Source organism: Rosa chinensis, chromosome 2 (assembly GCF_002994745.2).
Source record: "Rosa chinensis cultivar Old Blush chromosome 2, RchiOBHm-V2, whole genome shotgun sequence".
Lineage (NCBI taxonomy): Eukaryota > Viridiplantae > Streptophyta > Magnoliopsida > Rosales > Rosaceae > Rosa > Rosa chinensis.
Window position 1 is genome coordinate 49450148 of NC_037089.1, and position 144179 is coordinate 49594326.

At 37.5% G+C, this 144179-nt stretch overlaps 8 protein-coding genes and 1 long non-coding RNA gene across 16 annotated transcripts; 5 read left to right on the forward strand and 4 right to left on the reverse strand.

Moving 5' to 3' along the window:
• The first annotated feature begins 11958 nt into the window (after window positions 1-11958).
• On the forward strand, window positions 11959-17165 carry LOC112184439 (putative cyclic nucleotide-gated ion channel 8). Its single transcript, XM_040515759.1, has 8 exons — window positions 11959-12107; window positions 12748-12868; window positions 13068-13650; window positions 13926-14135; window positions 14349-14656; window positions 15405-15516; window positions 15778-16014; window positions 16314-17165. The coding sequence occupies exons 2-8, from the start codon at window positions 12822-12824 to the stop codon at window positions 17019-17021; spliced, it is 2205 nt and encodes a 734-aa protein (XP_040371693.1). The 5' UTR covers window positions 11959-12107; window positions 12748-12821; the 3' UTR covers window positions 17022-17165.
• Window positions 17166-17758: 593 nt separating this feature from the next.
• On the reverse strand, window positions 17759-23504 carry LOC112190462 (protein LOW PSII ACCUMULATION 3, chloroplastic). The gene is made up of 12 exons (XM_024329890.2): window positions 23107-23504; window positions 22631-22661; window positions 22450-22542; window positions 22307-22369; window positions 21873-21984; window positions 21609-21694; window positions 20088-20146; window positions 19888-19990; window positions 19744-19804; window positions 19194-19276; window positions 19016-19096; window positions 17759-18259 (listed from the first exon to the last, which is right to left on the reverse strand). The coding sequence occupies exons 1-12, from the start codon at window positions 23415-23417 to the stop codon at window positions 18200-18202; spliced, it is 1143 nt and encodes a 380-aa protein (XP_024185658.1). The 5' UTR covers window positions 23418-23504; the 3' UTR covers window positions 17759-18199.
• Window positions 23505-31646: 8142 nt separating this feature from the next.
• LOC112184440 (protein FAR1-RELATED SEQUENCE 1-like) lies at window positions 31647-32579 on the forward strand. The gene has a single exon (XM_024322700.1). It carries the CDS (start codon window positions 31647-31649, stop codon window positions 32577-32579), a length of 933 nt encoding a protein of 310 aa, XP_024178468.1.
• A 2889-nt stretch (window positions 32580-35468) lies between these two features.
• Window positions 35469-36687, forward strand: LOC112191008. 2 transcript variants are annotated; one of them, XR_002932743.2, is made up of 4 exons: window positions 35469-35530; window positions 35952-35968; window positions 36062-36180; window positions 36581-36687. It is a non-coding gene; the product is annotated as an uncharacterized LOC112191008 (long non-coding RNA). The 2 variants fall into 2 exon arrangements; XR_002932742.2 differs by having other exon boundaries at window positions 35516-35530; window positions 35904-35968.
• A 4881-nt stretch (window positions 36688-41568) lies between these two features.
• LOC112187486 (ABC transporter C family member 13) lies at window positions 41569-64154 on the forward strand. Of its 7 annotated transcripts, XR_002931094.2 has the most exons (37): window positions 41573-41839; window positions 41985-42025; window positions 42120-42207; window positions 42378-42533; window positions 42646-42777; window positions 43194-43294; window positions 43940-44003; window positions 45339-45587; window positions 46221-46290; window positions 46659-46719; window positions 47422-47509; window positions 48843-48961; window positions 49861-49958; window positions 50382-50448; window positions 51311-51428; window positions 51553-51669; window positions 52109-52189; window positions 52318-52572; window positions 53254-53355; window positions 53443-53510; window positions 54091-54222; window positions 54337-54484; window positions 55073-55362; window positions 55571-55727; window positions 56605-56780; window positions 56855-56966; window positions 57088-57141; window positions 58825-58947; window positions 59777-59875; window positions 60325-60417; window positions 60593-60703; window positions 60786-60947; window positions 61071-61258; window positions 61430-61619; window positions 62212-62379; window positions 62746-62913; window positions 63535-64154. XR_002931094.2 is itself a non-coding variant. In XM_024326301.2 (36 exons), the coding sequence occupies exons 1-36, from the start codon at window positions 41798-41800 to the stop codon at window positions 62824-62826; spliced, it is 4338 nt and encodes a 1445-aa protein (XP_024182069.1). In that variant the 5' UTR covers window positions 41573-41797; the 3' UTR covers window positions 62827-63219. The 7 variants fall into 7 exon arrangements, 4 of the variants coding, with proteins under 4 accessions (XP_040370189.1, XP_024182069.1, XP_024182068.1 ...); XR_005806216.1 differs by lacking the exon at window positions 63535-64154 and having other exon boundaries at window positions 41571-41839; window positions 62237-62379; window positions 62746-63219; XM_024326301.2 differs by lacking the exons at window positions 46221-46290; window positions 63535-64154 and adding an exon at window positions 46214-46220 and having other exon boundaries at window positions 62746-63219.
• Window positions 64155-64608: 454 nt separating this feature from the next.
• On the reverse strand, window positions 64609-67101 carry LOC112190600 (probable N-acetyltransferase HLS1). The gene is made up of 3 exons (XM_024330048.2): window positions 66859-67101; window positions 66533-66663; window positions 64609-65608 (listed from the first exon to the last, which is right to left on the reverse strand). Exons 1-3 carry the CDS (start codon window positions 67072-67074, stop codon window positions 64747-64749), a joined length of 1209 nt encoding a protein of 402 aa, XP_024185816.1. The 5' UTR covers window positions 67075-67101; the 3' UTR covers window positions 64609-64746.
• A 9887-nt stretch (window positions 67102-76988) lies between these two features.
• On the reverse strand, window positions 76989-78668 carry LOC112184441. Its single transcript, XM_040513447.1, has one exon. It carries the CDS (start codon window positions 78666-78668, stop codon window positions 76989-76991), a length of 1680 nt encoding a protein of 559 aa, XP_040369381.1.
• Window positions 78669-106344: 27676 nt separating this feature from the next.
• On the forward strand, window positions 106345-108798 carry LOC112189137 (phosphatidyl-N-methylethanolamine N-methyltransferase). Its single transcript, XM_024328411.2, has 2 exons — window positions 106345-106694; window positions 108280-108798. Exons 1-2 carry the CDS (start codon window positions 106450-106452, stop codon window positions 108527-108529), a joined length of 495 nt encoding a protein of 164 aa, XP_024184179.1. The 5' UTR covers window positions 106345-106449; the 3' UTR covers window positions 108530-108798.
• A 21187-nt stretch (window positions 108799-129985) lies between these two features.
• LOC121051265 lies at window positions 129986-134874 on the reverse strand. The gene has a single exon (XM_040513448.1). It carries the CDS (start codon window positions 134872-134874, stop codon window positions 129994-129996), a length of 4881 nt encoding a protein of 1626 aa, XP_040369382.1. The 3' UTR covers window positions 129986-129993.
• Between the last annotated feature and the right edge of the window lie 9305 nt (window positions 134875-144179).

Sequence of the window (144179 nt, forward strand, 5' to 3'; positions counted from 1 at the left end):
TGCCCAGAATCAAATGGAGTCATAATGAAAAGCGCTCGAAATTTTATTCATAAGCCAACGGAGTTACATCATTGTCACTTTGACCAAAGAAAATCTAATCCAAAATGCTAGCTAATGCAAAACAATGGTAGTCGTCTTACTTCTTTCGGTAATTCCAAAATAAATGTGACCAGGTGAGTAGAGACATGTCGGTGGAGCAAGGCTCGCTTAAGTACTACTAATCTCAAAACCTTCCTAGACATCACACTTACTTTGGGTAAGCCTACTTTGAAGAAAGACTAAACCATTGGCATTTACTACAAAGTATATGCCAATTACCTATTACATCTCTTGAAAAAATAAAGACTTAAACAGAATTGGCGATCTATTGATCCCAGCCATATTCGTAGTCTTCAACCCTTCACTCTAGATCATCTTCATTATCTTCTTGTTCCACAAAGTGAGTTTCTCTTGCTTTACAATATGCTTTGTAGACGGTGACAATTTCTGTACAAGCTCTACAAATGTGTGCCCAATGACCGGATTCTCCACACTAAGAACATACATCTCTTTGCTTAGACTCCATTGATTGAGGTGGCTCTTTGTGTTGGTGGCGCCACCAACATGGCCAGAGGCGTTGCCTCCCTATCTCTTTCCACGTTGACCTCTTCGGTTTCGTGTTCGCCTATTTTGGCAATTACCTTCTCAAGTAGAGCGATTATATAGACCAGAATGTCCAGAAGTATCCCTAAGATTAGGGTTTCACTCTTAGCGCCCTCTCTTAGGGGCGCGACTATAATTGGATTCTAGAATATGCTATGTTTCCACGGATCTTGAATTATAATTCTTCACAAGGACATTGTCATGCTTTTCAGCGGCATTCATAGCTCCAATGAGCTCATGAAACCTTGTGATTCATCCTGCAATAACATCGATTCGATAGTTCTTAATTAGCAGCCATCAATGCATAAACGGGGAAGGTAGAAAGAGTCTTCTCAATCGACATCGCATTTGTGATCTCTTTACCACAGAATTCCATTAAGTATTTAATGTGAAGTGCTTCCGAGTTGTAGTCAAGAACTGACTTGAAATCAAGAAGGGGAGGTTATGCCATCTCACTTCTAGGTCAGGAAGCAGGGAGTCACGGACGTTGCCAAATCTTTCTTCGAGTGAGACCCATAGCCTTCTGGGGTCTTTTTCATTCATACACTCGTATTTGAGCGAATCATCCATATGACGTGTCATTAGGATGATGGCTTTTGAGGTGCTACTGTGGGCAAATTTTGGTAGCAATCGGAGGTTCAGAAGGTGGTGAACTGGTGCAGGGATCCCTTTTTTTTCTTCTTGGAGGGCTGGTTAGATACTTCTGGTGGGCCAGTTCCGGTGGTTCCGCCGGTTCTGGAATCCTGGGATTGAGGGCTTCAATATATGCAACGATGGTGGCTAGGGTTTTAAGGCTACGAATTTAGGGTTTCAGGGTTAGGGCTTCGTACTTATAACCTGTTTAAGAAAAATCAAAATTGGGAGAGAATTGAGTCGTGCTTTAATTGATAATGGGAGCCTCTTTATATAGAGGATTACAAGCATAGAGATAGAGTTGTATATGGAAACATAATCGTACATTGATTGGATATCTACTAAGATTCTCCGAGAATATCTCTAATATAAACCCTATTTCAACTAGAGCAAGTAACCTCGAGTTTGGGCCAGACAAATATTCTGGATTTACTTTAACACAATATAAAATATCACCACATTTTTAGTTTTCATTATTTACAGAACTGTCACTATATCCAAATAGCTTCTCATTAATTGAAAATATAATGCAGACGAACAAAAAACTATTGTCATTCTTCATAAAAGTTACTGTCATTTATCAGAAAAGTCATTACCATTTTTCAAAAAATTATTGCCCCAAACCTTGTTGACGAACATAGAAGTTACTGTCTTGATTGTCTTCACGATAACAATTACTATAATTTCTTCAAAAACTATTGGCATCTTCTAAAAAGCTATTGTCAACAAATCGTAAAATTACTATTAGAAATCTGAAAGCTATTGTCGACAAAACAAAGCTAATTATCCATGAACTGAAAAGTTACTAACCCGTTTGTTGGAGCATATGGGATAGACTCCCACAGCTAATAAATGTTTTAAGTCAATTTTCCTTATAAGTGTTCACTTGGAACACATGATAAATGGACTTAGACCCATATGTTGGGCCTCCATATTTAAATGTCAAAGATGGGCCTTGGGGATCTTAGGGTCTGATGACTTAAATCAGAAACTTTCTTTCTTATATACATAACTTCATTTTTTTCTTAAAAAAAATGAAAATAAAAAATAAAAAAAATTATATAAGCTTGTCTAAACTTTTTTTGGTATCAGTTTAAGGTTGCAACCCTACATTTAGAAATGGATTTATTTGGACCTGAAACGTTTAAACTGCCCTTAATAAAAGACTCATTTTCCAATCAGGAAATTAGCTACGAAATTCATGGTATCGAGTGTGTAAGTTTCATAGTTAATCGAAACAAAATCAACGCACTCGATTTTTTCACTTCTAACTGTTGGAAGAGAAAGATCCTACATTAGAAAAGTGACAAAATATATATAATTTATTAGTTGGTGGCTCATAACTAATTGTATAAGGTCTTTTGAGTTAAAACTCAATACGTACTAAGTTATTAAGTATCGGTTCAATGGTGGGCCATTAATCATACTTGTCACTATTTAACATTATATCACAATGGACCCCTCTTCAATGACGTCATCATGGACCCGAATTAGGGTTCCTTAATTGTCCATCGGAAAGACTCCGATTTGTTTATTATTTGATTGGTTAAGTCTCTAATGTGGGTCTTGTGTCCTGATTTCTGATATGAGAATTAGTTTGTTACTTGATTTGCCAAGTCTACAATGTGGGACTTGGGTCCTAAATTTCAATGTGGGAAGTAGTTTGTTAATTGGTTGTACGTGTAGACCTAGGTTAGGTTGCATGTGAGATGTTGTTTTGAAGAGGAAATATCCCACTTAGAAAAGTGAGAAAAGAAAATATAGTTTATAAGTAGGTGGCCCGCACCCAAATGTATCAAGACATTTTGACTTTTGGAGTTAAAACCCAACACCTACTAGGTAGTTAAGTTAAGACAATATCAATATAATGGTGGATCACAAGTTATGTTTGTCGCTTGTCGTTGTTTAACACTAACAAAGTTAGAACTAATTTGAAACTCTGCCCTGCAAAATCAAATCTATGTCAAGCTCCACAATCTAAAGCCTATCACAAACCCTACTCATGCTCCACCATTGTTTTCACCCCACCACCACGAGATTGGAAGAATTTTGTGACATGCTAATCTCGCTTTTGCAGCCGCAACTCAAATCACCTACCTCCAACCTCCATACTATTCAAACTTAATCCAAACCCAAGTACCTGTTATCCCTTATCAGAATATGTCCAATCCAATGACAATCAAATGAGTTTCCAGTGAGAAACACTTTATGCATATGTAGATCAATTGTTAAACTATTAAAAACCTTGGGGATTAATACTGCATTTTCTCTTCCTCATAATGGAAATTTGCCTTTTTTTAATTTAGGGCTAAATATTGTTTAGTCCTCGAACTTTTGACCAAAAAACACTTCAGTCTCTAGCCTTCTAATTTCACACGTTTAGTCCTTGTACTTTTCAATTTTTGACGAATAGGTCCTTTCCGTCACTCTCTGTCCAAAACCTCCGTTAAATAGCTGACGTGACAATTATTTCCCCACTAAATTGTCTATTCTACCCTCACCTCCATTTTTTTAATATATATATATATATATCTCCTTTTTTTTTTCTCTGTTTATTTTTTCTTCTTCCTCCTTTCTCTCCTCCTTCACCTACTCAATCTTCCTCACTTCCTCCTCCGAGACTCCTCAATGTCATGCCTTTTTCTTCCTCCTCTCTCTTCTTATTGTCCTCTACACCCAGATCGAAGGGACTGATTCATATACAACATATATGTTAGCTGTTTGGAGCTCGATTCAAACCGGAAATTGAGGCCAAGAGAGAAGATTTTTTTTTTCAATATGTTTATCTCTTCTTCTTTCTTCTTTCTTCTTCCTTCTTCCAGCTCCACCCCCTACGCCATCCTCTTCTCCACCCTCTACGACCTCCCCTGCGGCGTTTCGAACACCGCCCTCCCCATTCGCCACCTGCTTCAGCACCTCCCATAAACAAAGAAAACAAAGCCAAGCCATATACCCAAATCACTGAGTTTCAGAAAACAAAGAATCAAAGGCAAGCCATATACCCAAAACATAAACACCATTACCCCAAACTCAAATCGAGACCCAATCCAAAATAACCCGAATTGAAACCCTAAATCCCCAAATCAACCACAAAAGAATCAAACTTTGGAAATCAGCAACAATTTAGATCAAGAAATGGATTTTCGGGTGAAGATTCAGAGGACCTATTTGTATTATTCCAACTCGGAGGCTGTGGTGTTTTGGGCTCCCAAATCCTTTTCGCCGGATGCCCAGCCATAGTTGCGCGATACAGGCGAGAATCTGAAGCTTCGAGAGCAGTTGATGCTTCTCCTCTTAGGGATTCGGATTCGTATGGTGGTCTGGTTCAAGTTCAGGTTCAGGTTTCTGGCGGATCTAAGGGGGCGCTTGGTGGGGGAGAGCGAGAGGATCTAGGGGTAGGGGTTAGGTTGGGGTTGGGGTTAGGTTGAAGAATAAGGGTCTGGAAGGAGTGGATGGCGTGGGAAATGGAGTGGGAGAGAGAGATGGCGAGAGAGAAGGAAAGGTGGACAACGATGTTGGGTTAGGGAAGAAGAGATAAACAGAAAAAAAAAAAACAAAAAAAAAACAAAACAAAAAGAGAAAGAATAAATTTAAAAATAAATAAATAAATAAATTTAAACAAAAAAAGAAAGTGAGGGTATAATAGACATTTTGACATGAAATGAATGCCACATTACCAACTTAACGGAGGTTTTGGACGGAGAGTGACGGAAATGACCTATTGGTCCAAAATTGAGGAGTACAAGGACTAAACGTATGAAATTAGAAGGCCAGGGACTGAAGTGTTTTTTGGTTAAAAATTCAAAGACTAAACAGTATTTAGCCCTTTAATTTACCGACAACCTTTCTCTGAAGTGGTTCTAGTTGGATCCAAATATGATATTTAGACCTCTCTTCATTATTAAAGCTCTAATTCACTTTTTTTAAATACTTAAAAGGCTAAGTACACCTCCGGAAAATTTAAATATGTATCTTCAATAATTTGTTGTTCTTATTTTTTTTCTCTTCTTTCTTTCTTTTTATTTTATTTATTTATATTTTTCATCCCTATCAATTCAACCACAAAGGATTCTGATTAAAGAAATAGCTGCATCTTCTTAATTTGTTAGTTACAAAGGAGGTACCGTAGCTAACTTTGCTCTACAAGATTGCAATCAGCTCCAAGATGTCTCAATCATCACCTCTTATAACATGAACCCAATCTTTATTTTGGGTATCTCATGAATCTCTTCTCTTTAGATTTGAGGGAAAATTTCACAAATGGTCACTCAACTATGACTCATTCGACACTTTAATCACTGAAGTTTCAAATATATCACTTTGGTCACTCAACTATTACACTATCAATCACTTAAGTCACTTTGTTAATTTTTTTCATTAAAAAAATTATAAAAAATACTCTTTGGGTGACTTAAGTGATTGACAGTGTAATAGTTGAGTGACCAAAGTGATATATTTGAAACTTCAGTGACCAAAGTGTCGAATGAGTCATAGTTGAGTGACAATTTGTGGAATTTTCCCTAGATTTGAATTGCCAAACGTGAAAATGACATACCCAGAGTATTTAAGAAAAATTAAAATTTGTCTTTAGTTAGTGAAGATCATTTAAAATTTATGCTAAATGGAAGATATTGTAGATAGAGAAGACGCAGACTCCATTGAAACAAAATGGACAAGAAATTTGGGATTTAAGTTCTTTGGAATTTAAGGTCATGAAAAGTGAACATGAAGAAGATGAAGTGTTGCAGATTTCTAGCGTAAAGGGTTAGACAGAGTCACGGAATTAATGACCCAACAAACTATTGAAAATTTCATTTAAGAAGGTCACGTGAGATTGAAAATTTCTACAAAAGTATCATCTCTCATCCAATCATGAGACATTGGAGGGAGAATATACTTTCAAAGTAAAAAAAGAAAAATTGACAATGTTTGTTGTGGAGGTAAGAAGAGTATATGTTTTTATTCTCCTATTCCCAACTTAACTTATTCTTGAACATGAAAAAACTTGACAACGTACTATGATTTTTTCTCCCCTTTCAAATGAGACGTCATTGATAGGTGCAAGAAGAATATGAAAATTACTATGATTTTGAACCTAAGACTAAAGTTGATGACGTCTGTATTTATACAGATGATGTTCAATGCATATGCATGTAACATCTTGAGACATTTGATCTTCTATGAATTTAACTAGAATTTGTTCCCGCGCGTTGCTGCGGGTTTTGGAACGAAATCTGAAAGTTTAGAAGGATAGAGAATGTAGTTGAGAAGTAAATTCTGATGGCAAATCATTTATAACAGAAGATGTTGATTGTGTCCTAATAACATTACCACTAATATAGATGTTGTGGTAGTGTTCAAAAAATAGGTTTTCATAGTTTAAAGTTAACATAGTTATAGTTGCTGCTGGATTAGCTTGCAAAAAATAGGTTGTTTTAGTTGCAAGCTAGCTTAGTTACAATCACGACTTGATCTGCTTGCCAAAAATAGGTGTATGCTGAAAGGTTGTTAACCTAATGATGGGCAGTTATGGAGGTTGTCCAAAAAGTTGCTCCCTCCAGTTCTGTCTACACAAAGTGTGTCATCATACTTTAGTCGGTTTTCTCCTTGTTGAAGTACTCCATAGATGATGTTGCTGGTTCAATGCTGCCTTCCCTGTCACTGTGAAAGTGAGAAATTATATTAATACTGATATCGGCAAAACTGAAAGATTTTTAGATTGCAAATGAGACAGAATACAAACTTTTCTATATTGACTTCACTTGATTAAAGGTCTACACTCATCTTGGCCAGTTCAAAAAGTTCTAAATCCAGAAACTGAGTTTCTAGTGCATGACATCCCCATATTGTTCTGTAGTATACCTCATAAACCCATTAACCCTACATACAACTTATTTTATATACAGATTCTCCTGCAGGTAATGAAAAGCTTAAAAAATGAAGTCCATTTCTTTGAAATCCCACTATAGTAATGTCAATAAAAATAGAAAATCAGATAATAACCAAATAAGCTTAACAAAGTAGTTGTATAATTGTAGTAAACCTGACCTCACACACCGATTATGTCAGACTCTGACAATAAGTTTCTTATCACATACAGATTACTTTCAACAACTACATTTTACATAAAGCCCCAGAATTTGACCATTTGAATAAAACTCATAACACAAAAAACTGAACTTTTCAGAGTGATATGAATAGTTGTATGATTGTTGTAAACTTGGCCTCACAAACCTATCAACTCAAACTCTAATAACAACCTCATTTTAACATAAAGCCCTAGAATCTGAACTGAAGAACAAAATTGTAGATTTTGAAAGGAGAAAAGAGTATTCACAGTCAATAATTAGATAAAAATAGAATGAAACAAAAGCAGTTTCTTTCCCTATAAAATTGAACGCATTTCATCGGTTGGATTCAATGTAAAAGTACAAATGATACACCATACAAATTAATCTTACGCAGATAACTCATAGTCCATGCAAAATTCATATATATATATATAGCAGTTGTTACTTCAATGTTCAAATTGAGTAGATAATAGAAGCAGAAGAAGTCATGAGCATAAAAATAGAATTGAAATGTGGAATTAGTAAATATTGAGGAAGAAGAAAGTACCTCAAAAAAGCAAGCAGCAGACCTGTTATCTCAATAAAACCACATCCATTAGAATCTGTGAGATCAAATATAAAAGTTCAACATTTCGTTTTTGCAAAGAGAGAGGCAAAATAATAACAAATTGGTAGCATGCAGACCTCGATGGACAAAGGAAGACAACTTTCGGCTTTAATCCTTGGCTAACCTCATACCATATCTCAGCACCCTTCAACCTACATTAAGCCGGCATCTCCATCAATCTACATCCTATTTGATTATGTGTATATCACAGCTTTGTGGACTATGTTTCTACATCCTGTATGGTCTGAATATTGTGGGTAAGGGTTGTAATGATTAGTTGCATATTTCCAAAGCAAATATGTTAATGCACCTAAGACTAAATATATTTCAATATGTACAACCTGAAATTTTTTGAAGGTCTCTCTCTCTCTCTGCATATGGATCCCAAATAGAGAAGAGCTTGAGAGGAAATATGGAATTGAATCGAATGCTCGAGAAAAGGGGGACAAAACCCAAAATGAAGTGGTGGAATGGCACAAAATCTACATAAGGCAATAGCAGCAGTCAGACAATCCATTATCACCACATTTATGCAAATCAATTTAGTGTAACAATTATCTAATAAACTGTAGACTTTCTACCTGAATGAAAATAGTAGATCAAGATAGCACTGAATAACATACAAAGGAACAGCCGCAACAAAATCACGTGCAGACTTTTTTGCATAGAATCTGCAAGACAGAAACAAAATAACAATGAGATTCTGAAATTAATTATGAAACAACCAAAATTAACTTGAATACAAAATTTATACAGTAAAAACAAAAGGAGGAAAAAAAAACACAAAATGATATTCTCAAAAATTGAATGAGACTACCAAACTCTATATACCAACATCAGTAAAAGATCAAAACAGAGTTTGTTTTGAAGATAGGTAGGCAGACGTTCAGAACCTTAAAAGCAAAGTAGTGAACAGTCAGATATGAACAGTATAATCATTGATAAGAGTCTTTTCTTTCTGGTCACCCGACTCATTGGTTTAATAATCATTGATTTTTTTTTTTAATTGCACCAAATTCTGCTTCAGTCATTGCATTCCCACTAAGAGATAGAATTCGTAAAATAAATGTTAAACCAACAAACCCAGCAACTGCTCAAGATAAAAAAGAACAAAGAATGAATTTACAAAACTAAGAATGAAGGGAAAAAAAAAAAAGAATCTGCATTAGTGAACAATATCTATTAGTAAAATGGAAAACTTCTTTCAAATCACAACCAAACAGAGAAATTCAATCGCTGAATGATCAAAAGCTCAAATTTATACACAGACATATATAGAATAAACACATAAGACTTGCTGCAACTCACACAAAACTCAATCAATATTTTCCGGAAACAATCGGTCTGCACTCATACACAAACACAACTTTAAGCATACCTTGCGCGATAGGGGCATCTGCACAATGCACTATGGACCACAACCAACTTCCCAATCTGCGTCCTTCAAGCAGCCATCAAAGCCTAAAGCCTATGGGTCGCTCAAGAACATCACTGAGTTCTTCATCTACTTATTCAAATCTCCCTCTCAAATGTGTGACCTCCTGCAAAACACAGCCACAAATCAATCACAGCTTTCTTCAGATTATAGGGTCAATTCTTGAAAACAAAGTTAGCTTATAACACATTTCTCTGTGGAGTGAAGTAGCAAAGATACGATAGCACTGACCAGCACCCCAGGTGTCAGAGGAAGAAACAACACGCACGAAGCAACAGTCCAGGTGTCGAAGCAAGAAACAGCACGCACGGGGAAAATCGACTTTTCATCCATGGCCGGCTCGGCTGGAGCCGTCACTGTTCATAAGCCGATGAACAGTGCATTGAGAATTAGTATATAGTAAATGTTGTAACACTTAATTAAGTTGTTCGTTGTTTTGTGTATGTCTTGATTTGATGTACATACTTAACTCTTGGTATACTATATGCATGTACATACTAACTTTGACATATATTAAACATAAAATTCTTTCTAAATTAATACTTTATGATTTTATCGATAAATTAATAATCATTAATTTATCAATTAAATAATTTTACTAAGGGTCCTTGACCCAAAGCACCAAAATTAGTCAAAACTCTCCCACTTACACCAACAACAAATTTTTATTCCCACTGACTCAATTTGAAATGAAATGACAATTTTACCCATAATCTAATTAAGAAACTACACCATGCCACACACACTCTCTCTCATCCCTCTCTGAGTCTCCGATCTGAAACTCTCTCTCTCTCTCTCTCTCTCTCTCTCTCTCAGATCACCTTAAGCCAATTCTGGATATTCTTCGGTCACGCTGTCGACGGTGGACGAAGTCGGAAAATCCATGGCCACCATCTCACCTCCGCGGCCATCTTCGGACTTCCTCGAAGAGTCTCCTGATCTGCTCTTCACATATGATCTGGATTCTCTACCCACAACCTTCCACTGGCCGCTCCAAATCTATGCCGGATCGGTCTTCGCGAAGTCGCCAGAGTCTTGCTCGCTTCGGTTGCTGTGTGACGTGGACCACCGTCACCGTCTTCCACAGTACTCGACACGTTGATAAAGAGGTGGTAACGCCAGCTGAGAGCGTAGAAGCTCGAGTCGCTTCGTCGATGGCAACCACCACCCTCGTCTTCGTTCTTCTCAGTTCCTCATCGTTGCATTGTGGTACCGGTGAAGACATGGGTGCCCAAATCAGTTTTTTTTTTTTTTTTTTTTTTTAAGTAATGGGACAAAAGGAAATGAAAAAAAAGTTTTGAATATCTATTAGGGGCTAATAGATGTCTATTGAAGGGCAATAGACGATTTGAATTGATATAATCTCAATTTTTTTCTTTAATCAGAGTTTTATTTGTCTAATTTTAAGAAGATTAGTTCACATTTCGGCAACCAAAAGTTCTATTGAGGGGCAATAGACATTTATTGGCCCTCTATTGGGGGGCAATAGACGTCTATTGGGGGGTAATAGACGTTTTTCATTTATGTAATCTACTCGTTTATTTTCTATAATCAAAGTTTTATTTGCTTAATTCAAAGAATATTAGTTCCCATTATGGCGACCGAAATGTCCATTGGGGGCAATAGACGTCTATTGGGGGCAATACATGGTTGATAGACGTCTATTGGGGGGCAATAGACCTCTATTACCCCTCTATTAGGGGGCAATAGATGTCTATTGGGGGCAAAAAAAACTTTCCGATGAGATTTTCAGCAAATTCAGGTGGGCGGCAGCCGGTGACCGAAATCCGGCGAAAGTTGACCGGATTCCGGCGGCCGGTGACCGGCCTCCGGTGAAATCTCCCATGGTTTCTCTCTCTTCCATTTTCTCTCTCTCTTTCTCTAAGTAACAAAGGGGTGAGGGTAAAATGGTATTAAAAAAAAATAAAAAACAAAAAAAAAAATCTTAATGGGGTATTTGGGAAGACCTCCTTAGAGTGTTTTGGGAAAGAGGGAATTAAAAAAACTTAATGGGGTAAGTGAGAAAAAAATCTCTAAAAATGGTGTAAATGGACAAAAACCCTAATGAAATTAATAATTTCATGTGGTTCCAACCTTATTAATTTATCGAAATTTTACTGTAGAACAAATTAGTGGAGAGAGAACTGTTATTTAGTCTAGTGAGTAATTCATTGTAGTTTGGAGTTTGGACTTGTTTGTCCTAACAACTCCAATTTCTTAAAATCTTGCCAAAAAAATGTCCATTTCTAAATAAAAAAAAGATGACTGCGGATGCCCTTGCTAAGAATAGCATTGATCATGAGCTTGGACTGATCACCTTTGATGATCCCCCCTATTCATGCTGCCCAAGCTTTCTTAGATGATCTATCTGCTGTAACTAGAGCTAGGAGGACTGGTTTTTGTTCCAGTTTAGTTTCTTTTGTTGTTTTGTTTGGGTCTTTTTGGCTCCGCTTGTAACCAAAAAAAAAAATGACATTTAGTCTTTTCCAAAATAATTTATCAAAGAGAAGGAAAAATACATAATAGGAACAAAATCGGCTAACCGTTACAATGGTCTGACTCTCCTCAAAATCAGCTTTCGATCAATTCCTTATCACCCGCCTTCCTCTCTCGGAATCGCCCACCTTCTTTATCCTCCTCAAACTCTAATCCCTACAGTATCTTCCAAACAAAAACATTAGTACATTATTGTTACAGAATGAAAGCTGAATCTACCAATGTAAGCTCTCTTCTTCCTTGCATGTGTGTTATTTCTCGTCTGTCTTCTCTGTTCTTATTTCAAATGTTGTAGGGAAACAAGTTGATCTTTCATTTTCATCTTTGAAATTTAATTTATTTAAGATATAGATCATCGTATTTGATTAATTTTAAAAATGTCTGCGATAATCTAACGTGGGGTATCTATCCCATGGTGCAATCAATAGCAATGCCAACTACTTGGGTCATATATGGAAAACGGAAGAGAAGAAGAACACAATTCAAACTTTCATCTTCTGGAATGAAGAATGTGTTACCATAAACTTATATAACGGGATGCTTTGAGAATCCATTTCAAATTTCTATTGCAATCAAATTAACTCAAACATCCTAAACACTGTGGCTTTTCTGGAGATATATAAGTAATCAGCATGTTCTTGTATCAGGTTATACATAAGCAACAGCATTAATTCTCCTACTTTCTTTTAGTTTCCTGTCTAAAATACAAATTAACATCGATCAGCCCTGCAATACAAGTTCTGCGACTTGAAAATACAGTTTTTAATTTTTCTGCTAATGTCTGCCTTTGCAGCATTTTCATTTTTGTATTTTGATGGATTAATTTGTATTGATTGAACTTTGTGCTTTGTTATGTCACTCAGCGGATGATGCGATTTGGGACTTGCCTGCTGGTTCTCCCATCCTAGTCTGGTATCTATGTGACCGATTGTACAAAATGTACAAGTCGCAGTTTATTGGAGGTCAGAAAGAGAAATTTGTGAGGTATGGAATCTACATTATACTTTATACTACTGCTCGTACATCAACTGGTCTTGAAAATGTTTAGCTTCTCTCAATGAACAAACTTGTAGTATCGAACCATCGATGCCAAAAATTCTATATGTCTTCCTGCAAAATGGCTAATGGGGATATTCTTATTGATATTGTTTATTATAATTTTGGCATATGTTGACTCTTGTAGGTTAGATGATTTGGATTCTACAACGTCAATGAGTTCAGATACTGGTAAAGTGAAGAAATGTGGATTTAATATAGAGGGACTGGCTTTTACTGATCGTAGAAAAAGACAATCAAAGTCCGTTAATTTTGGATTTCCGAGGGGATCAGATGGACTAAAGACATTTGGTAGATCAATAAGAACTGGGGTCAGCCGTGCAGTGTTTCCAGAAGATCTTAAAGTTTCGGATAAAAGGATATATGATCCACAAGACAAGTCCCTCCTGTTGTGGAACAGGCTTTTTGTCATAGCATGTATCTTTGCTATATCCATTGATCCTCTGTTCTTTTATCTCCCGATATTCGATCAAGAGCAGGAATGCCTCTCTATCGATAGAAGAGTAGCAACAACATCTTTAACTATGAGATCTTTAATAGATGTTTTCTACCTTTTTCGCATGGCTTTACAGTTTCGTACAGCTTATATTGCACCATCATCTCGGGTGTTCGGAAGAGGTGAACTTGTGATAGATACTTCACAGATAGCACAGCGATATCTACACCGTTACTTCTTTGTTGATCTTGCTTCTGTGCTGCCCGTACCACAGGTTAGAAACTCCATGCTCAGTTTCTACCAGTTTGCAAGCATGTATGAATAATATTAATTTCCCTCTAAATCTTAAAAAAAATATATATATAAAAAAAAAAAGCCTAAGAGATAGGATTTATCAACAAAGTCTTTGATGAAGATCATGCTGACTCTTTACTAGATTACGATTCAGTTATTTCCTGTAGCAGCGCGCAATTCTAATGGTATCATGCTATATTTCATAAGCTAATTTTGATAGAAAATAGACTTTGATTTATCTTGTTTGATCTGCAGATTGTGGTTTTTATATACTTGCATGGAAATGGTGCAGCAGTACTGTCTACGAAACAAGCATTGCTATATGTTGTCTGGGTTCAGTTACTGCCTAGATTTGCCCGCTTACTAGCTTTAAACTCAGACCTTAAGAAGAGTGCGGGTTCTTTCGCCGAAAGTGCTTGGGCTGGGGCTGCATACTATTTGCTTTGGTTTATGCTTGCTGCTCAAGTAAGTGTTACTCTTGTTACGTAAGGACTGCACTACCCTATCCCCACTGTTGGTTTACGCCCCCCTCCCTCTCCTTTACTTATATATTTTTTTTTTTTAAGTTGAGTTCTTATTAAGCGTGGAACCTGTACTTCCCATACATTTAAATCATGGTTAAAGTTCCTTGTAGGATGCCTTAAGCCGTTTGTTGAATTTATAGATAAACCTTTCCAGGTCACTGGGGCTGCCTGGTACTTATTAGCTGTAGAACGATATGACACATGCTGGCGGGAAGCTTGTCATAAGAGTGGAAAATGTCGAGTAGAATTTTTGTACTGTGGCAGTGAGGGAATGAAGGGATACAATGAGTGGGGCAAAATCAAAGGGGATGTTCTAAAAAAGAGCTGCAGCGGTTCAGATGATGACCCCGACGGCTTTAACTTTGGAATCTTCAAAAACGCTGTATCTTCAGGAGTTATTTCATCGACTGTCTTTTTCGAAAAGTTTTTATACTGCTTGTGGTTTGGATTAAAAAGTTTAAGGTATGTTATCAATTTTAAAAATAATTGTTTTTTAATAATAGATCTATTGGCAACCTTTCTTGTGCTGCACACAACTATCCAGACGTTTATCTTTACCTGATTAAGGTGTCATGATTTATTACTCTGCATACTAAATTTTATATGGTCTGTTTCTGTTTTTAGTAATGAATCTCTGGTACGTATGTTGATGAGTGCTAGTTAGCGCCAAGATCAGAATATTGATGTCTTTAAACGAGATTCTTAAGTATACCCCTTTCCAAATTTATTATTAAACACGGAACCAGATTCAGTACTTGAACGCAATAAGTCATAAAATTAGTGTCATTACCTCAAAAAATTGTAATTTGGAAATCAATATCTAATTGATAATTTTAGACAGCAAGGTGCTATTAATTGCAAGATGGAATGATGAATTCTTTCAGAGTAGTTAATGTTTGTTGGAGAAACATATATGTTCGTTGAAATCTAGCTACTTTATAGCAGAGTTTTCGCCCTGTTTAAATCTATCTACTTTACTGGTATCTACACTATTTACTCCTGTATGCTATTCTACATCCCACGGCACTTGGGGGGACTTTCTTAATACGTACGGCATGTGTATTTTTTGATAACATTCAATTCTATTAATATGCAGTAAATGATCAACTTTTAAGATATATGGCACGTTTACATTCAAAGTTCAGTGAAAATTGCTAGTTTTCTGATTTGGGCTCTCAAGTACTTATTACTGGTTTTTCACTTTCTACAGTACGCTTGGCCAGGGGCTTGAGACCTCTACCTATTATCTGGAGAATATATTTTCCATATGGATAGGCATTTTTGGCCTCATCCTGTTTGCCCTTCTGATTGGAAATATACAGGTGAGCTGTAAATCACTCTAGTGGATGCTTCATTTATGTCCTTGGCTCTGGTGGAGGGTTCATAATCTGGATGAAAATTGAGGATACCTTCATATGGGCACACTATTGAGTTGATCCAAATGCCGTACCAATTATACTTCCAGAAATTACTTTTATTGAACAGAACAATAATGCTACAAACTTATTTCTACTTTCTACTCTTGTGTGGTTGTAACTTTAAGCCATATTGCTGACTTTTGGAGGTTAATGAACATTGTACAGACCTATCTTCAGTCTCTCACAATTCGTCTTGAGGAGATGAGGATTAAAAGGCGTGACTCTGAGCAGTGGATGCACCATCGCTGGCTTCCACAGGATCTTAGAGAAAGGGTTCGGCGCTACGATCAATATAAATGGTTGGAGACTCGAGGTGTAGATGAGGAGAGCATTGTCCAGACTCTCCCAAAAGATCTCAGGAGGGACATTAAACGGCATCTTTGCTTGAATTTGGTCAGAAGGGTAAGTACATGGTTTAATCTTTCCGTTCACTAGTGTCAGTCATGTTATTGGATTTATAACTGGATATGTTCCCCTTACATTGTGCCATAAAGTTCATAAGCTGTATTTGTATATATATGCTTGCGAATGTTATGTGGAATGCACATATTTGTTGGATCTTCCTTCAATGGCCAAGTTAAATCATAAGAAGCATATACGCGGCCACACGGTCGTGGAGATTTTGAGCTGATCTATATTTTTATTTGTTCATCTGTGTCTGCAAATTTCCAGGTATGATCTTCACATGGTTGTGTTTGCAGGTGCCTCTTTTCGCCAATATGGATGAGCGGTTGCTTGATGCGATCTGTGAGCGTCTGAAACCAAGTTTATGCACAGAGAGTACATTTATAGTCCGGGAAGGGGACCCTGTTGTTGAGATGTTATTCATCATACGTGGTCGCCTAGAAAGTGTAACCACAGATGGTGGTAGGAGTGGATTTTACAACAGTGGTTTGCTCCAGGAAGGTGACTTTTGTGGAGAAGAGCTCCTAACATGGGCACTGGACCCGAAAGCAGGCTCTAACTTACCATCATCTACTCGAACAGTGAAGGCTTTAACTGAGGTTGAGGCATTTGCTTTGGAAGCAGAGGAGTTGAAATTTGTTGCCAGTCAGTTTAGGCACCTTCATAGCAGACAGGTTCAGTACACCTTCCGGTTTTACTCACAGCAATGGAGGACTTGGGCGGCCTGCTTTATCCAAGCTGCTTGGCGCCACTACAGGAGAAAAGTGGCGGCAGAAAAACAAAGAGAGGAGGAATTTGGATACAGTGATGGAGATGATGATGGTGGTGGTGGCGGCGGTGATTTTAAAAGCGGTTCTGGTAAATATGCGCTTGGTGCCGCAGTCTTTGCATCCCGCTTTGCAGCAAATGCTCTTCGTGGTCATAGGCTTCGCAGTGAAAGCACCAGGGGGCTACTGCTGCAGAAGCCCTCTGAACCTGACTTCTCGGCTTATGATGATAAATAATCCAAGTCTTTAATCCAAGAGCTGGGAAAACTTTTGCCAGCTCCGATGTATATAATATATACAACTTAGGCACTCACGCAAACGATGCCATAGCATGTTTCCGGAGCAGTTTCACATTATATGGCTAATATACTATGGCAGCAAGGAGTAAACTTCAAAGTTAGCATCTATTGTGTGTGTGTGTGGAAAGTTCACCATTTACTGAATTCTTCGCGCCACTCATACTTGGTTTCGTCCATGTTATCACCAAGCCAAAGAAATAAAATAACGAGGAAAAAGTGCAAGAGACTGATCTGCGAAATCATCTCTGACTAGGTTACATTGTACCACCAATTGTGGTAGGGGCGTATCATAACATGGTTTTCTCTGTGCAACCAAGTATGATCAACATCTTTCCTACCTCTGCTGTCCATACACTAAAAAATGGGTCACTCTTCCTCCCACCCCTCGAGTACATATTCCCTTCGTTTGTGATTCATATTATAACTACCCTGTTGATGACTAGGATGGGCAAATAGGTTGCCTGCTGCCCAGTCTCCGCCCTGCAGGTGCTCGGAATTAGGGAGTTGAAACAAGTTGCAAAGGACAACCAAAGCGGATTCAAATGGTTAGTCGACCATGCTACTATAACTCTCAAAGATATTGAGGTGTTCTACCCGAAAAAGATTGCTGTGCTAGCTTTTCACACAAGCAAGATGATAGTGTATCTAAGAGCACATTACAATGTACAACCTTAATGGAGGAATGTTAGAGACGGCTCAATAATATTTAGACCAAGTTTCTTATACATTCTACACACTAAAAAGCACTTTAAAACTAGTTGCCTCTCTACAGGGCTGAACTCAAATTCAACCAGAAGTAAATTGAATAAAATTACATTGATAGTTTAAAAAGAACAACAACAAACATGGGTTCTATAGTCAAATTAACCCAAAATGAATCTTACTATGCACAAAACTGACACCTTTTCATAAAGCGGTTTATTTTCTAACCTCTGAGGACTCGCCATTTTTGTACAATCATTTTGACGAGCATAGGATCATAACACCATTAAAATCACAAAGTATTCATGCCTGGATTACATTTGAGCACTGATCTGCCACCCAATCCACTGGTACATTGGCCTCCCACCCAATCCATTGGAACACTGGCATTCCGCATCCATCACTTTCCGCTACTCAATTTCGCCAAGCAGAAGACAATTCCAACTCAACATCTTCTTCCCACCAAGTAGCAGACTGCGATATCAGAACACACAAGTAAAGCAATGAACTTTTGAGTTGACATTCTTTGATTCAAAATATGCTTTTGGATTGAATTTCTAAGTTTTTAGAGGATAATTGTAATTTCTAAGAGTTACATAAAGAAGAAAAACCTGAGATACACAATGTCAATAGTGTACAACTTATAATAACGAAGAGATACTGCCGTCAAAAGATTTATTGACTTGGCTGGACAAGTGTAAAGGTTAGATCTAAGCAAATTAAGTTTTTAGAATTCGTATAAATCACCAGGTCCTAATTGGATAATTGGGAGTAAGCTGAACCATCACCTAATTTCACAAACTACGTTTTTCTCATCATACTTCAAGTTACAACAGAGTAATGCAGTGAATTCGATAGTGCATTTTCCTTTAAATCTCAAGTCTTCTTATGAAAATGAATAGCCTATACCAAAAAATACTAGAGCCATAGGTGATAGGTCTGCAGAATCACTAATAAATGTAACTGATCTTGTGTGTGTGTGTGTGTGAGAGAGAGAGAGAGAGAGAGGGTAAACATTGAGGAATGGTATTTTAAATTGTATTAAGTATTATACTATGAAACTGTTTTTCTTCTTTGGTCTGAATTATATTATGAGGCCAGTAACAAGAAAAGGTAGGAAAAAGTATGTCAAGTTGGGAGATTGGCTATTCAAACAGAGAGAAACTAGCGACATAAAAAATTGGAAATTCTGAACAGAAAAGAAACCGTTGAAGGTAAGGAGAGGGTAACCTTGTAGCCTCTACGAAGAAATTCCAGCGAGCTTCCTTCTTCCTCTTTAAGTCCCAAGACCCTCAACAGTTCTTCTTTCGTCTAAAAAGCAAACAAATAATGAGCCTGAAAGCGTAACAACCATATCTACCAAGTACAAGAACTGAACCAATGCTTGGAGTTTCAGATAGATGTATACTTCACCCAGAGTGAAGCGTGTTGCACTCTCTGCTACGCAAGCAAAAGAACCATCTGCTTGTTTGAGCATTACCTGCCAAGGCCCTGAACTTGAAAAAAGATGAGAGAAATACCACAACATAATCATTAAGCAGCAGATAATCATATTGAAGAAGAGAGTATTTGACAGAACAAAATAAAAACCAAAAAGCAGAAGAATAAAGTGTAAGAAAATCATGGTTAACAACTACAGACAAGCTGATTGTATAGCAATAGCCTTCCTGAGGCATGCTTGGGTTAGAGTACCATATCATAAATGTAAATGAATTCTTCATCAAGTCCACACCACACAGATAATAGGGCTTGTATGAATTAGCATAGCATAAATAACTCCTGATTATTCTCTAATTGTTCCTCCAAGAAGAGCTTGATACGTGTATAATGTAAAACATACTGTGCTCCAGTTTGTAATACAAAATAAATTATAAACCTTAGTCATCAATATCAACAATAAGATCAGGAATGAGTAATAATCAGGTATATAGGACTGGTTTTAAGAAAGTACTACATACCAGGGTATTGGCGAAATAATGCTCCATTGTAATTCACTATATAAGGCGCTACTGCTACTGTCTTAGGAGTTAACAAATAAATGGTTACCAAAAATTTGAAATAAGAAAGAAAAATAACAATTAAGGTAAATAAGTTTAATTTACCTTCGAGTACTCTCTTATTCGAATGTAGAACACTGGAATAAATTGTGAAAGAAATCGATAATGCAAATCCTTGGTTGGAAAGCCCACAAGGCCCAAGTCAGCACTGCATAATTAACAGCTTCTAACTCATAATTAAGAAGAATATTCAGCAAATTGCCAAAAGAAATTTGATGAATGGTCAGGAAGGCAATAAGGATTACCGCAATGTGTCGAGTTCAAGATTGAATAGAAGTGCTGGGGTTGACATGGCAAATTGTTCCTGTAAATACCAAGGGTCAGTAAACAAAAAGCGCCACAATACTTTCACATAAATTGAAGGATTTGAAAACGCTATCCACACATTTATTCTCATCATTAACATGTGAAATTGTGAACTTTAGGCTGCAGACAACTACAAAATTATTAGAAGACAATGAAACTTTTATACTCTATTTTAAGATAAGTTAGAATCTGGAAGGTTATGTGATTGGGAGACAGTTAAGACACGTGAACACGTTAATATGCCCGGTAGCTATAATTTTCTCAGTTTAACTAGCATGGATAGTTTGAGGCAGCCAGCATATCAATATAAATCACACCAAGATTTTTTCGCAAGAAGTATTTTATTAAAAGATAAAGAAAAGTAAAACACAGGAGAACAAGATGCCCATTGAATTTGCTAGCTATTATGTCAGACTCTGGATGTCAAAACAGCATCGAACACAGAGACAGTAAAATCCAAAAGAGTTAAACCACTGCAGCATTACAATTATAAAGAATAGCATGGAATGAACTAATTCTAATTCCGAGGAAAATGATGCATACAAAGATCCCAAAAATGAAATCATTCCCCCCTCCAAAGCAGCCCCCCAAAAAAAAATAAATAAATAAAAAACACCAGCAAATTGCACCAATCCACATCTAAGTGAGTATCATATTTCTCTTCATCCAAATGACCCAGAATATCATTAGCAAATTTTCCCAGCACCAATCCATTTTTCTCCCGCCCAAAAACTTATCTTTCACAGAATCAGACCACAGATTCCAAAAACCCTGTCCCAAAGAGCTAAAACAAATGGTTCAGACATTCAGAACCAGCTTACACATTAAACACCAAAAGATACAGACAAACAGCTGGTCCTCTCCTATGTCACAGGTATTGGAATTTCCATGAGTGAATTAATGAGCACATACTTTTTAAACTAAAATTAGTCAATATGTGAAAACAAGACATGGGTGAGAGTAGTGTGAGACACACTCAACCTTTGCCTTAATACCACAGTCCACAGGTCCAAGAATGAAAATGATAGCAAATTCAATTTGTAGGCCGCTTTATAAATTGAAAGTAAATAGTACTGAAATGGCTTAGCAAGTTTGACACCAGGTTGCTCAACCATATATGTGAGCGCATATCAATGTAAATCCATTCACAAGTCTTCCTACTTCTGGACTTTCTAGAAAATATAACCGTAGTTTTTAGATTCCAATAAATAAATGTACCGCATTAAAAAGATCAGCTAGCTGATATGAAACTCATTTTTGCTGAAATATGACAACAGAAATGTGAATTTTGTAATTGACATCCAAAACTTATCACAAAGAAAGAAAGTTCATTGACGAATTCAAGTTGAAAAACCACAGATATACAAGTACACCAACATCCAGCTAAAACTCATGAAGGGATGGAACAAAAGTTAATGGATTCAAAATAGGTGAGAGGAGTAACAAGGAAGAGACCATACCACAAACTTCTCAATTCCAGCAAGTTCGCGCGTGCTACAATTAATGAACATATAAAGAGAAGGAGGCTCATTGGATGCCCAGCGACCTGTGATGTAAGAGATAACATAGAGATGATTATTAATTCTCTTGTCCAAAGATGGAAAATGTGCATCGAACACAGAGAGATAAATCAAATTGGTGTAGAAAATCTTCTGTTGAGATGAAAGTTTCAGAGAGGAAAACAAGCAATCAGAAAGATGAAAAGATTGAGTCCTGCAACCAACCTTCATTTTCATCTTCGAAATCAAAATCAAGTGTGTTCCTTATGGATCTGAAGAACATGGTGACTGGACCACCAGGAACATCATCGAGGGAAGCTATGGTTAGATCACCAATCTGAAAGCAAATAGTAAAAAAGAAAACCCATTTAAGGAGTTTGAAGTTAAAGCATACTCTACTTACTGAAGAGTACCAGCGGCACTAGCATGTCAGTATAGATTCTATAAAGTGGAAAGTATAAACACAAATAAAATTTGGCAATACTTAAAATAGACATTTTGTATTATTACTTGCGTATTACGTTTGTTAGCCTTTTTTTACAGTGACTCCAAACTTCTATGCCAACCACTAAAGCAATTCTGAATACATAAGCTGAGGAGACTCCGATGCAACTGATTAAAGAAATCAAACAGACGATAGTCTGTGAGTTATTTTTTACCGAGTCAATAGCTGTTTTAAACATCTCAGAAGCCCTGCGCCTTTCTGGCTTATCTGGAAACACCTGAATATAGGAAAACTATTACATACTTTCCAAGTGGAAGGTATAAAACATATATCTATGAAAACGAAGATCCTTCTTACAATACAAACTTTCATCTCCTTTCTCTCTTTCAGCTTCCTTACAACAGTCAAGGCGAGTTGAACATTGGCATCAATGAAGTCATCTGAAGACCCCTTTACATGTTTAGGAATTTGTGAAAATCAAGTCACAAGTATTCAGATTGCTATGTGTCACTCAACGAATAATATCATGAGACAGTACCTTATAGGAAGATATGTTGCTAGGAAGGGGCCTGGAGACGCAGCAAATTCCATGAAAAAAGAAGAGGTATTAGAAGAAATCATGAACTCCACATAAAAGCCTAAGCAAAAAAAAACTAACAAACCATTAGATTGTACATTAACATTACACCACTTCCAAGTTCAATGTTCTTTAACTTTCTAGAAAGATCTAATCCTGAAAGCCTGTGACTTTTTAAGTTGAGGAGAATACTGATTGGAAAAGCAATGCCTTTCAAATTATAAATTCAATCGTGGGTTGTGCTCAAACGTGAAATTCAATCATGGGTTGTGATCAAAAGTGAAAACTCAATCGTGGGTTGTTCTCAAACGTGAAATTCAATCATGGGTTGTGCTCAAAGGTGAAAATTCAATCATGGGTTGTGCTCAAAAGGCCATTCTTGAATCAAATTCCTAAGCTTTTTCAGGTTAAGCAAAATTTCAAGATACAAGCCTTACGGGAAATCAATCTCCAAGCGGGTCTTGCCATCTTCAAGAGCATAGGCAAGTGAATTCGCAGCGTCAGTAACGAGAACTTCATACGACTTGGGCTTGTAGACTGCGACGCCGGTCTTGGGGTCAAGACTCGAAGCTTTGTCGACGCATTGGATTCTTGTGCTGGTGTTGAGTGGGAGAGCTCGGAATGATGATGAGGTTGTGAAGAAAGTGGCGGTGGTGGTTTTGGGTAGTGAAGAGAGAGGAGTGCGGGGGAGAATGAGAGGGTGTTGAGTGGAGCAATGTGGGGAGAGAGTGGAAGAGGAGAAGGCCATGGCCTGTCTCTGGTTTGTGTGGGTTGGGAGGGAGAGGACTGAGGAGGAGGGAAAACAACTCGAAATGGATGAGGTTGTGATAAGGAATTTTGAAGGACTTTTACTTGTATGGGTCCTCGGATCTTGAGATAAATGTACTTCAAGTCTTTGACCAACTAGAGCACAAACGTTTAGTCCCGACTCCCGTCTTCAATTATATTTTTCCCTTAAATTTAAAACAATAAGAACGTGGAATGACCCAATTTCTCTTGCCTAATGGTACATTGATAAATGTCGCAAAACTCTCTACCTTCTTAGGGTAAATCGAACTTTATTGAGTTTTAAAAATATTCGAGTCAACGGATTTTATGCACATAGTGAGGACGAAATTGAGTTCATTTGCATCACCTCTAATAATTGCGGACAAAAGCGCATTTTAGAGAAATTTATGTGTCTCTCTAGTAGACTTTATGTCACCACTATTTGAGTCATTGAATCCAATAATGTTATAAGAGGATATCTCTTAGATTCAGACACATATTAACTTTAACACGACACGTTAGGTCATGATCTTAGTCATGATATGATGATCCGTATATAAAAGATTTCACACATATATCCTTTCTTTCGAGCGACAAGAAACAAGAATCAAAAATTGATTCCCGGACCACGTGGGACCACCGCCAGCTCCGTCCATCATGATGCTGCCAATAGTGGCACCATCATGTCCCATTTTACTGCCAACGCTAATCATGGCGCCCCTGCCCAACCAAAATTCTCGTTGGTTACTTATACAGTCCCTCGCTCGTTCTGCAAATCCTGTATTTTAGGGAAATTAGGACCAAGATGGGTCCTCAGAGACAAATGGGCATATATGTTGGATTTGAAGCTCCAACAATTGTCCACTACTTAGAATCCTTGATAAGCGATCTATTTACCGCTCGTTTTGCTGATTGTCGCTTTGATGAGATAGTCTTCTCATAGTTAGGAGGAGATAAGAACGTCAACTTTTAACAGGAACAAAATGAATTATAGTGGACTATCCCCAATTTGTCTCATCTCAATCTGATAAGCTAAAAGCAAGCGCGCAATTTAACCCTACAAAATGTAGTTGTCAGTATAGAATAAATAGGGATCGTTCTAGCCGGGGATTGATGGTACACCTGTAATTGCATAAACAAATAAAGTATTAAAATAAGTATAAAATATTATTTACAAAAATAAAACAAAGAATAGAAATATATACAAGTAAACACAAATAAGGGGGTTTTAGGATTATAAAGTCGAAAATTAAAATAAATAAAACAAAGAAAATGTAAAAACACATATACAAGGGTGGAACACAAGGAACAAAGATCAAAACCATATCCATTTGAATGAAATCCAATTACAACTCCTATAGTGGATCTTCTATGTCATGAGAAAAAAGTTGACCATGTGAAACATTAATAAACAAACGATTTCCCATATTTTACTTTCCTTGAATATTTAATCTAAGTGAAAGCACCTAAATTAAACCTATTGAACAAGCAATCATAGTCTAGAAAGCTAGCTAATCAAGAACACATTCAACGCATGAAGAACAAAGAAATGATGTCAACCAAAGTGCACAACCTAGTATGAAAAAGTTCATCTATTTGCAATCCTCCTTAATTGATTTCGACTTTTGTTCAAAGCCTTTATTACTTATGATTTAGGGTCACAAAACTATTAGGTGAATTGTTAACCTAAATCTATCTCCAATTACATGTATATATCCTAAGTTGGCCACCAAAGAACACATACATATAAAAGTTTTCTATAATCCAAAATCAATTAAGCAATCTCACATAAGCAACATAAAAATCAACATATAAAGAAATTGCAATTTTATTTCAAAACATATAAACGGGCTTTAAACTTTACCCTTAACGTCATGTTAACTAGAATTCATAACTCTATGAATCAAACAAAGAAAAACAAAAGAAAGTATGAAATACACCGTGAAAAATAAATGACAAATCATTGAGACGAAGAACTTGAAGATCCTTGAAAGCAAGCAATCTTCTAGGGATGATACAAGGGTGGATGGCGGTTAGGATCTTGATGTATTGCATGACTTCTTCTCCTCCTTGGTTGAGACGCAGAGCTTCTGAAGACTAGAGAATGGAGAGAATTTTTTTTATGTTAAAAAGAATGAAAGAATTGGTGTGTGAAGTGGTGTGGTGAATGAAACGTCCCAATGATGCTCCTATTTATAGGAGGATGGAAACTTGGTCTCCAAACCTTCAAGATTGATCCACACAACATTAGCCAATCAGATAATTCCACAACATCTTTCCCATGTCATCCAACCAATAAGAAGCCTTCAAATTAGCACCTTGATTCTAGGGAGATTATTTTTGCATTAATTACACGATTATTTTCTTATTTATCTCCTCAATTTTGGCCAAGGATGGAGTGTAGAGCTCAAGGAATGTATCTGGACATGTTTTCAACCTTCCTAAATATTGTAAATCCCTTAAAACTCTCCATGAAAACTTCAAAAACGTCACTTTCCAGAATCCCTTGAATATCTCATGGCAAAAACACTTATTTCACTTAAAATTCCTTCTTTTTGCATCCAAGAAACCCTAATATACTTAGGTATCTTTATTTGCCGCAATATCCCAAGTTTTCTAGAACATTCTTAAGCTTTCTTGAGCTATCTTGAAGCCACATGGTCTCCTAGTGCTCTCAGGTTTTCTAGCCCCATCAGGACTCCTAGTCAAACAAGGACTCTTCATATAAAATGTTCTTGAACCTTCTAGAATCTTCTTTTGTTTTCCTAGTTCAACTGGGATTCCTTATGCATGTCATTAGGATTCCTACTTTGACTGGGTTTCCTAGTCTGACCAGGATTTCCTGGTTGGACCAGGAAAACTTATTTCTTCATTTCAGCTCATTTCTGCATCCTTGTGCCTTGCCTTTGTCATCTCCAACGTCTCACATCCTTCTCGATCATGTGTCTTTAACCTCATTTTCTTGTCATTTTCTCCGATGTACCTAGAAAATAGAAACTAAATTATAAATGATTAAGTAAAGGAATAACTAAGCAAAATATGAGGAGTTAATTATTAAAACGTCGCATTAATATGCTCCTATCACAATTCCCGTACCGCATAGTCCAAACTTGAAGTGTGAAGGATTATCGAACTTCATAACATAACAGATGCATAGCCTGATGCATCTTTTGACATTGCTAAGTGACAAGATCACATATATCCGCTACAAACGTACTTGCAAGGATTGATGTTCCGAATAAACGACATGGTGCCGCCTCACAAAGTGGAGTACACGGCGTCGCCGTCATAATGGTGTTGTGGCTTCAGATGCCGCGACTCCTGTGAAACGTGGAAGGCTTCTTGGTTCAAATGATACTAGCCCTAGAAAGAGAGCAACTTTGGCACATGTAATCCGATCTTTTGATCATCGACACTCAAAATCCTTCTTATGAGAATGTTCTAGATTATGGTTATGTCTAACAGACATCGTTGCGGGACACCTCAACGTCACCCTTAAGAATATAGAGAATTCTGCAAACTATACTAGTGTACATGGGGCGTGGGATAGAAACTCCATCATCATTGATGATGTATTCGCATTTTCGATCTATTGCGTGTTAGATTATTAAATCCGATGACATCTAACTACCCTCCGTTGATGTTTGCCAATGTAGAGCAAATTGGCCGAAATGGAAAGACGTGATCTAGGCTGAATTAGACTCTCTAGCAAAGAGGAAGGTATTTGCGCATGTAGTATCAATATCACCTAACATAAAACCTATTGGACATAAATGGGTCTTCGTTAGAAAGAGTAATGATAAAAATGAGATTGTAAGATACAAAGCTCGCCTTGTGGCACAAGGCTTCTCACAATACCTTAAAATCAACTATGAGGAGACATATTCTCCTGTAATGGACGTCATTACATTCCACTACTTCTCAGTTTGGAAGTTTTTGAAAAAACTAAACATGCAGCTTATAGATGTGGTCACAGTGTATCTTTATGGGGATCTAGATACGAAGATATACATGAAGGTTCTTGATGGACTTTAGTAACCCAAGTCATGTAGCTCTAGACCACAGAGCGCGTTTGCAAAAAGATTGAAACACTCACTATATGGATTGAAACAATCCAGATGGATATGGTATAACTATCTAAGTGACTACTTGAAAATGAATGGATATATCAATAATGAACTATGTCTATGCGTTTTCATTGAGAAGACAAGTTCCAGATTTGCTGTTGTCGTGGTTTATGTCGATGACATGAATATAATTGGAACCCCTTGATGAGTTAAGAGAAACCGCTGAACATTTGAAATCCGAGTTTTAGATGAAAGATTTTGGGAGAACAAAGTTTTGTTTCGATTTAGAACTTGATTACTATGCCGATGAAATTATGATTCACCAATCGGCTTATACTCAAAAGATTCTTAGGCATTTAATGAAAATGAAGTTAAGCCTGTTAGCACTCCCATAGTTTTTCGTAGTCTGAAAAGGATCCGTTTTGTCCCAAGAATGATGATGAAGACATATTAGAGGCCGAAGTGTCTTATCTAACTACAATATGCACATTATTATACTTAGCACAATGCAAAAAACTGGACATCTCAATTGTTGTGAACTTATTACCTAGATAGAACTATGCGTCAACATGATATCATTGGAATTGTGTAAAGAATATCTTTCGGTACTTAAAGGGTATGATAGATATAAGCTTGTTATATCCCTATTGGAGAAAACAAAGGATGACATGATAGATTTGGACCCACCATGTATCGAGATCACCGCCGCTACCTATGCCGCTGTCTCCACACACCTCACCAAAAGTCTAACGATGTTTTGGAGGGTTTTGTTGATGTCGGGCATCTCTCTGACCCTTCTAAAGGTTGTTTCCAAACTAGTTATGTATTTATCATGGGAAACACTGTGATCAGTGTTCTAAAACTCGGCCGCCCAGGCCGCCTAGGCGGCGCCTAGGCGCTGGGCGGCGGCTCTCCGCCTCGAGGAATGCCAAATCGGCTGGGTTGGGCGGGATGGGGTTAAACGGCCGCCTAGGCGGGCGACTAGGCACCTGGGCGCGCGATTGGGCGTTAGTCGGGTGTTAGTCGGGCTGTACGTCTACGCCACTTGCAAAAAACGCTGAACATCCAAAACTCATCTCTAAGATCCCAGTCATTCATTTAGGATCCAAATTCCCAATATAAAATTAAGTCATCGTCCCAAAACCTGAGAGATCTAAATTCATAGCTCAAACAAGGTCTGATCGCGAAACTGAGGTCGCGGTGGAGAAAGCTATAGCTTTTCAGGCTTGGCAAGAAATGTGAAAGGGGAAAAGAGAGAGGATTGGAGCTCACCTTGGATAAATTCTTCGATGTCTGTGTGCGATGGTCGATGAGATTGAGAAAACAATAGAACGAGAGAGACACTGGGCTTTGGCCTCGAGTTTGACGATGTACTTTGGTTCTCCAGATCTTTTACTTTTGCTGGTGTCTAATTAATGTAGTTGTTGGGTGTTTGTGTTGAATAGGGAACTCATCAGGTTATGTGTTTGACAACCATTGGAATCTGGGAATAAAAAAAAATTCTTATTATTCTTATCTATAATACGTTTATATATATATATATATATATATATCTTTTAAGTCTATATATAGTTTCTTCTCAAAAAATAAAAGTCTATATATAATATATACTCTTATTTATATTTTTATATGAATAAAAATAAATTAAAATATAAAAAAACTAAAACCGCCTAGGCGCCGCCTAGTCGTCCGCCTAGGCGCCTAGGCGCTAGTCCCCTAGCCACCGCCCGACTAGCGCCTAGCGATTTTTCGAACCTTGACTGTGATATCTTAGAGGTCTACAAAATAGACCCATGTCACTAATTCTTTGAATCATGCAGAGACTATGACTTTTCACGAAGTAGTTTATGAATGTATATGGTTGAGATCCATAATGACGCATATTTGAAGTACTTGTGGTTTGAAATCTACCACATATAAGCCTATGAGCATGTATGAGGATAATTCTGCTTGCATCGAACAAATGAAGCAATACTACATCAAATGCGGCAACACCAAGCATATATCACTCAAGTTCTTTTACAATCAGCAACAACAAACTCTCCTCAAGATCAAGGTGAATCAAGTTTGATATGAGGACAATGTAACAGACTTGTTTACTAAGTCATTGCCTAAATCCACTTTCGAGAACACATGCAAAAAATATTGTGTTCTACCCCATGATCGTAGTTGTCAAGGGGAGACGCAGACATCAGGGGGAGATGTCTCTATGTTTTTATCTTGAAATATGAAGGGTTTGTTGTACTCCTTTTTTCTTTTGACCGAGGTTATTTTTGTCCCACTGAATTTTTGTTGATTGACAAGGTTTTTGACGAGGCAACGTGAGAAATACTGATGTTTGGACAACACAAGGAGGAATGTTGAAGGAAACCCGAATTATGTGTTTCTGACCCAAACATGATTACTTATTTAAATTGTAATAGGGTATATATGTAATATTCTATATAAAAAGCCCTATTCTTAATGAAGGACTCTGCTTCTCTGCTAGAATTCATTTTGTTATAATCTGCTTGGATAACTTTGTGAGCTCAACACGTCAGCGTGGTTCAATCTAAGGGCCATTAAACTGACAACATAGAAAGCCATAGACTTCACTAACAATCTCCAAATGTTTAGGCTTTTTCAAGTTTCCCTCCAACAATTTTTAGCTTCTACTAGTTCCCTCAAATCAAACTTCCTCTTCCTCACTGCTGATACATCTCTTAATCTTCACGATCACTCTTTGTCTCAGTCCAAATTTCATTCAACTTTAGGTGTTGGTACTTTGCTTTCATCATTCAGGTATTTGTATCTAGCTCTTTAGCATTGATCTTATGGATCCTGATCTTATCCAATTTAGCATTTTTGGTTATGGGTTTTGGTTCTTTGAAATCTCAGCCTTGTATCGATGAGTGTTTATCCTACTAAAGTATTCTATGTATATATGTTTAGCTAAGACATGATTCAATCATTCTTATTCTCTTGATATGATTCTATGGTTTGTCATATCAGATTCGTCTATTTTTTGGTTTTGTTTCAGAGCTAAAAACTGAATAGAGTAGCGAAAACAGAGCAACATATAAGCCAAACTTCATAGCATGATCCATTTTGCTTCTGAATTTGATTGGAATGTTAATACAGATTTTATATGTTATAGATTGAAAATAAATGATTGAATGGAGCCTATGGATAGAGATGACTCGACTAGTCCAGATTATAAGCCAAGGAATGGTATGGAGTTTGACTTAGAAGAATTAGCATATGAGTTTTATAACATGTATAGGTGAAAAGTTGGGTTTAGTATTATAAGACATACACATTACAAGAACAAGTATTCTGGTAAGCTCAACTCAAGAATATTTGTTTGTTCTAAAGAAGGTTTACGTACAATAGATAAGCAAGACCATTTGACTAAGAATCCTCGAGCGGAGACACGAACAAGTTGTGATACTAAAATGATCATTAAGTTGGGTAAATCAAGTGGTAGGTACAAAGTTGTTCAATTTGAAGAAACTCATAGCCATGATCTTGTAATACAAGAATGTGCTCGCATGCTACCATCTCAACCAAATGTTACTTCTTCACAAGGAGCTGAGATGGAATTGGTACAAGATTCTAGAATCCCACTGAAGCTTTCATTCGAGTTAATGGATAGAGAAGTTGGTGGAAGAGAGGCTCTTGGATTCACTAAATAAGATCAGAAAAATTATTTTCAATCTCAGAGGCAAAAGAAATTGGCATATGGAGAAGCAGGATGCTTATTAAAATACTTCCAAAATCAAGCATTACAAAATCCCTCATTTTTCTATGATGTGCAATTGGATAGTGATGAGCAAGTAACAAATATTTCTTGGGCTAATGCTAGGATGATACTTGATTATGGTTTATTTGGTGATGTTGTGAGTTTTGACACGTAGGTACATAACTAATGAAGTCAATCGTCCATTTGGAGTATTTGTGGGATTTAATCATCATCGTGAGACTGTAATCTTTAGAGCAGCATTGATGTATGATGAAACTTTTGATTAGTTTACATGGTTATTTGAGACGTTTTTGGAGGCAATGTCTAACAAGGCTCCAAAGTCTATTTTTACAGATTAAGATGTTGCAATGGCTAAAACTTGTGCAAATGTGATGCCTAACACATATCACTTGCTTTGCACATGGCATATAATGAAAATACCATTAAGAAAGCAAGTAGTATATTCAAGGGTGATAAACGGGTCATCACCTTCTTATCAAAATGTACGAATAACTATGAAGAGGAGGATGAGTTCCTAGTTGTGTGGGAAGCAATGCTTAATGAATACAGTGCGCATGAAAATCCTTGGTTAAGTAGTATATTTCAATTAAAGGAGAAATGGGCAAAACCGTATGTCAAGTGGGCATGGTCTGTTGGAATGCATACCACCAAATTAAGTGAGAGTTTCAATGCTAGCGTAAAACCATATGTTAAGTCAGACTATGATGTGGTTCAGTTTTTCAAGCACTTTGACAGATTGCTCAATGATAAGCAGTATAAAGAGTTAGAGGCAGAGTATGCTTTGTGCTACAAGTTACCTGCTATTGAGATATTTTCTTCAATGGTGATCAAGGCTGTAAATATTCACACTAAAGCTGTGTTTGAAAAATTCCAGATTCAGTATGAGAAGGCTCTTGATTATAACTTAGTCGGATGTATTCAAGATGATGATGACATTGTGTATAAAGTTGCCTTTAATGGTCATCCAAATGAGAGATGTGTTAGGGTGAAGAAAGACCAATCCGTGTCATGTAGTTGTAGGTTGTTTGAGATTGAAGGTATTTTGTGTCGGCATGCAATAAAATTCTTTACTAACTACATGAATGTCAAAGAAATTCCTGATCAGTATATTCTAAAAAGATGGACAAGAAAAGCAAGATCTGAAAGAGTGAAAGACATGTATGGCCAAGACATCCAAGTAGATACCAACCTACAACAAACATCTTGGTACAAGTCTCTAAGTTCCATATCCACCAAGATTTCATCTCGGGCCGCTGAGAGAGAAGAGACATATAAGTTTGTTGTTCATCATTTGGGGGAACTAAGAAAAGCTATTGAAGACATATTATGTTAAAAAATGGATACATTACATCTTGGTAAGGATGACCAGATTAGAGAATCGTGTACTGTGATTGAGGGTATTAATATGGCCAAAAGTAACTCGGATAAGGCAAAAGTTGTTCAAGCCAAGGGATTCAAGAAAATGGAGAGTGCTCGAGGAAGAAAAAGATGAAGGATTAATTTCAGTTTACCCCCCTGAGGTTAGGGGTCGTCATCATGTTAGTCCCTCGAGTTTCAATTTAATCAGTAACACCCTTATACTCTCCAAATTCATCAGCCGTGTCCAATTTCTACTATTCCGTCCAATTTGGACCGTTAAGTATGACTTTTGAGGGCTAAAATTGTCATTTCAAGACAAAAAAATAAAAAATAAAACAAAAAAAAATTGTTTTTTTTTTTTGCATTTTTTTTGTCTGTTTTTTTTTCCATTTTTTTTATTTTCTTGTTTTTTTTTCTTTTTCTTAGCTTATTATTATTATTATTATTATTATTATTATTATTATTATTTTTTTTTTAAATTTTGTCTTCAACTTATACACCACAAGTTATAATAGGTTTATAAAAACAAACAAAAAAACTCTAGGTGGTCAAAAAGCCGCTCGCTGGTCTACGATATTTATGATATATCTCCGATAAAGCAAAGAATTTTAGGATATATCTGTAAAATATAATAGGTTTATAAAGTGAAGAATTTTAGGATATATCCCCAATAAAGTGAAGAAATATCTATAAAATATGATTAAAAAAATAAATACATATATTTCTTCACTTTATTGGGGATATATCCTAAAATTTTTCACTTTATTGTGATATATCTCCGATAAAGCGAAATTTTTTATATTTTAAACCTATTATAGGGTTTAAACCTATTTTATATTTTAAACCTATTATATTTAAACCTATTATATTTTAAACCTATTATAGGATATATTTTACACCTATTATATTTTATAGATTTATTTTACAAATATATCCTAAAATTTTTCGCTTTATCGGAGATATATCACAAATATCGTAGACCAGCGAGCGACTTTTTAACCACCTAGAGTATTTTTGTTTTTGTTTTTATAAACCTATTATAGGGTTTATTTGTAACCAGCCAGCGAAAAATTTTAGGATATATTTGTAAAATATATCTATAAAATATAATAGGTTTATAAAGTGAAGAATAATAGGATATATCCCCAATAAAGTGAATAAATATTTGTAAAATATAATTAAAAAAATAAATACAGATATTTCTTCACTTTATTGGGGATATATCCTAAAATTCTTCGCTCGCTGGTCTACGATATTTGTGGAACATCTCCGATAAAGCGAAGAATTTTAGGATATATCCCCAATAAAATGAAGAAATATATGTATTTATTTTTTTAATCATATTTTATAGATATTTCTTCACTTTATTGGGGATATATCCTAAAATTCGTTGCTTTATCGGAAATATATCACAAATATCGTAGACCAGCGAGCTGCTTTTTGACCACCTAGAGTTTTTTGTTTTTGTTTTTATAAACCTATTATAACTTGTGATGTATAGGTTGAAGACAAAATTATTAAAATAATAATAATAATAATAATAAGCGAAGAAAAAGAAAAAAACAGAAAAAAAATGCAAAAAAATAAAAACGAAAAAAAGAAAAGAATTTTTTTTTTGTCTTGAAATGACCATTTTAGCCCTCAAAAGTCAAACTTAACGGTCAAAATTGGACGGAATAGTAGAAATTGGACACGGGTGATGAATTTGGAGAGTACAAGGGTGTTACTGATTAAATTGAAACTCGAGGGACTAACATGATGACGACCCCTAACTTCAGGGGGGTAAACTGAAATTAATCCAAAGATGAATTATAGGTGATTTTGAAAAAAGTTTGGCCAAGAATTGAAAATGGAGTACTCTTTAGCAAGAAAACTCATCTAGTTCTGATTCAACCAAGGTATTTCATTTTCTTAAAAGTTATTCATGTTTGTTTGTTATTTTTTTTTTCATGTCCTCAGTCTGGAAATTGTGGTGTGCCAATTCCAATGTTATGGATGTCATTTCAATAACCTCAAAGTCTTAGTTACCAAGCATTACTTAACTCTCAAGATTTTCCAGATTATGGGAAAAACTCATACTGTGGTAATGAATGATTTGAACTCAGAGCTCAGTTTCTTCTTCTTTTTTCCATATGTGGTGAAGCATATCACAGAATCGTGTAAAAATTAGGCTACGTACAGCCTACTGTCTTCTTCTGCAGGTTGGGAGTTTCATCAGTTTGTGGAACTGTTTTTGCTGTTCATCAGGTTGTGGAACATAGATGCTTGTTTGTGGAACTGTTATTTAACTCTGTGCTTTTATAGTTTGAACATTACCTATTTGATAATGATCTGTATAGGTTTTAGTTTTCTGTAGTTCCTAGCTAATTCAAATTTGACCATCAGTTTGTTACTTTCTGCTCAATTTGTTGTGTATGTATGGGAGTTTTGGTAACAAACTTTTGAGTTTCAAGTTAATTCATATTGAGTAGCTTAACAAGGAGGCAATCACTTAAAACAAGCATTTTTGTTCTTCAAACCTGCTTCTTTGGTACACCTAGGCTGCGTTTAGGGGAGCTTTCCAGCTCTCGTGCTTATAAGCAAAGCCAAATTTGGTGTTCGGTAAACTCTCTAATAGCCTGCTTTTATTGGAAGCCCTGGCTTTTTGAGAGGAAAAGCGGAAGCAGGCAGGGAGGCTGCTTCTGGCTTCTAAAAGCCGTGCGGCCACTGTAGCGAATAAATGAACTTTTCAAAATACCAATGGGTACCCTTATGAATTTGGTGTAATTACACGACCCAACCTCCACCCCTACCAAAGAGACGCCTCTTCTCTTCCTCAACTCTCCGTCTTCTCCGTCAACTCTCTCTCTCTCTCTCTCTCTCTCTCGGTGCTCTTAAGACGTCGTTCCTCCATCTTCGTTCTCCCCGGTGGTCACATTGAGTTCGGTAAGAGGTTTTGTTAGTGATTTTGATTTCATGGGTTTGATTTCATTTCTCTTTGTCCCGAAAACCTGAAATTTTGAGTGGATTGGATTCGATAAAATTTTGGGTTTTGTTTTGTGATGGGAATAGATGAACAAGTTTGTATATTTATTGGAGAATTGGAAATAGATGAACAATTTTTGTTTTCAGAATTGAGAATTGAGAATTTGGTTAAATTTTATTTTTTAATGAGAATAGATGAACAAGTGGGATTTGACGAGATGGAAGCCGGAGTCTTTTGTAGCTTTATCTTGTCAAATGTTTTTTTTCAAAGATTTATGATTGCTGATGGTTCATATCCATTTTCTTGTCTGCAAATTTTATCTGGAATACCCAGTTTCCAGTTTCTAGACTTCCACTCAGTTTACGCCTGCTCGTGGTCTAGATCACTTTTTATTTCAGGTGAGCTATCTCTTCAGAATTACACCCACCAAAGTAGTCTAGTTTGCTTGCATTGCATCATATATTAACATAGAGTTTTGTGATAAATGACAGGGTATATAAATATAGTGGAATTGGGTCACGGGGAATCACCAACAGCATCAACATGATGACCAAGATCAAGACCACTGTAATCAACTTACCAACCCCTTCTTAACATCATGGGTTAATTAGTAAGTTGTGTAAAATAAATAAAGAATCATAGTATTCAGAGCTAGCTACTTAATCAATATCGTGTGGCAGATCAAATTAGTAAAATGTGTTAGTGTGAATGTTTTCAGAATAAAAAATCACCATGTTCCATCAAAGTTAGCAACTTGTGTATGATCCATTAAAGTTTAGATCAAATGGATAAGTTTTCAGAATAAAAAATCATCTATGATTCATCAAAGTTAGCAACTTGTGTGTGATTTTCTTGCTTGGCTTGTCCATGAACTTTATTGGGTTTTCGATTCCATGTGAATTTCAGGCTTTGATTTTGCGTAATTGAATTTATGAACTTATGTTGGGAAAAGTTTAGCAACTTGATATTGAATGTCTATTGTTTTGTTTGACATTTTGTTGGTTGGTAAGGTTCATGGATAGCAACGATGGGAGTCCTCCTCACGGTGGAGATCCTGCAATGGATGCAGGGGATTAGAGGAACCAATTGCAGGTGGATTCGTGGAAAAGAATTGTCAATAAGATGTTAGTATATGCTGAAATTTAAGTGAATTGTCAATAAGTGCTCAAGTGAATAATTGAATGATGTTGTTCATGTTACTGAGATCATTGTACCTCTGCTATGATCTTGAAGTATATCACTTTAGAGTAAGTTTCACATAGCGTTATATGGAGTATAGATCACATCAGCAAAGGAAGTTGATTGATGCTCAAGTTGTCTTACTTGTCATGTGGTGAAATGAAGCTAGTTGATACTGATTTTGCCAATTTTGAGCTTTGTTTTCAAAGTGGGAAACCAATGTTACTGGACTCGTGGTGATCTTTTATTTTATAGTTTTTAGTTTTGATCCTTGGCTTGAGCTTGATGTAGAAGCACAAGTATTCTGTGCTAGTTATGTATAGCATCAAATAAGAAATGTTACATTCCCCGGGTAATGGAATGGAGGTGGTTAACCACCAAAGATTTTATATGTAAATTCTAAAGGTTACTAATTGTTCAAGTTCTTCACAAGAAAGGGAAAAGAAAAAAAGAAAAAAAAGAGCAATGCAACTACATTATATAACCACATAATTAAGCAAAAATTCTTTCATGTCCAAATTGGTCATTCCACAAATAAAAAGCACAAGCCAGTTTGAGTTTACCAAACACTTTGTCACTACTTTTGCCACTGACAGCACTTATAAAAAGCCAGTTTACCAAACACTCAGCTGCTTTGCTTTTCAGCCACTTATTTTCAAAAATAAGCAAAAGCCAGCTTTTCTTCAAAGCACAGCCATACCGAACACACCCCTATTGACAATGCTAGTTACTTTACTTAAAGATGCTTGAGAACTTTGAATAACATGGCTAGTCATTCATGTAAATACTCTGCAGAATTTCTTCATACATAGAAACTTTTCATATTAATTCACTCCAAATTGGAGTCCTGCACAATCTTTTCATACATAGAAACTTAACAATTTACTCCAAATTGGAGTCATGGCCAAAAGTAAAAGTTTACACATTCACCAAAACCCAACAACCTTTAACAATAACATTAGCTCCAATTTGTTAACATCATATAAGCTCCACTTCCATATCCTAACCAACATGTGGTGCTCTAATTTTCATTCCTTCACGGGATCTTTCGTTGTAGAGATCAATGCGAGACCTGCAACAACATGGCTTCTTGTACAAATTGTCATTGACAACATGAGCATGATAAACCTGATAAGGTGAAGATGAATAACATTAGCTTCATAGACTTCATGATTTTTAAATACAAGCTAACATTCGGTTCATAGCTTGAAGGTGAAAATGAATGGCATTATCTTCATAACTTACAAATCAACTTCAACATTTTCTCTCTTAGTCTAACCAAAAGTTTCGAAATTGGTAAAATTACAACATCTATACCAAATCCTTACAAATTTCCAATCTTTCCTCTACTTCACACCAATGGTACCCTCCTACTCCAAATCAAAGCTCAGGGCGTACAAATGCATTATTTTTTTCCACACTCAACCCATCAATCAACAATGAAACTCCCTCAAAACAGACCAACCCAGATGATAAAATGCTTAATACAGATGGAAAATACTAACAATATGCAGAACAAACAAAAGGGTAATCATAACAGACATGAGAAAACGCAACAACAAAGTAGTCATCTTCAAATTCGATCTACTGCATCACCAAAACAATTTAGAATTCATTCCTACAACCTCCCAACAAAACACACTTAAATCCAATAAATTGAAATACACCCAAATCAATTTGATTCAATGAATAACATAACACAAGGTGGTGAGGGAAATGAGGAAATTGGGCGAAGAGAGAGAGGGAGATGTGAGGAGTTGAGAGATCGTGTTTGATTCAGTTCACGATGGTGAGGGGAAGGAGGAAATTGGACGAAGAGAGAGAAGGAGATGTGAGGACTCGACATATCGTGTTCGATTCAGATCACGACTAGATGGTGAGGGGAAGGAGGAAATTGGGCAAAGAGAGAGAGGGAGATGCGAAGAGTCGAGGGATAGAGATCTTGTTCGATTCAGTGTTGACGTTAAGGTACTATTTGAGATCGTTAGTGAAGTCTATGGCTTTCTGTACGGGGATATCTTCACAAATGGTGTATGAACTTTAGGCCATTCTACATTTTGGTGTACCAACTTTCAAAACTATCAGAATGGTGTATCAAGTTTGCTCCAATCTTTCATTTTGGTGTACGCCGTTAAATTTTCCGTTATCTTTGCAAAAAAAAAAAAATTTCCGTTATCTTTCCTTTAGCTTTGTCAGTTTTTTTTTTTTTTTTTTTTTGTAAAGATAACGGAAAATTTAACGGCGTACACCAAAATGAAAGATTGGAGCAAACTTGATACACCATTCTGATAGTTTTGAAAGTTGGTACACCAAAATGTAGAATGACTTAAAGTTCATACACCATTTGTGATATTTTCCCTTCTGTACGTGTTGTCAGTTTAATGGCCTTTAGATTGAACCACGCTGACGTGGCGAGCTCACAATGTTATCCAAACAGATTATAACAAAATGAATTCTAGCAGAGAAGCCGAGTCCCTTAATGAAAGTGTCCGAGTATCCTCTCATATAAATGTCATACTTGTGCCCTCATGCCCGAGACTCTTCTTCATCTTTTCAGGGATTGTCCAAAAGCCATGGCTGTTTGGAGAACTTTCAATTGGCCTACTGCTGTGAAACACACTTTCAACCTTGATTGGATTGGATGGCTTGCTGCAAATCTCCACTGTAAAGTAATTTACTCTAATAATATTCAGTGGTGTAGTATCTTTGTCTTCATCTGTTGGTATATGTGGAAATGGCGAAATAAGGATATTTTTGACGTTGGTTTTCATAGACCCTATAATACCTCTCACATCATTCTGAATGCTACGATTGAGTGGTCTCATGCTCAAGCTAAACTTAACTTGGTGGATCAATATTGTTTCAATATGTTTTCTTGGACCATGCCTGATGATGGTTATGTGAAACTTAATGTGGATGGCACAAGAGCTGGTCAATCAGGACAAATTGGTGCTGGTGGAGTATTACGTGACCATAATGGTGATTGGCTTTCAGGTTTTATGATTAATGTTGGTAAAGGACAGGTCCTTACTGCTGAGGCTTGGGGCTTGCTTTCTGGCTTGAAACTTGCTACTGATTTACAGGTTAATAAGATTGAAATTGAATCTGACTCTGCCATTCTCATCAAACTCATTGTTGAAGGCTGTGAAAGTTCCCATCCTCTTGGAAGCATTTTGAATAGCTGCAAGTCTCTACTTCATGGTTTTGAAGATGTGAAGATTAAGCATATTTTTAGAGAAAGCAATATGACAGCAGATGCCATGGCTAAGAGCAGCCTCTCTCATGATCCTGGGATTGTTATTTTCAATACTCCCCCCCCTCAAGCTTCAAGTGCTTTTATGGATGATATTTGTGGAGTTATGAGTAGGGCTGGGCATGGGACGGGACGGGACGAAATTCTGGTGATCCCGGTCCCGGACCCGGAAATAAAACTCGGGACGGGACGGGACGGTATGGCACTTTTTGAGAATTGATCCCGACCATCCCGAACCCGAACGGGATCGGGCCGGGATCGGGACGGGACCGGGACATCCCGAAAGAAAGGGAAAAAAAAAAAAAAAGGTCTCCTGCAACTGCAATTTCCCTAATTTCTGCAATTCCTGCAATTTCTGAACTCCAAATCATGCCAAATCAATCCACTCGTATATTAACTTCACCAAATCAATCAATAACAAATCAATACACCAGAATAGTAGCCACATCAGTTTCAAATCAATACACCAAATCAATAAATACCAAACCAGATTAATAGCTACAGTAATTTAAATCAGTGCACCGAATCAATCAATACCAATTCAATACACCAGAATGGTACTCATCCATCTCCTTCTTCCCACGACCCAAACCCCCAAATCCAACTTCAGAATGCAGACGGAGATGAACCTTCGATCATGAGAGCCACCCCTAGGACCCATGACCCAACCCATGGAGATCGCTCAGGCACCGCAATAGTCCGCAGATCAGGACAACTCGAACGACACCTCGTCGCCAGACACTGTCAAAACAACGCATGTCCTCGATTTTTAGAACAGAGCTTATCACAGCCCAAAACCCAGTTTCCAATTTCGATTCTTTACAAAAACCCAGCTCGATTTCACAAAAAAACAGACGAATAATAATCAAAGAAGCTGAAAGAGTGGTACCTGATCAGAGAGCAGAGCAGTCTTGCTTTTAGATCCGATCGGAACAACAAAGCAAGAGGACGAATTGATGAATGATGAATTGGGGATCTAGGGTTCTAAGCTTGGAACGGTGAGTGTCTGAGTGAAACTGTGAGAGACTGAGTGTGAGTATAGATCGCGTGAAGGAACAAAGGGATCAGAATTGAGATCGGCCTATCCGGTGTGCTCGAGTTCATGTTAGGACTATAGACTCAAAAATCAACCAATCAAATGCCATATAAATAGAAAAGTAAGAAAAATAGAATAAATGAAATTAAAACGGGATGGGACGGGTCTTTTCGGGATTCCAAGTTTCCAAACCGAAGCCCGTCCCGTTAAAACGGGACGGGACGGGACGGGACCAAATAGTTAATTTTCAGGATTTCAAACCGTCCCGTCCCGCCAGTTTTCGGTACGGGACCGGTTCGGGTTCGGGATTTCGGGTTCAAGTGCCCACCCCTAGTTATGAGGAGCAGAAGATCGAAAGTTAGCCTCCATGGGTAGTGTTTCTTTGTGTCTCTTTTTGCTTTAGGCCCTTTGGGCCTCGTTGTAACCAAAAAAAAAAAAAAAAAAAAAAAAAAAAAATTTAAAAGTGGAAAGAGCAGCATAATGCTCAATATCAGACATTGGGACTGCCATTCTCGGTAAAAGCAAAAAAAAGAAAAAAGAGAAAAAGAAAAATTATTCCCATGGCCATCATCTACAATTCACATTTTCAATTCCCATTCGCATTGACTTGGAAATTCGAAGTGGCGTCCACGTGAGACCACCACGCTTGCTCTGATCACTTTGCGTTGAAAGTGCGTGCATGAAAATGGCACTTCGCAGCTTTACGCCTTGAAAGAAACCCTCTCTCTCTCCCTCTCTGCAAAACCGAAGCAGCAGGAGATGGACGATATCACGAACCTGATCTGCCCTAATTCTCCCTCCGTAAGCCCTCTTTCCAATTTCGTTCTCTTCTCATCCATTTCATATCTCCAAACGAAAGCGCTGCTGAACTCAAATTCTTCGAAAGCTAATAAATTCTTCGGTTTCTTTCTCCCTGATTGTGAATTTGTGGTGATATCTGATTCAGGTGTGGGACGGGAATGGACTTTCCAAGTGCTACGGCAACATATATCCTTTTCAACTCCTTCTGTTTCGCTGTAAATTTCTGTTTCACAGAGTCAAAATAATGTTACGGACTCTGCTCCTCCTTAACAATCCCTACTCTGTTAGCTTTTGGTCCTAATATAGTCACTCTTGCTGTGATTTTCGTACTCGGAATCACTCCAAGGACCGGCAGAAGAACCTGGAGGGTGGGTTTTATATTCATATATATATATGCTGTGAAATTTTACTTCAGTCTTTTCGTCGTTATGCTCCTGTCGATTTATTCTCTTTGCATAGAAGAAATTCCTGACTCTGCATCATCACAGTTTGCTTAGAAGATTGTTAAATGTACTGATGGCCTTATGAAATTACTCAGATGAACTTTTCCGAGAGGTTTTTCTTGCACGTGCTTCCTGCCGTCGGAGCTTGTTCAGCATTTTTCGACATTGCTTTACTTTTAAAGAAAGGTCGTGGTGGTGTCTTGGTTGCAAAACATGAATGGTTGTTCAGATGTTCCCAGTTTGCTGTCTGGGTAAGGGTTTTTTATGTTATAAGTTTTTTTTTTTTTTGGAAATTACTTTCTAAAATTGTGTTGTGTTATTATTTTTGTTATAGAATTTTTTCTGGTTATTTTAAATATGCAGACAGTTGTCATACTCTTCTCAAGGTGTTTCAATGCTTGCCATATTTTTGGCAATCGCATCTTGTGTTTCTGGTGGCTTGTAAAAATACTTTTGGCAACACTTCATTTGTTCACAACATATCCTTCATTCAAGGTACAGTTTTATGTAGAAGTTTCTTATAGCTGAGTAAATTCCAGTCCATGGCGGGTTGTAAAAATGCCAGTAAGTTTAAAGGAAGATATTATATAAACTATAAAGTGTAAAGGATGTCGTCCAAAAATTTTCCATTTTGTAATCGTTAAGTTTTGAATATAAGATCTATCCAGACCAGTTAGCTTTTCACCACTTATGATGCAATTGATTCGTGTGGTCGAGTCTAACTGGACTTTATATTACATATGTTTAATTGTGAAACTGCATTTCAGTACTTCAAATAGAAATTAATAGTGGCTGTGATAGCTAATATTCTGTGGCATATGCTCTTAACTCGTGTGGCGGGTGGCGGTTAGAACGGTGTTTGATTATTTTTGTATATAGAGTTGTATTTTATGAACTATTTTTTCTGACAGGTCTTGTTATCTCTTAAGGAGATTGGTACTGTTTCATTGGACGTCGTTTTTGGTATATCAATTAACATCATCAGAATGAAGAGGGCATCATCCAACAGAAGGTGTGAGCTGTTTAATTAGTACTCACCCCCCCTTCCTCCTCCTCGTCCTCCTCCTCCAAAGCTCTTTCTTTATGGTCATAGTTACATAGGATAGATCGACAGTTCCCACTGTATATCGTTCATGCCTCTCAGCTCCTCATGGAGTAGGGGTTGATTCATATCTTATAATATAATTGTCATCCAGATACAGGATTAACTCATCTGCATAGCCTGTATCATTGCACAAAGATACTGTCTGGATGACCTATATATTGATGTAATTGCAGTTGATGAGTTGGGCTATGATCATAACATCTTTGCTCTCGAATCCCAATCGAAATTTTCAACTTTTACATTACGATACCCTGTAGGATCATACTCTGGGTTGCATCAATGTTTTTTATTTATTTTTTAGCTTATTGCAGAATAATTATAGCATCCTATTTATATAAACATCTTACAAAATTTGAATTATTTAATTCGTTTGTTAAAAGTGTTCCTAATAAAATGCAAGTTTTGGATGGTAAAATAATAAATGTGATATGTGATTGGTCATACAATCGTTGGTTTCATAAATGTTTTTTTTATATGATATTCTTTAGTTTTTGTACGATATAACATATTCATCATTGCATTCTTTAATTGATATCCTTCAACTAAATGCAGTTCAATGGAAGATTCACTACTTTCTGCTGACATGGACCTCGAGGAAGGTTCTCTCAAGGACTCTGTAAGTTATATGCCACCAAATTACTTGATAGTATTCTCTGTTCTTTCAATTTTGGTGTTAGAGTAACCTTCTTTCCATTGTTTGGTAGTTCATAATTAGATACAGTCATACAGGTAATATCATTATTATTTTCTTGCCATTCCCTATAATTTCCTTTTGTTTTTGTTTTTTTTTTTTTCTCCTTGAAGCTCTTCCTTGGATTCCATAATTTTTGACTAAGTCCATATGTTTAAGGATTTGATTTTTTCCTTGGGTTTTGTATGCTGTTTTCTGTTTCTGCTTTACACTAGGATAAATATAAAGGTAGATGCTGATATGCTTTAAGCACAAATTCCATAACAATGGCTATACTTGATGAATGCATACTTCATTGCTTTAGCATTTTGTAGGATAAATTCTGAGTCAATGCATAGAAAACAGCAAATCAACACCTTAACTTCAAGGATCATATTATCTACCAAAAATTTTGCTTCACCTATATCAATCATCAGTGAGCATAAGATATAATATGGTAGTGCAAGAGTGTGATTTCTTCACCATTTCTCTTATAGATTAAGAAGACTAAAATAGAAAGATGACAAGAAAAGTTTAGGAACATCTTTTTGTACAGTGACTCGATCAAAGTGTTAAGCCAAAAATGATTAATATATATATATATATATATATATATATATATATATATATATATATACAGCGCTTCTCCGGTGCGGACGTCCGCACTTTTTGCTTAGGTGCGGATTTCCGGTTTTAACCCAATTTCCGATCACATTTTCACATCTTAACCGTTCAGTTTTTAGGTCATAATGTATAGATCACCTCTACAAAATTTCAGCCAATTTGGTGATCGTTAAGGCATCCAAAACTGCAATTTACCATTATAAATACGAACGGTTCCGGTTTGACAGATTCTGTCCGTTCGTGTAAATTGCCATTTTGGATGCCTTAATGATCATCAAATTGGCTGAAATTTTGTAGAGATGATCTATACATTAGGATCTAAAAACTGAACGGCTAAGATGTAAAAATGTGATCGGAAAGTGGATCAAAACTGGAAATCCGCACCTTTTTCTTCGGTGCGGATATCCGCACCTGAGCAAACATATATATATATATATATATATATATATATATATATATACCTTACATTCTGCTCATAACTTCCACGCAATCAAGAAATATTAATCTCAAAAATTTGATGCTGGTTATGTACTTCAGTAGCTGTTCGATGTTTAAGTTGAAATTGTTAAGAGCGGGATGCCTCCCTCCTCTGTGCTATTTGTTTTAGTCTTCTTTTGTGGCAAGCTCATATTTACCATCTTGTATTGATTTTTAAAGGGCGACAATCAGAGCTATTTCAATCTTATGACATTCAGATCGATCACTTCTGTGATGAGTCATGGTGTCACAAAGCAGCTTGAATTTGAAGATTTGCTTCAACTTCCCACTGATATGGACCCTTGTTCCTGTCATGATGCATTATTTAGCTGTTGGAAATCCCAACAGAGTAGTTGCCCTGATCCATCCCTGTTTAGGGCAATCTGTTCTGCATATGGATGGCCATACGTTCGTCTCGGCTTGTTAAAGGTACCCTTTTTCTGTGAATGAGTTCATCCCTATCTGCTTTCAAGTACCATAATTGGTGGAATTGTATATAGTTTTGTACATATACTGGTAAATTTGTCACTGCTTTTAGTTCATGACAAGTTTTTCTTTATGATGTTACAGAAAAAGTAAATAGTGTCATTTTCCAACTGTCTTACTTTCAGAAATTATTCCTTTTTTTTTTTTTTTGGTAAAATTGTGTTCTTCGCTTGTAGTTAGTTGTAGAAATAGGTTCCTACGTATTTCTTTTTTTGTAGTGTAGATTGAGTGACGCTGTATTATAAATTTTGAAAGAATTACTAGACACTGCACATGTGTATTGGCCTTCCTTTTGTTTCTTACTGGGAGGCCCGAGGATGGGAGTAAAGGTCTACAGTTTTTTCAGTTAGAGGGACGGTTAGTTTAATATGCTGACATTGCAAGCAAGAGAAAGACCAATTTATTGGAATACAAATGGCTGCTATCTAATACAGAGAAGTTATGGAGTGAATCTAATTGTTAATGAAATTTTAAGCTTGATATCTTATTGTCGTCAATTTCCTACATACTTTCATAAGTAGGCAAATTAAAGATTAGCTTTTTAAAAATATAATATTCTGAATTGTCAGTCTCCAGGTACTTAATGATTCTGTTGGTTTTGCTGGACCGTTGCTTCTCAATAAGCTAATTCGCTTCCTTCAACAAGGTTTTTCATAAGTTGTTGGATTTACAGTATTTACTTAGAGCAAGTTCACCCGTTGGGTCACCGGGTCAGTTACTATTCACTGTTTTTTAGTGTTTATTTCCACCCTCTGGGTCACGGGCACAGTTTCCAAACTGACCCGGGTCAGTTTGCAGGTCACAAAAGTGACCCAGAGGTCACTAGGTCAGTTTGGAAACTGTGCCCGTGACCCAGAGGGTGGAAATAAACATAAAAAGTAGTGAATAATAAGTGACTTGGTGACCCAATGGGTGGACTTGCTCTCACCATCATTATCTTGGATGAAAAACATTTATAATGTTAAACATGCTACCCTATGTTCACAGAATTTGTCACTGTTGTGTTTCTTTCAGGTTCGCAGAATTTGGATGGCTATGTTCTTGCTGTATCCTTGGGCCTCATATCTATCTTTAAGTAATACTCTGATTCTTGAACTTTAATGACATGGTTAATGCAGTTTTTACTGTCTCCCTCTTCCATCCTTATCCCACCCCCTACATCTACGTTTTTAATATTGCAGCTAGTGTAGTGCTCCATACCTATAAGATAAGACATCAGATATAGTTTTTTTTTTTAATTTTTATTAACTGCTAAATATTATAGAACTAGACAATTGTCAACCTCTTTAATCTGTACATCCACTTTTCGCTTTTTAACATGGGTAAAAAGAAGGCCGATTTAAGCGTATGTGATACCATTTGAGGGCAGACCTCCCTCGTTTAGGTTACCTTGAAGAGCCCTCCCTTATCTGTTAAGTCTCCCATCTTTGGTGAAGGCAGGTTTAAATCTTTAGGTTGTTGTTATTGGCACAATTGACCTATTAGTAAGTTCACTTTATGGCGCAGCCTGCACAAAGTAAATTATTGTTGAATGCCTATTTAGTTATTGTCACCAACGAAGGATTATACTAAACCTAGTTCTTGGTCCTATGCTCCCTATTCTCCTAGTTCTTTGTTCTTAAACATGTTCCTGAAGAGTGACTGCTTTTGATGTCTTTTACTTTGCTAGATGTATACTTACAGTTCATCTATATAAAAGACCTTTTTGCTTTGTAGATACAACGTTTTCTGACAGTAAAGTTGAATCCTTTTTTTTTTTTTTTTTCCAATCTTTCAGATCGTTTTTGGATACACAATATACTTTTCATCTTTCAAAATTGAAGTTAAAGCTACGATCTAGTATCATGACAGTTATATATCAGAAGGTATGTGTTTCCTCTGTCCGTTCCATTGAATTTTTTGGACATGCAATTATATAACCGAGAGAAAATGATTGTGCACAGTCAATTAATGCTATGTTTTTCTTCTGGAATATAAACAACTTTTATTGAACAGAAAACATGATATAAGAAAGGGGACAAGTGTTGCCAACAGGAAAAAAAAAAAAAAAAACTCGGTACTCTTTTTTGCAATACCAAAAAACAAGATAATTCCCTCACTTCCTCATCATTTAAATTTCTTTTGAATGCAATCTCAACTCACCTGAAAAGTGATTTGGTGAACCAAATCAAAATATTGTTGTGTTATGCGATCTTGATAGTCTGAAGAGAAAGCTATGGTAACATATCATTTGAAAGGATCCTATTATCTGAACCTTTTTTAAGATGATGATGAGGGCGTTGCTCATTCGTCATTCAATTACATTAGCTGGACCGGTAGGACTGAGGGAAATATTGCATTGTTAAAAAATCATAAGTAGGATTTCAGACAAAAAAAAATTCAGTAGGGTTTGTTTGTGATCTGTAAGGCAATACAAAAGTTGGTAAACTAAACACTGTACCCACCTTTTCTCTTTATTAGTTCTCATGAGAAATGTTTATAGTAGTTTGCATGAATCGGGAGAGTTGAAATCTGTGTGTTTTAGAGATAGTTGATGCTTCCAGGTTGAAATAATGATGCATTGCATTATCCAGCTTCTGCTTCTTCTACTTGCTGAAGATTTATATTTCCGTTAAATCATCTATGTAATGATGCTTAAGTAATATGTTCTAATTTGAACTCTGTATACTGGAAATGTTGTTGGAAATATGGTGAGCTTCCAAAAATTAGGTGCATGCATGTGTGGGTTTTTTTTTTCTTCCGTTTTCTACCCATCTGGGTCTTTTATATACGTTACTCCCGTTGCTTTATCTCAAATTTAGTTTGGATAAGTTCAGTAGGGAGGATTGATCTGTTAAGCGAGAAACCTTCTGCTTTTGGCAGAGGAAAAAAGGCCAAAGTCCTTTGGGGTTGTGGGGTATTAGCGTGCTCTGGGTGGTTTGGATGGGAAGAAATGAGAGAATGTGGTGAAGAGTTTTGGGAGAGAGTTAGGTTCTGGACGTCGCCGTTGGGCTTCTGTTTCCAGGGAGTTTTAAGAATTTTACTTTGTCATTTATTATTTTAGATTGGAAAGCAGCCGCAGTTTAGGATTTTTGTCTGGGCTGGTTGTTTAGCTTTTCTTTTGTGGACTCCTTGTCCACCTTGTTGTCCTATGCTTATTTCTGTGTTTTCAATGAAAGCTCTGTCTCTTTAAATAAAGAAGTTTATTTTGTCTCCTAGTGCCTCTGTGTCAACCTAGCAGAGCGATCAAAGTTTACCGAGGGGGAAATTCAGACATTCATGGCCATAGACTCTGATCGCATTGTCAACTTAAGTAACACTCTCCATGATATGTGGAGGTAAGAGCTTTTTTATTGCATTTGTCACATATCTTATGCCTTTACTTTCTGTATGTCCATTTGTTTTCACTTAGGCTTCTAAGGTATAACTAATGTATCATTTATTATGTTTATTCATTCCTTGTTTAGTTTTGATTTTGATGTTCTTCATCTTCTTTTATTTTTTCTTTATTTTAATTTTATAATGATCTTCGCATTATAAAGTTGAAGATTCCCATACCGGAGGATCCAAATATATTACGTACATTAATATCATTTCCCCTTTTATATAATTTAGCATTCTCCATCCGATACTTCTGTCAGTGAGATTAGTGCAATGGAGTATTATAGCATGCCAAGGGAAGTGATTACGTAGGCTGTTTATACATTTTATTTGGGGTTGGTCCATGGCAAAGGAGCTTGAAAGTGGCAACACAAGTTTTCATGGGCCTGGTACCGGTTTACAAATAAAGTGACAATTACAGTGTGTTTCGATAACAAAGCATACACAAGTGTCTACACAAAAGGACACTAGACAACTGAAATATAAGATACCTGCTACAATGTTGTAATCACCATTCCAAAAAAGTCAATGTTGTCTAGATCCTGATATGATTCTGTTTTTACTGTTTTTATAAATTAAGATTGTAGCTTACCAGTGGTAGTTTTTGTTCGGTTAATAACGATGCTCATTTCTGTAAATCATATGGTTGAACTACTAACTAAAGTTATTGTTGTTATTATTATTATTATTATTAATTAAATTTTTTTTCTTCTTATCACTTGGCTTATAATTGTTATTTTTTAGATGAAATCACTGGGCCATTGTGTTCTCAGTATCCTTGTGAGAAGTTTGTGAATTAGTGGCTTGATCTCCTATGTTTGGTTTATTGACCACCCTCTTTCAATGAATGTTTCAGCTTGCCTTTACAAATTGGGGTGGCTTTGTTCCTTTTGTATACACAAGTCAAATTTGCATTTGTTTCTGGGCTTGCAATTACCATCGCATTAATACCAGGTACATTCGGAATCTCATTCTTGCATGGTGTTTGGGATGAGCAGGCCACAGTTCTAGTTTTATTTAAGCATTTACATCATTAAATTATTTGAGATGATGTAAAAGTGTAAAACACTTATGCAGTAATGAAAAGACCATTTAACTTTCTATAAATTAAGCAGTGTGTGGACCTAAAAGTTACTGTCAATATGTGCAGAGTTTGGTTGGTATATCTTGCAGTAAGAGTTGTTGTATGACTGGAAGGATTTTAATTTAGTTTCGTAATCCTCATCACAGTGGATTTTTTAGTCCTTTATACCTGTGAATGGAGCTTGGATGTACTGTTACTTGGAAATATGTTAACATTGGAGTCAATCACTAGATGTAGTTTTGTTCTGATTGAACTCTTCTTTTATTTTGTTTTATTTATTTATTCTCCGGTAGTGAATAAATGGATATCTACATTGATTGCAAGAGCTACAGTGAAAATGATGAAGCAGAAGGATGAGAGGTACATGCACTATTTTTTTATTTTATCTCATCTATGTGACAGTATAAGCTTTCTCTGAACGTAGTGGTTGCTTCAAAGAAATCAGATTTGTAGCATGCAGTAACAGTTGTCACAGCATTTAATTTTATAGGAAGCAGGTGAACAATGTATATCAAAACCAACAAAAGGAAAAATGCTACCAATACTACCACCTCATGTGTGGGCTTGGAAATGCATGTCTTGAGACACCTGAAATGGAAATGAAATATTAATCTTACAATGGTTCAGGACGATTGAATTGTAAACATCCAACAAGAACCCAAACCTTACAATAGTTCAGGACGATTGAATTGTAAACATCCAACAAGAACCCAAACCCTGACACCAATCTAAGTTGCTCCCAATCCCCAAGTTCATAAGAAGAATTATGTCTGAGCCTATTACGCAAACACAAATCACTTAGTGAATTCCATGATCACTGTAATTTGAAATCTCTTCAGTATGAAATTAAGTGACATTTAGTTTATAGTTATGGTGGTTAAGCATGCTAAAAATTGCTATTATTGAGTTGAATACAATATTCATATATTCTTTCACATATGATTTATTTTGACAGGCTCCCAGATCTGTATGAAATACCTCTGTTCACCTTAAATAAAATGTCTCAGGAACTGTTTACAAAATTTCTAGTGTTATTTGGAGAAATAATGGCTATGTCATATTTTTTGTCTCTGTAATTGGATAATTTTTCACTTCCATCCTTTTAGTTCCAATGTTGTATCTTATGATCTCAGACATTCACTGGACCCCAAAAGTGTAAGCTATTAGACAATGAGCCAAAACTACATATTAGGCTAATCTTAGTGTCTGGGCTCCTCGGCAGGATCAGAAGGACGGGGGAACTTTTGACATATATCCGCACTTTGAAAATGTATGGTTGGGAGCTCTTGTTTTCTAGCTGGTTGATGGAGACAAGATTATCAGAAGTTATGCACTTAACTGTATGTTTCTACTCTAATTCTTGGAGTTGCCAAGAGAATACCAATTAATGAGACATTCTTCTTTTTCTGTTATTTCTTGAAATTAGCTGCATGAAATAATGTTTGATTTCCTTACATTTTTCAGACACGGAAGTACTTGGATGCCTGGTGTGTATTTTTTTGGGCCACAACACCAACTCTTTTTTCTCTTTGTACATTTGGACTTTTCACATTGATGGGGCATCAACTTGATGCTGCAACGGTACTCACTGTTCTGCTAGCTTATACATACTCAGATCTTATAAGTTTTATTTTCTATGCATTTGATGTGAGAGCTAAGTTCCAATTGTATAAGTTTATTACTAAACACTATATAATTAAGAGTTTGCCTTTCTGTAAGAAATGCAAAACCGCAAATGCAATTTTAGGTTATTATTCTTTGATTTTTTTTTTTTGTTTTTTGTTTTTTGTTCTTTTTTATAATGTTGAATGATTAAGTGTCGTCGGTTATGTCTTTAAGGATTCTTAAGTGCATTTGTTTGAGGCAGGAGTTATTCTAATTTCTCTCTAAGGAGTGATTCCTAGAACACTTCCAGTGTGAAGCTCAGAGTTTCTATCCCTTTTTATATTTTATTATTGTCTGGACGCTGCCTAATAAAAATGTGAGGAAAAGCTCATCTTCTGCAAAATTCCAACTGCAGGTCTTCACTTGTGTTGCTCTGTTTAATACTTTGATATCTCCTCTAAACTCATTTCCGTGGGTCATTAATGGGTTAATTGATGTAAGTTTTCTTATTCCTTCAGTTTGAAGTGAAGGTTTTATTTATTTATTATCCTATTATTATTTTTTATTTCTTATAACTTTTGCAATTGTGTATTGAAATCATACTTTCTCTTTACTCTATAACAGGCTGTCATATCTGTCAGACGGTTGAGCAGGTTCCTGTCTTGCTCTGAGCGCAAGTCAAAGCTGGAAAAGACAGCTGATGCATCTTCACCATATTTCTCCAATGATCAGTGTGAATTTACCTTTGAAGATATGGCTGTTGTGTTTGATGATTCATCTTGTTCCTGGTCAAGCAGCGATGAAAAGGAATTGAATTTGGTGCTGAATCATGTAACTCTAGGTATTCCAAAGGGTTCCTTCATTGCAGTAATTGGAGAGGTCAGGATAAGTGAATAAATTTAAATCACTGCATATCTGATACCTTTTTGGAATTGCATTAAACAATGGATTGATAACTTGTTTTACTATTGGTTTCACAAAAGTTTTCTATTATAAGTCAGACATGATCATTTCTATTCTTGTGGACTATCTCATCTAGGAGTTTCTTTTCATCATCATGATGGGACTAGGCTTGATTTCACCATCTTTTATGCTACATTAAGACAAGATCAACAGTATGTTTCTACTAATAGATTAAATATCTTCCACCGACTCCCTATAAAACCTAAAAATTGAGGGTACCAGAGTGAAGTTGTCATACTTCATGTCATAAAGGTTTTGAAGATGCAATTTGGTGCTTAAGAGACAAGAACGATGACCAAGTCTAGGTATCTTATATATGTCAAGTGTTAACTGATGATAATAGTTTGGACTTATTATCCCTAGGGTGCAGTTCTCTGATGGACTTGTATAGTAATTAGGCAATAGACTCCTCTGTAGTTATACCAAATTGAGGCTTTGGCTATAGCAAGAAATTTCTTTCACACAATTTGTTAATAGTAACACAATTTTGTACGTAGATAACTGGGAATTTTTCTTGAATATTAAAGTATTTGATATGAACTTTTCCTCCTGCATATAGGATTTAATTTGACATCTTTTGCATTTACCATTTCTCAGGTTGGTTCAGGTAAATCATCATTGTTGAATTCCATATTGGGGGAAATGCAACTTGTCCATGGATCAGTATATTCTTGTGGATCTATAGCATATGTACCACAGGTTTGTAGACTAGTCCTAGTGCTGTTTGTGGACCTCAATTCTCGTGAGATATAATTTCATGCTTGCCTCTGCGTTTTGAGATTGTAGGTCCCATGGATTCTGTCTGGAACAATCCGTGACAATATACTGTTTGGAAAGCAATATGATCCCAAAAGGTATGATTCTTTCAAATAATGAACTTGCCTGATATCCCTCCCTTACTCCAAAAATGAATCAATAATTTCTAACTGTATGTTCCATTAGTCATATTTAATTTCCTTTCATTTTACATTTTCGGTTCATATCCACGAATTAGGATCCTGCTCGTCTTTGATAGTTTGGAATTAATAATAGGCTGCTGCTGAAATTTTAGGGACTAAGGCAATAAAAGATTGGGGTTCTTTGCTTTTTGTTGCTTAAAAATAACTTTCAAACATTTGAAAGCATTACTCATATGTGGAGATTTAAATAATAATGCGACAATTGAAATAGAGAAGTGACTTATCATAGAACTGGATTGTTGGGAATCTAAAGTTAAACTTTAGAGATATTATTAATTCCATTGCATACAGCTGAGCTAGGAAATAGGTTGGTCAGGACAACTTTGACTCAACAATCTAGGGTAAGCCGGCCTTCACTTTCTAATTAGGAACATGATTCTCCATTTTCCTGTGAAGCAGAGATGATCTCTTATTTGTCTTCAAGGGGAATGTTTATACAAGTTACTAACTGTGAACCTTCTTTTTTTATCAATAGATACACAGATACTTTAGAGGCAAGTGCTTTAGACGTTGATATTTCAATAATGGTTGGAGGTGACATGGCTTATATTGGAGAAAAAGGAGTCAACTTGTCAGGTGGACAGAGAGCTCGAATTGCTCTGGCAAGGTTACTCCAACTCTCTATACCGAATGTGTCTAGCTAGGATTCAGTTCCAAGCCCCAAATGTCCTTTGCAAGTTCTTTTCACGACTCATTGAATTTGTACATTGGGGAATTGCAGGGCTATTTATAATGGCTCCGATATGTTTATTCTTGATGATGTCCTCAGTGCAGTTGATGCAAGAGTTGCTCGTTGTATTTTATACAATGCAATTTTGGGTCCACTAATGAAAAAGCAAACTCGTGTGCTTTGTACGCATAACGTTCAGGTTATCTCTATGCTTTTCTGAATTTTTTTGTTCCCTTCTAATTTTGTTGTTGTTGTTAATATTATTTATTTATTTATTTTATTTTTATTTTACTTAAATTGAACATAGAAACATCACTAGGATGACATTTCTCTGAATGTGTTTAAAGTTTCTCACATTAACTTGGAATGCAGTTTCAAAAGTAAATCAGAACCATAAAAGATCATTCCAATTTAGTTTTATGAGAATAGTAACTATCAAGTTTAGACTATTTATCGTGTTGGAATTCTGTACTGAGAAATCTAGAGATTCGATTATATAATATAGTCTGATAACTCGGCTTATTTTTCTTTTTTTCAATTTGTTGTTTATATAAGCTCCAGCTTCCTAAATGGATTAATTCTCATTTCATATTCTGCTGATTTGCTGCTGGACAATTTTCTAAATTCAAACCTTTCATATCTAGCATGTTTTAGTCTTCTTGTATTATTCAGGAATCTGAATGCTGAGTGTATTAGCAAGTAGCATCTTCAAATCATGGGAATCTGTTCTGTGCTTCCATTAATTGGAACTTTTACAAGTGAAAAATTGTGCTTATTTATTGTACAGGCAATATCTTCTGCTGATACAATTGTGGTTATGGAAAAAGGACATGTAAAGTGGGTGGGACCTTCTGCTTGTTTGCCAGCTTCTTCATATTCAGCATTCTCTCCACTGAATGAATTTGATAAATTCTTACTGAATGAAGGAAAAGAGTGCAATGTACCTGCAGATTCTCTCACAAAAGACCAACAAAACCTTCCCTTAGAGAAAGATATTGTGCCTGCTTCAGAGGGAAGACAAGATATTATTGAAGTTGAGGCACGGAAAGAGGGAAAAGTAGAACTTTCTGTCTACAAGTAAGTAAAAGATTTGCAAATTAACACTCTAACATCAATATTTTTACCATCTATTAGTTTCTTTTAATGATTTGTTAGTCATTTTACTTTTTAGGGAAGTTTATGGGTAACATTTCTGCATGTCAGATTTTACAAAAAGGAAAAGTTTGTTGCAGCTGTGAATATAATTTGGGTTTTCAAAATTCAAGTTTGCATTATCTTCTTGCAGGAATTATGCCACGTTTACTGGTTGGTTCATTTCGGTTGTAATATTTCTGTCAGCAATCCTAATGCAAGCTTCTCGTAATGGAAATGATCTGTGGCTGTCATATTGGGTTGATACAACAGGAAAGAGTCAGAAAGGATACTCTACATCCTTTTATCTGGTAAACGGCTACCCCTGTTTTCTATTATTATGGCATGATTTATCGTTTTTTCCTTGAGACAGATGGATTAAAAGGTTTTTCCAGAGATCCTATTCGCTTTTTCAAATAGTATAAGACTTCAAAAGATAAATGAACAGGCTTTTACAAGAGACAGTTTTATTAAATTAAGAGATTTTGAATCAGCAGATGGTCATGAGAAAGAATTAATTTGTAATATAACCAGGCACTTAGTCATACTGTCTCTCCTCTAGTTTTTTCCTTGTGATTTTGGCCATTTTCTACTTGGGTCCCTGTAGTTACAGTTTTTGCAATTAATGTTAAACGAAAAAAAATCCAACAATCAATTCCAAATTTGTCATTGTTCCACTAAACTATTATTAGGATTCTGAAAAAAAAATTTGTTTTATAATGTAATTAGAGCTGTCTCTAGTAGTATGGTTTCCTTTTTGGTTGACACTATCAAAAGTTATAAACGTAATTACAATAGAAAAGTAGGAAACATGAAAACCCCCTAAACAAAGTAGGATGCAAATATTCTTTCAACCCTAATTCTCCATGGTTCTCTTCCTATCGTCCTCTTATACAATAATAAAAAATATCAGCATGAATTTTTTTTTTTGGTTAGTGATTTACATTATAATTCTGTCAAGGACACAGAGGTACGATCCTATAGAACAAATCTTGTTCAACTAAGGTCGTATGTTGCTGTGTAACTAATTTTACCCTTTTTGGTTGAAAATATAAGTGCTGAACTTACCTTTTATGCAGCTACAATCTGGATAACAGATAATGCATTTATTTGAAAGAAAAATGTGGGAACCTGAATATGATAGTTAGATGCTTTTATCTTTTCTTCTGAATTTTTTGAGTTATACAGGTAATACTGTGCATCTTTTGTACTGCAAATTCAGTTCTTACATTAGTGAGGGCCTTCTCATTTGCATATGGCGGCGTACGAGCTGCAGTTAAGGTGCATGATACACTGCTGAAAAGGCTTATCAATGCACCTGTTCAATTCTTTGATCAGACACCAGGTGGAAGGATACTAAACAGGTTAGAATTCATTTCCGCTGTTCTTCATTTATTAACTATACTTCAATATTCTACTTATTCTTTTTATTTTGTAGGCTATCTTCAGATCTATACACAATTGATGATTCTCTTCCCTTCATTCTCAACATTCTCCTAGCTAATTTCGTTGGTCTTCTGGGAATTGCAATAGTTTTGTCATATGTTCAGGTATAGTGGAGAGTTTTGAAGATCATAATTATTTTTCTCTAAATCTTTTCTTCAGAATTCTGAAACTTTTTCCATTATCCTGATTTAAATGCTGTTCTAAAGGGTTTATGCTAATCTACAGGTCTTCTTCTTGCTTTTGCTATTACCGTTTTGGTATATCTACACCAAACTTCAGGTATTCTTCATGTCTTTTATTTTACTTCATTGACAGAGCTAGGGTGCAGATATAAATTTTTCAAACCATGAGAACCCTTTGAATATTTAATTAAAATATGAAACTTCAGGCCAACACCTGGAAAGATTTTATAAGACATAGTTTGCCTTGTGAAATAGGTAAATGCATTGTTCTAGGTCATGGGGGCAATGTAAAATATTGATATAAAAAACTCTAATTTTCAACCAAATGATGAGGGAAGATGGTGGAAAGTGGTTTCCTAGTTCATTATGGTATGAAATTTACTTGTAATCTTTACCTATTCTCCAAATACAAGAAGCAAAATATTTCGGATTTTTTATATCATTTTCCAGCCACACCCAAACAAAGTAATGTTCAACATTCACCCTGTTAGTATAGGTATTATATATATATAGACGGAGGCGTTCCAAAGAGGACGTCCGCACTTTCGTTAAAGTGCGGACGGCGCTGCTGCAGCTCGGCTCGGGGCGCGACGGAGCGGCGGAGGTTGCCGGAAGGACGCCAGGGGTCGGGCGGAGAGGTCTGCAGTCGGTGGAGTCGCCGGCGACGTCGTTGCAGCGCTGCCCAGAAAACCTGCAGTTGCAGGTCGGGTTGCAGGCCTGGAACGCCGCTGCTGCGTCGCCGTCCGCACTTTAGCAAAGTGTGGACGTCCGCTTCAGAACCGGCCTGTATATATATATATTTATATAAAAATAAATTTTTTTTTTGGCTGAAACAAATCAACTGGAGCCTAATCTGTTTCTACAGCATCTCAAAAATATATACTTGATGTTAATGGAAAACAATATCATCACTCTTGGTGGAGTGTGTCACTATAACAGAACTTTCAAGTGGTATCAGAGGGAATAGAGTGATCCTTCACAGTAAGATGAGGACTATCAATTTTCATGCCATTAGAATTGGAACATTGAGTTTTTAAACGAGTCTGGGAAAGTTCCTTGCATCGGAGAAGAATCAGCGGACTCTGATAGGGGGACATAAATTAACTCTGGGAAAAAAGATAGTATTTTAAAACTTAATTACTGACTCACAACATATTCACAGGCTTCTGTTTATAGTAAATTCGTAAACTAACTATTGACCCTTGATATTCCCAAATAGTCATTCAGTATTTTTTTAAGTAAAGAATAATGAATCTTTAACATTCTAGGCAACTGCGTAATAGTTAAGGAGCAGAAATTTTAATCTGAAGTTTTTGCAGAACTTTTTAACCAAGAATTTGAACCTTCATTTCTGAGTGAATGGAAATAAAACAAAGAACTAGTTCCAAGATTCCAATTTCTGGGAACGTCTCATTTTGTACTAAAACTCTTTGATGTTGATTGTTCATATTAAAATATTAAGCAATCTATTACAGAATTATTTCACACGTTGATTGTTCATGTTTACTATTAGGCAATTTTGACTTGCATGCATTAACTTATCCATTTGGAAGTTGGTAAACCAACAAGATTTCTCATGGTTAGACCGTTAGAGCACAAATTTGGCAGTTAAATCTCAAATTGCACATTTTGAATCTGATTAGACCTACAAATGTGATAGATTGCATGTCTGATCCTTAAGATCTTATCAATGTGTGAGAAATCATTTTAAGTTAAAACAAATGTTAAGCTGTCTAGTCAATGAAACACTACACTTGTTGTAACCAAAAAAATTCTGCAGTTCTTCTACAGGTCAACATCTCGAGAATTGCGAAGGCTGGACAGTGTGTCTCGGTCTCCCATATATACATCCTTCACAGAGACACTTGATGGATCATCAACTATACGGGCATTTAAGTCTGAGGTAGATCATGAACTGACTGACAAGTAACAACTAACATTGTTCATCCACTGATGTCTTGCATTAGATTGTACAATTGCTTCAAAGGGAAAAAATAGAAAAACTCATGGGTACCCATGCACACACAAAGGTGCACTACCACCACCCTAAACTTGATTTTGGTTTAGGAAACATAGCTTACCACTTTCATGGCTCGTGAATAGTTCCAGGCAACGAGCCTGGGAATAAAGAAGATTTGAGGGATGATCTATAGAAAATGTTGAGAGAGCTTGTAATGGCCCTAGTGGAAGTAGTGTCAAGTGCACGAGTTTTGCGCCTATTTAAGTATTATTGTGTTCTCACTTCATGTATTCATTTCAAAGTATCACTAGAATGATGTAAGTTATTATAGTCCTTTAGTATAACAAGGTTGAGGATAACTCCTCATCTTTTATTTTTTCTTATTGTTTTTAGTGGACAGTGTTTCTTGCAAACTACCAAGATGGCCTTTTTTGTCACTTTTATTTTTTGACCATGATGAATAATGATGACTTGCTAACAGCTTGAGCTTTTGAGGTCTAGGGGTTCTGTAACATGGTATAAAAGTTCTGGTGGTAGGGGTTTTCTGTATGAGACTTTAAAATGAGTTAGAAACTTCAAATCCTTACTCCTTTCTACTTTTTGTTGATTTGCAAGTTGCACGGTGGGGTTGTAGGAGGATAATAGCTTGATATACATTTTTGACCCATTTCCTAACAGCTTAAGCATCTGGGATCTGGTGGTTCATTAACTTTTCTTGTAATTATAGTATAGTTAAAAGATATATTCCAACCAATCTTCTGGTTGTGGACAGGACTTCTTTTTGGCCAGATTCACTGACCAGGTGAAATTGTATCAACAAACTTCCTACACAGAGTTAAATGCAAGTTTGTGGCTTTCCCTACGTCTTCAGGTATAGCTGTGTTTATCTAATATACTTTGCTAAATTCAAAAGTATTATACATTACAGTATGAAGCTTTATTCCTATTATCTAAAGCAAATTGGGTACAAGTTTAGTTGCAATTGATAATTGTTTCTAAGAGCATATGGTTGGTTTTAATGCTTAAGATTTGTTTGCTTAAAAGAAGAGTGGTATGTATAGTCTCTTAACTTTATGAGAAATATAATGAAGATAACCTGTTAAAACAGCAGTAAAACCACAGAAATCGCTAATCCCTGGAATTGCAAAATGCGTTGAACCCTATGATCGGCTCTAGTAGCAGGATACCTACATTTTAGGGGGAGCTTCAGACATAAAATAATTTTTGCCCACATCCTAAGAGCTTCAGCATTTGGGAGTAGTGGTAGCCAAAATAGAGTTTATCATAACATTTTTTAACTAACATGTGAGCTTCTTTCAGTTGTCAGCAGCATTTATCATCTCATTTGTTGCTATTATGGCTGTTCTTGGATCTCATGGTGGATTACCAATCGGTTTCAGTACCCCAGGGCTGGTAAGCTCTTTTAAACTTCATATATATTGACACAAAGCTCGCTCCTAAAAAAAGAGAGGAAGAGGAAGGAGGAGTGGGGAGACAATGACAGGCAAAGCTGAAATCTTTTAACCATTTCCCTCGTATCCTAATTGAAAAGAGAATTGATAGATATGCACTCTGCACTCTTTTATAGGTTGGTTTGGCTCTATCTTATGCAGCTCCGGTTGTAAATTTACTGGGAAGCTTTTTGACAAGTTTCACTGAAACAGAGAAGGAAATGGTTTCCATTGAAAGAGCTCTTGAGGTACAAGATGGACCTTCGTCTAACATATGTTCCAACTAATTACTGATGAGTTATGACTGATTTTATAGTTAATACTTAACAGTATATGGAGGTTCCTCAAGAAGAAGTTGATGGACTTCAATCTTTAAACTGCAATTGGCCATTTCAAGGACGGATTGAATTCCAAAATGTTACCTTGAGATACAAGCCATCTTTTCCAGCTGCACTTTGTGATATTAGTTTTACTATTGACGGAGGGATGCAGGTAAGAGAAGATAGCTTGATACTGAATTAATTTTGTCCATTTTATTTCAATGATTAGGTGTTTGGATGTTAAATGTTATAGTTTATTAGTTGGTCTATTAACTTTTCCTTGATTATTAATCAGGTTGGTATTGTTGGAAGGACAGGAGCTGGAAAATCTAGTGTTTTGAATGCCCTTTTCCGCCTCACACCAATATGCACAGGATGTATTCTTGTGGATGATATAAACATAGCTAATGCTCCTATCAGGGATCTTCGTGGGCATTTCTCTGTTGTTCCTCAGACTCCATTTTTATTTGAAGGATCATTAAGGTAATTTTAGTGTTAAGTACTTTTGGTTATTTATTTTCATTTGATATTGTATTCTGGGTTGTATAATTTCTATTAGCTAAAAGCATATGACCTGTAATACATTTCGTTTGGTTACATAGACTACTCTCCTATTAATCAGTAAATCTGCTTGTATTTCATCCTAATTTGTAGGGACAATCTGGATCCATTCAGGCTGAGTGATGACTATAAAATTTGGAAGGCTTTGGAGAGGTGCCATGTCAAAGAGGAAGTAGAAGCAGCAGGAGGTTTAGATATTCACCTAAGCGAATCTAGGATGTCCTTTTCTGTAGGGCAACGGCAGCTTCTTTGCCTTGTACGTGCACTGCTCAAATCTTCAAAGGTAAGGTGTTCGACTTTTTCTACTCTAACGGAGAGAGTGCAATAATGCCCGAGGAAGAGCACAATAAAATAACCATACTGTGAATTGCAATGTATATATCAAATCACTTCTCTAAGTTTCTTAATTATCAATTTTACACAAATTTTTCTTGTTTCTAAGCAGCACCTTCATTTTTGCACTCTGTACAGATAAATGAGGCTTTTGTATTACCAAGGATCCATTTAACATGAATCATTGTTACCTACTGTGTTTCCAACCTATTCAATCTGGTTAAAGTGCTTCGTTCTAGATTTCAGAGATATTGACCTCATCCCTTCTTTTCAATCTTCTTCTTGAGCAAACTAAAATTTCTTAAAGTGCACTTGATTCAAATTTACATGTCCATACTGTTATTCTGAGAATGGAAATGGAGAATGCTTTTCAAAATTTTTAATCAATCCACAAATTATGACTTAAATTTACACAGTTTGGCCTTGCAATAGAAATATCTCAGTGGAGATGTGGTTATGCAGGATCAGTTCTGTTGCATGGTTACTTTTGGGGAGGGATATTTTATTTTATTTACAGATGAAGACGTGCACTAAATTTTCAGGTGCTTTGTTTGGATGAATGCACAGCTAATGTGGACACTCAAACAGCATCTACCTTACAAAAAACCATATCTAGTGAATGCAGTGGCATGACAGTTATCACAATTGCTCATCGTATTTCCACCATTCTGAATATGGATAATGTCCTGATCCTCGACCATGGTATCCTGGTAAGTCATACGGACTTTTCAGTACCCTTGTGTACTTGTATCTTTGCTGTTATTTTCTATCAATTATTTGCATGAAGAAAATAAAACTGTTTGAAAGAAAAGTGAAGACAACTATTAAAAAGTTCAATGATAATTCATGTGGCATGTGTTTGATACTTCGATTATGTCCCCAATGATGAATACTTCCTGACTTTATAGTTGAGGGCAACCATTTAATGAAACAAATCCTGCAATATTCCAATTGAGAAAATATAAATTTTGCTATGTGATGACTCGGAGTATCTTGTACCAACTTCCCAAGTCCTTTAAATTTACTGGAAAATGTTCTTGAAAAATCCTTATACCTCCTTGTTGCCCCCTCTGTAGGTTGAACAAGGAAATCCGCAGGCTCTCCTACAAAATGAGTTCTCCAGATTTTCCAGTTTTGCTAAAGCATCTACAATGTGATTACCCAACAACTCAACAAGTACTGCTGTTGTCATTGCTGAGTTCTTGCAATCAGCTAGTTTGACCTACAATAGAAGCTATATTATTGTAAGTTAGTACCTTCTTAATCCTCAACGTGAGTTAGGAATCAATTAATGTCACTGTTAAATATAGCTAAGTTACTATGAAGATTAGCATCATCTGATGAATGAATCTGTAAGTGACTTCTTGTTAACTGCTTCTGAAGCTGAAGGTATAAAACTAGCTGTAACCTTTTTTAATTTTAGTAAAAATGATAACTTTAGGGAAATTAAATTCACACTCCCTATTTTACAATCCACACTCCTTGTTTCATTTTTTAGTATCTTAAGTTTTGTCTTTTTGTAGTGTGGATTGTAAAAATGTGATGTTAATGTACTAAAAAAGAAAACATGGAGTGTGAATTGTGAAATGAGATGTCTGAATTTCACTCCCCTAACTTTATTATCAAGTTGGTAATTACAAAGGAACGTGCCATGAAGTGGCCATAAACATAAGTTTTCTACACATAATTCTACACTTACATAAGCCTGTTCACTTAGAAATGCTTAGAAAAATATGAGTACAGTAAAAATGAAATCAGAACTCTCAAATCTAGGTGTTATCACTGTAAAGTCTCCTCATCCAGTCGATCTAGTAAAGCTTGCCTCAAGCTGTACTCACCACCCTATTTGTTGATTTTTGGCTTAGGGGATGAGTGACTCCCAACATGAGCCAAATTAGGATCCTTCTCCGTAGGCACCATTCATTTCCCGTAAGGGATGATTTCTTCCCATCGAAGAAGCATGCGATTTCATTTTGGAGCCTGAAGATGCGTTGGCCCTCAAAGCACCACCATTCAGTCGGTTCTCTCTTCCTTCTCTGGCCGTTGAGCTAGCCGGAATCAATGTAAAAATCGTAGGACCAATCTCCCTAGTCAATGTAAAGTTTAGAGGGTCCTTTGATTCAACAGCCCTACCCCCCTCTTCAGGGGTGAGTCATGAAAATCAGTGCCTTGTCGCTTACCCAAAACAGGGATAGCAAAACCTGGAGGGATGTCTTTATTCCGAGTCAATAAGCTAATGATAGGAACTATTCTCTCCCTGTAAGGGACGTCGCCTTTACTCTGTAAGAGAACTAATATCCCTTGTGCTGTCAATGTGCTGCCCTTCTAAGTGTCTTGATCGAGTTTCCATCTTGCAACAAAGTGGTAATTTTATTTATGTATTTGGAATTATCTAGTTATGTAATTAGGGTTGAATTCGGTCCTAATAAAGCTGAAAGAAAAATAATGACGTCTCAAATGATCAAGTTGTCGATTGAGGAATTCACCCAGAAGTTTTGTAGATATGTAATAAATGTCCTATATGCAAAATGTTAAGCACACATTTGTTACCAAATTTAAGATATTTTTTATTATTTTATTTTTCAAAAATAGTGTTAATTCATTCATTGATGAACCAAATTACACATAACGATCTAATTAATGAGACTAGTAAAAAAATTGTTACTTAAGTAATTCAACTTTTATATAGGGGGGGTGCATATATTTAAACTTTGATGCAGACCCCTAAATTTTAACTCTAAAAGGATGCCCTCTCAAGGATCTCTTTTTATCCTTTATAAAAGCACATAGATCTTTGAGACAGGGCATTAGAAGTTAAAACACACATTGGCCGAACTTATTGAATTATCTTAAACTAATTAAGTGGTTAAATTGTGAACAATATCGGTGTTTTACTTTTACCAAGTTTTCGTGCCCAACAAATTTGACTGCACCAAAGATGGTGATAGAAGTTACTGGCTAGTTTCATTCATTTTTGGATCTTCAGGTTACCACTTCCAAACTAATAATAAGATGTAAGACTACGAACAATTGACATTCTGTGTAGATTGAACATATAAGAACATCACCAGCCCTTGTTAAAAGTCACGAGGGTCAACAAAAATCATTGGTGAAGACGGTCGGGAGTTAATCCAATCCGATGGTGACGGCAGTCCTTGCTTGGCTTCTGTGAGCTTCTTGACACACCACATGTCCTCAGCCCATGAAAATTTTCTCCAATGTGGGATTGCCTCTCTAACTGGGTCTCTCTGGCTCACCTCCGCCACCACGGCAGCACATCCATGGTCATCCCTACCCACATTGTGCACAAAGTTGCACAAATCCTTCATCAACCGCAACCCGTGCTTGCCCTCCGCATGTAATCCGTACATAAAATACACCCCGAACTGCTTAAAAACGTTTGGAAATGAAGGCAGTCTCAGCCATGGAAGCCATGCATCCACTAGCCTACTTCCCACGCAACATGCGCGCGCCAACTTCGACATTCCTTTCACTTGTAGCTTGAACACTTCTTTGGTGTTCCAAACGCTTAGGATGGCAAAAGCACCAGGGGGAAAAGTGCTTTTCTGTGGGTCCCATTTCGCAAGGTATTTTTTGGGCAGCGCCATGAAGGTGCCCAAATTTAAGGCACTAGATAAAATGACATCCATATCTTCTGGGAAGAATTCAGAATGGGCATAAATTTGACGGTAGATCGACTCGGCTAGGCAGACGGGTAGTCGAACAATGGCAATGCTGGAAGGTATTGGTTTGTAGTGGGCGTGAACTGGCTGACCTAAAACGGTGGGTGTGCGAAATTTTTGGTATGAGCATTTTAGTGTGAACAAATTGATTGAGGCCTCGTTGGTGCAGTCTGTGGCCATGTATGCATATTCTGCTCCCTTTTGCTTGCACCATTCTTCTAAATGTTTCACTAGTTTTGTACCAATGCCAAGCCTCCTGCGTATGAAAAGAACAAGAACAATAAGATAAAGAGCAAATCTTATAATTAAATCCATAATTATAATTATACAAAGTATTTGATAGCAGTTTTCAGACCAAACGAAAATGATAGCATGCATTATTAATTTAGCATTGCATGGTGTGACATTCAAGAGGAGGCTTTATCTAGTAGCGAAGAAAACAAAATAAAGGGAACCAGAATAAGTTAAAAGCAGTGGTGGACAGCACTGTGTGGATGAGGAACAATGGAACATAATAAGAATTATATAACATATATATGCTACAAACACGTATTGACATGTTTAGTTAAAGGTGTGGTACATTCTATATCCCAAATTGATTTGTTTATTTCAAAAGGGAACGCCTATGGACATAGATGATAGATGTGTCCAAGCCAGGTTAGCTAGGTTCATGCTTTTACTCCTTTCCATGATACGAGAAACATAATATTTCGTTTCTCTTTTATCTGAGAATCTAATCTCTTTCTGTAGCTCTGAACAGTTTCTTTTCTGTGGGGCGCCCGGGCGGGAATGAACGAATGGTATTAGAATCCTCTCTCTTTCTAGCTAGCCCTCAAATTTCAGTTTCTTCTTTGTGGGAGAGAGAGAGAGAGAGAGAGAGAGAGAGAGAGAGAGGTTTGTGGTAGCTAAAATGGAGAGATCGACTAGCAACACAGGGTTTACAAAAGCCAGAAAACAGTTGATCGATTAGAACAAGTCAGCAGAAAAATTGGGGTACGTACAGAAAGTGAATGATCGGATGACCTGTTTTTCTTACTTTCAGTGGTAATAGAGCGAAACATGCATGCAGAAACATTACTATTCTCATGATAATATTAATTGTTTAGGGCTAAGCTGCAATTACAGTAACAGAAGAGCACTGAAGTATTACTGAAATGATGAGAGAGAGAGAGAGAGGAACCTGTGCATGGGAGAGACCCTTAGTCCCAGGATATAAGCCAGCTTCACAAACACTGAATTCCCTCTTGTTACCTTTTTTACACAACCCCTTATGACACCCACAATTTCCTTTTGTTCTCCGTATGGTGCAACCTGCATGGTCAATTTCATTCATTGGGTTAATTAAATAATGGTAAAATGAATCTGTCATATGTACCAGAAAAACTTCCAAGTGCGTACATCATTATTCCGAATTCTGCAGTCTAAAGCCTCAAGATTCGAAACCCCAAGTAATTATAAAGATCAAACAGATCAGAAGTACAGGTATTTAATGGATTTTAGTCTTACGAGCATTATGTGTGTTGGGAAATGCCGAATGCGACATTTTGGGTCACCCAAGAGATCAGTGACAAGAGAAGGCCTTCCCCTCTGCCCAGCCATCTCACACCGCCTCTCCATCTCCTCCACCGCCACCTTATCACTTTCTTCATTGTATTCTCTCACCACCATCACCTCATCAACTGTAGCTACTGGTGGATCCTCTGCAGCTACCTTTAGCACCATAGTACAACAACTAGCTAGTATTATATCTTCGATCTATCAACTGAGTTTCTCTATGCTTCAATTCTCTTTCTATTTATAAGTAGACGTGAGCTGATGTAGCACGCACCCACCAGTACTGTGTAAAGCCGCGCGCAGGATGTGTACTATATCATATTTTCTTTTGGTGAATTTGACCAGATATATATTGTTTCAATTATTGGCTCATAAGGTACATACATATATACCCTCCCTTTGTTAAGTCGCAAATCAAATATATAACAAAAAGATAAAGAAAAAGTTCATGGTATTAATTATCATGTGGAGTAGTGTCAACATATGATACCTATATGCAGATGATGATGATGTGGTGATCATATTGATCACACAAATGTACTAGTTCTATGGTCATAAATCATTGCAGCACTCCTACTGTCAGTTAGATTGGGAAAATGTCATAAACCTTAAAACATAATAATCATTAGATTATTTGATTTTGTCGACTTTGGTATGGATATCTCATGTATGTCTCTGATCAGCAACAGTACTATATGCTGCAATATTAGACAAACATATTCTGACTTCGAATTGATATGGATTCCGTTCATATGGATTAATGGATAGACGCACATGCATCTCATTTTTGCAGAGAGTTGGTCAATGGTATAAGTAAAACCATTAGTGTATATAGCAAGCTGCTCAAATATCTAACTGCCTATTTAACAAGGCTCTCTATCCAAAACGTGTATATAACTCACTTGGATACATAGCTAATTGGGGTTATCCAGAAGTGAGAACAAAAAAAAGAAGATTTTATGGAGTAGAGTTCTTACTAGCTAGCTAATGGATAAGTATTTAACCTAATTATACATCCTTTTAACTCTACACCAAATTCTTGTGTGCTTTATAAAATGCCCCAATTGCATGTATGATTGCAAAAGCTTTTGACTCCTATAGAGACCATTATTCCTGTAGCCATGTACATATATAAAACTAGTTTCTTCCTTCCACCAATTATCGGTGGAAGTAGTGAGAGGAGCATGCGAGAACCACGTAGTTGTGGAGCATGTGAATGGTCCTGTGAGTGTGATCATCACCACCAAAAAGAAGCGATGCACATCAAACTTCACAATTAAGTGTACTGTGTACTACATTTAATTGGCTAAGCCAAAGGGGTCTCCAACTCCTCCTCCTCCTCCAAAAGATTTAGGTCATCGATGTTGTTTGCTCCTTTCCTGGAAGTTACTCCGTCCTTTAAATGTGAAACATGATATTTTATACAAAAGCAGTTGGACAAGAAGCACGTTCTGAAGGGGAGGCTACATTTTTGATTTTTCTGAGTGGATAAATCCTAATTTGGGAAACACAATTTTATCTGCATTTGATGCTGAGCTGGTGCTTGGCTTGGTTACTAGGATTGTTGTAGGCAATGGTTCAAAAACAGAAATGAGACACTATAACATTCAGAAATGAGAATGTCGAATTTGAAAAAGGCCAAACTTAGATGTTGACACATGAGTCCAACCACCAAATTGGAAAGACAAGAGACACACAATACTCCCCCGCCATTTGTTTCGCACCAATATGTGCCCTCATACCAAAATGAAGAAACATATGAAATAGCTAGTCGTTGTATAATCATCACAAAGCTTCTAGAGCCGTCTTTACCCCTTGATTCATGAATCGATGAGATTGCAGCTCAAACATGTTATACATGTTGGTCCATTGGTTCATATACAATTTTGGGTTGTGTTGAACTAAAGATTGAGAAAATGGAAAAGCGGACTTTTTTCGGCGACAGAAGATACAGTTACTTGGCGATACCTATTTACGATGTAGAGTATTTTATGAAAGTTTTGTATTTTTCATGATCGACGTGTTTTAGGCACACTATATATAAGCCATACTTCGAGAGACATGTTATGTGCGCGTTTGCAATTCTTTGTGACTTTTATTGAAGTAAGGATCTTTTTAGCGGTTATCCGATCCTATATATTTTTGTATCTGTGAAAGACCAACTAGCTGTGGGGGACATTTAGAGAACATCTTATCATTTGACGATTCCTCAGTTTAGGGTTTGAAAGAGAACCGTTCAACTTGATGCAATTGTGACACCACAGCCTCCATCAGAGAAAGTTTTGCTCTTTTGTCGGTAGAATGCTTGTTAGCTGTTACTATCTTTTCGGTAAAAAAGAGTTCTCTAACATGAGGGTTTGAGAATAGTGACATGCATGTGTAGACGTACTCTGTGTTGGAAAATTGTGGCATAGATAATTAGATTAGAGCCATTTGGAGTCTCACATTAGACCTTTCTAGTCATCCTTAGGTTATAAGGAATGGTACGTACCAGACACACTGATGCTGAAGCCTTCTGTATTAAAATCTCATACCTATTATTCACCGGGTAACTAAAATAGGAGGAGTATCGACATTATTAGACCCGTATGTGGGGACTAATTAGCTGCTTCCGCACGACGGTGTGGAGAGATTACTATTAAGTGATTGTAATCTCCCTTCTTACGACAAGGGTAAAAAAATCATGCATACGTATATAATATTTATAATACAAGTAGATTCATGGAAGTGTAACATACGTAAAGCCCCAAACTTATATTTTGCGGACAGTACGTAAGCATTGAAGTACAATTCATGGGATACTGCAGATAGCAATTATCAAAAATATTACGATCGATCACGAATTCGGGCAAGGAAAAAAAAATAACTGTTCACTATAGTAAAATACCATGGTAAGAAACTCCGTAGAACGGGTATATTTTCGGGGACAAAATAGTAAGGTAAAACTAAAAAAAAAGAAGGCATATCACAGTACTAGAAAAATACAACAAATCAATGGAAGTTGCAACAAAGTGTAATCGCAATCCGCACAGCAGTAACAAAAGAAATCTGAGGTATGGATAGCAGTAGTAGCACAAAACAAGTGAAAAAACCCTATAAAGTTATATCGTTTACTAGGGCAAATCACAGGTAGAACCCTAAGAGAATTACCAGGGTGAGGGTCCGGTACAACGCACAAGAATGTTGATTATAGTTTTATAAGTATAAAATTAGGGTGAGTAACGAAACATGCGAGGGAATATTCTAAGATGTAGAAATGTGGTAAATCGCACCAAACATGCTCTTGATAAATTGCTTTCTTTTCCCCTTTTACTAATAGAATATGCTGTATGTACAAACATGATAAAAATCACCGGCATATGGAACTAGCTTCAGACTCTCAATCTCTCATCAAGAGTCTCACTACAGGTGCCCCCCCCCCCCCCCCCCCCCCCCCGCAGATTGGCAGGCTGCTAACATTATAACTAAAGTCCGGTATTTAGCTCTCACCCGGCAAGTCAGCTGGCTTTGGACCAGCAGATCAGCAAATTGTGCGCAGATCACCTTGCTGCTCTTGCTTGCAGAGGGAAGTGCCTTGTGAACTGGCTTTCACACCCGCCTTCTTCTCTTTCTGAAATCTTGTTGTATGATGGGTGCCCTGGCCCTCTCTTTTTATCCAGATGCTTATTTTTACTGCTAAGACGTAAACAGAAAGAGTGATATGTACATATGTAATTGACATAACAAAATTTATTTATTTATTTATTTTTGGATAGAATAAGAAAATCTAGTAATGTTAGACAGAATCTAAGTATCATGAAGAGCTATGACACCAGTTTGGTGGTGTTCAATTAGCCACTGCTTAATTAGATACATTAATTTTTTGCTTGTGATAATAAAGTGTCTAATTAAAGTGCTTGCGATAATGAAATTTCTCAACAACTTTCCATTCCGATGTTTGGTAATGTAAGGAAAGTTATCAGGAAAGTTGTTAAAAAATTGGTAAATAATGTAATAAAAAAATTTGTTATAAGTAATAAATGCAAGGAAAGAAGGAGGGGGGAAAATGATTCTTTTGGGGTTTGGAAGGAACCACTTTCCCCCTTATTTTCATTTCCTTCAGGAAATGATTTATTTTCCTTTTACATCCCAAACGCAGGAAATGAACAAGTTTTCTTTCCTTATTCTTATTTTCAGCGAACCAAACGTGGCTTTAAAGAGTTGCTCTGTTGACTACATCTTAGGAAGTTCATAATATATATTGATTATATTCCATATTACCTGGAGGCAAAGTGAAAGAAATGGTGCATATGAAATGATTCCAACATAAAAAAAACCCTTAACTAAAGCTGAGAATGAAGTTTGATCGATGGATATGATGGCGACGATATAAAACGAGTTATATCTGAACAAGGGAAAGGCAAAATACCTGGGCATTGATTCAAGTTCCCTTTATATAGCATCTTTACGTCTCAATCGCATGGTTCAAGTTTCTCAAAGTAAATGATTGGAGAATTTGAAAATTCCAAGTGATATGACAAACAATCCAATAACGTTTAGCCTGTAATATGATAAATCTTATACACATGGTTCATGTCGTTTTAATGATCCTTTAATTTCTTTCTCAGTTAACCATACCTCTACCTAATTTTGAATCTTAATATATATCATGAAAAGTACAGGTTGCGTATAAACCAAGTTGCATGATCTCATATATACTTCCATTAATCTCAGAAGATGAAGATACACATTCTTATAGATCATACAGCATCAAAGGTCGAGGATAGATTATTAAAGTTGTTGGATTTTCAGTTGCATCATTACTGCTATATATAGATGATTATCAAATTTTTATGTAAATTATGATATCCATATTGGTTTAAAATGGAAACTTGTAAAGCTTGGCAACTCCTGAGAATAATATAGCTAGAGAATCAGTCCCGAAAAAGCGAGCTAGAGATAAGCATTGGCCGAAGGCTGATTAATGGTGCCTTCATGAGTCTGCTTGATTTCTTTATTAAACCCAGAAAGCATGCAGTGGCAGGCAGTAGTATCTACAATTCTCCAAAAGTGGGGAAAAGGGTAAGGCATTTTTCTTGGCACCTGGCAACACATGGGACGAGTTGCCCATCACCTGAATAATTAAGTATTCCTGCCGCCGTCTGTGGCAATCCTCCCGGTTTTCATAATGACCAGTATGATTGTATCGAACATCAAACCAGTGGCGGATCTAGTATGTAAATTTGGGTGGATTAGTTTTAGTTTTGTCTATAATAATTCTTTTTTCCTATCAATATTACTTTCAAGAATTTTGAGAGTAAATTGTAAAGAAATACTAATGGAAATTGTTGTAACTAAAGAAAAACAGGGAAAAGAAATGTGGAAAGAGGAAAAAACAAGTAGGATATTTTAAAGAAATAGTAATATAAAATGTGGTACAAGACTAAAAATAAAAAATAAAAAAAAAATGTGGTAATAAAAGAAAAAAAAAAGGAAGAGAAAAAGGGAGGAAAAAAATGGAGAAAGAACAAAAAAAAAAAAAAAAATAACAGGAACAAAATAACATAATGGGGAGAAGCAAATGAGGAAAAAGCAAAAGAATTCATGCCTCCAAGAGGATTTGAACCAAGGTCACAAGCGAAATAACTCATCACTTTGCCAACTGAACCATTCATGGCTTGGGTTGGGCCAACCACCAACATGGATACACACCCCTGCTTCAAACAGCAACAAAATTAGCACTTATGCTTCCTCTTCCCTGGTTGCATAGGCCCAGGCCATTGACCTTGGCCTTGATCCATCCTCCACTCTCTCCCTTTCTTCTTTCTAGCTTGAATCAGACTCACTGATCTTGATTTAGGCTTTTTTGAATCCTTTATCTACGGTTGATTGGTCTGCTTCGCATCTGGTTTCTCGTATTCGAGGTCGAAGTGACCACTTAGGCAGTGTAAACTGGCTCTGGTTCAGTAGAGATTGATAGGAGCATTTTAATGCGACATTTTAAATGTTATTTCCTCATATTTACTTAGTTATTTCCTTAAATAAATCCTTCTTGTTTAGGAAAGTTTACATCTTTAGAAAGTTTCTATTTTTAGTAATTTTAATAAAAGTTTCTATTTTCTAGGTACCTTGGAATAAATGGAGCTGAAATGAAGAAATTGAGTTTTCCTGGTCCAACTAGGAATCCCAGTCAACGCAGGAATCCTGATGAGGCTAGGAAACCTGAAGGCATTAGGAGACCACATGATGACGTGGCAGATATTTTGGGAGATTAAATCTGATTTTTGCATGGGAAATCAAGGAGATTACGTTGAGAATATCAAAGGAGAATTTCAAGGAAGAAAAGACTCAAAACAAGTCTAGATTCATTCCTTAATTCCCTCAAGATATGTTGGCTGAAATTAGAGAATAAAATCTGCAATTTTAATGTGAAAATCAAGAGAAAAACAAGGGGAGGATGTTAAGGATAAAGCCATGGAGAGATTTAAGGGAGAAAAAGTCCAAAATGCGTCCGGATACATTGTCTAGGTTCATGCCTACATATTTGGCCGAAATGGTGAATAAAATCAGATTAAATCTTGGGAAAATCAGCAATAATATATTTGGAAAGATTATGGATTTATTTTGGAGCTTTTTGATTGGTTGAGTGACATGGCAGAGCTGACGTGGCATTAATTCATTGGTTGTAGCTGTGTGATGCAAGCAGAAAATTCTTTAGAAATTAAATTCATGAAGCCTTGCCTTCGATCCCCTAGATAAACCCCCCTATGCTACACCACAAAACACACCTCTTCATTCAGAAAATTCTCTCCATAACGTCAAGCTTTCTCTCCATCCTCTAGTTTCAAGTCTCTGCGTCTTCAACCAAAGAGAAGAAGAGAAGAAGAAGCCATGAAGCCTCCTAGCCGCCATCATCCACCTTGTGTCGTGAAGCTTTGGAGCATTGCTTTCAAGATCCATGACCAACGTCTCAAGCTTTCCACCATTCATCCTTCACGGTGTAATTCTATCTTTTTCCTTGTAACCTTTTCAAGTTTTCTTTATTTGATTTCGTATGAACTTGATTTCTAGTTGACATAACGTTTAGGACAAAGTTTAAGCCCATTTTTATGTTTTGAAATAAAGTTGTGATTTTTATATGTTGATTTATATGTTGCTTATGTGAGATTGCTTGATTGATTTTGGATTATAGAAAACTTTTTCATGTTTATGTTCTTTGGTGGCCAACTTAGGATATATGCATGTAATTGGAGCTAGATTTAAGTAGTAAAGGCTTTGGACAAAAGTCGAAATCAATTAAGGAGGATTGCAAATAGGTGAACTTATTCATAATTAGGTTGTGTACTTTGGTTGACATCATTTCTTTGTTCTTCATGCGTTGAATGTGTTCTTGATTAGCTAGCTTTCTAGACTATGATTGCATGTTCAATAGGATTGATTTAGGTGGTTTCACTTAAATTAATTATTCAAGGAAAGTAAAAAATGGGAAATCGTTTGCTTTCTAACGTTTCACATGGTCAACTTCTTTCTCATGACATAGAAAATCAACTATAGGAATTGTGATTGGATTTCATTCATATGATTGTGGTTTTGATCTTTATTCCTTGCGTTCCACCCTTGTATATATGTTTTTACATTTTCTTTATTTTATTTATTTAATTTTTAATTTAATAATCCTAAAACCCCCTTGTGTTTGTTTTATTTTTGTAAATAATACTTTTTATTGTTATTAATTTGTTTTTACAATGACAGGTGTACTCTCAATCCCCAGTTAGAACGATCCCTATTTACCATATACTAACGATGACATTTTCAGGGTTAAATTATGCGCTTGCTTTTAGCGTATCAGAGATGCCAATGCTACTGTTACTACTGATCTAATAGCTGCTTTGGCAAAGCACAGGGTACGACCGAATGATTGGTGGTCTAATCCTCCTCCCTCCCTAATGCGTATTCTTCCTTTTGATGCTGCTATAGCCCCCCCCCCTTAAAGTGCTATATTTGTTTATGTTTTTTCTTGGCTTCTGTTGTATGTCTCTGCCTTTCGGCTTTTGCAATTGAAGTTTATTTGATCCAAAAAAAAAAAAAATACAGCAACAAAATTATGTGTTGAAGAAAAATAAAGGAGAAATAAATTCACTCTCTAACTAGCCATCTATTAGAATTACACAGAACTAGTACTATAAACTATCTCAAAATAAACACATATAAACAAACTTCATGTAATTTACATTTTAGAAGTACAAAATTATTGGGCTAATTACATATAAGGCAATTTTTGAATGTTTTTTAAGGCATAGGGCCACGTACAATTTTTTTCCCTCATAAAACCATTAGGTGTTAAATTTTGGATATAAAAACTAATATATTTACGTAAATGCCACTAGAGTAAAAATTCAACAATCATTATCTCTCTTCTCTCCAGCAAGGTCTCCAATCGACCCTGGCCAACTCTGGCAACTTCCGGTGAGGTCTCCGACGAACTTTCCGGCGACCATAAAAGTTACCGTCACTAACACCAAAATCTACTGTTACTAGCAATGAAAGCTAATCTGGTGAGATTTCTGGCAACCTCCAGTGAGGTCACGAAAAACTACTCTCACCAGCAACAAAAGCTACTGTCACCAACAAAATCTACACTCCTCAAAGCTAAAATTTACTGTCACCGACACCAAAAGCTACTGTCACCAGCAACAAAAGTTATTTTGGTGAAATTTTTGGCAACCTTTGGCAATGTCATACAAAGCTACTCTCACAAGCAACAAAAGCTACTGTCACTAACCAAAGCTACGCTTCTCAAAACCAAAAGCTACTGTCACAAACATCAAAAGCTACTTCCACCAGCAACAAACGCAACTGTCACAAACACCAAAAAACTACTCTCACCAATAATAAAAGTTGCTCTCACCATCACCAAAAGCTACTCTCATCAATACCAAAAGCTATAACCAAGCAGAACAAAAACACTACCACGCATAACAAAAGCTATTCCTAGAGACTGAAAAAGCTATTGTCAGAGACTAACAAACCTATAGAAATATAAAGTATACAACAAAAAGAAAAATGCTACTACAATCGAGAAAAAAAATCATATTCAATGATGCAAAAAGTATGCAGGGTTCAACAATGATATAACTAAGTAAAAAGCTACTTCCATAGTTGTAAAAGCCACTACCATAGTTGTGAAAATCTATTACAATAGTTGTATAAATCTAATGTCAATGTTGTAATGCTACTGTCATTTTTCAATTGTGACACTCTAAACTCATAGGTATAATTTTGCCACCTTTAGCACGAGACTTCATTTCAACATTTCTTGGTTGGCTGAATGATCTCTTGGTCAATGGAGACTTTACTACTCAAATTCACATGATTTTCGGAATCTACTAGTGCAAATGCAAAGGGGAAGAATTCTGCAAGAAGATATAACGAAATATTAGTATTTGAAATGCAAATTAAAAACAACAACATGCTGCTGCACAACAAAAGTGACACTCTTTATCAACCATCTAATCAAAAACAAATAATCTAAAAATCTACTGACACATATACATAAAGCTACTATGATACATGTACAAAGTTAGTAGACTAGTAATAAAAAGTTACTGACATAGATACTGATTGCACAAAACCAGCTGATTATCCATATTAATAGTGTAACACTGATGCAGCAGAGAGCAACAGTAGGTGAGAGTATGCTTTGGGTGGTTTGGGAGAGTTGAGAGAATAAGAAAACAGAATGATTTTAGAAGAAACAGAGGGTTCTTAGCTGTAGAAGGGAGAAATAGAGCGAGGAAGGTAAGGGGAGAGAGAAACCAAGGCACAAGCCTTCAAAAAGGATTTAACTTTAATTCATTCCAATCTGATTTGGCTTACAATAGATAACCATATTTATAGGCTCCAAACACAACCCTTAGACTCCTAGCACACCAAAAGACTACTAAAGACTTATTAATAATAAGACTCTTCAATACTTATTAAATAGACATAAAGACACACTCAAGACCCTTGAATACTCACCCTAAGATTTTAATACTCTTAAAAGCACTAGGCTCATAATTATTCTACATAAAACTGAAAATTAACCTCACAAGACCCTTAGACTACCATGGAGACTTTCCTTTGGACCAAAATGGGGTGGGCTTAATCTTAGGTTTCCAAAGCGGATATTTCTTTTCTAACCAAGTCATTGCTGCTGCATTAATTCTCCCCCTCTGAAAAGAACTCGACTCAGTCGAGTTTGGAATTGGACCAAGTATAGAATCATCACTTTCAGTCTGTTTAAGGAGGAACGTGCCAGCTGTCTTCTTGAGCTTTATGGTTGACAAACCTTTAGTTGGCACGAATTTGAACTCAGAACTTCCATTTGTGAAGGAATATGTGTTGTTATAGCCACAATGTTGTACCTTCTTATCATATAACCATGGTCGACCCAGAAGAATATGACACACTTTCATGGGCAGCACATCACAGGTCACGCTGTCAAACAATTTCCCAATAGAGTATGTCACCAAACAACGATCATTGACCTTGAGATTTGTGTTATTTACCCATGCCACCTTGTAAGGACTTGGATGTGGTTCAGTAGGCAACCCAAGCTTGAGAACAGCTTCCTCAGAAATGACATTAGAGCAACTCCCTCCATCTATAACTAGGGTACACAACTGACCATTGCACCGAACACGGGTCTGGAAAATGTTACTCCTTCGCCAATCTTCCTCATGCTCTTTTTGCGTAGTGAGAACCGGACGTAGTACTAAGCATGGGTCATACACTTCTACCTCCATCTCTTGCTCAGCTTGCAATTCAACAACTTCATTTGCCTTTTGTTCAAGGTTGGCAGATGCAATAGGATCTTCCTTATCTGCAAAAGCAACTAACCGATTTGGGCATTGTCCCATCAAGTGTCCAAAGCCTTTACATTTCCAGCATCTAATTTCATTCCTCATATTAGAGGCAGGACCAGCAGCCTTTTGTGCATTCTTAAGAGTAGAACTCACTAACTGGTTGGAAGATGAGGAACCACCATGAGTTTTCTCATCTGATTCACTAGTTGTAGATGTGAATCCTCCAGAAGATTTGTCAAGTGTCTTCCCTTTGTTTGAAATTGACATGGACGATTTCTTCTTATACTCTTCCTCCATTTGGTATGCAATCTGGACAGCATCATTCATAGTATAAATTCGACTTGCTGCTAATCCTGAAGAAATATGAGGATTCAAGCCCTTGCGGTACATCGATATCATGATGTCTTCATTCCATGGAAAATCTGATTTTGCAGCCAAACTAAGGAACTTATTTGTATACTCTTCCACTGATAGGCTTCCTTGCACCAATTCTACGAATTGCAAGTGTACCCGTTGCTTGTAATTAGGTGGCACAAAGAAACGTGTCAAAGTCATCTTTATGTCTTCCCAAGTTCTAGTCACCGCAAAATGAGTTTGTTGGTATTTTTCCCACCAAACTCTAGCTGTCCCCTTCAATTTAGCTTCTGCAAAAGAGATTTTTCGCTCCTCTGCCAACTGATGCCATTTGAAGTAACTTTCCAAACTATGTAGCCAATCAAGGAACACCTCAGGATTGCTGTCTCCATTAAAATCAGTAACATCCAGTTTCACACCCTTTGCTGAACCAGATTGTCTTGAGTCTTCGTGCCTAGAATCTGAAAATGAATTCTGGCCTATGCTTATTTCACCATCTTTTGACTTCTCTTTAACCAAAGCAGACATAGATTGAAAACCATGTTCCAAGGAATTCAATTTTTCAAGCACCTCTTTGAACATCTTCTATAACCTTCAGATTCTTGAGACAAACTGTCCACTTTGGATGACAGCTCTGCGTTGGTAACCATTGTAGATCTAAGTGTAGGGATATGAATGAGCAGTTAGGATGTTTTGCTCTGATACCAAAACTGATGCAGCAGAGAGCAACAGTAGGTGAGAGTATGCTTTGGGTGGTTTGGGAGAGTTGAGAGAATAAGAAAACAGAATGATTTTAGAAGAAACAGAGGGTTCTTAGCTGTAGAAGGGAGAAATAGAGCGAGGAAGGTAAGGGGAGAGAGAAACCAAGGCACAAGCCTTCAAAAAGGATTTAACTTTAATTCATTCCAATCTGATTTGGCTTACAATAGATAACCATATTTATAGGCTCCAAACACAACCCTTAGACTCCTAGCACACCAAAAGACTACTAAAGACTTATTAATAATAAGACTCTTCAATACTTATTAAATAGACATAAAGACACACTCAAGACCCTTGAATACTCACCCTAAGATTTTAATACTCTTAAAAGCACTAGGCTCATAATTATTCTACATAAAACTGAAAATTAACCTCACAAGACCCTTAGACTACCATGGAGACTTTCCTTTGGACCAAAATGGGGTGGGCTTAATCTTAGGTTTCCAAAGCGGATATTTCTTTTCTAACCAAGTCATTGCTGCTGCATTAAACACAAATCCCATATGAAATCACAACAAGAAGAAAATTGAATTTCATTCAGAATCATGTTTTTCAAATTTAATAAGATATTGATAAAAGATCACTTGAAATCAATCAAAATGAAAAGAATAAAGCTACTGACATCAGATTGAAAATATACTAACATAGGGATAGAAAGCTACTATCACTGTGTTGAAAAGTCACTATAACAACTATAGAAGGCTATGGACTTGAAATCAATCAAAATGAAAACAAAAAAACTACTGACATTAGCTTGAAAATATACTAACATAGAGATAGAAAGCTACTATCACTGCGTTCAAAAGCCGCTATAGCAGTTATATAGAGTTACTTAAAATCAATAAAATGAAAACATCAAAAATTAATTCATTGGCGACATAGCGGAGAAAGGATAGCAACACATAATTTTACACTTCAAACTCCAAGCTACTAAACTAAGGTAACCTTAAAAATGCAAAACAAATTGACTTCCGGTTAGTGAATAGAGTTCTTCTAGTTTTTCACACTCCTATCGTTTGCAACAAAAAAGCTACTGACATCAAATTGAAAACATACTAACATAGGTACTATCGCTATGTTAAAAAGCCAGAGATACAATTGGCACCATATCATATATCAGCATTACTTAATTCCCAAAAAAAAAAAAAAAAAAAAAAAAAAATCGTGACAAGGGCCCTATCTTCAAACTAGTTGACCAGCCATACTGACATAACAGGAAGGAGACGTTTGTCACCAGCAAGCAAAACTCATGCATATAAGGCCAGCATAATTAAGTGAGACATGCATGTAAATCTTAATATAAGAAGTCAGCCTCATGATTTGATCAACAATTGATCTTTAACATTGATACTCATACTGTACGTCATACACGTCACTCAAGTAGCATTCACTCCAGCACACCAGCCAACTATAAGAATCTATGTCGATAAGACATTCAAGTTCTTTACCTACGTTTAACATTTTAAAAGCATATTTAAGCACAATTTGAAAGTGGACAGTAACCACTCAAGGCGCTGATATATGTAAAATCTCAAATGCTTGTTCCGCTCCTGCATAAACAATACCAAATTAACACTTTTTCACCAAGAAATAAACATTGAATTTAACTAAAGATTAGTGAAGTTTCAGCTACAGAACATCAACCCAAGGCTCAATTCTTTATATTTCCTAACATTTATTTTACAAAAGAGCAAGCAATTATGCTCAACAATCAACAAAATCAACATAACAATCTAAATGCAAAGCAGAAAATTCTTCTGAGTAACTAGTCCCTCTGTTTGGTTGCCCAAAATACAGAACTCCTTTGTTTTCCATAGACACGAAACACAGCTAAATCACTATGATTAGGTTTAGAAATTACCTTCACAGTTTGACTCAACAGAGATCCTTTGCCGCAAGACCTCCGATACCTCAATTGCTCCTCTCCGGCGAGCCAAAATGCCTGAATGCTAACCAAAACAGAAACTGATTACCAACGCTGTCGTACAAGTCTCACAGAGCCAAAAACACTACTCTCTATCCTTCTTCCTTCTGGCTATCACTGATAACGCGAAGAAATGTTGATAATGCGACACACCGGAAGCGGAAAAGACGCCGTGGCGAGTCGACGGCGAGCGGCAACAAGAAGCGGAAGAGTGTTGTGGTTTGAAGAATGGGAGTTAGGGTTTTTAGAGAGAGAGAGAGAGAGAGAGAGAGAGAGAGAGAGCTATATTTTGTAATGTAATTATAAAGCCAGATGCAATTGGTTTTGTTAAGTGAAAGGACAAAATCGTCAGAGATGAAATAATTGGAAGTTGCAAGTGACTTTATGAGTATGAGAAAAACTAAAAGTGGCCTTATGGCTAATTAAAGTTTTAAAATGACACTTATGAGTAATTTTCTATTGTTAAAAATCTATATTGAATACACCCAGACTTTTAAATTCCATAGATTTCTTTAAAACTTCCACTAATTCCATATACAATACACCCCCCTTAGTTTAGTGAGACTAATTAATGAGAACAATTCATATATCAAAGGAACCAAAATATTATATATATTAGCAATGCAATAACAGTTTATTCCAACAAGCAACAAATTTGTTTCTCAAAATAAAAACTCTTTTGACCTAGCCGTTTCTCTCTACTAGGGTTTCTCGCAGAACCTTTTCTTCGACAAAAACTCCCCATATTTGACCTAAAATCTCATGGCAGATAACTCCGCTAGTATCATGGCAGCCTTCAAAGACTTCGCTTGTCTGTCGGTTGGCTCGGCGGGGACGGCGTTGCATGCCGGTGACCGATTTCTGTTCCAATTGATTGTGAAGCCAATCAGAACTGCACTCTCCATGGTGGACCTTGGTTCTATAGGAATACCATGCTCGTGGTTGGTGATTATGACGAAGTTGGCTTGGTGGAGGCTATCCCATTGTGGATGATGGAGATATGGGTGGCGGTCAAAAGGCTGCCGGTAGCCCTCAGAAACAAGGAGGCTCTAATCCTAATTGGCTAAGCTATTGGTTAGGTGATCCGCTTTGATCAACCAACACTTCGTCGTAAAGAGGAGGAGCAACGAGTTCGGTCAACTTTTGATACTCGTTGCCGGATTCGTACATGAATGCCTTTTGAATTCTCTCCCTCGATTGAACCTGAAATTACTTTCATCTATGAGAAGGTTAAGGGCTTTTGTAGGGACTGTGGTCTTTTTGAGCATGATGAGATGGGTTATGATGGTTCTTTATTAAAGGAAAATGAGGATTTGCAGAGGAAGCTGCCAGCTGCAGCGATGGTAGGTTTGTCGCTGAAGATGTCGTGCACGGACTCGAGGTCTGCTTCACTGAGTGATTTGCTGGTGCTTAGTGAAGGGAATACTGCGGGCATAGAGTTGGTGGTGCCTCAGGATGGTGAAGTGCTGAAGGGCGGCATGCATGGGGTTGTGGAAGCCCATGCGTTGCTGGGAGACGAAGGGTCGTCTGAGTCCAAGAAAGTTGGAGCTTCTATTTGTACTGAACAAGTCCTGACTAGTATAGGTGATGCAAGCTTCTTCAAGAACTGGGCATCTTTGGTGCCACCCAATCCGGTGAACAAGATGCTGCCATTGCAGATTGTACCAATTACCAAGAAAGCTGAGAAAAAATATGATCCAGAGTTAGAGGTTTCTACTGCTCCATTGGTTGGTACGAAACATAGAGTGGCCTTTGAGCTCACCAAGACTGGTAAGAGGTATCTAGCTCTCCCAGCTTTTGAATTACAGGTGGGTGAAAATATCACTGTGATAATGTAGCACAAGTACAAAATAATAGTGTCTCCCAAAAAGAAGAAGCTTGGGCGCCCTCATGGAAGCAAAAATAAACCCAAATCTGCTCGTGTTTTAGAGATATATGGAGATGCGAGAAAAATGCACCATCAGTGCCTCAACTCTTGTGCACTGGCCAAGTTGATACCCGGACTCTCAGTACTACCAATGTGATACCTGATCTATGATTTTGCTATCGTTGACATACTTCCGTCAAATTTCGGAGACAGAGACGTTAAAAAAGTCACGTGACAAGCACATGGGCCCAAAAATACTATGAAATGACTTAAATGACCCCAGAATTTTTTTTTATACAATTTTCTCTTTCCTCTTCTTCTTCTTCCTTTGTTCAACTGTTGCTGCATCGCTTAATTTTCTTCCAAATATTCTTCTCTAAAATTTCTACCACATCATGATTGCTTCACACTTAGTTTTTATGAACTTCATCCCTCAATTCTAGCAAGATTTCAATTGGAGAAGACAGAGAACCTTGTTCGGATTGAAATCGACTTTTCTTTTGGGCACAAATACACTGTTCTTCTTCTTCCTCCTCCTTCTTCTGATCTAATTCCCTCTGAAAGCTCTCCGGCTAATATCTTATCTAAAAAGCTCAAAGCTTAAGCTGTCTCTAGACAGTACCCTTCATCTTGGTTAATTGGAAACCCAAGCTTTGAGACTTGCTTGGGTGGATCTTTCACAGTTTTCAATCACTCTACTCAATGGAAAATTGTTGGGTGGGTTACTATCGTGTTTAATGTTGATGTATTTGATGCTCCTCTTACTATTCTGTTAACCTTGGGTTTCGCAAGCTTGGTTTTGGCGTGGAATATGGCTAAGGATGAGAATGCACACCACTTGTTCGACTTAATTCCCAAGAGAGAGGTTTAGGCCCCTTTTTTGGAGGTTTCCTTTTGTTTCATATGGCTAAGGATCAATATCCAAATAGTAGCATTGCTGCTATTGCAAATTGCAGAATGGTACTATTTGCAGCCTTGCTGCTACTGCCAGGAACCGAAAGCCTGGAAATTTTTTTGCCTGCATTTATATACATTCCTGCCTCCACCGCTGCTCTCACTCATCCAGAGCTCTTGGATTTCATATCCATTTTCTTGCACTGTTCGTGCACGTAAGCCCGTTCATTAACGGTCAGGTCTGTCCCAAATGTGTAAACTACAAGCAGATATCTCAAATAATTAAACCACCATACATTCAGTTTCAATTAGCTATGAAAAAGCTTTCTCCTTTGCAACCATATCAACAACCCAATAAGTCGAAAACCGGAACAAACAGTGATTCAAATCACATTGAATTATAAGGCACACAGTTCACCACATAAAGACTTGGTCTTTACCTTCTTCATTGGACTAAACAACTGAACAAAGGAGGAAGAAGAATAAGTGGAGAGAGACAATTGTAGAAAAAAAAAAGGGCTGCATTTTGGGCGAAAAGACGTGTTTGCCCTTTCTTTTAGGCCCACCTGCTTGGCACGTGACTTTTTTAACGTCCTCGTCTGAGAAATTTGACGGAAGTATGTCAACGATAGCAAAATCATAGATCAGGTATCACATTGGTAGTACTGAGAGTCCGGGTATCAACTTGGCCGGTGCACGAGAGTTGAGGCACTGATGGTGCATTTTTCTCGCATCGAGATGCAGGTGAAAAAACTTAGATAGTGGAAAAGCCAAGTTGACTGTTCTGGTGAATTTGGTGCTGCAGACACTACCATTGACACAGAGATTTCTGAGGTGGAAGGTTTCAATAACGAAGTAGTCATGGAAGGGGAGTCTTCACCTCCTCTTCTCAATGTTATTTAATTTTGTTTTTAGGTTGCAAAAATCCAATTCCATGAGGAATATTTAACTTATTAGCTTCGGAGGATTCTGATTTTTGTTTGGAATAATGGTGCGTATATTTCCTAAAATGTGGGTATACGAGGGTTTCCTGGGCCTTATTCTTGTTTCATAATAGGTTTTAGGGTTCTCTAAGGAATGATTCTTTCTGTCGACCCCTTAGACGTGTTTTTTTTTTGTACTACTTGCTGAAACTATAAAATGAGCTGATCTCTTTTGATCAAAAACAGTTTCTTTCTTGCATCAAGTAATTGTTATGACCTTTTAACTGCTATTTCAAATATATAACTTCTTGCAGCTGTCATGATTTGGTTTCAAATCAATCAAATATATTAGGTAAGTGTTTAAATTTATTTTATATACAAACTCTAACAAATACATTGACTTAATTATATATGTAGTACATCAAAATTTCGATGTATGTCTTGTTCAACACTAACACAATTCACACTTAATTTTATTTTCGACTGAAATTTTCATAAGAACAAAAAACAAAAAACAAAAATTAAGTTACTAAAAAATAAATATAGACTATGGATTGCTATAAAATAGAAAGTGTGAATTTCACTACAAGAAAGACAACAAATTAAGATTCAATAAAATAAATTCTATGCTTTGTTATGCTAAGGTTTTCTAACTCATTGTTTCTGACACATTCTATAGATCTTCTACCATCACCTTCTATGGCTTTGGCAAACTCTAGTAGCCTTTGTGGTGGCTCTTTATCCATGATTTTTGTATCTCATTCGACTTCCTCCTCCTGTTATTTGTTTGTGACATAGTCCTCGCTCTTTATTTGACAATTTTAGCCTTGCTGGTTAGCCTTGCCTGTTAGCCTCATTAGTAAAGCCTCGGCCTGCCATTTTGGTTAGCCTCGCTTGTTAGTCTCTCTGGGAAGCGTTGGATAGCCATGGCATTGCACTAGCCCCGCTAGGAAGCATTGGCCAGCCATGGCATCAACTTGGCATTGGCTTGGCACCGATGGCATTGCATTAGCCTCGCTAGGAAGCCTTGGCAAGCCATGACCTTACCTTGGCATTTCATTGGCAAGCCATGGCATTGCCTTGCCCTACCTTGGCAAGCCATGGCATTGCCTTGACATTGCAAACCTTCGCTAGGAAGCCTTGGCCAGCCATGACATTGCATTAGCCTTTGCAAGACAAGGCAAAACTCCAAGGGTAAGAGCAAGGAAAATCCAACATCAAATGTTTGAACAAAGCCAACCAAATGCAAGCCAAGCCACCAGCGCAAGCAAACTTCAAGTGCCAACACGGTCACAAACACATAGAATGTGAGGGAGCAATGCCTCTGAAATGTCAAGTGTTGGCGAAAACAAGGAAAACCCTTAGGGTGAGAGCAAATCTTAGGCAAAACTAACACCAAGTGTTTAAACAAGGCCAAGCAAAAAACATAAGCAAATGTCGAGTGCTGACAAGGCCAAGCAGATGTCAAGTGCCAGCAAGTACTGATGAGATCGAGCAAAACATAGAGTGTGAGAGACTGGCCTCCGTAAAAACACCAAGTGTGGGAGATTAGCCTTGCTGGGTTGAAGGAAGAAAAAAAAAAAAAAGGATGGAAGGGGGAGGGACGAATCAATGCAACACAGAGCTGAATCTCAGTGAATCGTGGCAACAAGGCCATTCTGCCACTTACAATACCCAGTCACTTATTTAAGTCGTCTGCAAAGGATTCTACACCTGCCGCTTAGTAGAAATTGTAATTCAAGGCGGCCTTCACAGCTTGTCCACTGTGAGGGCTACACCAACGACACATGCCTTTGGGGGCCTAGGGCCCCTACTGTGGGTCGACAATCGGACATGCGTTGCTTCTAAGCCCAATTCTGACTTAGAGGCATTCAGTCATAATCCAATGCACCGTATTTCACCAACTATGGAATTCCAGATGCCTATGATGATTAATTCGTGATATTAATCATAGACTATGGAGACTAATTATCAGAATGTAACTTACATAAAGTCCATTATTGACATTAATAAGAATTAATGCTTTAATTAAGTTGGTGTATGATAGAAGATGATTGACATTCCCTAATGGATGAAATTCAATCTTAGAACACCTATATAAAGCTAGTCCCTGCTGTCAGAAAAAAAAAAAAAACAAATCGTTTACCCCATTGTAGACTACATAAGGAGTTTGTAGAGAGCAGATGGCTGAGCTTGTTCATCGTTTCTCAATGTCAAGTCCATGTATAAATGTTCACATCTCGATCACATATCCAAGATTGATTATAAAAGCATGTGTTTCTAATGAATGCATGTGTATGTCTAAGTTTTATGTAATATTCTTACATATGTTTCTAATGAGTAGTATTTGTCAAGTTTAAGGTTTGCTTAAGCCACTAGATTTCAGTTTCAAATTTGATGTATGTACTAGAGAAATTTTAAATACACACCCCTAATCACTTAATACACATCCCTATTATTTTATATTTCAAATTAGATTTTGTAGGTAGATTAAATGACCAAAACAGACATCTATTCATTAGAATAAGAAAAAAAATAGTCATATTTTCCTTATATTATTATTCTATTTATGTATAAATAGTTAGATAAATACAACAAATTTCTATACATGGCCTCCCAATTTAATACAAGAATAAAGTTAGAAACTATCTAATTTAATTTTTCCTTAAATAAATTGTAATTAGATGAGGTTAGAGTTATGATTAATCAATTTAAGGAAAAATTATGATTAATCATGACAGGAAATTATTTAAGGAAAAATAGAGTTATGATTACAATTGTAACTAACTCCCATTTTTTAGTTAATTTCCTTTTTTGTTCTAAGAGTTATGATTAATAAATTTATTTTCTAATATAAAACATCACAGGTGAAAAAACTTTGTAATTGTTAATTTGTTTGGACCCTCTAATGACAACTATTTAATTCGGCCACAATAGAAAAACTACGGGTATAGTTTTGGTTGAATGTGCAACTCATAATTTTATACTTGATTAATATGGTGTTTGGTGGATGAGAGATCAAATAACACAAAGCTTATTTATATGCATATATTTAAAGGGAACAATAATAAATCTTTTATGAATTTCTCAATAACTAACACAAGTAATAAATGTCAATATACTAGAATATACTAATCATATTAAATAGTAACCTTAATAGAGTCAAAAAGTAGGATATTTCATGATTTTTGAGATTAAGGGTATTTTAGGTACTTTGGTTGTGTATTTAGTAAATTATTAGAATGAGAAATTAAATGGGTGGTGTATTAAGTATGGAGTGTGTATTAAGTAATTAGGAGTGTGTATTAAGTAATTAGGGGTGTGTATTTAAAACTTCTCTATGTACTATTCTAGGCCTCATATTTGGTCAATGAAATGGGTGGCACCGATGATGCTTTCGCGTTCTTCTTGCTGCTGTTGGGTGGCTAAGTTTGTGGCCTCACCTAATTTGGGCTACTCAGTTTGCCTTCATTTGTTTTTTTAGTTGTGCGATTTTTATTGTTTCCCGTACTATAAATTTATACTTTTGCCAAAAGAAAAAAAATAGAGTTGACATCTTTTCTTTGAAAGTGAGACATTTATCTATCTATTTATACTATAAAGCCAAACACTCAGGTTTCACTAAACTATGGATTATCCATAGCCTCCATAATAAAATATCATCTAAAATAATTATCATGGTAAAATAGAAAAAACCCTAGTTGCGTATGCGTGAGTAGTCAGAGAGAGAGAGAGAGAGAGAAAGAGAGAGGAAAAAACCCTAGTTTTCCCAAAACCCTAGCTTGGACATGGATGCTATAGATGAAATGGCGGTATGTCTGGTGGCCTCGTTGGGATTGGTAGATGGCTGTAAGCTGGTGGATCTCAAGCCACCGAAGGGGGAAGGCTTGCACAGGTCGCAGACCTTTCTGGTTGGAAAATTGTTGACTGCTCGGACTTTTAATAAGCGATCCTTCATGGGGATGTTCCAACAAGCATAGAGGCTCAATGGTTGGTATACGGCTCAGGCACATGGAGACTGATTCCTATTTACTCTGACGGATCCGTCGTATCGTAATCGTATCCTCTGAGGCAGGCCGTGGGGTTTTGATCGTGCACCGGTGGTTTTGGCCTTTATGATGCTGTTGGGGATCTGATGCTGGTAAGGTTGTCCTCTCTAGTGTTCTGGATCAAGGTAAGGGGCCTCCCACTGGCATACCATTCTGCTCGATGTTTAAGGCGCCTTGGAAGTGCCCTAGGTCGCTTTATATAGAAGGATACCACCAAATTCGATGTTGGTGGGATCTGGATTAGGGTTGAGGTTGATTTACTGCAACCGGTGGTGCTTCACCGGAGTTTCATGGTGGATGATGGAGTTGTGGTGGGCTTGAATTTTTTTTCTTTGAAAGCCTATATGGGAGATACGCAGAGTGCGATTTGTTGACTCATGTTGGCTGGCCTTGTGTTGGACCGCCATTGCCGGCAGCTCTAAACAGTGCAGCGTCGCCGGCAAGGGAGAACCTGGAAAGGGCCCTAGGGCAAGATTTGGTGTTTGGAGCGCAAGTTCAGGCAGAGTAGTCAAGTTTAGCAAGGTTTGCAAACGTACCTGTGTAGAAACCTAAACCCCGACGTGAAATCCTCATTCGTGTTGGGCAGGGAATGAAGAATGCTAACAAGGCCGGGATCTAATCTGTTGAGGATGAACCGGAAAGTGCGGATCAGCAGGGAGTTAGGCTGTTGAAGGAAGCTGAGGATTGTTTGGCGGCTATAGTACCAATGGGTACGAATTTGTTTCCAGCTGAAGATGAATCAACCCAGGCAGCTGCAATAAACAAAGCTGAGGAAACGATAGAAAACATGGCTTTGGAGAAGTCTACAACTGCAAGTACAAAGTAAGTAATAAAGCCAGTGATTTATCGGCGACGAAAAATGGTTGACTACGATGAAGTGTCACCTAAGAGATCGAGGTTGAGTCTCGCAGTGGTAAGGACGAACCTGGATGCTATTTCAATGGGCTTGACTGTGCTGAAAAAGGTGGTGGAGACGCCGAAGAAGAGAGGCAGACCGAGAGGATCCAAGAATAAAACCAAACAAGAGATCAAGGCAATGAAGAAGTCTCCTAAGAAGAAGGAAAAGTCTTCAAGGAAGGTTGAAAAGCTGGTTAATGGTCTACCCCAGTTTACCATACCAAATGAGGGCATTAGCTCCACTCTTGTTAAGGGAGGGGAGCCTTCTGCTGTTTAGTTTTGTTGCAGTTAGAATAATGTCTATGCTAGTTTAAGTGTCTATATGAGCCTTTGTAGGAGTGCTGATGTAGAAGCAGGTGATCAGGGACTGAGGACGTAGAAGGAAAGGATGGTAGATAGGGGTTAGAGAAGAGAACTGCGAAATAGAAGAGAGAATTAAGAACAGGAGGTTTAGGAAGTTTATAATCGTTATCAATCAGGTCTACCCCTCACCTACTACAATGCCTCTTATTTATAGAAGCTAGACTAGTTCTAAAACTGCTAGTAAAAGATTATTCCTAATGCTTCTAAACTACCTAAGATCACCAGTAAAGAATAATTCCTAAAATAATCTGGAATATAATACATTCCTAAAAGCATTCTAAAAGAATATGCAACTTAACAATCTGGTTTGTTGCCATCATTCCCCCCCCCCTCGGTGAGAGGACTCGACACCGGCGAGTAAAACACAGCAGCTATGAAGGACGGCGCCGACGTGCATAGGTATGAATAATAGGAGGACGTGGAGCAGGCACATCGATAGGAGGACTAGAATTTGACTCAGTGAGAAGATGATCTTGGTATTGCTGGAAGGCAGTGCTCCGAAATTCGTCGTCAGTGATCCAAGTAGCATCTGTTATAGGTCGATTATGCCAACGGACAAGGAAACGCTGAAAGCCACCATTTGCAGAAGCAACAAATTCATGATCTAGGACATCAACAATTTGGTCGGTAGCATGGGAAACAGGAGCAGGAAGACGAGGAGGCTTGGCAGGGGCATGGGAAAAAGTGATATGAGGAACTACATGAGGTTCAAAGGTGCCGCGGTAAGGAAAGAGATCAGCCACATTGAAAATGGGACTAAAAGTCAAATGGGAGGGCAAGTCCAGTAGATAAGCGTTAGAACCTAGCCGCTTAGAACCCATCCTTTCCTTCTACGTCCTCAGTCCCTGATCACCTGCTTCTACATCAATTTGGTATCAAAGCCAAACCCTGATCTTTGCTTCCCTTGATCATCTTGCTCACACCTTGTCTATCTACAACTCCACTTTCTCGAGACACCATGACAGTGAAAGAACTTGAGGAGTCCCATGCTGTGCTGAAGACCCAAGTCACTGAACTTAGTAAGAACATGACCAAGTTCCAAGCCGAGGTTGCCACCCTTAGCAGGGCTGTGACCCGATCCCAAGAGGAGACGACCATGTTTCTCCATGCATTTTGTGAGAAGATGCAGAAACAACTTCAGATTGCAGAGTCCAAACAGGACGACACCCCCAATCCAAAACCGGTCACTGATGGCATTCTTCCTATGCCACAAGGATCGAAAGGTTCTTACCCACACCAGGAGGATCAGCAACATGATAGTTCTTATCCCTTTGACCAACCTTTTTCACCACAGTTAGGTCATCGTTCTCGTTACTTTGATCCTTTTCAATCTCCTCCTTATGACCGACGGCAATGCCGATATGAGGACACCACTGACATTACTCGGCGTACCAAAGTTGACGCTCCTGAGTTTGACGGTCGAATGGATCCCAGTTTTTTTTCTCGATTGGCTAGCGGCTATGGATGATTATTTTGACTGGTATGGTATGGATGATGCGCAGCGGGTACGTTTTGCAAAGCTAAAATTGGTAGGCTCCGCCAAAAAACACTAGCAAAAAGTGATGTTTCAACTGCACCACATGGGTGAAGCTCTGATTGTCCATTGGACAGAGATGAAGCTCAAGTTGAAAGAAAAATACCTTCCTTACTATTATCGCAGTAAACTCCTCGATCAACTTTTGAATTTTCGGCAAGGTTCACAAACTGTGAGTGACTACATGGCTCGTTTTGAAGAGCTCATGTTACGTTGTGAAATTCTAGAGGAGCCTTATATCACAGTTACTCGATTCCTCAATGGCTTACGGGCTGACATCAAGCGTGAAGTAACCCTACATTCTCCAAGCACTGTTGATGAAACTTTCCATAAAGCTTTAGAAGTGGAGAAGTATCTTCGCCCATCTCCTACTCGCCGTTTTTTTGGTACCTCCCAATCCTCTGTTCCATCTACTAGTTTTCCTTCTTCGACTGCTCCCGCTCCACCACAGGTTACACGGCAAGGCATTCCCTCCTCATCTCATCCTCCTAACTTTTTGCCAGTGCTCGCCCCCCATTCTTTGCCGATAAAGCCCCTGCTCCCTCCAATTTTTCTTCCCAAATCGAGTGCCATTACTGTCATGCTAAAGGCCATATTGCCTCTCGTTGCCCCCAACGCACTTTAACCCTTGTGCCTACAGAATCTGAGAATCTTCATGGGGTCACTAATGAGGAAATTATTGAACCAATGGAGGATGTCTATGATCTTGATCTTGATGATTGCTACACTAATGGTGATCCCCACCCCCAATTACAGGTCATGCGTTGTATCTACTCTGTTCCTTTAGACTCGGATGCTTGGAAACGGACTAGTATCTTCCATACATTTGTTCCCTGCAATGGCCATCCTTGCAAGTTAGTCATCGATGGGGGTAGTACTATGAATGTGGTCTCTAAAGCAGCCCTCACAAAACTGAATTTGACTCTTGAACCTCACCCTCATGCTTTTTGTGTGGCATGGGTTGACAAGACACAGTTACCCGTTATCGAAAGATGCCTTGTCCCTCTGAAGTTGGGCTCTTATTATGAGGATCTTTATTGTGATGTCCTTCCTATGGATGTTGCTCACATTTTGTTGGGGCGCCCGTGGATTTATGATCGTGATCTCCATCATTTTGGGCGAGAAAACACATATGTCTTTAATCATGGTGGCACAACAATTACCTTACGGCCCTCGAAACCTGTAGCCCGTCCTTCCCCGTCTATCTCTCCTTCTGAGCCACACCAACTCACCATATTGACCCCAGGTCAGTTTGCACGTGCAAGTCAGGAATCTGGTCTTATGTTTGCCTTGGTCTTAAAAGAAAGTTCTGCTCCTACACTCGATTCTTCACCTGACTCGGACACTCAACATTTTTTGGATGACTTTACTGATATTATTCCAGATGACTTACCTAATGAATTACCACCTCTGCGGGAGATCCAACATGCCATTGATCTTGTTCCCGGTTCACAGCTTCCTAACCTCGCTCATTATCGCATGAATCCTACTGAACGAGCTGAGTTAACCAGAAAAATTCAGGGCCTTTTGGACAAAGGTTTCATTCGACATAGCCTTAGTCCATGTGCTGTACTAGTTCTTCTTACACCTAAAAAAGATGGTTCGTGGCGAATGTGTGTTGATAGTCGGGCCATCAACAAAATTACCGTCAAGTATCGATTCCCTATTCCACGACTTGATGATATGCTTGATGACTTGGCTGGTTCTACATGGTTCTCCAAAATTGATCTACGTACCGGCTACCATCAGATTCGTATTCGCATGGGTGATGAGTGGAAAACTGCGTTTAAAACACCTGACGGCCTATATGAATGGTTAGTTATGCCGTTTGGCATGTCTAACGCTCCTAGTACCTTCATGCGAGTTTTGAACCATGTTTTACGTCCATATATTGGCAAGTTTTTGGTGGTCTATTTTGATGATATTCTTATTTATAGTCGGACTCGTGATGAGCATCTAGAGCACTTTCGCACAGTCTTCCTTACGCTTCGTCAAGAAAAATTGTATGCTAACCTCAAGAAGTGTTCCTTCTTCCAGCCACAGGTCCTCTTTTTGGGCTTTATTATCTCTGCTGCCTGTGTTAGCGCTGACCCTGAAAAAGTGGCTGCCATTCGGCATTGGCCTACACCTCGCACCATCACTGAGGCCCGTGGTTTCCATGGTCTAGCTTCTTTCTATCGACGCTTTATCCTGGGGTTTAGTACTATTATGGCTCCCATCACTGATTGCTTGAAACAAGGAGAGTTTCGTTGGTCCCCTGCTGCAGCTTAAGCCTTTGACACTATTAAGAAAAAAAATGATGGAGGCCCCTGTTTTACGACATCCTGATCTTTCCAAGGTTTTTGAAGTTGCTTGTGATGCCTCCGGCATTGGCATTGGAGGTGTTTAATTCCAGCTTACCATAATTGCGTGCTCGGCGTTTGGAGTTTGGTAAAACATACTGCCTACGAGGTGAGGTGTTTTTGTTAGCATAGACTACTCTGAGCTATCAATGTCTAAACGGAGTAGTCAATTTATTTTGTACTATTTCTAATCTATGAACTAGGGTCATACTATTGGTATGAACTAGGGTCATACTAATGGTATGAACTCTTTACTTTCAAAAAAAATTATCATGACAAAATAAAACAAGAAAAAATACATAAAGATAAAAATATTGAAGCAGTGCGTGATAAGAAAACTTCCTTATTTTTCTTCTCTTCACGAAAACTTCCTCGAGTATTAGCATTTCTGTTTTGTTCGTTTGCGTCGTACACTAGGATGATCTTAGGCGACAAGGATGGTCAAGGCAGGGCTTCTACTTTGGGTTTTGTAGGCTATAAGTTTTAAAAGTTTTCTTTTTGCATGTCTTTTGGACTTTAGTTTTATTTTCCTTTTGGTTTAGTTGAAAATAAGCATGCTTTTGTAGACTTAGTTTGGTTTTTCCTTCAGTTTTATTTGCTTTTAGCTGAGCAAGTATTGAGTAATTTAGGGATCTCTCGATCTACCAAGCTTGATGGAGTGTAGTCGTATGATTTTTATCAATAGATTCGTTCCGTTACCTAAAAAAAATAATGTTGTTTGATTGATTAAACTATACGCGAAAATTTTTCTCATTATGTGTGTGTATTTTAGATAAGTGAAAGAGTGGTTCTATACTTCTATCAAATTGTCATCTACCTCTATCGTATACTTTGCTTCAATATTACCCATTTTTGTTTTTCGTTTTGAATCTACATTCCATTCTTCCCACCTACAGCCCCAGATTTTGACAACCTCCATTTACCTAGGGCTGGGCATCCGGACCCGACCTGAACCGAGGAAAAAAGTTCTATTCAGTTCGGTTTTAATATAGAAATTTTCAGTTCGGTCTAAAGCCCAACCCGATTTCATATAATAGGTTCGGTCACGGGCTTCACATTTTCAGGGATCGAAAGCCCGAACCGACCCGAATCTTGTATCAGTTGCCACATGTCAGTCCTTGATTAGGTGATATAATAATATGTTAAATATTAAAAAAAAAAAAACAAGTTAACAACCCTAAAACGCTAAAACATGTCTCTTCCAGTCGAGTAACCCGACCTCACTCACCTCAGTCTCCCTCTCTCTCGAGTCGACACCATCTCAGCCCCAATTTCTGAAATCTCCCTCTCAGTCCCTCCCTCACAGTCTCACCCTTCACTCTCTCTCCATCCATTACTAGCTACTGCACCACTCTCCTTCTCCGAAATCCTCCTCCGCCAGCGACTCCTGGATTAGATGAGAAGCTTCAGAAGTTCACCTCCACTGTTTAGCCCTTTCAATTCTCCTGTTGCCGTCGCCGTAGCCTCTCCTCGCAACTCAGTTCGGTGAGTAATCTAGATTTAAGGGTTTTCAATTTGACTTTTTCAATCCTCTTTATTTGTGAATGAAATTGAAATGTATGAGATAAAATTACTTTGTGTTGAGCTTGTCAGGGAGTTGTCAACTTGTCATGGAGTTCTGAACCTGTTGAGCAAGGGAGCCGGCCCAGCAGCTATTTGTGCAAAACTGGAAATTGTGTTCCTGTTTCTGTTGCAGTTGTAGTACCATTTAAAATTTGAATTTCAATTGATTGAACACATGGTTGAAATGATTGAATAATTTGGATTGTTTTCTGTTGGACAATGGACAATGTATTTGTGAGTTTGTGTTGTAAGCTATAAAGTATAAACTTGTAGTAATGCATGATTATTGTTATGTTAATGAGATTATTTGATATTTGGATCTGCATTCTCCTAGGTACTAGAATGAGTGACAGAAGTCACAGAAGTGCAACCGGCCCGAATGGGTTCGGTTTTTGTCGGTCTTCATTTCTAAAAAAGCCCGAACCAGCCCGAACCGATAGTTTCGGTCTCGGTCTTAATGATTTTCGGACCCGGCCCTACTCGAGCCCAGCCCTACATTTACCCATCATCAAACTTTCGACAACATGGCTACATTCAAAAAGCATAATTTGTGAGATCTTCAGCTTGCTAACTACAGTACCACATACGTTCAAAGAAACAGGATGGGACATAGCTACATTTAGATGGTCTCATCAATCAATCTCTCAATCTATTTCAAGTTACAGGAAAATTGTGGTGTATGAAAATTCAAATGGGTGATGTAATCATTTGGAAAAATTTAGGAATATTACCAAGAATTCCTAAAAGATTAACCCAAAACTTGTTAATTCTCTACTACAAATTTGGTACTTTTGATCAAAACGTCAAGTCAATTAGTTAACAAGCCCGTGTTATTTTTAAAATAAAATTTACCATAATAACAACATATTCTTTCTTTATATGTAACATTATTTAGAAACATGTAACAAATATTGTAAATATAATAAATTACTCCTAGTAGAACTAAAACTGCACTTACGACCAGACTTATTGTGGTTGTGGTAATTGAGTGGTCAAACATGTAAATATCATAATTAGACCATTTTTATCGAATAGGGAATTTTAGAAACAGTACATGATCGAACTTTTCGCGATTGATAATTAAGCTTCCTTAACTTCCAGAAATAGCAAATCATTACCTGGACTAACAAACACGACCCAATCATGGTACATGCCATTAACGACTCTGTTAGTTAGCAAGCCACCTGACATATTTTCAAGGGTAAACTTGTCTCTTCTCGTCTCTCTACACACTGTCAGTTCTCTCTCTCTCTCTCTCTCTCTCTCTTTTATTTTCCAAATATCAGAGAGAGATGGTGATGGAAGTGATAAGAGCTAAGAGCTTATTCACCTCCAACCCATAAACCCACTATATCTCCCCAGTCTTCGCCTCATAATCTAGCTAATCTTTCGATTCCAAGACCCAAGAACCCAATCCCCTTCCAATTTTCAACTCTTCAGTGAGAGTCTCTGAATGAACTACAACCTCAAAAGGCCTTGATTTACATTCCTAGAGCCAAACTCATTTAGAGCAAGCTTAGAGACTCTGTTGCTTCTCAAGTCACATTTGATCGACACTGACCCAATTGCAAGGACTATCATCCTCTTCATTCCACAAATTGAGCTTGGCCACTGGGTCTAGCAGCCAGGCCTTGAACACAATCAGCCCTAAATCGGAAGGGCGGGTATTAGAAAAGGTGGGTGTTGTCAAAGAGCTTGTGAGTGAGAGTAAGAGAGAGTGAGAAAAATAATGGTGTGGGTGAAGATGGCTTAGATTGAGTAAAGGGGGAGCATTTAAAATTGAGAGAGAGAGAGAGAGAGAAAGAGAGAGAGAGAGAGAGAGAGAGAGAGAATATCAAACTACCATTTGAAAAAAGAATAATGGCATAAGATTAATGATGTTATTGACATCATGTACCAAAAGTGTGTCGGTTTTGTTAGTTTAGGTACTAATTTGTTTTTTCTGAAAGTTAAGGAAACTTAATTATCAGTGGCAAAAACTTCATGTTCTGTCAGCAAAATTTTCCCTATCAATAAAGATTCTTGATTATCAAAGGTAGAACATCATTATCCACAAATTTAATTTAAACCGAAAATATACATCAAAAGACCAACAAGACAATATATGAAATTAAATACAATTAGAATTAAGTTATAACTCAAAAAAATTCAAAAATAGAAATAGAAAATTAATCACATAATTAAAGTATATTAGAATAACAAATATAATTTCCTATAATACAAATATTGTTTTAGGAAATTAAAATTGAGAGAGAATTGACTTGTGCTTTAATTGATAATAGAGGTCTATTTATATAGAAGATTACAAGCATAGAATCAGAGTCTTACAAGGAAACATAATTGTACAATGATTGGATATCTACGAGAATATCTCTAAGATTAACCCTATTTCAAGTCAGACAAGTAACTAGAGTTTGGGCTAGACATACAATTCAGATATACTTGAACACTTCCCATTGTGTAGCCCAAATGCGGTGCTCCTCTCGTTGCCTCGTCAAAGACCTTGTTGAGTAACAAAAACCATGTGGGACAAAAATAACCTCGGTCGAAGAAGAAAAGTAGTACAACACACCTTTCATGTTTCGAGACCATACATGTAGACATCTCTCTAATATCTGCATCTCCCCCTGATGACTACTGTTATGGGAGTTTGGATAACTTCCGCAAATGATGCTACCAACATGTTTCTCGAAAGCAGAATTTAGGCAATGACTTAGTGAACAAGTTTTGCCAAACTATTCTCAGATCGAACTTAGTTCACTTTGATCTTAAGGAGAGTCTGTTATTGCTTATTATGCTTGGTGTCATCGCCTTTGATGTAGCCTTGCTTCATTTGTTTAATGCAAGCGACATTATCCTCATAAATGCTCGTAGTCTCATATGTGGTAGACTTCAAACCACAATTGTTTCGAACATGCGTAATTATGGATCCAATCCACATACATTCATGAACTACTTCGTGAAGAGCAATAATCTCAGTATGATTTGAAGATATGGCGATGAGGGTCTGTTTTATAGACCTCCAAGATATTTCATTCTTACCTATGGTGAACACATAACTAGTTTGGGAAGGACCATTGTGTGGGTCAGAGAGGTACCCAAAATTAGCAAAACCTTCCAAAACACCAATGTCATTTTAGGATGGGGACAGAGGACGCAGGCCAGTGTTGGCAGCGTTCCTGGTATGTGATGGGATAAAACAAGCCCATATCAATTATATATCTCAAGTACCGAAAGATATCTTTTACACCAATCTAATGACGTCACGTTGGCGCAAAGTTATATCTAGCTAACAAGTCCACTGCAAATGAGATGTCCAGTCTTGTGCACTAGGATAAGGACAATAATGCGCCTATTGTACTTAAGTAGGGCACTTTTGCCTTTGGCACATCTTCATCATCATCCTTCGGATGAAGAGGATCCTTTTTAGGATGAAGACTACGGACGATCATGTGCGTGCTTAAAGGCTTGACCTTGTCAACACGCCTAAGCATCCATCAACATGACGCTCAAGTTCCAAACTGAGACATAATCATGTTCTCCCAAGATCTTTCATCTCAAAATCGGATTTCAAGTTTTCAGCGGTTTCCCTTAACTCTTTAAGGGTTTCCAATGAAGATCATGTCACCAACATGAACCGCGATAGAATCCGAAACTCGTTACAGGAATGCGAAGGCATTTACATATCCCTTCCCAAACAAGTAGTCATTTTAGTGAGCATTTCAACCTCATTGAAAACGCTCTCTGTGGTCTAGAGCCACTTGACTTGAGTAAATGAAGTTCACCAAGAACCTTCATGTATATTTCGTATCTAGATCCCCACAGAGATATGTAGTGACCACATTCGTAAGCTGCATGTTCAGTTATTCAGAAACTACCAAACTGACAAGGTAGTGGAGTGCAAAGACATCCATTACTAGAGAATATGTCTCATTGTAGTCGATTCTAGGGAATTTTGTGAGAAGCCTTGAGTCATAAGGCGAGATTACCATCTCTTTTTCTCATCACACTTTCTAACGAAGACCCATTAGTCAATAGGTTTTATGTTAAGACGTGTTGGCATCACTGGCTCTATAAACCTTCTTGTTCGTTACAGAATCCAACTTAACTTGGATCGCATCTTTCCATTTAGGCCAATTTTCTCTACGTTGGCATTCATTCATCAACGAAGCGTGGTTCGATATCATCATAGTCAACAAACTCATGTGCTATGAAATGTACGAATACATCATCAATCATGATGGAGTTTTTATCCCATGTTTCATGTACACTGGTGTATTTTTCAGAGAGCTCTATATTATGAGGAGTAGGTTCTGACATTGAGGCGTCCCCCAATGATAACCATAATTCAGAAGATTCTCATGAGATGGATTTTGAGTGTCGATGATCAAAAGATTGGATTGTGCCAAAGTACATTCGAACACACGGGCCTCCCACGCATCCTAACTAAGGTCATGACCTGTGATGCCAGAATGCCACACTCTATGGCATTGGTGCCATGCCTACCTCTGTGTAGGGTGGCGTTTATGTCTTCTCGTCGGGACTCCTATCCTTGTAGGCATGTTTGCAGCAGATATGTGTGATCTCATCACTTTAGAGGGAATCGAGATGAGACATAGTGGAGACAGACCACGACAATTCTTGTCGATCCTGTTGAATATCAGTGTTCTTATCTCCCCCTAATGACGGGAAGACTGTCTTATCAAAGTGACAATCCGCAAGACATGCGGTAAAGAGATTGCCCTAGCAAGGGTATTAAGTAGCAGACGATTGTTGGAGTCTCATATCCAAAGTATTTGCCTATTCATTTGTGAGGACCCATCGTAGTGCGTTGTGGAGGCACATAAATGGCTCACTTAAATGTGTGTAAGTACAAGATACTTGTACTCATTCACAAGCTGTAACGTAGAGATAGATTGAGTGGCGGTGGGTAGTAAACGAATTAGCATAGTTGCATGCGATATTTCATAACCCAAGCGGATATAGGGAGATTGGTATGCATTACCAATGTCTGAGCTACCATCGTAGTTATTTCCACAAGACTATTTGGGTGTGTACATGGCAATATGATGTCCAACATCAGTCTCAGTGATATGCAATAATCATCGAAAGCTTTCGATGTAAACTCTTTAGCATTGTCAAGTCCAATTGACTGAATGGAATGATCTAGGGTGTAGTATAAGGAGCATTACAAGTGGAAAATGACACAACACGTGACCAGCGTGTTTGCACGTCAACCAACATCATGAAATATTTAAACGTCCGCATGTTAGTTGAATCGGTCCACAGAATCCCCATGGATTCTATGCAAGAATGGAATTAGTATTTTAGTATCCTTTGTGTAGGATGGTCTCAGTCTGAAAACACTAGATGGAATAGAAACCCTATGTTTTTGAATAACAAACAAGGCTTTGTAAAAAAACTACACAATTAGGAAGACCTCAACAATTGTTGACGTAGTGTAAACCTCATCACTGAGGAAACTTCACTGCGTGGCTTTTAACGTAGCCAACACGAGAAACAAATCCACTATTAAATCAATTGTTACAGATCACAAGTTATAGTATTCAAAACAACCACGTTACTAGCAATATAGCTAACTTGTATACAATTTGATAATCCTATACTGCAAACTTAAGTCTCTCAATGTCTGGTAAGCTTCAACGAATCAAGCTTTCCCTTTCGCCTTGTATCAAGGGCTCACTGATCTCAAGTATGATATGTGGGAAAGAATGCAGTGAAGATAAATATCAAGGAGAGTTTTTTCAGAAATCTGTTTATGAAGACTATGTAATACACGAAATAATCAAAGATTCCCAACACCAAAAACTCTACTTTCACAATGCAGTTTAAAAGACCTTTTATAGTGGAGCAAAACTCGCCCTCAAACAAATCTTTTCTTGTTACTGAAAAAAAGATAAACAAGGAAAGATTTTCAAACTGATTTCGATAAACATTCAATACATTTTAATGTTTTGAAAATCCAACCTATAATTGATATGCATATCAAAAGCTTTTAATGCAGATGAGTATATTCAATCAGTCTATTTGATATGCATATCAATTTGAATCATGCAGAAGATAAGAATGAATATCACCTTTTAACTCAAGATCGGTGAGCATGATTCCCCTTGATTCTCTCTTCTTGATCTGATTCTGCAGTCTTGACCTATTTCCTTAAATCTCCGGACAAGTAGGAGAAATACTCTCCTAGTGCTTTGCAACTTCTGATTTCCTATTAGCTTTGGGAAAGTCATGTGTTGAATGGTGATAGACCAACATACTTACACAGTCCTAATTCCCTAAGGAACGAGCTTTGTAGAATGAGCGAGAGGCCTTATAAGCAACCAATAAGAATTTTGGTTGGACCTGAGCGTTAAAACTTTATTTGAAGCAAAGTTGGTGATTGCAGCATCACCTGTGGCACTATCACCATGATGGACACCATCCATGGCATCATGGATATGGACTATGCTAGCCCTAGGCTAGCGGTGGTGCTAGGGACAGTGGTGGCAGTCACACTTAGTCCAGGAATCAACTTTTGATTTGTGCTTTATTTTGCTTGAAATTGACGGATGTCTGTGTGAAGTCTTTAATTGACGGATCATCATATATATCATGACTATTGTTTGGCTCCAGTTTTGTTGCAGCTGATCAATAGTCTCTTTTCTGTGTGCGGGCGTGCCAGCACCATAGGGTGCGGTCGTCAGGGATGTCCCTTGACCTGACTTCTTTCAAGTGATTGTAGACGAGGAGAGCACAAACCTCGTCGCAGGGGTCTTTGTGCCTCGTGGTGAGGACTTTTGCTTAATTTGTTCAATATCGCATAATCGATAATAGACGCCGTAGATCTAGCAGAGCGAAAATCCCCGGGAAGTGGGGAGAACTTGCTAAAGCATGACTTTAGCTTGGCTGGTTTGCGAGGGCGTTACCCTTGCTTGGCTGGTTCTGTAACCGTTATGGTCGCGGTACTATAGTGGGCTCCCGAGGAGACTAGGACCGAAGCACGTTGACAGAGGGTTTGGTGGCACTGACAGTCGACTCCTGAGAATTCTGGGACTGGAGTGTGGTCACCAGTAAGAGAAGGAGAATGGTTGCTCTAGAGAGGCTTGGATAATCGTAGAGATTAGTTAATGAATTGTCTCTGTTACTTCATCATAGCCTCTATATATAGGCTACCAAGCCATAATGGTTGGCCTTAAACAAATCATGATGGGTTAAGCACTTAAGCATTAATGGAATTGTTATATTTAAGCACTTTAAACACTAATGGAATTGTTAGGTTTAAGCACTTAAACACTAATGGAATTTTTAGGTTTAAGCACTTAAACACTAATGGAATCGTGATAGGTTTTCCAATTAAGTCACCATAAAATGTAGTTAAATAATGCTTCTCCACGTGCATGCCACATTCCTTAATTGAATGGAGTATGAATATTTGCATTCTTGCAGCTTGCATAATCTTCCATAATTATGCAGGTAGGCTTTATTTAGCCTCCTAATAATATATTTCGAAATTGTCGACAATATATAGCTTGAGTCACTGACATTGGCTCAATTTCTCCAAGACATGCCTTGTCAGGTCAAAATGCTTATTTTGGGTTCAAACAACTATGATGGACCTATCCTAACATGACAAAGCCCATATGTGTCTAAATCCAAGAGATCTTCTCTAATAACTTTATTGGATTTAATGGCTCGAATAGTGGTGACATAAAAATCCACTAGAGAGGCACATAAGTTTCTCTAAGATGCACATTTGTTCGCAATTATTAGAGGTAGTGCAAAAGAACCCTTTTTCGTTCTCTACATGCGTTTTAGTATGGAATCTGTTTGCTCGAATGGCTTAATAGGGTTTGATTCGCCCTAGAAGCATACAGAGTTTCTGTGACGGTAATCAAGGTGCCATTTGACAAGCCGAATTTGGGCTATTCCATATCCTTGAACTAATTTTGATGGCCGAGTCATCATTGTCACAAAGTAATATGCTTAGAATTTCAAATAGAGTCATAATGAATACAACTCAAAATTTTATTTATAATCCAACGGAGTACATCATTGTTTCTTAACCATTAAGAGAATCTAATCCAAATACTAGCTCATGCAAAACAATGGTAATAGTTTCATTTCGTATGGTAACTCCAAAATAAATATGACTAGGTGAGTAGAGAGATGTCGGTGGAGCAAAGCTCGCTTAAGTACCACTTATCTTAAAACCTTCCTAGATATCATACTCACTTTGGATGAGCCTAGTTGAAGAAAAACCTAAACCAATGACATTTACTACAAAATAGATGACAATTGCTTATTAGATCTCTTGGAAAAATAAAGACTTAAACAAAATTGGTGATTTATTGATCCTAGCTAGATTTGAAGTCTTCAACCCTTCACTCTAGATCACCTTCTTAATCTTCTTGTTCCATGTAGCGAGCTTCTCTTGCTTCACAATACAGTTTATAGGCAGTAACAGCATTCTCACGAGCTCTACAAATGTGTGCCCAATGACCGGATGCTTCATATCGAAAACATTCATCTCTATGCTCAGACTCCATTGATTGAGGTGTTTTGAAAGCATCATTTGGATGGCTCTTAATGTTGAGGGTGCCACTAACATGGCCAGAGGCATTGCCTCCCTCTCTCTTTCTACGTTGACCTCTTCAGTTTTGTGTTCTCCAATTTTAGAGGTTACCTTCCTCATTAGAGCGAGAATATGGACCAGAACGTTTACAAATTTCCCTAGATGTAGGGTTTCGCTCTTGGCGCCCTCCCTTAGGCCCGCTACTATAATTGGACTCTGAAATATGCTCTATTCCCATGGGCCTCGAATTATAGTTCTTCACAAGGATATTGTTATGTTTTTTTAGCAACATTGATAGCTCCAATGAGCTCATGAAACCTTGTGATCCGTCCTGCAGTAACATCAATTTGATGGTTCTTAGCAACCATCAAAGTAAGGACGGGGAATGTTGAGAGAGTCCTCTCAATCAACATCGCATCTGTGATATCTTTTCCATATAATTTCATTAAGGATTTAATGCGAAGTGTCTCCGAGTTGTAGTCAAAAACTGTCTTGAAGTCACAGAAGTGGAGATTATGCCATCTCACTTCTAGGCCAAGAAGTAAGGAGTCACAGACGTTGCCAAAGTGTTCTTCAAGTGAGACCCACATTCTTTTGGGGTCTTCTTCATTCATATACTCGTACTGGAGCGAATCATCCATATGACGATTCATTAGGATGATGACTTTCGCCTTATTTGCCTCCAAGGATGCTCTATTTGCTTCCAAAGCTTGAGCTTGCTCAACAGTTAGCACATCTTGACTTGGCTTAAGAATTGTATCCAGGATTCCTTAGGCCTTGAGATGCTGGCGTGCATCACAAACCTACCTGTGATATCCAGAGCCAGTTGTTTCTAATGGAGTAAAGTTAAGTTTGTTTAGGTTACTCATCCTGAAAAATAACAAGAAATAGGTTTAGTTTCGGAGTGGCAAAATCTACCACGAAAACAAAAAAAAATTCTGAGTGTAGTCATTCCCAAGAAATTAGATTCCAAGAGGTATTGGATTAGATTGAAACAATGATGTGAGTGGTCGATCATAAATTCTTTACAAACTCTTAGTTTGGAGATCTTAACAAGCTCCAAGCTTGGAGATAGCACGAACCCCCCACAGTTCGGCTTAGGTTTTCCTATGAAAGAAGAAAAGGGGGTAGAAGAAAGGAGGTTGCAAGTCCCTAAGAAAAAGAAGAGAAATTGAAAAAACTCAAAAAAAAAAAAACCTCGAAATTGTGTGGCCGGAATCTGGCCGAAGGTCGACGGTGGTGGCCAGCAGTGGTTGGTTGCTGGCTGGTAGCTTGCTGGCATTGAGGCTAACTGAGTGCAAGGCTGGGCGTGGGCGTGGTGTGCATACTCATGCGCTGCTAGGTGAAGTGAGGATAGCAGCACATGTTGAGACTAGGCAAGGGCGCTACTGATGTGAGGCTTGCGCGCTGTCGAGGCGAGGTTAGAGCGGGACTGTAGGTTGGTGTGCAAGGGGGCGCTAGGGCAGGCTGTTGTTGAGGCGAAACGAGGCTAACCAGAAGGCGCTAGCGAGGCTAGCTGATGGGGTTGCCGCACGGGGGTGCTGTGCAGGAGAGGCTAGCAGAGGTAGAGCGAGACTAACAGGCCGGTCCAGAACTTCCAGTGGCCGGTTCGGGTGTTTTCCAGCCAGTTCCGCTGCCGGTTCTGGACTTCTGGGATTGAGGGATTCTAGGTGTGCGGCGGAGGAAGCTAGGGTTTGAAGGTTACGATTTTAGGGTTTCAGGATTAGAGCTTTGTGCTGATAACATGTTTTAGGAAATCGAAATTAGAAAAGAATTGAGTTGTGCTTTCATTGATAATAGAGGTCTCTTTATATAGATGATTACAAGCATAGAATCAGAGTCTTACAAGAAAACAAAATCGTACAATGATTGGATATCTACGAGAATATCTCTAAAATTAACCCTATTTCGTATAACTCAAACAAGTAACTAGAGTTTGGGCCAGACACACAATTCAGATTTTCTTGAACAAATATAAATTTTACCTAATAATTTTATATTGGTTTGGTTCGGTTATTTTTCGGTTTATTATAAACACTAATCGAAAATTGCACCACAATCGTCAATTTGGTTCAATTTTGATTATTTTTTGTCAATTCAGTGCGGTTTGTCGGTTTTTTTTTTTTTTTTTTGGAAAGTCCACCCCTACTGTTGCTTGCTCCTGACAATGGTTTTCATGTGGACATACTTGTTGCCAGAGATAGCTGGGGATATTGGGCTGGTAATCTGTCTTCTTACGTTTTCTCATTTCTCGGTTTATATATATGGGCTGGTATATTTTTCGAGATTAAGCATGAAAGCTTCTTTGGCTAACGTGATGCATTTCCAAATTCCAGTCCTAGTTGAGTTGGTGATCCTCAGGTTCTCTAGGATCCCCCGCATGACAATATTGCACCACCGATCGAGTATGTGAAGTTATTTACATAATTTTTTTCCATTCTGTCGTACATGTTGAGTGGACCATTATGTCTAGTTTTTATCTTCAATAAAATAAATGGCTTTCAATACAATCTCAAAACTACAAAAGCCTGCTAAACATTGGGCTGTAAGAATGGGCCTGTACTACGACCCAGTACGGTCCTCCTTCTGTATCAAAGTTCGCAGAGATTCGCCGAGATACCGAACCATTTCTCCGAGAAAGTGTGAGAAAAGTTCCGGTGAAAAACAATGGGGATAGCAGCAGCAATAGGAGTGCTTTCACCTTTCCCATTTTACTATTGGCTATGGACTTCCCCGCAAACATGGGTTGCCCTCTGTGGGAACGGGCGTGACCCATGCAAGGTTATGGCCTATGTAGCTCATTTCCTGAAGCTGATTCAGTTCCTCTCTCTCGTTTCAGTCTCAACCATCTCTTGGCCTCCTCCTCTTTACTTCTGGCCCCTCATTGCCTTTGGCCAGTTTCTCAACTTCAGGTCAGCCCCCATTTAATGATTACATTTCCTCACGCAGATAGGTTCCATCATTCATGTCTTTAAACGTTTGATTGTTGTGGTGTTGGAAACTAACTTGCTTAGCATTTACTGTTGCTTTGACAAGATTTTGGGTCATGGGAAGCTTTTAATTTTATTTAGATTTAATGGTTTGGATGCTCTTGAGTGAATCTCCTTGATTGATCACTGATGATGCCCAATTGGCCATGTTCTTCAAGCTTAATGTGGAAAACATGGTGCATTTCAAACTACATTGAGTGACGTTCAGCTCATGTTTTCGATACTAGAATTGATAAAATGATGAGAGATATCAGTCATCATTTCCATGAACATCTGTTACTTTATCCTCCAGACTCCAGTATAGATAAACAAGCATTTCCTTTTTGTTTGGATCCTTACTGGAACCAACTCTTCCGAGTTTGTTACTGGGAAACGGGGCTCTTCTGTGTAAACTAACCTAGCAGAGGAAAGAAGACAGCATCAATACATGTCAAGGGAATGAAATGATTCTGTAAGGCTAGTGAAATGTCTGAGGGTGTGGTCTTCATGGTGTGCTAAAAATGGGTGTAAAGATTCAGACAAAATTAAAATGCACAAATCCATCAATAGGATTTCCCCTTTACAAGTATCTGTTACAAAGATCAATGTGCTAATCCGGTACTCACTCCATGAATTGTTATAGAAGCTGGCCCAGATGTCTAGTCTGGTTTGATGTCCCTGTGTTTCAATGCAGCAGAATGTGTAGGGATCCTTGTCAGTTAGGCTTGTAGTGTAGTGCAATATTGGGAGACAAGGAGAAGAGAGTACTGAGAAGTGTCATGCTAAACTTATTCTAGAGATAAAGATAATACCGGATTACAAGTTTACAACCTTTGCTACCAATTACTGATCTATTTCTTTCTTTAATAAGACACGAATTTTATTATGAAATGAAAAGGGATTCATATCTGAATTTGCATCAAGTAACTAGCCTGAGAAAACTTGTCTACCATATCATCTGCAAGTGTAAAGTGGATGAAATGAGAAGTTTGTATGATGGGAGGCATATTGAGAATAGAGTAAGGATATTGTCAGATAGACATATTGAGAATAGAGTAAGGATAAGAAATGATGGACACCAGTGTTTGAATTGGTTTTTTGAGATGTGCTTTATTTGAAGTTTCTTTATGAAATTTTGGTTTGTCTTGATCAAAAGAACTAGATTTACCTGAGCCTAAAGATCAACAGAAAGAGAAATTATTGAAGGCTTAGTCTGTGATATACATGTGTTGTTTCCATATGATCAGGCTTTGTTTTACTCTCTTCAGAGTCTACTCTTTCTAGGATGCAGCTGTGACATATTTTTGTTGTTTGTATGTCTTAGTTGTTTCTTCTTTTGTTAGTTAGTCCAGTGGACTCCTGGTCCTGCATTTATATGCTTCTGTTGTTAACACAAATTTGTTTTTCATATAGATGTATTTTCTCCAAGAGTTCTGTGGTTGATGATTTGGGGCTACAAGTCCTTTTTGAGGTTTCAGAAAATTGATCATGTTTCTTATATCTGTATGTGGTTATTCTGAATTTGCAGGGTTTATCAGTTGTTAGGTGAAGCTGGTACTTACTATGGAGTTCGTTTCGGAAAGAACATTCCCTGGGTGACAGAATTTCCATTTGGGTATATAAAAGATCCTCAATATGTTGGAAGCATCTTAAGTCTTTTTGCATGTCTGTCATGGGTACCCTTTCCATACATTTTCTTGTGGACGTTGGGATATGTTTTTATGATACATGTTGAATCCAAGGAAGATCCTGCCACTCGTGCAAAGCCGCTATCATGATTCAGCATATGAATTAGACCAGAGAATCAGTCGTGTTTACAAATACCAACCAGTGTTCAATTGAGATGGCAGTACAATTTTCTTTTTCTTTCTCCAGCCTCATTCATGTTGGATTTGGTTTCTCTTCATCTTCTGCCGTAACATTGTTGTAGTGATATTACTTAATTAGTCCTGCATGGATTCCAATTTTCAAGGTATTTTGTATCTGATATTTCTCACATCAATTTCAGTGGCATCAAAGTTACAGAAATTGTTTGCTATTTCAGATATCTTTTCTGAGTGAAGAAGTTGCTCATACTCCAGCATAAGTTATACAGATTTTGGGTGCCTTCCTAAATTTTTCCTTGGGACTAAAACCCCAAAGGTAGAACACAAAATAAATAAGTGTTGACTGGCATAAGAAGGTAAAAGCCAAGAGACTAATTCATGCTGGGAGGTCATGCCAAATTGCTTCCTCCCCTCTGCCTGTCCATCTAGAATAGATTGAGATTTAAAACTCTAATTAGACTTGGCGAGATTCACCAGTGGTGTGGAATTCCCACACTTGGAGGCGCTTACCAACTCGACCACCTATGGTGGTTTTCTTCTTACTAAACTTGAATAAGGTTGAGAGGAATGGAGTGAAGTGATTTCTTATTTTAGGATGTTTACTAACATTTGAACCCAAAGTAGGGAACTAGGGAAATGTGTTGCCAATTTACTAACCCCTACATGTGAGTGTTTTTTATTTTTTATTTTTTTTGTAATAACTTTTGTTGACACAAAAAAAAAAGTTACCATCTTTTTACAGTACTAACCCGTTTACACAATATTCATGTTAACTAGCTAACATTTGTCATGGGTTTAAGTTTTAGTGAATCTTTTGACACAAAATTTGTGGTCTCTATCAAGGGCATAATTAGCTAGGGTCGAAGGGGTCAAATCACCCCTTGACCTTAGCTTTTCTATTATAGATATCTTATATTTTTTGCTTAACATGCTTATAAAGTCTTTGTTGATCCCTTTAACTCTTTCTATTTCTTTCACTTTTCATGTTTTTTTTTTTGGACGAAATATTGTTGACTCTCTATACTTATAGGGAGTCGACGTTTTAGTCCCTGACATTTTAATTTCACCTAAAAACTCCCTAAACTCTCCAATTTCACTCAATTGATCCTTGTTGTTAATTTTCTGTCAAAAGCTCCATTATTTTGCTAACGTGGTATTCTGTACACGACCAAAATGTCTATTTTACCCTCACAGACTTTTTTTTTTCCTCTCTATTTTTTTTCCTCCTCTTTTTACCTCTTCTTCTTCCAGCTCTCTCTCCTCCTCTGTTTATTTTTTTTTTGAATCTTGCAGGGAGCTTTAACTTTTCCCATTCTTCATCATCCAACTCAGAAAAGTACTTCTCAACCATATGATCATTGGGTTCCTATCCTTGTCCGACAGTATAGCTCTGCAACCCTCTCTGAAATCCTTGCTGACTTCTCCTTGCAAAAATGACAAACCATGCGACATCACCACCAGTACAAAATGCTCTTCCTTTCCCCTTGAGAATCACCAACTTGACATTAGCATCCTCTTCATATGCAAGGAAAAGTTCCAATAGTTGAGAAATCATTTCAAAGTTAAGGGCATTCAGTTGCCGAGACCTGTTCAATGTCAATCACCATTTCAAAAATCTCATCCTTAAACTAACATCTAAAAAGCTTGTGAAAACAGGAAAACACTTAAACATCTAATTATCCAACTTGTCAACAGCTCAATCATATAATTTGATCAAGGCAGCAACTGAAATTCGTACATTCATTATTCAAACCAACAGCAAGGTAGCAACTTACTAACCAAGTTTGAAGATTTCTGAATCGAACCAAGAGCAAGACCAGTTGATCATGAGCTCGAGACTTCAATTGAAAACCCAGCAATTCATGACAGAGTGAGAGACATATCGATTTTGGTGTCAACTGAAAACCCAGATCACAAGCTCGCCGCGCCACCGCATGGCATCATACCACAGGTCGGGTTACTGGCCAAAACCAAACCAAACACCTTCTTCACCAAACCCCAAATTCTCCATAGCCTCTATCTGTCCGAAATTTAAACCCTACAAGGAGGAAATGAGCATAGAGAAAGGCCCAGCAGGCAGCGAAGGAGGAAGCCACCGCCACACGCGCCAACGCGTCAAGGCCTCGCAGCCACAGCCGAAACAGGAATACGTAGAAGAGCAGCGCAACCTTCAAAATATATGGAGGCGACGTTTCCAGTAGGCACCGAGTGAGATCGGCTGGAGTCAATTTACCAATATCACTAGGATTTCTCGAATCTCAATAAGGAATTTGAAGAAGAAGGAGGGAGCTTTCATGGAATCGGGAACAACAAAGTCTACTTCTTGGGCCAGACCGAGACGTCTTCGCCGTCGCAGCCGGTGCTGATCCTGACATTCGTGGCCATCGTGGCGCCGCTCTCGCTGTCGATGGAGATAGGGATTCGGTCCGTGCAGAGAGAGGGTAAGAAGATAGTGCAGGTAGGGCTGTCAATTCCGACACGACCTGATAACACGACTCAAAATCCGCACGAAATAAAGTGGGTTGAACCTGCACAATTAAAAAGCGGATCGGCCGTGGGTCAACCCGCCATGACCCATTTAATAAATGAGTTAGTCACGGGTCAACCCACCAACACGAAGTGAACCCATATAACCCAATTATGCTGTACTTGTTCTTGAAATTTTGGACGTTGGGAGTATTTGATCATAGGATTAAACAATTTGAAATATTTTTCTTTATAATTATTGGATTTAATTATTTAAAAATTATATATAATTATTTATATTTTTCGTCTTGTGGAGTTTTTAGTGAATTTAATCAATTTATGCTTTTTTTTTAGTTAAATGGGTCATATTGTTAATCTTTAAATGGGTCATTTTGTCTAATACTACACGACCTATTTATTAAATGGGTTAAGCGGGTTGGAAACGGGTAACCCGTTTAATAAATAGGTTGGGTTTGAGTTTAAATTTTTGACACGATTATTAAATGGGTTGGGTTTGGGTTTGTCTCTTGCGACACTACAAATACTTTGACCCGACACGAACCCAACTCGACACAAACCAAACCCGACACGACCCATTGACAGCCTAAGTGCAGGTCTGGAGAGAGAGAGAGAGAGAGAGAGAGAGAGAGAGAGAGAGAGAGAGAGAGCACGAAGACATAAAAAGAAAAAGAGAAGGCAAAAAAAAAGTCAATGAGGGTAAAATAGACATTTTGGTCATGTACGGAATGCCACGTCAGTAAGATAACAGAGCTCTTGACGGAAAATTAACGACAAGGACCAATTGGGTGAAATTGGAGAGTTTAGGGAGTTTTTAGGTGAAATTAAAATATCAATGACTGAAACGTCGACTCCCTATAAGTACAGGGAGTAAACAACATTTTGTCTTCTTTTTTTTAATATAGTTTTGAGTAAAACCTTCATATGATATTAAATGCAAAGGTAAGTGACTAAAAAATTCTTGTTAACTTGATTATCGAGTGATCATGACTATTGGTTACCACCTCTTAGACTTTTGCTCAATTTTACATGGGTCCGGATCAAGGGACACCTTTTTTTACACAAATTTTGACACACCTTGTGAACCATTAGATTTTAAAATGTTCAATGGTTCAGATTTATTGTTTGAATGATGTCAACATAAAACAGGCTGATGTGTCAAATTACATGGCATTACATTTTCTAATGTAAAATTAAACTTTTCTTCATTAAAAGAAAAAACACAATTAAAATTTGGAAAATTGAAATCCACAAAAACTAAAAAGAAATAAAAGAGGAAGAAGAATAATAGAATAAGAGTACTCTTTATATCAATATTGTACACGATCAAAAGAAAAAAAAATGGCAGAAGAACACGCCAAACGCCAAAAGGAACATCGATCGTCTTCTCTAACTTCAACCTCTCACCGTCCTTTCCAACTCTAAGCTCTCATCTCTGTCCTCCCAATTACTTTGCTAATTGAAACTAAACAATACTTACAGCATGAACACATGTATATATTTATCTTGTTCTTTAGTCGACGTATTTATCTTCGTCGTCATCTTCCTCTACTCTCCAATCACTTCCTCTCCATATGGTACTAATCAAAGCTCCTATCTTTTTTTGGCTTGTTGGGTTCTTTGGATTCGGCTTTTCTCGTCAAGATTGTATCTTTCTGTGTTTGTTGGCTTTGTTTTTGAGTTTTGAGTATTGGATTTTGCTTGAAATTGGGATTAGTGCGATGTTTTGCGCGTTGAGTTTTCAGTTGCTACTTGCAATTTTGGTGTTTTATGACATAATAAGTAAGAATTTTAGTGCCTTTTATTGCTGTATGGCCTATTTGCTATTGTTTTGCAACTGAAGTAGGAATAGCAATGTCCCTTAATTGTCATGCCACATAGCACTGATCATAGTAACAAGATTGAGCCAACTTTTTCTAGAGAAGTTGTTAGCAATTTTTATCGGAACTAATGTTTGGAGCCATATACTTTGAATAATCTGTAAAACATAATTTATTGGCCAAAAATGTTGAAACCAAGATACTGTTTCTATAAGTGAAGAACATAGTTAGACATAATTTGTGTTATTATTATCTACGGTGCCTTGTCTAAGCAATCTAAAGCAAGGTTTTAAATTTCTCCGAAACTGCCGAAATTTCCGTAATTTTGAAGTACCGAAACGAAATTCATATGATATATCATTTCCATCAGAAGTTTCCCGAAATTTTCCGTACATTTCCACGAAATTCTTAATTTCTGAAATATCTACACACACAATATATATTTAAAAATTCACACCGAAATTTTGTCCGAAATTTCTCTAAAATTTCTGTTAAATTTTTATGTCACCTACAATGAATTTTACTTCATACTTTTATAGAGAAAATATGAAATTTTGATTTTTTTTTTTGGCAATCAAGTTGAATACAACAAAAAACCTTTTTGTTTTTATCTGCTACAAAGTTGAATGCTCAAACCATAACATGATTTCCTTTTTGATTCGTCTCAAATATTATATGCTTTATACACTGTAACATCATATTAGGTAATTCCAAAATATCCGATATATGGATTGCATGTGGAAAGGGAACAACACGTACACATACAATAACCATGTGATGAAGTACGAAAATCATTTCCAAAATTCATGTACTTGGGAGCAATATTGTATGATACTAAATGAAAGCAGTTCAACCAGCTAGATCGAACCACATCATAGTAGCTTTTATATTCCTTTTGTTGAACTTGTTCATTTTCATTCACAGGGTTTTAGTTTTACGTGCCCCGCCCCACCCTCTTGTAATTTTCTAATTATTAAAAAAAGTAAATCATATTTACATTATCAATATAGAACACATTATCAATACACATAGATAAAAACACTAGTTTATCAACCTACTATGGTACTAGTTAATTACTCATCCATATAAAATATCATAATTATATTATAAATGTATAATTTTAGAGATGTTATATTGTAAATAGGTTAGTTTAGTCTATGTAAAAGTTTCATTCAAAAATATCATTTTATAAATGCAATTAATTTGATTTCTTTATTTTTAACCGAAATTTCCACTGAAATCGAAACTTTCTCCGAAATTTCCTTAAATTTGAAGTACCGAAATCGAAACCGAAACCGAAACCGAAATTTGAAACCTTGATCTAAAGGCTCCTACTCTGTCCTTTAGTGTACATATAGTCTCAAGATGATGGTTTGAAATAGTGCAAGAATCATTAAACCATCTCGAGTTGTTTTTAAGTGTATGATGACCAACAAACAAAATATAAATTACATGTGTTTGGTATGGTGTTTCCTTCAGTTTTTCTGCAGTCTTGTTAGCAATTGCTTCATTTTTTTTTTTTTTTTCAGTTGGCCTCTCATAACCAGGTAAGAAGAGACAACAATGCTCAATGTTTTGTCAAGTCCCACAGGCAACTACCTTTTGCCTTTTCCCTTTAGCCTTGAGAAATCGGGGAGGCCGAATAGGCTATTTTCATAATTGAAAACCGATCCAGTGTTCAACTTTGCACCTCTTCCTCGTTTAACCTTCACATTGAAAAACATGAGTCATACTTATGAGCTTGAATATTGCATTCAAATCTAGGGTAAACCTATGGTATGTTAACATGAGTCCCTAGGGTAAACCTAGGGACTCATGTTACCACTTTGAGGACTAATATTACTATTTTGAGGACTCGCATGGTAAATTAAGAAAATTTACCACTTTAAGGACTCATGTTACCACTTTGAGGACTAATATTACTATTTTGTGGACTCATATGGTAACTAAGAAAATTTACCACTTGAAGGACTCATGTTACCACTTCGAGGACTCATTTTACCACTTTTAAGGAAATTGTATGCATGTCATACGTTAACACATTGTAGAATTTTCCTCAAATCTAATGAGAACTTCATAAGAACTTTCTAATTAACGGTTGTAAGATCTACCATTCGATTACATTTCAGCAAATCAATCATTAGATGTTTAGATATTCATGAGTGGATCAGTTATGTAAATTCTCAACCAAATTGAAATTGTGAACATACCAAACTAGATCAAATCAATAGACGAACCAAGTCTGTCAAACATGAACATTTCATGTTCATAAATGATAAATCACTATTATAAATGTTATAATGATTTTCAATTTGGTTGAAAATTTGTAAAAATGAGAGTTAGAGTTTGAAATGAGAAAATTAGGAACACTCGATTAGTTAATGGCTAATTTGTGGTATTCAGTGCGGTCGAGTCTATATAAAAGTATAACTCGAGAAAACAACAAATCTCTCATCAATATGTTGTAAGTTGAATGAAAATAAACATATTCATATATTTCGGTACAGGTTGGGTCCAATCGCTTGTTTGAAACCCAAAAGTGTGGGACTCGTTTGTTATGTTTCAGTTAGGGCCGGGCCTAAACAGAAAATTTTGAAATTTTTATACCGGCATGTCACGACTATTTTTAATATGGGTTTTTTTTTGTCAATATTTTTAATAGGGTGCTTCTATTCATACCTCCAAATTTGGCATTTGAACCTCCCCACTTAATAGACCTCCAACTTACTTTTACAAATAACCATTTTGCTATCTACACCTCTCTAATCTTCCTATAATGCCCATCATCCAATAAAATCAATAAAAGCCCTTTTTTTTCTATAGATTTTATTCATACTTTCAAAAATCATTAGTTGGAGCTCCTTCAGTTTTTGAAGATTTGGAACTGCAGCTATTTTTTGGAAGTTCATCCTCCATATATGAGTTACAGAGGTGCTAGCTTTTTCAATGAATTGTAGACTCTTGGTTAGCGTAGGCAACAATACCTTGTTTGCTCATCATAGGGCTAGGGTTGAATTTTTCATCATATCTATATAATAGTTCCACATAAAATTGCTCTGACTAATGATGTGCGAGAAGATCTTGTGGACAACTACCCATTGCTGCGTTTACCATATAAACGTGCTGGAGTACTACTTTTTGTCGCCGGTCGTTCACATGTTTGTTTGCATTCAGAATGAGTAGGGCTTCATCAACTGAGGTGTCTTTGTATTTCCCATTTTCTCTCCTTTTATTTTTTATTTTTTTATAGCGTAGTGATAGATCTTCTAAATTGTTAGCTGTGTGAGCAAGGAAATCTATCACTTTACGAGGACAAAGTCAAATTCTGAAAATTTTGACTACAATGTTAAATAACGTTTGACGATATATATTTTAGCGTTTACATTGGAGGAAAAAGTTTTCCCCAAATTGAAGAGTATTACTGTTCGTAGAAATAAGAAGAGATTTTTTTTTTCCTTATTTATGTCTTTATTGGTAATTTGACATAAGTTGATACTTGATAGAGTCAACTATTATTTGGAAAAAGAGAGAGAGGTACAAATACTAATATTAGATGTATGAATAGAAACTCCCATTTTAATATGGTCGAATTCAGTTTTTTCATGGAAAAGACAAAAGGACTTGAGAAAAGAAAATTTGGACTTGACTTGACGTGTTGGTCCATATATCATAAAACAATCCAAACAGGAACCCCATCACAACATAAACAAGATTAAAGGACCCATTTTGAAAGCGGCCCGTTTGTATTGGAATGGCCCTAAGAACATATGTGGGGGGTTATATAAGTACAATAAACAACAACAATAAAGGAAAGCTTTCATTTTTATGAAACCCAGTAAACACCAACTCTCTTTTTCGCCCAAAATTGTTCTCTGTTCAAGTCCCTCATCACTAAGAAGATTCTGACTCCTCAGTCCTCACTTCAATGGTGACGCATCTTCCACTTCTCGTTCTCACTCTTCTAGTGGCGTCGGTCCAATTTGTGATTTTCGTAATTCCACCGAACCGCTCATCATCCTTGATCAAAGCGCCAAGAAGCACAGACGATCTTACTTCCCCACCATTGTCAATTCAAGAAAGCAACCAGTCCACCGCCGCCTCTGGTGGTAGGGCAGCAAATGCTGGCCCATCATCCTTAAGCAATGCGCCAAGAAGCAAGCAAGAACTTTCTTCCTCACCGTTATCAGTTCAAGAAAGCAACCACTCCATCGCTACCTCTGGTGGCAGGGCAGCAAATGCTGGCTCTTCTCCACCTGCGTCCAATGACAACAATGCAAACCTTACTATCCTAGAAAATAAGTCATCCATCCTTGATTTCTTGGGGCCATCAAAGGGTGGCAGCTCCCAAGCCAATGAGCCCTACCGCTAAGTACCCTTCCCTAATACTATCTTGATAACTTCGGTGACGTTCATGCTTATAACCCGGATGAAATTGAGTAAATTCTTGGGGCATTCGATCTTGGTGGGTGTTCTTTAACACTGGCATTTATGGGTTTGCTTGTTCTTTGTGGGCTCAATGTTTCGACTGTGTTCGTTCATCTCTATGTTCTACTGATTTCGTTGTACATTGTATTGTTGCATCAAACTGAGGTTTAGCTTACCATTTAGGCCTGTACTTACCATTTTACCAACAAGTAAAGTGTAACTGTGAATTGATCAATTGAAAGATTTCAGTTACTGCTTTGTGTTTTCTTTGATCTCATTTCAATTAAGGTAAAAAATTAAAAAAACAAACCAAGCAATCTGCCGGTCTAGCTCAGTTGGTAGAGCGCAAGATTCTTAACATTGTGGTCGTGGGTTTGCCCACGGTGGGAGTTGAATAATTTGTGTTACAAATAATAAATAAAGTGACCAAAGTATAGTGAAAGGAAAATGCCAAGGATGTCAATTAACTCGGCCTAACAAACGGTTGGGCTTTAATGGGTTGAACAAACGGCTGGGCTTTAATGGGTTGCAAATGTTATTGGGTTGAACAATATCAAGATAATGGGTCGGGGGTACCTGTTGGAACCCATTAAGACCTGCTAACGAAATATTTATTTATGTTTAAGGAAAACTAAATTGGGAGAGAATTGAATCGTACTTTCATTGATAATAGGGGCATTTTAATATAAAGGATTACAAGACATAGAATTAGAATTGTACAAGGAAAGATAATCATACAATTAATCAGATATCTATGAATATCTCCGAGAGTATCTCTAATTTAAAACTCTATTACAACTAGGTCAAGTAACCTAGAGTTTGGGCCAGACACATATTCTGGATTTACTTGAACACTCCCCCGATTGTCGCCCAAACGTGGTGCTCCTCTCGTTGCCTCATTAAAAACCTTGCCAAGTAACAAAAACCCTGTGGGACAAAAATAACCTTGGTCGAAGGGGGAAAATAGTATAACACACCCTTCACGTTTCGAGACCATACGTGTAGACATTTCCCCCTGATGTATGCATCTCCTCGTGATGACTACGGTCATGGGAGTTCGGATAACTTCTGCAAACGATACTACCAACACATTTCTCGAAAGTGGAATTTAGGCAATGACTTAGAGAGCAAGTCTGCCACACTGTCCTCAGATCGAACCTAGTTCACTTTGATCGTGAGGAGAGTCTGTTGTTGCTAAGTATGCTTGGTGTTGTCGCTTATGATGTAGCCTTGCTTCATTTGTTCAAAACAAGCAGCATTATCCTAAATGCTCGTAGGCTCATCTGTGGTAGATTTCAAACCACAATTATTCTAACATGTGTAATTATGGATCCAATCCATATACATTCACGAACCATATTGTGAGGAGCAATAATCTTTGCATTGTTCGAAGATATAGCGACTAGGGTCTATTCTGTAGACCTCCAAGGTATCACGGTCTTTACCCATGGTGAACACGTAACTAGTTTGGGAATGACCTTTGTGTGGGTCAGAGAGATACCCAACATCAGCAAAACCTTCCAAAAGATTAATGTTGTTTTGGGATGGGGAGAGGGGACGCAGGCCAGTGTTGGCGGCGTTCCTGGTGTGTGATGGGTCTGAATCCATCATCTCCCTATAGGGATAGAACAAAGCCATATCAATTGTACATCTCAAGTACCGAAAGATATCTTTTACACCAATCCAATGGCGTCGCGTTGGCGTAAAGCTATATCTAGCTAACAAGTTCACAACGTATGAGATGTCCGGTCTTGTGCATGGAGCTAAGTACAAGAATGCGTCTATTATACTTTAGGGCACTTCCGCCTCTAGCACATCTTCGCCATCATCCTTCGGACGAAGAGGTTTCTTTTCAGGATTAAAACTATGGACGATCATGGGGGTGCTAGAAGGCTTGACCTTGTCAAAATGCCTAAGCATCTATCAACACGATGCTCAAGTTCCAAACCAAGACATAATCATGTTCTCCCAAAATCGTTCATCTCAAACTTGGATTTCAAATGTTTAGCGGTTTCCCTTAACTCTTTAAAGGTTTCCAATGAAGATCATGTCCAACATGAACCGCGATAGAATCCAAAACTTGTTATGGAAACGCGCAGGTATATCCCTTCCCAATCAAGTAGTCACTTTAGTGAGTGTTTCAACCTTATTGTGAACGCGCTCTATGGTCTAAAGCCACTTGACTTGGGTAAATGAAGTTTACCATGAACCTTCATGTATATTCCGTATGTAGAGCCCCATAGAGATACATAGTGACCACATTCGTAAACTCCATGATCAGTTATTCGGAAACTAGCAAATTGACAGTGTAGTGGAGTGCAGTGACATCCATTACGAGAGAATATGTCTCATCGTGGTCGATTCCAGGGCGTTTTGTGAGAAGCCTTGTGCCATAAGGCGAGATTACTATCTCTTTTTCTCATCACGCTTTCTAACGAAAACCCATTAGTCAATAGGTTTTATGTTAGGAGGTGTTGGAATCACTAGCTCGAAAACCTTCCTCTTCGTTAGAGAATCCAACTTAACCTGGATTGCATCTTTCCCTTTAGGCCAAATTTCTCTTCGTTGGCATTCATTCATCAACAGAGTATGATTAGATATCATCAGACTTAACAAACTCATGCGCAACAAAATGCGCATCCACATCATCAATTATGATGGAGTTTCTATCCCACGTCTCATGTAAGCTAGTGTAATTTTCAAAGAGTTCTATATTCTCAGGAATAGGTTCTGACGTTAAGGTGTCCCCAACGATAACCATAATTTGAAAGATTCTCATGAGACGGATTTTGAGTGTCGATGATCCAAGGATTGAGTTGTGCCAAAGTATCCTTCGAACCCACGGGCCTCCCACGCATTCTAGCTGGGGCCATGACCTGTAACGCCAAAGTGCCACTCTCTTTGGTGTTGGCACCATGCCTAATACCATGTAGGGTGGCGTTACATCCTCTCTTAGAGACGTCCATCTTTGCAGGCATATTCGTAGCAGATATGTGTGATCTCGTCACTTTAGCAGAGATCGAAATGAGACATAGTGGGGACAGACCATAACAATTCTTGTCGTTCCTGCTGAACATTCGTGTTCTTATCTCCCCCTAACGATGGGAAGACTGTATCATTAAAGTGACAATTCGCAAGACATGCGGTAAAGAGATCGCATAGCAAGGGCATTAAGTGGCAGAAGATTGTTGGAGTCTTAAATCCAATGTAGTTGCCCATTCGTCTGTAATGCATTGTGGCGGCACAATTGGCACATAAATGGCACACTCAAATATGCGTAAGTACGATACTTGTACCCAGTCACTAGCTGTAACACAGAGGTAGATTGAGTGGCGGTGGGTCGTAGACGAATTAGCATAGCTGCATGCGATATTGCATCACCCCAAGCGAATATAAGGAGATTAGTGTGCATTACCAATGTCCGGACTACCATCGTAGTCATTTCCGTGAGACCATTTGGGTGTGTACATGAGAATTTGATGTCCAATATCAGTCTCATTACAATAACCATCAAAAGTCTTCGATGTAAAATCTCTACCATTGTCAAGTCCAATTGACTGAATAGCATTCGGGGAGAGAGCCCGTTGTCATATGATATGTGCTAGGAGTGTAGTATACGCAACATTTACAGGTGGACAATGGTACAACACGTGACTAGCAAGTTTGCGTGTCAACCAACATCATGAGATATTTTAAACGTCCGCAAGTTGGTTGAACTAGTTCACAGAATCCCCATGGATTCTATGTAAGAACAAAATGAGTATTTTCATATCCTTTACATAGGACTGTCTCAGTCCTAAGGGCAACTCCAACCATTGGCTCTATTTGGGGGTGCTATTCTCATTTGAGCACCCCCTTGTAGCACTATTCATATATGACTCAATTCTCATATCCAACAATGAGGTACTATATGTGGGTGCTATTTTCACTATTCTTGACTAAAATATAATATGAGTATAATTTTGATGAATATTCTATAAAAAAATATGTTAATTTAATTAAATAAGGTAAAAAAAATAATATAACATTTTATCATAATATTTAAAAATTATTCTTATTATTTAATGAATTAAAAAAAAAAGTTTAAATTTTTTTATTTGTGTCGGCATATACGACAAATAATCAAACTATTTAGAAGATATTTTGATGTTTTGTGTCGGCATATATGCCAAACAGCCGAATTTGGATGTGATTTCAGCGCCATGTGTCAATCTCTAATTGGCTGTCAAAATTACAGTTGAGTCTTTGTCCGCCACGTGTCATATCTTATCTACTGATATCAACTCAAACCGTCCATAAATATGGGGTCATTGGCATCCTCATCTCTCACAAATTCACAAACACTTCTCATATCCAAATCACACAACTCTTTCTTTGTTTTCCATTTTGATTTTGTCAAACCATTTCTGCAATGAATCGTTTGACGAAATGGTTGCAAAAAGATTAAGAAGAGGCCATCACGAGAAGCTGTCGAAGAGCCTTGATGATGTCTACTGCTGCCTTGCAAATCCAAACTCTGGAAAATGAGGATTCACAATGGGGTGGTTCTTCAGAAGGTCGTAACTATAAGGCCAGGGATCGAGAGCTGATGGATCTTTATCTCAAAGCTCAATACTTCAAGGATCCATGCAGGTATGACCAAACATATTTCGTAGGCGATATAGAATGCAACCTTGGGTCTTTGACAGGATGATGTGCGATGTGGCCAACTACGACCCATATTTTGTCTAGACAAGAGATGCTTGTGGGAGAGTCAACTTATCCACTGAACAAAAACTTACATGCACCATGAGAATGCTCGCGTATGGCATCACAGCTGATTGCTACGATGATTACCTATATATTGCGAAGGCCACTGCGATTAAGATATTAGAGCACATCACAAAAGCAATCTGGAATGTGTACCATGAGACTTACCTCCACCGACCAACACCAGCAGATTTGTGACGGATGCTTGACAAAGCTCCAGAACAGGGATTCCCGGGATGGTCGGTAGCCTTGATTGTATGCACTGCCAATGGAAAAATTGTCCTATCGGATGGGCAGGGCAGTATACTGGCCACAAGGGGAAAATGACAATCATCTTAGAGGCGGCAGCTTCCTATGATACTTGGATTTGGCATGCCTTCTTTGGACTTCCAGGTTCCCTGAATGATATTAACGTCCTTAGATGTTCAGCGTTGTTTAATGACGTATGTCTTGGTGAAACCCCTGAAGTGAGCTACCAGGTACGTAATAGGCATTATGGTCAATGTTATTACCTAGTTGATGGAATATACCCTAAGTGGGGGTCATTTGTATAAGAAATCTGAAACCCGAGGACGCTGCAGACACAACATTTCACAAGGATGCAGGAAGCATACAGAAAAGACGTGGAGAGATCATTTGGTATTCTCCAAGCTCGTTGGGAAATCATAAAAGGACCAGTTCGAGGATGAAGTAAGGAGAACCTTCAATACATCATGATGACGTGCATTATCTTACACAATATGATTGTTGAAGATGAGCATGATGAAGATGCAGCAGAGCCATTTGATCCTGATGATATCCCAACCAAACCAAGGAAAGCAGAGATATATACCAGACCAGTATTGACACAGATGTTTATTGTAATCCGCAACAACTAAATCAATTCTTGCGTCGTTATAGGGAGGTTAGATGTCTAGTGATGAATAAAAACCTCCAAGACGATCTAGTCGATCACCTAGGCACCATGAAGTTACAAGCTTATCAGAACCACCAGTGAGGAGTTTTTTTTTTTTTTTTTTTTGCTTTCAAAAAGTGGCCATGTTGTCATGATAAGTGGTCATGGCCTACTTTGGTTGTATTGTTGTGTGGTATGCTTTTGCTTTGTATTGTGTGCTTTTAATTGGTGTGGTGTGCTTTATTACGAAAATAAAAGATCAATGCTTTATTACGAAGATGATCTACTCAACAAAATAATTTTTATTATCATAAATTAAAACACAAACAATTCAAAGAAACTAACAATATTAATTACATCCAAGATGTCTAGTGAAGTGGATCATAAGTGGTCAAGCCTATGTTATCTCCTTCAGGGGGTGTAAGATCTTGAGATTGTTCCGGGATGCTTGAAGTTTCTGCCTCCTTATCAATTATTTGTTGTTGCCTCCTCTTTCTTGGCGTGAAAATTGATGGATCCACCATCATCGTGCCAGCATCCTTAGCATGTTGCTCAATTAGTTTACCTTCCTCAAACTGTTATTGCCTTTGTGGATACTAGCGCTCTGTTTGTTCATAACATTTCTGCATTTGAACTCGTAGGCCATTCACATCCTGCTTATTGCCTTTTTTCTTAGCTAGCTTCTGAGCTTTTTGTCCTTTAGAACGTTCCTTCCTTGATGAAGTCGGCTCATCCTCATTTGTGGGTGTTCCATCGTCATCCAAGTCGACATGATTAGGAACACTAAAGTGGGTGTTTTCCATTGTTGGTGTTTTCCCAAACTTTTCTGTATTTTTCAATTATTGCCAACAATGCTCAAACACAAAATCTTGACCATTTGAGTCGTAGTACATTGTTTTAACATTCATGAGTTACATATACTATTAAAAAAAATTAACTTAGTATAAATCGATCAATAAACTATATAACAATATTTTACTTTTAACAACCACATGAGAAATAAAAAATAATCATTATTGAACATATTTCAATATAATTACCTCGTCCACCATATTTTCCCCGCTTCTTCGTTGAAAGTGTTCGACCATGTTAAGAGCTTGGCGCCACTTCATACATGCCAGACTTATTTTTTCCAACGAGCTTGGCAACTAGAATTTGTTCTCTCCATGCAACCGGCTGGTTTGTGAGCATTGTACTCATCCGCTACACGATTCCACAATAACTCTGACGTTTGATCTTTTTCGACGGAACCATCACCCCCAACGGTGATCCAAGCTTGGCAAAGAATAACTTCTTCATTGTGCCTCCAAGAACCCCCTCTTGGAGCCATTTTTTCCAAGACCAAAAAAAAAAGGAAGATATATTTAAAAACAAGAAGATGGGTTAATGAATGAAAAATTGTGAAGGAGATGGAGGATATTTGGTGTGAGGAAATAGAAAAGAATGGATTGGTATTTATAGAATTTCCTACAATTTACTGTTCCAATGGGTATATTTTTTTCCCTCAATTTTAGGGTAATTTTTTTAATTTTTTTGGAACAAAAATGAAATAATAACCCTTCATTTAATAAGAGTCGTTGATCAGTTGTTTTTCTCTCAAATCTGAGCCATCAGATTGAAAATAGATCCGTTTTGGGTAAAAAAAAAAAAAAACATGTCGGACTATCCATATTCAAAATGGAGTGATCTCAATCGTCGATTATATGACCGTTGCGTGTCCCCACGGTCAGCAGGAGACAAACCCAGCCTTACGGGGCCCACTGGAGCAGAACAATGCAACAGCTTTTTCTCTTTCCAGCCCAATTGGGCGCGTCTTCCTCCTCCCCGTTCTCCCTTCTGCGCATGCTGTCCACTATACTCCTCCAGGGCGTCCCTCTCGATATTGGGCTGTGTAAGCAGAAATTATGGTCTCAGGCCACTGTGCTGAGTCTTGGTCTTGAAATTGTCTCAAATATGAGACTACAAATGAGCCCAAGTCTCATATTTATAGGTCCAGATCCACCAAAAACCCATGGTTGGATGTTGAGCCAAATAGCTACCCTCAAGTGCAAGAGGTACAAGTTATAGAATAGAGGATTAAGTAAGGATGTCGAACCCACGAGGATTGGTAAATCCTTTCCTAGCTAGGGAAAAACCTAAAGGAAAACTAGAAGAATAAACAAATGTACAATCACAAACAAAGGCTCACAAGTGAGTACAAGTTCATGGTGAGTATGTGCAAGATGGTGTGTAGAGATTTGATTTGATGTTGGGAATGGTTTCGATTCAAATTCAAACAACAAGAGCAAGAAAAGTAAACTAAGCTAATTAAACAAGTTGTTGTCAAATGGATGAGAGTTAGAGCTTAGATTGTCCACCAAAGCCTCCCTTGTATGCATTGATGCTTAAACTACAAGTGATGCAATCTCAAATACCCAATTACCCTCTTTGCATCCGGATAAGATTGCAAAGGCTTAAACTCCTTTAATGTTATCAATTCTAACCGGATAAGTCTAGAATTAACTACCTAAGAACAATTCCTATTACCGGATAAGTCTCAATTCATTGTTCCTAGATGCATAAAGCTTTGAGTTTAGATAATCATGCAAGCAAACCAATCCTAGATCTAGGTGATTTTAACTCACAACCTTCATATGCACACATGGTGTGCTTTCATGCTCTTAATGTCTAGAGGTGACTAATCTCAAAACACTAATCATGAGATGACAAATGCATTATACTTGAACTAGTCAAATTCCAATATAAGCATTCACTTCTTGAATTAGCATGTGAAGGTGGTAATGGAAAATTGCATAAAACATAAGATTCACATCAATATCATACAAGATTGGCTAGGGCTTTCAACCCTAGCCCCAACAAATTCACTACTCACTCATAACTAGATAAACAAACTTCAACATTCTAAGATACATCAAGAATAAAGAGTTAAGGAGTAAGAGTGATTATTGATGATGCCAAAAGTGGTGGTGGAGATGGGTCTCCAAGCTCATGAGGTGGTGGATGTCTCCTTCTCCTTGCTCCAAGCTCTTGATGATGTGGGAATGGTGAAAGTAAGAGCAGCTAGTGATGATTTGTGGTGATGGAGGGTTATGAAAGTGTTGAGAAGATGAGTGTAGTGGTGGAAAAATGGAGGTTTTCTGCTGCCCAGAAAATGGTGGCCTTCCTTGAGAGATGAGAGAGAGAATCCAGATCCCTTTTGCCTTCCTTCCGTGATGAGAGAGAGAATGAATTGCAGATCCCCTTTTTGCCTTCCTTGCAGCCTCTCTTTCGTGCATTGCAGCTGGATGGAGTTGAGTGAGTGGACTCCCCCCAATTCAGCCATCCATGTTCCCCTTGGTGTCAAAGTGTGCAAAAGTTGTCTCCCACCTTGTCTCCCCACAAAGCTCCAAAGTGTGCAAGAGACAAAAGCACAATGTGTAGGGAAAATATCTGAATTTCAAGTGAGAGATTCACACAATTATGCTCCTCCATTGCTGGAGAAATGATCCTCCATGAGTGGCGGCTCGAGGAAAAGTTCACTGGAAAAGTCGCCGGAAATGCCGATTTGTAATTTTCTTCCAATCTCCGTGTCTTCTTTTCCTTGCTTCAAATCTCCGCATTTCAAGCCTCAAATAGTCATTTTATTATTAAAGCATGGATTCCTACCAATAAAAGGAAATGGATTAAAAAGAGTAAAATAGCCTGCAAGACAAATCAATTTCTAAGTTATGGGGCACAATTGCATAAGTAATTTATGACTCAACAAATACCCCCAAACTTAAACATTGCTTGTCCTCAAGCAAACTAACCCAAATCCGACACTACAACAACTACCTAATCCTTCCAACAATTTCCTCAAAGAACACAACATCGATAGGGCATGGAAATCAAGTTAAGTCTTAAAGCTTCATGGATCATGGATCAAATGCTTGCGTTTTGAAATGTGTAGCATGTCTTCAATTTGTCATTTCAACATACCGAAATTGAGAATGCATGTCAACCCATGTTAACCATAAACTCACAAGATATTCACTCTGTTTTTCACACAAGTGTTTATGGGTTATCTATTCTACACTCAAAACAATCTCATGCAATACCGCCATATGCTTGCTCTTCAATCTTATCTCCACTTATCAACAAAATCACACCTTGGATGAAAAAGGACTTTTATTGGATGTAATGAGGCTTAGGGGTGAGGGGTTAAAGAAATGAAATGGAATGGAATAGCAATTTTCAAGCAACTTAATAAGCAACAATCCTTTTGAGATTAAGAACTTAAAAATTAAAGATGCTCAATTTTCACTTTCTCACCACTCCCCCAAACTTGAACAAAAACTAATTATTGAATTGAAATAACATTCTTTTGAGATTTTCTTTTGTTTCACTTCTTCTTCTTCTTTTTTTTTTTTTTTTTTTTTTTTTTTTTTTCACTAATAAAAAGTAAAATTGCAAAACAAAGAACACCCCCAAACTTATTCTTTTCCGAGTACCCCCAAACTTGTTTCTTTTAGCATCATAACACAAACAATCTCGTATTGCTCATTAAGAAAACTTGAAAGGGTAAGGCAAGTGTTTAAGTTAAGGGTAAACATTTATGGTGTGAAGAATTGAAAGGCTAATTACACAAAGGCTCAAAATGGCAATCTAAGGATATTCAATCTTTTGGGACATACTCATTTGGCCATGGTGGATTCCTAGTTGCCTAAATCATTTCCAAGATGTAACATTGAGACAAAGAGTTTCGAAAGATATGAAGCAAGTTCTAGAGATGCAAAGCAAATGAGATGTTCACTCATGAAGAAATCAGTGCTTATAAGGCATGTATGCACTCCAATTAAGCTCAAATCTCACTATATGGCATGTAATGGCTCCCACAAGTCTCACTATGCTTCTCTAGCTCAATATATTGACATGACAAATATGGATATAAATGAAAGCAAACACTTGATCCATAATGATTTATTTTGAAAAATAAAGCTCATAAGACCCAAACATGCTTTCTAGCCCACATTTATATTAAGCTCAAGTTCATCATTGGTGTTGGAAGGAACCTAAAAGAACACACACACAAAACTAGAAAAGAAAAGACTTTTTTTTTTTTTTTTTAATTTTATTTATTTATTTAATCATAAAACAATAACACACAATCCCCCCACACTTGAACTTAACATTGTCCTCAATGTTACAAAGTATTTTCTTGAAAGTAATTTCAATGAAAAGTCCAAGTATGAAAGAAAAACACAAGTTATTTATAAAACAAAAAGAAACAAGTAAATAATCACAAATTGAAATTAAAGACACGAGTAAATAATGACAAGAGTAAGTTAGAGATTTCTCCCCCTTGAAGTCCATGAATTCCAAGCAAGACACCAACATATAACCAACAAGGCAAGGGCCTTGCAATCCAACTCCAATAGTGCCAAACATCGTCATTGAGCAAGAAATTCTCCATCAAACCCAACATGAGAAAGAGAAAAGAAGAGAAGAGAAGAAAAAGAACGTTAAAATCTGGCCCGAAATTTTTTTTTTTTTTTTTTTTTTTTTAAATTTTTTTTTTTTTAAGTGGCTTGAGATCGATCGTTCCATTTGGTGCGATCGATCGTTTATTCATTTTTTTTTTTTTTTTTTTTTTAATTTTTTTTTTTTTTTTTTTTTTTTTTTTTTTTGGAATGGCTTGAGATCGATCGTTCCATTTGGACGATCGATCGTTTTGAAATTGTGAACTCTCTGCCTCTTTCAGCGATCGATCGCACCAAATGGTGAGATCGATCGTTTATTCAAATTTTTTTTTTTTTTTTTTTTTTTCAAAACCACTCACCAAACTTAAACTTTTAACACTACAAACAACTAAGTAAACATGAAAATGAAAGATGTAAGTAAAGGATTATGAGAAACTCCCCTTTGAAGACCATGATCTTCATTATAAACACCTCCAATCACCAACAAACAATAACGAAGCCTTGTCATCTTTGGTGCTATACCAAGAGTTTTCTTTCTCCTTCATCTTGCATCAAGAGCATGGCTACCTCCAAGTAGGGCTTTGCTTTAAAGACATCTTGCCGGTCCGTTGACTCTCCAAATCAATGAAGAGGAACAAGAGGAGCATCCATGAAGTACATGACCTCCTCTTCAACTCCCAAGCTACCAAGCAAGTAAGGCTTCAATCGGTGGCCATTAACCTTGAATGTGCTCTCATTACTTGGGTTCTTGATCTCAATGGCACCATGGGGAAAGACTTTCACAACTTCAAAAGGGCCATACCACCTTGATCTAAGTTTTCCGGGAAAGAGTTTGAGCCTTGAGTTATAGAGAAGAACAAGTTGTCCTTCCTCAAATGTCTTCTTGATCAACTTCTTGTCATGATAGGCCTTGGTTCTCTCCTTGTATAGCTTGGCATTCTCATATGCCTCCATTCTAATTTCGTCAAGCTCACATAGATCAAGTTTCCTCTTCTCTCCCGCCTTAGCAAGATCAAAATTTAACTTCTTGATAGCCCAATATGCTTTATGCTCCAATTCCACAGGCAAATGACATGCTTTTCCATAAACTAACCGATAAGGTGACATGCCAAGTGGAGTCTTGTAGGCGGTCCGATATGCCCAAAGAGCATCTCCAAGTTTGGTGCTCCAATCTTTCCTTGTGATCCCCACAATCTTCTCTAGAATGCTCTTGATTTCTCGGTTTGAGATTTCAACTTGACCACTTGTTTGGGGATGGTAGGGAGTGCCAACCTTGTGCTTGATGTCATACTTCTTGCATAGAGCTTCAAAATGCTTGTTGAGAAAGTGGGATCCTCCGTCACTTATGATGGCTCTTGGAGTGCCATACCTTTGAAAAATGTTCTCTTTGAGGAACTTGAGCACAACATTGTGATCATTCTTGGCACTTGCAATTGCTTCTACCCACTTAGAAACATAGTCAACTCCAACAAGGATGAATTGGTTGCCATAAGAGCTTGGGAATGGTCCCATGAAGTCAATACCCCAACAATCAAAAATTTCTACTTCCATGATGTTGGTGAGGGGCATTTGATTCCTTGAAGCAATGTTACCACTTCTTTGGCATCAATCACAAGCACTAACATAGGCATGTGCATCTTTGAAAAGAGTAGGCCAATAAAAACCGCAACTTAGTACCTTGAATGCCGTCTTCTTCCCTCCAAAATGACCTCCACAAGCAAGTGTATGGCAATGAGAAAGGATACTAGGAACCTCCTCTTGAGCTATGCATCTTCTCAACATTTGATCCTTGCCAAACTTGAACAAATATGGGTCATCCCACAAATAATGGCGTGCTTCCTTGAGGAATCGCTTCCTTCCTTGATAATCAAGCTCACTTGGAATGTACTTCCCTTCACTTGCATGGTAGTTCACCAAACTAGCAAACCATGGGAGCTTTTTGACATTGATATTGAACAATTGCTCATCCGGAAAAGTGTCCTTCAAAGGAATGGAGGAGTCATCACCTCCTTCAACCAATCTTGACAAATGATCCGCCACTTGGTTTTCTTTTCCCGGTTTGTCTTTGATCTCAATATCAAACTCTTGCAACAACAAAATCCATCTTATCAATCTTGGCTTAGCCTCTTTTTTTGACAAAAGATACTTCAAGGCACTATGATCCGTGTGCACAACAACTTTGGTACCAAGCAAATAGCTTCTAAACTTCTCAAGAGCAAAGATAATTGCAAGAAGTTCTTTCTCTGTTGTGGTGTAGTTAATTTGTGCATCATTCAAGGTACGACTAGCATAGTAAATAGCACGAAGTACCTTTTCCTTCTTTTGAGCCAAAACCGCTCCCATAGCATAATCCGAAGCATCACACATTAACTCAAAAGGAAGAGACCAATCCGGTGCAATCATGATAGGAGCTTGAGTGAGCATCACCTTGATTGTCTCAAATGCTTTCAAACAATGTTCATCAAACACAAAAGGAGCTTCTTTGGCTAGCAAATCACAAAGAGGCTTAGAGATCTTGGAGAAATCCTTCATGTACCTTCTATAGAAACCGGCATGTCCAAGAAAACTTCTAATTGCTTTGACATTATGTGGAGGTGGTAACTTAGAAATGAGCTCCACCTTGGCCTTGTCAACTTCCATTCCTCTTGCACTCACCACATGCCCAAGAACAATCCCCTCATTCACCATGAAGTGGCACTTCTCCCAATTCAAGACTAAGTTGCAATCTTCACATCTTTGAAGCACAAGTGCCAAATGGTGTAGGCATTGATCAAATGAATCCCCAAAGACACTAAAGTCATCCATGAACACTTCAATGAATCTCTCCACCATATCACTAAAAATGGAAATCATGCACCTTTGAAAAGTTGCCGGTGCATTGCACAAACCGAATGGCATTCTTCTATAGGCAAATGTACCATATGGACAAGTGAAGGTAGTCTTGTCTTGGTCTTCTGGAGCAATGGGGATTTGATTGTAGCCACTATACCCATCAAGAAAGCAATAATACTCATGGCCGGCAAGTCTTTCTAGCATTTGATCAATGAATGGCAATGGAAAGTGATCATTTCTTGTGGCATTATTGAGCTTTCGGTAGTCTATGCACACTCTCCACCCATTTGCCACTCTTTGAGGGACAAGCTCTCCTTTATCATTGGCCACAACCGTTATGCCACTCTTCTTAGGAACCACTTGAACCGGTGACACCCACTTTGAATCGGAAATGGGGTAGATGACACCAACATCAAGTAGCTTCATTACTTCCTTCCTCACTACTTCTTGCATTGGAGGATTGAGCCTCCTTTGTGGATCCCTCCTAGGCTTCATATCATCTTCAAGGAGGATCTTATGCATGCACATACTTGGACTTATGCCTTTGATATCAGCAATAGTCCAACCAATGGCCTCCTTGTGTTCATCCAACATTCTAAGTAGCTTTTGTTCTTGCAAAGCACTCAAACATGAAGAGATAATTACGGGCAACTTGTGGTTTTCACCAATAAAAGCATACTTTAAATGAGAAGGAAGTGGTTTCATGTCAAGAGTAGGAGGATATTTAATTGATGGAAGTAAAGGAGTAGAGTTAGCAAGAGGTACCTCAACCTTTGGTTGCAAATGTGGAGTGCAAGGCCTTAAGGCTTCAAGTGTAAGCTCGGCTTCTCTGGTTGCCTCCTCAATGAACTCTATGCCATTATGATGCAAACATGTCTCCAATGGATCTTGAGATGCATTTTCAATGAAAGTTTTCTCCACCATCTTGTCAATACCATCCAAAACGTCAATCCGGAAACAATCATAGGCATTTGATGGCTTACTCATTGCATCAAAGATTCTAAAAGCAATGGTAGTATCATGAACGGTCATGGTCATCAACCCCTCCTTGACATCAATCTTAGTACCGGCGGTTGCCATAAATGCTCTCCCAAGGATGATAGGCAACTCCTTCTCATGGAGAGGAGCCTCTTCCATGTCTAGAATGATGAAATCGGCCGGTAGGATCAAGTCTTGTACCTTCACAAGAACATTTTCCACAACCCCTCTTGGGTAAACAACACTCCTATCCGCCATTTGCAAAGAGATAGCAATGGGCCGGATTTCACCAATTCCAAGAGACTCATAGATACTATAAGGCATTAAGTTGATACTAGCACCCAAATCCATCAAAGCTTTATCAAAGAAAGTTTTACCTATCTTGCATGGAACGGTGAATGAACCCGGATCTTTCAACTTTGGTGGAAGCTTCCTTTGCAAAACCGCACTAACTTCTTCACTTAGACACACTTTCTCATCCTTCTCAAACTTCCTCTTGTGGGTACATAGCTCCTTGAGAAACTTGGCATATGTAGGAATGGTTTTGATTGCATCCAAAAGAGGGATGTTAATCTCCACCTTCCTAAATAAATCAAGGAACTCTTTCTTCACCTTCTCATTCTTTTGCTTCAATACCTCTTTCCTTTGAAATTGAGGATAAGGAAGGGAAATTTCTTTCTCTTGAACTATCTTCATAGGAGGATTGAAGGTGATACCTCTTTTGAATGGCCTTTCTGTTGGAGTAGATGTAGAGCCTTCTTTGTCATGAGTTCCGACCTTGACATTAAATTCGTTCTTCAAGGCTTCCTCTTGCACTTCTTCTTCTAAGGCTACTCTCAAACCCAAAGGCTTGTCAAAGGCATTCATCTTGTCATTCAAAGCTTCTTCTTCACCATCATTAAACCCCAAGATGACTTCTCCATGTGACAATTCTCTTGCCTTGCCCTTTTCTCTCTTTTCAAAACCAGGTGGCTCCCTTGGAGTTACAACTTCCTCATTTTTAGGCATGTACACATTGTTCTCAACTTGCCTCCCACTTCTTAAAGTAGTAATGGCTTTGGCTTCATGCCTTGGGTTGTTCTCCACTTGGCTTGGAAACACACCTTGCTTCCTTTGGCTTAACTCTTGGGCTAGTTGTCCCATTTGTATCTCAAGCTTGCTCATGCTTTGGTGAAGGACATTAATCTTCTCATCTTGTTTTGCTTGAGTACCCTTGTTCTCCACAAAGAAATTCATCAACATGTCTTCAACACTAGGCTTCTTCAATGACTCTTGAGGTGGTACTATAGGTTGTGGTTGAGGTGGAGGTTGATAAGGTGCCCTTTGGAATTGATTGTTGGCTCCTTGATTGTTGTAGTTGGAGGAGCTTGCACCTTGATAGCCACCACTAGATCTTTGAAAACCTTGGCCTTGCTCACGATTGCCAAACCCTTGATCTCGGTTTTGGTTGCCTCCCCACCCAAAGTTGGGGTGGTTTCTCCATCCGGGATTGTAGGTGTTACTATATGGATCATTTCTTGGCCTTGGTTGGAAACCAACTTGGTTGCATTGCTCCATATCAACTTGAAGTGCACCTCCTCTTGGACAAAGCATTGTCTCATGTTGATCATTCTCACAAATTAAGCACACTTGCTCAACCATCTTGCTCGACATAGGTTGGAGTTGCTCTCGGTTTCCTTGAGTATTAAGAATCAAGTCTAGCTTCTTATTCATGTTGGCCTCAATCCTCTTCAACTCAATTTGCATTTGAGTATTTGGTGAATCCATCTCATACATACCTCCTCTTCTGTGTTGATCCTTCAAAATGACATTGGCTTCTTTCACCGGTCTTCTATCACTTTGATTATCATAGAGTTGGGATGACTCGGCTAATGAGTCAAGAACACTTTCCGCTTCGATCTCATTCTTCTCCATGAAGCTCCCTTGACAAGCATTGTCAATTCGTCTCTTGGTATCTTGGCTTGACCCATTGTAGAAAGTGCTCAATAACAACCATTTCTTGACACCATGATTAGGGCAATTTTGCTCCATGTCTTTGAATCTCTCCCAAGACTCGTGAAACAATTCAGATGGAAACTCTTGGAAAGTCATGAGTAAGTTCCTTAATGCATTGCTCTTTGATGGTGGAAAGTACTTCTTGAGGAATGCGGCTTTCATGTTATCCCATGAATTGATACTTGCCGCCGGAATCTTGTACAACCAATCTTTGGCCTTATCCTTCAATGAGAAAGGAAAAAGCCTTAGCCTAAGGTTGTCTTCATCAATACCATTGAGTTGGACCGTTGAGCAAACTTCATTGAATAGCTTGATGTGCCTAAATGGATCACCGGTGAAGCCACCATCAAAAGCCGGTAGAAGTTGCAAGGTACTTGGCATAATAGAAAAGGCATGAACACATGGTGGCAAGACAATGCAACTTGGATGATTTGTGAAAGTAGGAATGGTGTAGTCCTTCAATGGCCTTGGTTCATCACCCATTTTTAGTTTAGGACACTCCTCCCTTAGTTCCCTTAACAACTCCTGTGCTCTTTGATCAATGTATTGAAATAGAGTGGGTGGACCGATGGGACAAGGTTCTTCTTCACCACTATTCTCTTGAATGATATAGTCTTGATCGTCACTTGGTGTGCTTGGAGGAGATGGATGCTCTTCACTTGATTGAGCAATAAGATTCATGCACACCTATAAGAATTCAAAGCAAAGGTAAGTACACAAGTTGCAACACAAAAGAAAACAAAAAAAATTGCTGAAACAGGGGAAACGATCGATCGTTTATACCCTGAGATCGATCGTTTTCTCAAAAAAAAAAAAAAAAAAAAAAATTGGAACGTCCAGTCGAGATCGATCGTTTTTTTCAAAACGATCGATCGTTTTTGGTATTTTTCCTCTCTGACACTTGAAAAGATCGATCGTTTCAAAGCTGAGATCGATCGTTTTCTGGGAAATCTCAACAACAACAAAAATTCAAAGAAAAAGTAAAGTTTCTAGCTTCCCCGAAGGCAAACCGAGCTAGGAATCGGATTTCACTCCAATCCCCGGCAACGGCGCCAAAAACTTGTTGAGCCAAATAGCTACCCTCAAGTGCAAGAGGTACAAGTTATAGAATAGAGGATTAAGTAAGGATGTCGAACCCACGAGGATTGGTAAATCCTTTCCTAGCTAGGGAAAAACCTAAAGGAAAACTAGAAGAATAAACAAATGTACAATCACAAACAAAGGCTCACAAGTGAGTACAAGTTCATGGTGAGTATGTGCAAGATGGTGTGTAGAGATTTGATTTGATGTTGGGAATGGTTTCGATTCAAATTCAAACAACAAGAGCAAGAAAAGTAAACTAAGCTAATTAAACAAGTTGTTGTCAAATGGATGAGAGTTAGAGCTTAGATTGTCCACCAAAGCCTCCCTTGTATGCATTGATGCTTAAACTACAAGTGATGCAATCTCAAATACCCAATTACCCTCTTTGCATCCGGATAAGATTGCAAAGGCTTAAACTCCTTTAATGTTATCAATTCTAACCGGATAAGTCTAGAATTAACTACCTAAGAACAATTCCTATTACCGGATAAGTCTCAATTCATTGTTCCTAGATGCATAAAGCTTTGAGTTTAGATAATCATGCAAGCAAACCAATCCTAGATCTAGGTGATTTTAACTCACAACCTTCATATGCACACATGGTGTGCTTTCATGCTCTTAATGTCTAGAGGTGACTAATCTCAAAACACTAATCATGAGATGACAAATGCATTATACTTGAACTAGTCAAATTCCAATATAAGCATTCACTTCTTGAATTAGCATGTGAAGGTGGTAATGGAAAATTGCATAAAACATAAGATTCACATCAATATCATACAAGATTGGCTAGGGCTTTCAACCCTAGCCCCAACAAATTCACTACTCACTCATAACTAGATAAACAAACTTCAACATTCTAAGATACATCAAGAATAAAGAGTTAAGGAGTAAGAGTGATTATTGATGATGCCAAAAGTGGTGGTGGAGATGGGTCTCCAAGCTCATGAGGTGGTGGATGTCTCCTTCTCCTTGCTCCAAGCTCTTGATGATGTGGGAATGGTGAAAGTAAGAGCAGCTAGTGATGATTTGTGGTGATGGAGGGTTATGAAAGTGTTGAGAAGATGAGTGTAGTGGTGGAAAAATGGAGGTTTTCTGCTGCCCAGAAAATGGTGGCCTTCCTTGAGAGATGAGAGAGAGAATCCAGATCCCTTTTGCCTTCCTTCCGTGATGAGAGAGAGAATGAATTGCAGATCCCCTTTTTGCCTTCCTTGCAGCCTCTCTTTCGTGCATTGCAGCTGGATGGAGTTGAGTGAGTGGACTCCCCCCAATTCAGCCATCCATGTTCCCCTTGGTGTCAAAGTGTGCAAAAGTTGTCTCCCACCTTGTCTCCCCACAAAGCTCCAAAGTGTGCAAGAGACAAAAGCACAATGTGTAGGGAAAATATCTGAATTTCAAGTGAGAGATTCACACAATTATGCTCCTCCATTGCTGGAGAAATGATCCTCCATGAGTGGCGGCTCGAGGAAAAGTTCACTGGAAAAGTCGCCGGAAATGCCGATTTGTAATTTTCTTCCAATCTCCGTGTCTTCTTTTCCTTGCTTCAAATCTCCGCATTTCAAGCCTCAAATAGTCATTTTATTATTAAAGCATGGATTCCTACCAATAAAAGGAAATGGATTAAAAAGAGTAAAATAGCCTGCAAGACAAATCAATTTCTAAGTTATGGGGCACAATTGCATAAGTAATTTATGACTCAACATTGGAGAAGCAAAGTCTTATAATTGGCCAAATTTTTGTTTGGCACCCAATGGTTGAAGTTGCCCTAACTTCCCTAAGAAACATGCTTTGTAAAACAAGTGAGAGGCTTTAGAAGCAACCAATGAGGATTTTGGTTGGGCCTGAGTGTCTGAAATGCTAATTGAAGCAAAGTTGGTGATTGCAGCATCACCTAGGGTGCCATCACCATGATGGACGTCATCCATGGAATCATGGATAGGGACTGTGCCAGCCCTAGGCTAGTGGTGGAAGGCGGCGGTGCACTAGGTAGCGGCGACAGTCATACTTAGTCCAGGAATCAACCTTTGATTCGTGCTTCATTTCGCTCAAAAAATGGATGTCCGTGTGAAGTCTTTAGTAGACAGATCATCATATCATTACCAGGATGACCTATCCTATCATGACAAAGCCAATATGTGTCTAAATCCAAGAAATCTTCTCTCATAACTTTATTGGATTTAATAGCTCGAATAGTGACATAGAGTCCACTAGAGAGACACATAAATTTCTCTAAGATGCGCCTTTATTCGCAATCGTTAGAGGTATTGCAAAGGAACTCATTTCCATTCTCTACATGCGTTTTTGCATGGAATCCGTTGGCTATTCATAGGTGTGATTGGCCTTAGGAGGGTAGAGAGTCTCTGTGACAGTAATCAAGGTCCCATTTGGCGAGTGGAACTTGGACTATTCTATGTCCTTGAATTAATACTGATGGCCTAGCCATCATAGTCACACAGTCATATGCTCAGAATTAAAATGGAGTCATGAAAAGAACTCAAAATTTTATTCATAAGCCAACGGAGCACATCATTGTCTCTTAACCATTAGGAGAATCTAATCCAAATGCTACTAATGCAAAACAAAGGTAGTCATTTGACTTTTTTTGGCAACTCCAAAATAAATATAACCAGGTGAGTAGAGAGATGTCGGTGGAGCAAAGCTCCTTAAGTATCACTTATCTCAAAACCTTCCTAGACATCATACTCATTTTGGATGAGATTATGTGAAGAAAAACTAAACCAATGGCATTTACTACAAAGTATATGGCAATTGTATATTACATCTCTTGGAAAAATAAAGACTTTTGGCGATCTATTGATCCCAGCCAGATTTGTAGTCTTCAACCCTTCACTTTAGATCATCTTCTTGATCTTCTTGTTCCATACAGTGGGCTTCTGTTGCTTCACAATATGCTTTGTAGGAGGTGACAATATTTCCACGAGCTCTACAAATGTGTGCCCAATTACCGGACAATCCACATTGAGAACATACATCTCTATGCTCAGACTCCATTGATTGAGGCGCTTTGAAAGCGTCATTTGTATGTCTCTTTGTGTTGGTGGCGCCACTAACATGGCTAAAGGCGTTGCCTCCCTCTCTCTTTCCACATTAACCTCTTCGGTTCCCTGTTCGCCTATTTTGGCGGTTACCTTCCTCATTAGAGTGAGAACATGGACCAGAATGTCCATAATTGTCCCTAGACTTAGGGTTTCGATCATGGTGCCCTCCTTCAGGGGCGCGACTATAATTGGACTCCGGAATATGCTCTATTCCCATGGGTCTCAAATTGTAGTTCTTCACAAGGATGTTGTCATGTTTTTCAGCAACATTCAGAAATCCAATGAGCTCATGAAACCTTGTGATCCATCCTGCAATAACATGGATTCGATAGTTCTTAGTAACCATTAATGCAGAGATGGGGAAGGTAGAAAGAGTCTTCTCAATCTACATCGCATCTGTGATCTCTTTACCACAGAATTCCATTAAGAATTTAATTTGAAGTGCTTCTGAGTTGTAGTCAAGAACTGACTTGAAATCACATAAGCGAAGGCTATGCCATCTCACTTCTAGGTTAGGAAGCAGGGAGTCACAGACGTTGCCAAATCTTTCTTCGAGTGAGATTCATAGCCTTCTGGGCTCTTTTTCATTCATACACTCGTACTGGAGCGAATCATCCATATGACGAGTCATTAGGACGATGGCTTTCGTCTTATTTGCCTCTAAGGCTGCTCTATTTTCTTCCAAAGCTTGAGCTTGCTCAACAGTTAACACGTCCTGGCTAGGCTCGAGAATCGTATCCAGAATTCCATCGGACTTGAGATGCTGGCAGACACCACGAACCCACCTGTGATATCTAGAGCCATTTATTCCCAATATAGCAAAGTCCAATTTGTTCAGGTTACTCATCCTGAAAGAGAACAAGAAGAATTTGTTAGTTTCGGAGAGGAAAAAGCTACCACAAAAACATATAAAATTTCTGAGCGTAATCGCTTCCAAGAAATTCAATTCCAAGTGGTATTGGATTAGATCAAAATAATGACGTAAGTGGTTGATCATAAATTCTCTACAAACTCTAAGTTTGATGATCTCAACAAGCTCCAAGCTTAGAGTGAGCAAGAACCCCCACAGTTCAGCTTAATTAGGTCTCCCCTATGATGAAAAAAGGGGGGTAGAAAAAGGGAGTTTGCAAGTCCTCGAGAAAAAGAAGAGAAATTGAATAAGAACTCAAAAAAGGGAACTTTTAGTAAAAAATATCTTAAAATAGGTCGCCAGAAAATTTGGCTTGCAAAAGTCGCCGGAAAATGGTCGCCGGAGGTGGCCGGAGCTTGGCGGTGGGTTGCCCTTCCTTTCCCTCTCCTTTTTTTCTTTTTTCTTTTTCCTTTTTTTTTCTTCTCTCTGGCTTTTGCCCAGGCCTGCTGAGGAAAGCAGGGCCCTGACTTTTTTTTTCTTTTTTTCTTTCCGGGCCTTGACGTCTTTTAGCCTGCGTGGCGTCTGATGCGCTCAAAGCAAGCGCATAATTTAACCCTGAAATGTCGTTAGTAGTATAAGTAAGTAGGGATCGTTCTATCCGGGGATTGAGGGTACACTTGTAATTGTGAAACAAATAAAGAAAAGTATTATTTACAAAAATAAAATAAAGAATATAAATATATACAATTGTATAAACAAATAAAGAATTAAAATAATAAAGTATTATTTACAAAAATAAAATAAAGAATAGAAATATATACAAGTAACAAAATAAAAAGGGAGGGGGGTTTAAGAATTATAGAATTGAAAATTAAGATAAATAAAATAAAGAAAATGTAAAAACATATATACAAGGGTGGATCGCAAGGAACAAAGATCAAAACCACATCCATATGTAAGAAATCCAATTACAATTCCTATAGTTGATTTTAAATGTCATGAGAGAGGAGTTGATCATGTGAAACATTCGAAAGCAAATGATTTCCCATATTTTACTTTTCAATGCTAATTAACCTAAGCGAAAGCACCTAGATTAATCCTATCAAACATGCAATCAAGCCCTAGAAAGCTAGTCAATCATGACATGTTCAACGCATTAGACATAGAGAAAGGCTATCAACTCAAGTGTACAACTTAGTATGGAAAAGTCCACCTAATTGCAATCCTCTTTAATTAAATTCGGTCTTTGCACAAAACCTTTACTACTTTGATTCAAGTTTACACAAAACGAAAAGTCGATTTCATGTTCTTAAACCTAGCACCAATTATATCAAAACCCTAAGTGTTTGCAACCACATAAGATTAAAATACAAAAGTTTTCTATCATGCAAATTTAATTAAACAAACCCACATAAGCAACATAAAAATCAACATATAGAAATCACAACTTTATCTCAAAACATATAAACGGGCTTTAAACCTTGCCCTTAACATTATTTGTTAACTAGAATTCATAGTTTTACAAAATCAAACAAAGAAAACAAGAGAAAGGATATAATACACCTTGAAAGATGAATGATAAAGCCTTGAGACGAAGAACTTGAAGATCCTTGAAAGCAAGCAATCTTCTAGGGACGACACAAGGGTGGATGGCGGTTGGGAAATTGATGTATTGCATGGCTTCTCTTTCTCTTGGCTTGAAAATAAAGAATAAGAAAACTAGAGAATGAAAAAGAAATATGGAGAGGAAATGGAGAGACAAGGAGATGGAATGGATGAAGGAATGTGTGGAAAAATGGAATGGAAATGGAGAGACAAAGAAGATGGAATGGATGAAGGAATGTCTTTTGAGAGTGAGAGGAGAAGTGTATTTATAGCCCAAAAAATGATGAATGGAGGGTGGAGATGAACATAAATGAAGGGCTAGATATGTTAGACAAATTTGTAAAAAATATATTCCCACTTGTTTATCACTTGTTCAACTTGAATTGATTCTCCTCCTCAAGATTTTCCACTTGGTTGCAACTTTGATTTTCCTCCTCAAGATTTTCCACTTGCTTGCAACTTTGATTTTCCTCCTCAAGATTTTCCACTTGCTTGCAACTTTGATTTTCCTCCTCAAGATTTTCCACTTGGTTGCAACTTTGATTCTCCTCCTCAAGATTTTCCACTTGGTTGCAACTTTGATTTCCCTCCTCAAGATTTTCCACTTGCTTGGAGGTCCTAAAAATAGAAACTAATAAGAAAAATAGAAACTTTCCTAAAATGAAAAATGGCAACTTACTAAAAATGATAAATAGAAACTACAAAAATATAAACTTTCTACAAATAGGAACTTTCCCAATCAAAGAATGGAAACTTTCCTAAACAGGATTTTAATAAGGAAATAACGTAAGAAATGTAGGGAAATGCAGTTAAAACGTCGCATTAAAATGCTCCTATCAAATTCCCCCACACTTAGCTTTTGCTAGTCCCTTAGCAAAATCACACTAAGACACACACTAAGACTCAACGAAAATTAAAGACTCTACAAAAACAATGACTCTATTGCCCTTCAACTTTTTGTCTCAGAAATCTCATACTTTCACAACATCAAGATTAGCACTCAACCAAGATTCAATGTTAGGCATTCGAGAGTTAATTGAAACACATAATTTACACATACACAAGTAGGACTTGGTTGTGACAATGGTGATGGTTTCTGTTAAGCATGCTTCGAACAAGTATGATTCATATCCTCACAAGTTATATCCACTCTTTCTTCTCTCAGAATTCAAGACAATGCTTAAAAGCTTATAATCACTCAATTATATGTGAGAGAAAATATTTTGAGGCAATCAAATAGCTCACATATATAAGAAACGAAAAGCACTTTGTGAATATAATTTTTTTGAAAAGATCTCATGAAGGATATCAACTACTTGCACGGATGGACCCAAGCCATAGGTTCAACTCTTGTAACTCATCTCCACATCAAGGGCTGTCCCATCTTAAGGATCAAGAAAGTCTTCTTAAAGGTTGTAATGGGGCCAAGGCTCACGGTTTTAAGAAATGAAGGGTAAGGATTTATCAAAGTGTCCTAAAAACCTAGCAGAGCACATGTACATGTAGAGACCTCAAGAAATCCACCAAGGCATTGCAAAAACGTCACTTTCCCTAGAGGTAACATAAAAGGGCCTAATGTTTTCATGTTGGGCCAAATCTTCATTGTAAACTTCCCTAGAACTATAGTGGAATGGACAAAGGCCAAATTTTTCTGTAGTGGGCCTTCAGTTCAAAGTAAACTCCAAAATCACTAAGTACGGGGGACTAAAATCCATAAACATTTTTCTTTCTTTTCTTTTCTAGCCGTACACAATTTTTTTTTTCTTTTCATTTCATTTTTCACGGCTTTCACATATTTTTTCTTTATGGACAAGTCTACCCCCACACTTGAACTTTCACCTCTTCTCAATTTTCATCCTTAGCACCAAACCCACGTAGTATGTCTCAAAAGATAGCTCCACTGAGTTCTTAGAACAAAGGGTAGAGTTGTAACTATACTAAGCTTCATGGTTAAGGGTTTTAAGGGTGATGAATGAAAAGGCTTAATGTAGGCTCAAAGGGACTTATCTAGGGGGGTCCCACGACGGGCACAAATAGGGACACAAGTTTATATGTCAATGGTGGTAATTCCTAGGGTGCCTCTATCCTTTCCAGAATCAGGGCCATGTATTGATATAACGTTTCAACAAGCACAAGAGTGAATTCTAGCATTCTCTAGTCCATCAAACTTAATCTATGGCAAGTAGTCAATCAAGAGGAAAGAATAATGAGATCATCAAAATATTGCCAAGAAATTAAGAATATTTTTCATTTATCACTCCAAGAAAAAGGGACATGGCTCAAATATCTCACATGGGCTTTTATGAATCAAAACTCATCCTAACATGCTCATATTCTGTACCAAGGTTACGAAATCCATATCCACTACACATGCATGCATTTTTTCATATATCTCAATTAACCAAAGAATACCATTTTAAAAATCATCTCAATTTTGTGATCCTCTTTTAATCATGATTTCAGAGATATAGAATCATCCTAGACAGTTGAAAGGGCATTCTAAGACTCAAAAACAAAAACAAAAGTAACCAAAATTTTTTAAATTTTTGACATTTTTCGAATTTTTTTTGTATTTTTTCAATATATATGACTCAAGATAAAAGTGTAAATCCCTTCCCCCACACTTAAATATTGCATTGTCCTCAATGTAATCAATTATTAGCATGCAATGAGACACTTAAGCATATAGGGATGAAATTTACGAAAATGACTACTAAAACAAAGGAAAATTGGAGAAGTAAAAGGGAAAGAGAAAGCAAATCTGCGTTGACGACTCCTCCACAGCTACGTTGGAATTGGGTTGCCTCCCAAGCAGCGCTTAATGTTTAAAGTCTTTCAGCCTAGACTTGTACCTCCATTTACTCCTTTGGAGGAGCGGTATGCGGGCGAGTGGCTTTCGCATTTCCCTTGAGCTCAGCCTCAACTCCTACGGAGATGCAGACATGGCTTAGTATAGTGTAAATTTTTTTTTTTTTAATTATAAAAATATATATATTTTTTTAATTTTTTTTAAATATAGGACTCAAAAATAAAAGACAAAAAATATATATAGGACTCAAAATGAAAGACAAAAATATAAATCCCTTCCCCCACACTTAAATATTGCATTATCCTCAATGTAATCAATTAAAAGCATGCAATGAAATAAGTAAGCATAGATAGAAGACATTTACGAAAACAAATCCTAAAATAAAAACAAAAGAGAGAAATTGAAAAATAAAAAGAAATAGGGAAAGAGAAAGCAAATCTGATTATATTCTGAATTGGATTGTCTCCCAAGTAGCGCTTGTATTTTACGTCTTGCAGCCAGACGGTACCTACATTAAATAAAGTTAGTAACTATAATTAACAAAGAAATACAAAATAAAAACAAGTAAAACTATTAATTA

Excerpts from the sequence above, each read along its gene's own strand:
- LOC112184440 (XM_024322700.1), top strand. The coding sequence starts at position 31,647 with ATGGCATATAATGAAAATACCATTAAGAAAGCAAGTAGTATATTCAAG.
- LOC112184441 (XM_040513447.1), bottom strand. The coding sequence starts at position 78,668 with ATGTTCAAAGAGGTGCTTGAAAAATTGAATTCCTTGGAACATGGTTTT.
- LOC112187486 (XM_024326300.2), top strand. The coding sequence starts at position 41,798 with ATGGACGATATCACGAACCTGATCTGCCCTAATTCTCCCTCC. Across the intron at positions 45,588-46,220 it reads TTCGTCTCGGCTTGTTAAAG|GTACTTAATGATTCTGTTGG; the intron begins GTACCCTTTTTC and ends GTCAGTCTCCAG. Across the intron at positions 52,573-53,253 it reads TCATTGCAGTAATTGGAGAG|GTTGGTTCAGGTAAATCATC; the intron begins GTCAGGATAAGT and ends ACCATTTCTCAG.
- LOC112184439 (XM_040515759.1), top strand. The coding sequence starts at position 12,822 with ATGTACAAGTCGCAGTTTATTGGAGGTCAGAAAGAGAAATTTGTGAG. Across the intron at positions 12,869-13,067 it reads CAGAAAGAGAAATTTGTGAG|GTTAGATGATTTGGATTCTA; the intron begins GTATGGAATCTA and ends TGACTCTTGTAG. Across the intron at positions 14,657-15,404 it reads TTTGGATTAAAAAGTTTAAG|TACGCTTGGCCAGGGGCTTG; the intron begins GTATGTTATCAA and ends CACTTTCTACAG.
- LOC112189137 (XM_024328411.2), top strand. The coding sequence starts at position 106,450 with ATGGGGATAGCAGCAGCAATAGGAGTGCTTTCACCTTTCCCATTTTAC. Across the intron at positions 106,695-108,279 it reads GGCCAGTTTCTCAACTTCAG|GGTTTATCAGTTGTTAGGTG; the intron begins GTCAGCCCCCAT and ends CTGAATTTGCAG.
- LOC112190462 (XM_024329890.2), bottom strand. The coding sequence starts at position 23,417 with ATGGCCTTCTCCTCTTCCACTCTCTCCCCACATTGCTCCACTCAACAC. Across the intron at positions 21,985-22,306 it reads TTAAAACAGCTATTGACTCG|ATTGGTGATCTAACCATAGC; the intron begins GTAAAAAATAAC and ends ATTTGCTTTCAG. Across the intron at positions 19,991-20,087 it reads CTTGAACTCGACACATTGCG|TGCTGACTTGGGCCTTGTGG; the intron begins GTAATCCTTATT and ends TTAATTATGCAG.
- LOC121051265 (XM_040513448.1), bottom strand. The coding sequence starts at position 134,874 with ATGAATCTTATTGCTCAATCAAGTGAAGAGCATCCATCTCCTCCAAGC.
- LOC112190600 (XM_024330048.2), bottom strand. The coding sequence starts at position 67,074 with ATGGTGCTAAAGGTAGCTGCAGAGGATCCACCAGTAGCTACAGTTGAT. Across the intron at positions 66,664-66,858 it reads TCCCAACACACATAATGCTC|GTTGCACCATACGGAGAACA; the intron begins GTAAGACTAAAA and ends TTGACCATGCAG. Across the intron at positions 65,609-66,532 it reads AGGGTCTCTCCCATGCACAG|GAGGCTTGGCATTGGTACAA; the intron begins GTTCCTCTCTCT and ends TTTCATACGCAG.